Genomic DNA, 144,179 nt, shown 5'->3' with positions numbered 1-144,179 from the left:
ATCCATTGTAATGAATTAAACATTTTGCTACGATTTTAATAAGAAACAAGATTAAACACTCATTATCATCTGCTAATTTATTGACAGTTAACAATGTAGTAATTTTTAATGTTATGTATAGCATGATGTAACGATAACCGGAAATATTCCTGCAGTACCTTATATTTAAACAAAGAATTACCAGATTTTGACAATTTTATTTTGAAATTATTATTAAATTTAAACTTAAGACTGGTAAATTATATACAAGTTTACGATTTACATAAAAAGTTAATAATTTAATCTCATGTCCGTAGAAATAAGGAAGCACTTGTCTAAACTTGAATTTAATACCTGACTAGCTAAAGTACGCAATTAATAATTTTCAATCCTTTAGTCAATAACAAATAAGCCGGTAATTAAAACAAATGCGAGTAGGTAATGCTATGTTTTCACTGTTATACAAAACCCACTTTCCTCTAATTACTTTGAGATCAAATAATCAAAATTTTTGAATTTGAATTTATAGGATATAAAAGATTTTTTTAAAGATATTTGCATATAACACTGTTATCTATTAAAATCCTAAATATTTAGCCCTAAGTAGATTAAACTAATATTGAACTTACGTCCAATATATATATATATATATATATATATATATATATATATATATATATATATAAATAAAATATATAAAAGATATATATATATATATATATATATATATATAAGTATCAACCTGAAGACTACATACGTTATCATTAATGTGACTCCTTAAAATGTCTTGTAAATACTAACAAATACCAAATAGTCCGATTATACCTTTTCATGTTGGGGACTTTTTCCTTATATTGGTCAATCTATGTATAGCGTCGACAATGGGTTGGCTATTGTCTATCAATCTATTGAGTTGAAGGCAGTTGTAAGGTTGTAAGAATGCAAGGGAGAGATTGGCTCTAAAAGTGGCGCCCAGACTGCTCTCGCTATCTATATACGCAGTATTCACTAAACTCTCGGCTATGACGTAATATCGCTTAATGTTGCCCGATAAAAATTCCCGCAAAGTGTTTTTCTCACTGCGGCAGCGACAGTTAAAGGCAAATTTCCTCGCAAAGCCGTTTTATTTCATCTCCTACTGACAACAGCTGAATGGTTTTCCAACGACATAATAATGTGGCTGCGCCTCCTTCAAGCGAGGTCAAGGATTCAAGATATTGGTAGGAAATCTCTACATTGTATTTTATTATCATGTTTCTATTTTAAATTAGCTATGGATATATTAAGAACAAAGTGTCAAGTATAGCCTATGTCACCATCAGAGATAATAATAATTACAAAAATAGTTTTGAAATACAACGATATGGTCAGCAATTATAAACCTTGCGTAATAAACCGACAGAAAAATACCTGTCTGTCTGTCTATGTGTGTGTGTCTCTCTCTCCCCCTCCCCCATATCTCTCCCTTACTCCCTCCCCCCTTTCACACACACTCTCTCTCTTATTCTCCCTCTCTCTGTCCACCTCCCTCCCCCTCCCACCCTCCCTCGCTCTCCCCCTCGCTCTCTCTCTCTCTCTCTCTCACACACACACACACACACACACACAAACACACAAACACACACACACACACACACACACACACACACTCTCCATCTCTTATATTTCACCCCGCGCTAGCGAAGAGGTTCTCTTTATATAGTGTTCTGGAAAGTGAATCCAGGAGTGGCATATTTCTATCTTTATATCTCTAATGTAGTTCACAACCCTTCAAAAGGAAAGGTGTGGGGAACACTTGAGAATCCAATAAAAAATCCGTTAGATTTTGTGGAGGTCCTTGTGCCCTGGACATATTCGGATTCCCTTATAACCTCCTGTTCCCCATTGCTAGAGACTATTGTTGTGAACTGTGTACTCTCTGTGACTTCACCTTTAATCCCGTCTACCTATGGACACTGAGTCACCTCGTGGAAGGTGGAGTCAATGCCGTCAGGATGATGCAATGTCTGACTGTGCAGTGCAACGCGTGTCACTTGTGAAGACTATTGCTAGAGACTATTGTTGTGAACTGTGTACTCTCTGTGACTTCACCTTTACTCCCGTCTACCTATGGACACTGAGTCACCTCGTGGAAGGTGGAGTCAATGCCGTCAGGATGATGCAATATCTGACTGTGCAGTGCAACGCGTGTCACTTGTGAAGACTATTGCTAGAGACTATTGTTGTGAACTGTGTACTCTCTGTGACTTCACCTTTAATCCCGTCTACCTATGGACACTGAGTCACCTCGTGGAAGGTGGAGTCAATGCCGTCAGGATGATGCAATATCTGACTGTGCAGTGCAACGCGTGTCACTTGTGAAGACTATTGCTAGAGACTATTGTTGTGAACTGTGTACTCTCTGTGACTTCACCTTTAATCCCGTCTACCTATGGACACTGAGTTACCTCGTGGAAGGTGGAGTCAATGCCGTCAGGATGATGCAATATCTGACTGTGCAGTGCAACGCGTGTCACTTGTGAAGACTATTGCTAGAGACTATTGTTGTGAACTGTGTACTCTCTGTGACTTCACCTTTAATCCCGTCTACCAATGGACACTGAGTTACCTCGTGGAAGGTGGAGTGCAATGCCGTCAAGGATGATGCAACATCTGACTGTGCAGTGCAACGCGTGTCACTTGTGAAGACTATTGCTAGAGACTATTGTTGTGAACTGTGTACTCTCTGTGACTTCACCTTTAATCCCGTCTACCAATGGACACTGTGTTACCTCGTGGAAGGTGGAGTCAATGCCGTCAGGATGATGCAACATCTGACTGTGCAGTGCAACGCGTGTCACTTGTGAAGACTATTGCTAGAGACTATTGTTGTGAACTGTGTACTCTCTGTGACTTCACCTTTAATCCCGTCTACCAATGGACACTGAGTCACCTCGTGGAAGGTGGAGTCAATGCCGTCAGGATGATGCAACATCTGACTGTGCAGTGCAACGCGTGTCACTTGTGAAGACTATTGCTAGAGACTATTGTTGTGAACTGTGTACTCTCTGTGACTTCACCTTTAATCCCGTCTACCAATGGACACTGAGTTACCTCGTGGAAGGTGGAGTCAATGCCGTCAGGATGATGCAATATCTGACTGTGCAGTGCAACGCGTGTCACTTGTGAAGACTATTGCTAGAGACTATTGTTGTGAACTGTGTACTCTCTGTGACTTCACCTTTAATCCCGTCTACCTAATGGACACTGAGTCACCTCGTGGAAGGTGGAGTCAATGCCGTCAGGATGATGCAATGTCTGACTGTGCAGTGCAACGCGTGTCACTTGTGAAGACTATTGCTAGAGACTATTGTTGTGAACTGTGTACTCTCTGTGACTTCACCTTTAAACCCGTCTACCTATGGACACTGAGTCACCTCGTGGAAGGTGGAGTCAATGCCGTCAGGATGATGCAATGTCTGACTGTGCAGTGCAACGCGTGTCACTTGTGAAGACGACTTTGGTGAGTGACATAAAATGTTTTGTACGAATGAATACCAAGTAGTGAATAGTAGGACGAAGCATTGCCAAACCGATTTCCCACATGTACCCACAACTGGCAGCACAGTCAGTTGGGCGGAGATCTCCCTAGTGACCCGTTATGTTTTGTTGACCGGGGTTTACGTTTATTTCTCGCAGGTAATAGTTTTATTCCCCCTAAAAGTATATTTTTTTACTACTAAACACCAAATGTTGAATTAAATTAAACCTATCAATAACACAATTTTCTCTTTATTAATGATATAATTTTAGTATATATTACATAAGCTATAAAAAAAAACATTTTTCCTTTCAATACTACACAGAGATTTATCCTGTTAGGAATAACTTAGTCTGGAACATTGCCAACTTTACTTTTGTGAGTGGATGCTTCTAGTTCAATTTCTGGACACGGAGAACGCTTGACACTGACCATGACAGACGTTCAGCAGCAGAGCTTCGGTGTTTTTTATCCGCCTCTCGCCACCGTCTCCAGACATTACTTTTTTCTCCTACCATTTATACGTATAAAAGAAAACAAGCGTTTATTCACTGATACTGCTTAATGCTTCGTCGCCTTTCAGTCAAATTATCAGAAGAATGTATAAATAAAATGTAAGCAAATAGAAGAATAAAGGTTGTAAATATATTACAAACAACAATAACATAAATAAGTAAATAAAACATGTAAGTTTTCCTAAACACAAAGAAAGATGAAAAATGTTTCAATAACTTAAATTAAATATGCCTAATAATTAATCCAAATAAATAGTAATTGTGATTGAAGAGTCAATATATCGGATAGTTCAAATCTTCGTAACAATAATTTTATTTATTCTTTATTTTCATAATTTTGAAACTTCTTAAAGCCAATTAGAGAAAAGGTTTTATTGTGATGCACAGCATGTGCAGACGGGGGTCTAATTTAAAGTTTGATGCAAACATTGGCACAATGATTGTTAATAATCAGCCTAAGTAATGTTGATGAAAATATGTGTATATTCTATGACGCGTTTGAAGTGCTGTTTAAAATATCAATAATTATATGATTTCAAATAGAAGAACAAGTTTGATAACATAAATAATATATAAATAAGGGGTGATTTGAAAAACACAACCTCCAAAAATTATGTTAGGATAATATACACTCTTACATTTTATTTATATATTTAACAAACGATGAATGTGATTAATTCCCAAAACCGATAATAAACCTGAGGTTCAAACCAAATATAGTAATTTATAAATTAATACACTATTGTTTTGTATTGACGTATTTATTGATGGGTATAAAAACTCCTTGTTTAATATGTTTTATTAATGGCTATTTAATTTTTTTAATGGTACAATGTTACATTTGTAGTGAATGTATTTTTAATGCAATTGTATTTGTTATTAATTCTTTAAAGTAATAAATAAATATATCGAAAACTTGAGAATTAGATTTATTTCAGGCCTTTATCTTTGTTTCTTGCTGTAAGATAAACATTGACTGTATCAAAATTGTATTAGAAAAATAATTAATGGTACCTGTAATAATAATAAATAGTAATTTTATTCACTTTTTGTTAGCATATAGATATTTAATTTTACAAACAGAATGATGCGAACAGAACGATAATTAATTACTCATATTTATTAATGGACTGGCTCCATCTGATGTTTGCAATAACTGGTGTATTCGTAAAATATGTGTTTTGATAATTTATTAACAACTAACGACCATTTTAGAGTTGTTTTACCATTCCATTATGTAGTTGTTGTAGTTATGGTTGCTTTCATCCGGCCTAACATCCACCGGAGCCGCCTTAATTCGCAAAACTTTGTACCCAACCACTGTTGGCTAAAAGCAGAACGTTGTCTGCCAGATCTCATCAGCAATCAAGCTTGCCCAGAGCTGATTGTGACTGTGTAGCGGGTTGTCTCCTCCAGTGTCGGGCGGATTATAGAAGACAAACTCCACGGGCGAATAACTTGTTAGTTTTTATAGTAGATTACTGCTACAATGTTTGTTTTTCAACATAACTTTGTAATAGTTAATAGAACCTAAAGATTAGTTAAGAAAACTATAAATATGTATATAATCAAAGATTACTATTGAATTCAAAAAAAAAAAATTTATAATATTGTAACTATTGTAAGTGTTGAACATTATTTAATCAGAAAAACTTACTTTTATGTATTATATTTTCTCAAAACGTGTTGATTTATTTATAAACTTTCCGTAGACTCACTTTGAGGACGTCTATTGCAATATGGATGATGAGTTCCCATCATGAAACGTTTAGTGTAATCAACTAAACATTGAACTAAAAGGGATTACATAATGTAACTGGCATGAAAGCTTTCATAAAAATGGTTGTTTGTATTCAAAGAATTAAAACTTTTAGGACCGTAAAATGTTTCATAATGTTAATAGTTTAGTAACTAATATTTTGCGCTCTACAATGTATCAAACCTTTATAGAATGAATATCAAGTGACTATTGGACGCAGCATTTCCAACCTGATTTCCCATGTACACGCATCTGGCAGCACTGTCACTTGGACAAAGATCTCCCTAGTGATCAGCTGTGTGTTACTGACCAGATTATACGTTTATTTCTCGTAGTTAATACTTATATTCCTTCTAAACATATTTTGTAAGCTATCGAATACAGTTTGGTGAATAGAATGAAATTTATAAATAAAGCAATTACTTGGTTTATGAAATATGTATTTTTACTATTTATGCAATAAGTTTCTTAAAGAAATATGTATCCCTTTCATTACCGTGCAGAGATTTATTCTCCTAGGTAAGTAATAAGGTTTAGATTTTCTTAGGAGTGCAGGAACATTACTAACTGTACATGAATTGGATTTTTAGTTCAATTTTTGACGGTTCAGACTTAAGGTAGTTTTGAAGGTAACAGGTTTTTTACAATATCTGTTTTAATTTCTAGAAAACGTAGACTAATACGTTAACTCATTCACCATCACCAAACAGAGTCCATGGGAGTTATCATAAACTTTTATGTTGTTATAGATTTGTTGTTATAACTTATATTTCCAGTCTACGTCAAAAATATTTTATAAATATCCTCAATACTTTAGTTTAATACAAATTTCGTATTATTTCTGACCAAAATAGATGATTAAATTAAATAATCATCAGAAATACTACTACAATTATGTCTGTTTTAATCACAGAATCAGTATTATTCAAATCTGTTTTCACAGATTAATACACACCCCTTTAAAAGTGTTGAAAAAGTAATAATATTTATCATTATTAAGCAGTTTCATTGTGCGTGCTTTTTGTTTCTAAGTGCAATTTGTGATTATTGTCAAATAGACATTGCTTTAAATCTATAAACATTTTCATATATAAATAAATCTTGGCTTCTACTAAAAGTATTCGAAATTTGATCTATTGATTCGTAACAATTAAAAAATATAACCTCTTCAATGTGATGTAATTTAAGGCAATCACAGACAAAACATCACAAATAAAATATAATATTCTCGCCGTGGTAGGCAACTCTACCAGATTATAGTACTTAAACGTTACTCTTAAAAACGCGAGACGCAACCCAGTTACAGAATTAACATAAATTAGTAGTCGTTTCTATGTAATAGTCTAACTTTATTGCTCCAATCTCAGCATTAACGGTTTTACTGCCCTCTTATTTTAATAGTGCACACCGGTTTGCTTAGAATGAGTTTTTATAAAAATGTACCTTTACGTAATTCTTTGAATTATTTAAATGACACTAAATCAACCGTTTAAATATCTTTATGTCAAGAATTAGCAAATACCAATTAATAAATGTATTAAACATAAATATTAATGTTGTCATCCAAAGCTGGCATACAGCTGTATTCCTATATTCACGGAAGTGTACATATATCAATAAATTTTAGTTTACAAGTAAATAACAACACAATTTATAAACAAAAGCACGGAATTTAGCGTTGACAATAAAATATACCATTTATAAATAATCCGTGCTTAACAATATATTGTAACCAGGGAAAACATAGTAAGAAAATGGTACTATAGAAGCACTAAAATATAAATGGCAGCAAAATAAATAAAACATGGTGTTAAAAACAGAAAGTGGATGAAGCTGCTGAGCATAAATGAAATACAAATTATTCATATGCATAATTTATATATATATATTGTATTGTACACACACATACACATATGTATATACATAAAGCACACACATATACGTAGTTGAAATAATCTTCAAGACTATAATTTTAGGTAAGTAAACTAAAATATATAAATTTAATAATAATTTGTTGTATACAAATTTATATTTACTCGTATATTAATTTATCTTTAACGTTTCTGTAAAATATTGAAAATTCTTTTGCTTTTGCACAAATCTATAAAAAGTACAGTTTCTGTACTGAATCTTGTTCTTTAATTTAGTAAATAGTTACATTAAATATGTGCTTCAGTGTATATTTTCACAACCTAAGTCTGGGAGTTGGATTTGTACCATATTTATATATTCTACCTTTACTACAACTTGTTTTTCTATTTGATATCTTAATATGTTAAATAGTGAAGTTCTTTGATCGGTAAGCGTGATAACTGTAAATGTATTCATTACTTAAAAAGCTATGACACCAATGAATTAGTATTTCCACATAATTCAGTTTCTAGGTCTCAGAAATATTTTAGTTATAATTGAAAGTAGTTAATCACAGTTAAAATTATTTTGAGGCGCTTTTAATTGTTTGTATTTCTGTTATTTCTTTATATTAAACTATAGTATTGTGGTTGAGGAGAATTTAATTAAAATTAGTACAAGATTAAATTAAATTGTCTTTTGAAAACAGCTTGTGAGTACATTAAAAACAAAGGAGGTGGAGCACCCTACCCCGGGTCAAAATCATGTGCTAATAATTTTGAATAACAATGGATTTTGAACAAATTTACCATACAATAGATATCCTATAGAAAACGATAAGGGTACACCACACCACGTGTCTCAGCGTAATATGTTTCATTGACGTTGCGTGCGAATACCGCATTCTATTCTCAAGATGTCCAAGGTACAGATTGACAATCAGAGAGAAAAGAATATTACAGCTCTCAGGCAGATAGAAGGAAAAATTATGCAAACCTTCTGAGTGATAGACTTTAATGTAAACTTAATCTTAGGTTTGAACTTTACCTAAGATAATTACAGTGTGAAAATATGAATTAACGCGTCTCATCTAAAGTAACCAACTTTAAAGAGTTTAATAACAAAGTGTTTGGTTTTAGACTCTTAACAAACTTTTAAATGTCATAATGACTTCCTTCGTCAAACAGTCACAACTCCTCTTGACTGCAATGTCCACAGCATTCCGTTTGCGGAGTCTAAATTTGGGTTTGACTTCCGCAGTTCTTAATTAAAACCAAGACTGTCAGACCTCTTCGACCCGAGTCATGTTTATTTCTGTCCAGCCCGTACAATTTTATCCAAGTAATGATTTAAAACAATTCACTTGAGCGAATACTTATGTAATTGACAATATTATAAAATCGGGCATTTTACCTAAATCACCTGAAAATGCAATTTTCTTCATTTGAATTGAAAATAAAATTTGAAAATTTAAATTTATAATTGTGTTGCGTTTTTATCTTCTTTTTTGTGGTTTTAGCCTCGGGGTTTACACTTCGGTGATATTTACAGACAATATCAAAGTAACATCTCATATTAAAACTGCCGACGAGAAAAAGGTAACCATGAAATAATGGATATCAAATCTAAGCTATTGTTTTATGTTAATGTATGAAATTGAAATTATAGTCCAGATGACAAGAGCCAATCTGCACTCCATTAGCATAAAATCTGGTTTCCTCCGAAGTTTCAGAACAATGCAATCGATAATCAGCTGTGCCAATTTTTGTCGAGGTGGAATAGGGGGGTATCTAAAGGGTTAGACATATGCAATTATAATTTTTCCTAGATCATATTTTTCTTAAATTGGCACATTTAAAGGCAACCGTTATCCACGTTAATAAATGTTTAATATGCTTCCGCTAACTACGTACAGAAACTTATTGTGGCAACTTCCAGTCTCTTTATCTAAATGTCAGACGAACAAAATAAATATCATTTTTGTGGGTAACATATAATTACTAGAGTTTAAGCAGCAAAAACACAATCAGATGAAATATATTATAATCCTCTCAATTCCCTCCCATTTTGGCTGCCACCATAGCTAGCGTGGACGATTATTCATTTCTTTATAAAAAAAATTCCTTTTCTGATTTAAAAAAAGCAAGTGTGCCTTTACAGAGCAAATTGGCTCCCTACTTATTAAATATTTATATCTAAAAAAATGAATGTTTATCTGTATGTACTTTACAGAATCGTGAACTATATGATAATTTGTATGTAGATGTATTGTTTCACGGAGAAGGTTTATATGCTATGCCCATTGATGTAACTTTACCAGGCGGCACTGCAAAAGATAAAATGTTTCAAAGCCCCTGCACATTATAAACTGCAATTACGAGACAGTTACATATATTTCATAGCCAAACACTATTATTGAAGTTGCTAAGTTATAATGTATATTTTTCTTTAAAATAAACACAAGTTATGGCTTTGAGTGTTAGACCACTTTATAATAAAGTATTTGTAGAAAATGGCTATAAAAATACACGTTTGACCGCTTTTCTTGATCGTGGAAACAAGGCAAACTCTACATCGGCGTTAGAAATATAGTTCACTTCAACCAGAAGTGCTTATACACGGGAAAAGTTTGTGAAAAGTATGCAAAGCCACGGGGAACAACTAGTTATTAATTAAAGCACAGTTCTAAGCGAGATTGGACTGTGTGATACTCAATACTCAGGGTTACTTCAATTATATAAAATAACTGTTGTAACGGGAATAAATAAGTTTATTGCTACTGTAACATTGCTGCCTATCGGATGCTTCAGGATTTTTCATACAGATGACGATAAATTAGCGATAATGGCTGTTTTTAAAAGAGCGGGAAACAAGTCATGTTGAACCACTGCACATAGGGAACGTTCCAGTAAATAAACGATTCAATAAAAAGTAAATTTGTAGAGCGTGTAATTAAATGTTTCACTCCAGTGAGTTCCTCCCCCTTCCCTCTCAAACCCTCGCTACCTATATATGCTGCAAGGCTTCTAAACCCCTCGTACCTGCGTTTTACTTATGTGTATTCCACGACTAAATTAACAGTTTTACTTACTTGTTTCCGTATCTCTTTGCTTGTCGTTCTGGCCTTGCCCAGACATGTTTTTGCAGTAAGCATTTAATTTATACTTCAAGTGAGGTAATATGTAATATGTTTGAGTAAGTTTGTAATATTCACTTCGAGTGTGAGTTGTTTATCAGCTTCTGGACTATGATCATGCTATAGCGAGCACCCTGTGAGGTATAAGGTGTACCAATGAGCCAACCGTATTATCCAATATAGGTGTATAATATATAGACAACATTATTTAAAATAATTTTTAAATTCAAACTTTCGAATTCAAGTGTATTTTACTGCCCTTCAAACACAGAACTGTCCCATATTTATCATCAAAACAATAATGTATATTTTCACCAACTGTGCAAGTATATACTTCCACTAGGCAAGTCGTCTAGATATGCTGCTATAATTATTAGAGCGTTGTGAAAATGCTTGAGATATTGATGTTATAAGAATAATTGGTGTAAAGTAAAAGTAAAGTAAAGGTTGTCGATTATACGTAGGCGAAGGTAAGACTAAGAAGCCCTCTCTAACACTTAACCTCCGAACCACCACCAACGTCCGGGCAGGCGGGCTGTTTGCAAGGATAGGATCACTCAGCGGTCACCCATCCAAGCAGCAGCCACGCTCGACGTTCCTTGATCCGGTTATTTTGCGATAACCGTTGTACTCGCCACACTAAGCCAGAGACATAATTTACATTGCTAATTGCCAATTGGCATTGGTAATTGGTGTAACTTACAATAAAAAAAAAAATCAGAATATAGTCTTAGGTGCAGTGTCATACGGTTAGATCCACGGGGAAGTCCATGTCACAAACATTAAACCTATAATCTAAAAACTAATTAAAAAGGATAAAACTAGTTTCCTCCTATCTTCTTTCACTAAGTAAATATTTTATCAACGTTGCTGTCTAAGTGTATAGTTTATTTATTTATTACCATTGTAGGTAGGAGTAATGTGTGTTTAACTGAAGAGGTATTTCTTGTCTCACGGAATTTCCTCGATGGCTTTGTCTCAATTCAATCTCGTCTGAGTCACCGTTCTCTCTTGACGCTTGCACATATTTATGTACTAAATATATTACACTTTTTTATGTGAGTTTTGCTAGACATGTGATACTATGTTATCATTGCCCCTTTTCCCTACCTTCCTACGTATAAGACAATATTAGTTGTGATCAATTACGTTGCCATGTTTTGATATTTTATATTTTTTCCATGTCTGCTACGTACTATTCCAATTTAAATACGAATATACTCAGTTGCGTAAAACAGTATCCTTTGCGTTAACTGTAAATGTGTAGCTACAGAGCAAGGATGTTGTAAATAAAACAGTTACACAATATAGGCTCTATAAAACAGCAATAACACTTGGCCGGGATTCAATTAAGGCTTGGAAATGACAAAACGAGCGTTTGTCGCAACCAAAACATCAATTCACGTGAAATTGCTGCTTTATTGGATATTGTGCGCGTGGTTTATATTGCACGTTAAACGGATCAAGTTGTTTAATAAACTATTTTTCTCTTACATATAATACAAAACAATGTATAAAAACTTAAATTTTCTAAGCTTAAAGTACTTTCATTAAAGATCTATTCCTCTTTCTGGAGCAATGCGTTAATAAGCTCTACGTGTTTCAGGGAAATCTTCTTTCCCATAACAATAAGTAAAAAACATTACACTTTCTGGAAATCTATATTACAACAAACAAGTAAATAAAATTTCTTCAGGAAGATACAAAATCTAACAAACTTAGTTACTAATTTGCAATCAAACTATGTTAAATCACGTTTGAATATAGAATTAGCGCTTGCTAGTGGACGGCAACATAGTTTACTTGTACTTTAGCGTAGAATGTGCATTGATGCAATTTATAGACATAGTATTTAAAAAATTAACTTGTATAAAGATTAATTTACTGTACATTTAAAAATTATTTCCAGTTAGTATTTATGATTGTATATTTAGAGGTCAGAAGAGCCATTTCACAGTAAAAAATATATCTAAAATGAGATAAAAATATAATGCCCAATCTCTCTCTCTCTCTCTCTCTCTCTCTCTCTCTCTCTCTCTCTCTCTCTCTCTCTCTCTCTCTCTCTCTCTCTCTGTGTGTGTGTGTGCGCGCGCTAGTTGTTCCATCATATAAACACTACTAGGTACTACATAGATAGATATTCATATTTAGAACATCTCTCCGGGATACGCCTAAATGGTCTGAAAAGTTACGAAAATCTCATCTTGTTCTCTAAAGATACATTAAACCAAACAAATATTATTCATTGAAAGACCCTGTTGGATGTAATCAACTGTTAAGTTTCACATTGTTGTATGACACTTATATTATGTACTCACAGCTTAAAGAAATCGATTATATTCTTATACGTGACGAAGACTCTTCTATTCGTGCACGGAAGATGTTGTTATGTTTTCCTCTAGATTTTAAAATATTTTAACCTTGACGACCCACCTAGGCAACTGTTAAGTAATTAATTTTTTGTTATGTTTTTGTGCAAAAGAAGAAAGTACCAGTTTTGCACTTGTAGGTCTAGACTGTGTATTTATTTATTTAATGTGCGTGTGACAATGCCGTAACCGTGCGGAACGGTCACCCATAAGAATATAATGGACTACATCAACCTGTGAGTACATAATAAGATTCATATTTGCTTTCCCAGAAATAGATCGAGATATAAATATTGTTTTAAGACATTAAAGGAATAATGTTTAATTAATTTAGGTATTTTTAAAAATAGTAAATTTATAGTCTTGAAAACATAGAGAAAGGTTGACAGTAACAACACTTCGTATTTTAAATCATTGCTGCAACCACTGTTGGGCACAGAGAAATAAAAAGCTATATGTATAAGGAAAATTAAAATTTTCACTTTTCAGTACTGTAATGCACATCAAATACAAAGATACTATCTAACTTTTGTTATACATGTAAATACTGAAAGAAAGAAAGAAAGAAATTAATTTTTAAAGAAAGTAATATATATACATCTGATATTTTTTTGTTAGACAGTCAAACCAAAATTTCGTGGGCAACAAGTTAAACTCAACATTATCGTCGGAAATATAATTCGCTCGAGCCAAAAGTGCTCATACACGTGCAAAGCCTACGGAATTGTGCGCGAAATCAGTAACCGTAATTGTGTTATAAAATGGCTTCTACAAATATATGTGAGGATCTCATTATGTCTACAAGCCTAGTTGTTATCTCTAGAAACAGTAGAGAAGACAATAACGATGGACTACTAATTTTTATCCATTACAATGGATATTCATTCCACTGATCTGAATTACATAGGTTGCCAATAGTTGACATAGAGTCGGTAACTGTTTATTTATTCTATGGGATTTATAGCAATAACTGTTACATAAGTGCAATAATTCAAACTTTTATTTTGTAGTTATTACCTAGATGATGATAATTTTGTAATAACTACGTACACTGGTTGTAGTTGGTAATTTTACCATATAATTTATGTAATATGTTATCTAACTATGGCGCTCCGGTTTTGTAAATACATGTATGTAAATATATCTACGGTATTATTGAGACGTGAATTTGAATACTAGATGTGACATAAGGATGCTAGGCAATTAAATGTTTGTAATTTGTTATATTTCTACGTGATATGTCTAAACTAGCCGGAGTTTTACTATTGTATACTCAACGTCGAGTTTTTCAATGATCATTTGTAATTCCTTTTTTTCTTCTTTAAATAAAGTTAAAATATGAGACCCATTCTTGCTCACAATTAATAGACTGTTTTAATCACTCCCAGAATACAAAGTCAGCCGTTATTTTACTCGCCTGTGTACTGTAACGATATCCAATAAATAAACTATTGATTGAAAAGCAAATTCAGTGAGGGAAAATTCGTGTGTTTCGGTAATCTTGCCTATTAACCCTTCAATCATACCAGCACGCCCTTTACACCAACCCGTTTCACAAATTTTAAAAATCAACTTAGTTTGACATTACATATTGATCTTAACCTGCTATATTTCAAGTATTTTATTTAAAGTTATTTTATTTGTTAAAAAAATTGAGAAAGTTTATTCTCTACTACTATAGAAAAAGGGCATGCAAATTCACAGGTAAGATACATGACGTTGTTATAATTGTTTTGTTACATAAGCGAAATTTATCTAGATAATATAACAGATCTGCAAAAAGTCCCAGGACAATTAAATAATTTTGAACCAATTTCAGATAGAGCTAAAATCCTTGGTACATAGTTACTGGACAAAAACATCTAATTTAACATATATCTAGTGACCTGCTACTTCCCCAGACCTACACAGAGTAAAAAGAAAATATTAAATACAATTATAGGTTGGTATTCACATAAAATTAAAGGTCTTTATTATTAAATTACAATGCTGCAAACCCGAGCTGAAACACAAAACCAAGTCGAAACTTGCAGCCGTTCACAGATGGGTTGCATTTCTAATTATTAGGTAAATTTAATCTAAGTTTAATCTAGTTTGACTAATTTATTCACTTAAAAAACTATAGAAACTGACAATTGCTGAATCCCATTACAATGGCATAATTTAGGGCTGAAATAGTAATGATTCAAGCATTAGTAGTGAATTATTTACAATGATTAATTGCAAATTCAAGCCATCTGTAAACTGCTGCGATTTCAGGCTCAGTTGCCCGTACTCCACTAATACCTACCTCTAGTTTGATGTGCATATCATCAACCTATTCTTAATTTTAAATTTATATTTTGACTCTAAGTGGACCGTACCACTGAGGAAGTAGCGGATCACTGGATATGTGTTAAATTAGATTTGTATGTCTACTAACTCTATGATAGGTTTTGTAGCTCTAAATTAAATAGTTAAAAAATATTTGACTATCCCACGGCTTTCTGGAGGTCTTGCATACTGTTTAAAAGAAGAATAAATACTGTTAATGTGTTAAAAATGACTCAAGCATGCTGATTTATATTGAGAACTTGACCAACGCTACACGTGTAGTAAGTATTATGATTGTTGCAAACGAAAAACAATTCCCGGTAAATCAGTTATACATTTGATTGAAAATTTACATAAAGAAGAAATATATTTGATATAGTTAAGATGTTAATTGCCACAACCATAAAACAAAGTGATAAAAAGATTGCACTTTAAATTATAAGCAACAACTAAATATTGCACTGTTTAATGACATTATTCAAAGTTTAATGTTTATCATCATTGACGTGGTATTTGTAAAAAAAGGTAACGTGGTTTTATGGTATGTATAAAAGATTTTAATTTCAAATCTAGTGTGCCAGCTTAATTTAAAAATATGAGTTGACATGAGTTACATAACAAAATAGTAATTTAATAGATCTGTTTCATGTTTTTTACAACCGCGGGTTCTTGAATAATAAATGTAAACAATCAATTCTATATACAGGTATAAGGCATAAATTTAAAAGATTTGAAAATTTAATTTCGAAAATTCAACTTACCTTATAACCCGTTTAAGAGAATAAAGGTTAAAGTTGTCCGAATAAGAAGTAGGATATACATATATATTCTTCGTTCCAACTGTAGTTCCATATTTTAAACCTCAGAGAACCCAGTTAAAATATTTTCAGCTCCTTTATATACTCCAAAATAAAAGTTTTTGGAATTGCAGTCGGTTTTGAAAAAAGTTTAAATGAAAACATAGACCCGACAAGTAATGTTGCATTTTAAAGATCTATCAACAATGATTATTGTAGTACATTGAAAAAATAATTTTATTTATGATACGGCGTATTTTTTGTATATAGTGTAAAGAACTGCTTCTACACTTCATTTCTTTGAAACTTCTTCGAATATTTCAGGAAAAAGTTTTATAGAACTCCTAATGAAATTTTTAGATATTGTGAAGTAAATGCACTTTTCTTCCTTTTTAACAATTTTGAGCTTTTTCAATGTTATAAAAATTGGTTAGTTCAATAAGTTAGATATCAACATATGTGCTGTTGGATATAACATTAAAAATCAATAATAACATACCTTTTTACATATTTGTATATCTTTTGCTATTTAACGGTTTCCTAAATTTCCATCAGTCTCAAGATGGCGAATTGAAAACTTACATTTTAGAAATTATTATCTGTATCCACTTTAAATTAAAAAAAACCATAACAACAAAACTGAAAATGCGTTGGATTTAACAGTCATCAGGCGGAAAGGCAATAAAACGGCTTTATTTATTTATTTATTTATTTCCAACGGACATACTCCATTTTTACATTCAAGATCCATAATTCAAGATCAACAATTATAACTTATCCTAAACCAAAAAATTACCTCAACAAAAACATGTGAATGACTGAAAGGAAATATTACATAATACTCTAATGCAAGGCATGATATCTAGAATAAAAACGTATTTAAATGTTTTAAAAACTATAAACAATACCATAATGAAAGAACGCAACAATAAATAAACTATAACAATAGATATAACATAATAACAGAAATAACTTAATAACAGTAACAACAGAAAAAACATAATAAACTATAAAATAATATAACAGGGATATTCGTAACAGTGTTTAAAAACAGCAGACAGTAAAAATAACAATTGGTAAATAGACAAAACTATGACATACAATAAACCGAGAAAATGAACAAACATAGACATTAAGTGGAGGCATTTACGTTGGCAGCACTGCACCTTTCACTTTCCACTTCAATGATTCTCACGCCATCATGGAACAGGTCGACAGTTATAGCAGGTTGTTGCCGGCCCTCTGCAGGCGAGCCACCGTGCTGTTTGCTGCATAGTTTGTGCCATAGTGTTTGCCTGATGAAGAGGTCATTGGAACGAGTGCTGGATGGGTGTCTTGAAATTGAGGAGTTGAAGGACGTCCGGGCAAACCATCTCACCGTTCACCAACTTATGGAGAACCACTAAGTCGGCTACAGTCCCTGCGAGTATCAAGATGTTCCAGTTTAAGTCTGGCGTACATATCATCAATTGGTACTTGTTGGTATTGGTATCCATTTCTGACACCCACCAAACGGATGAAACGACGCTGAACTCGTTCAAGATCATCACAAAGGTACTTTTGGTGTGGATTCCAAACAGTCGATCCATATTCCAGAATCTGGCGTACCAGGGCACAGTATATTGTCCTCAGGGGCTACCATATTTGTTATATGTTTAGAAAAACGGGAGATAAAACCAAGCATTCTGTTTGCCTTCGAGCAAATATTATGAACGTGAGCCTCAGGGCTAAAATTCTGTGTCAGAGTAATTCCCAAATCTCTCACTTCATTTACTCTAGCGATGGTTTCTCCTTGCAACAAGTAATTGTATATTATAGGCGAAGTGCAACGGTTAAAATGATATGGCTTGACATTTCTTGGCGTTTAGTGACATTTTGTTTATTAAGCACCATTCATATACGCCATGAAGACTATCTTGAAGTGATTCACAATCCGCCAACATGAGTAATCTGTGAGTATAACTTGGACATCGTCCGCAAACAATAGGCAGTCACTGTTGATATTCAGAGGAAGATCGTTTATAAAGAGTGCGAAGAGATAAGGTCCAATGATAGAGCCCTGGGGAACACCGGAAAGTGAGATAAACTCAGAGGATATTGAGCCAGCAAACTTCACTGCAAGCCTGCGCTCAGAAAGGTAACTCGACAGCCAACGAACTGAAATGTCTTCGAAACCAAGCGCAGAGATTTTTCTTGAGTAATAAGGCATGGTCAACAGTGTCAAAGGCCTTGGAAAAGTCTAAATATATTGTATCCAGCTGTTTGCCATTAGCAAAAGCATTCTGCAACCTGAGTCTGGAGTAACATTAAGTTTGATAGAGTCGACCTTCCTGGTGAGAAACCGTGTTGCTGAGGACAGGTTAACTGAGCAATCCCTAAATCTTATTCGATCAAGAAATAGATTCTCAAAAACTTTGGATATCGCTGAGAGAATGGAAATGGGCCTGTAATTTGAGGTGATGTCAGTAGGTCCTGATTTATGAATGGGGACCACGTAGGCTGCTTTGAACGCCTCAGGAAAAATTCCCATCGCAAGTGAAGTATTAAATATGTGGCAAAACTGGAATGGCCAAGATGCTTCTGCTGTACCTTGAGTACCCCTGGTGGAATCCCCATCAGGGCCCCAGCCCTTTTTGTCATCAAGGTATTCTAAGCTTCTCCAATACTTCTTCAGGGTGAACTCATAAGCAACTCCGTCACCGAGATGGTAATATCCGCTTTGCGAGAAAATTGGACAATTGTGCTTTTAACCGACTCTGCCGCAATAATAAATACACTTTGTGGCAACTGTTATTTAGTAACATTAAGGGATATCCCATCATAGCCGAGGATTTAGTGGATGTTGTATGTAAAGACCATTCATATGATAAATCTCTTTCAGGACGCCCAAGATGACAGCCAAAAGCTCCGTACCAATGTCGAATTTGTGAATCGCCCAGTCAATAATAAAAAATTAGAACGCCAATTTTATATAAATTGTTATTTTTATTATTAAAAAATTAAGTATTAAAAAACTTTACACTCATACAATCTAGTAAAAACATTTAATCTTAATATGATCACAAGTTTCCGAGATATGAATTTTTAAAAGTTGCAGTAGATCTTACTGAGCTATAAACTTATTGTTTATAGATTATGTGCTTTATATATGTAAACGCAGGGACACACATTCTACATGTTAATGCAACTCCCATTTTTAAGTACTACGAGTTAGTTTGTTGTAACGATCAAACTCGGGTATCCATACTTTGTAAACCGATAGTAGAAATTTGGATTTAATTAAACGTTTTATGAAAATAAAAATGAATTAATGAACAATTTTATTCCCTTTCCATACAAGTTTACAGTACAAATATATAACTTTTAATAGAATTGCATACTAAAAAACTAATTGTTGTAGGAAAATGTAATTTTTGGAAGTAAAAGAAATGTTCCCAAATATTTTCCATTGTTAAGTGATACAAGTCTAAAAACTCCAGTTACCATCAAAAATATTACTCTGAATAAAATGAGTTACTGCAATAGTGGCTTTGCTAACTAAAGGTTTAAAAACATATAATATGTATAATATTGTATTCATATATGTATATATAGGGACTGTCACACTCGGCAGGACGCCATGCTGGAGGTGCCTAGGGTCAGGCTGGAGATGGGAGCAGGAATGGATTTGGATTTAGATACTTTTGGCCCCCAGATATATAACAGTGTCCCTCACAGCCTAAAGGATTATGGATATTCCTCGTTTAAAAACAATCTCAGACTGGCTTTGGAGGAAGCAGTGTTTCACCCTAAATAGCTGTTTAATGTAAATGAATTATCGGTTTGATTAGTTTAATTTTGTATTTCTCGGTTGATGATAGATAGATTTGTATGTGCCTTGATTGAAAATGTATGACTTGAGTTATTTTTGAAAAACGACCAATGTAATGTTGAAAATCGCTTCAAATAAAGGCGTTATTATTATTATTTAATACAGTTTTCTGATCTATTTTTATGTAAATGAATGTCTAATGAGCCTCCTTATGTAGAGAGTTTATAAGGTATAATAATTATAGTAAGTGTGGTGGTAGTCTCGATATTGTGTAATAGTCTCTATTCAAAAAATGAGTTGAGTTTAAAGCAAATAATTCTTGACAATGTCGATGATAGAGTTGAGTATGTTTGTGGATCGGTTTTGTTGAGAAGTTTCAAGCTTTGTGTATGTGTTGTATATAAACCACCAACTGTTCCTTATTCTTGTTTTGAGGTCGATCTTTCCACTCATTGTTTGTAGATGAAATGCCAAGCATTTGACGGTGTGGTTCTATTAGGAGATCTGACTATTAATCTTCTTGGAGTCTGATAAATCTGATAGTAAGTTTTTATTGAATACTCTTAGTTCTCTGAATCCTTCGGCAGCTCGTAGAAAGTCCTACACGGATAACAACAAACTTCTTCAGCCTTAATAGATCACATAATTTTAAATAATGAGATGGATGTCTCAAAATATTGGCATTGTTGATACCTCGTCTATAGTAGATCATAGGGGAAAACCTATGACCGATCACAAACTAACTTATTGCGATATCCACACAAAACGAAGCCAAAAAAAAGAAAGATATATTTCTTATAGAAAAAATTTGATACGTCAAGGTTTCTGAAATTGGCGGCTGAAGCCGATTGGGACAGCATTCTCTTGAAGGATGATATTAATGACATTGTCGGCTGCCTGTCCGAAAATGTTATAAGAGTATTTGATATATGCGCACCAATGGTCAAAAAGAAAGTAACAAAAAAGAGAGCTCCATGAAGATGTGATGCGATTAGGGAACTGACTAGGCAAAAAAATAAATATAAAGCTATGTGTATCATAGATAATAGGTGGAAGCAAGAAGACGATACTGCGAGGCAAGAAATAAACTGAATGCATCTATAAGGAAGGCCAAAAAGAAATATTACAATGATAATATGAACTTAAAAAAACTCGAAAGCTTTTTGGGCTACTCTTCGATCATCGGGTGCATGGGAAACCTAAACAGGCAGGTGATGTTTATGGTTTTTCACCTGATGATTTGAATGACTATTTTTCTCGAATGGGTTGTGAAAAAAGAATCAGTGAGGAACAGCTGGAGTGTTATGAGAACAGTCAGTGTGATAGAATTAAAACAGTTTTTTTATTAAGACATTACCGAACATGACATAAAAAGAGTGATGAACAGCATCTCCTCCACGGGCCTGTGGAGCGGACGGTATAAATATTGTGATGGTGAAGAGTCTCAGTCCTTTCTGTGTTGGTGTTATCACTCACCTAGTAAATAGATGCCTGGTGACTGGCAGCTTTCCTGATTCTTGGAAGCGAAGTATTGTCTTGCCTCTGCCAAAGTCTAACAATCCTTCATTAACCTCTCACTTCAGACCTATCTCGATTTCTTCCAGTGGTCTCCAAAATATTGCAAAAGATAGTAGTTGAACAAGTATATAAACAAGTGTCCTTTATAGAACAAGAACATGTCTTGCCTGAACATCAATCTGGTTTCAGAAAGGATTTCAGCACTTCACTCTGCTCTTGTGGATATTCTTGATGACATGTATTCTGCAGTTGATAGGAATCTCTGCTGTACCTTGACGTCTTTAGATTATTCACAGGCGTTTGACTCTGTCAATCACCGAATGCTCATCGCAAAAACTACAATTTTATGGGTTGGATGATGCCTCTGTAAGATTCTTTGCATCTTATTTAAGTAGAAGATCTCAAATCACCAAAATTGGTAATGATTCCTCTAACATACTGCACAGGTCTGGTGGAGTTCCACAGGGGTAGTTGCCTCGGTCCTATTTTGTTTTCCATCTATACGTCTAATCTTGCCGACACGATTAAGGTTTTGTTCCCCCTGCACTCATATGCTGACGATTGCCAGCTATTGCTTCCTTACCCATCCTCAGAAGCAAAAACGGCACTAACAATAATTAACAATGATTTGTCAAAAGTGCTAATGTGGTCGGAAAGAAATGTGTTGGAGTTAAACCCAGATAAATGTACAATTTTAAATCTGAGATTTAATAATGCCGGCCAATCTCTTCCCGGTGACGTCATGTTGAACAACTCGCCCCTGTCTCTCAGTGAAACTGTTAAGATCCTGGGTGTTAGAATAGACTCACAACTAGAGTTTTACAAGTCATGTAAAATATATATATCAGAAGGTCATTTGTAGATTGAGGATTGTTTGCAGGCTGAGGTCGTTCTGCCGGTGTCAGCTAAGCTCCAGATTGTCAAGTCATTGATATTACCTTTAATATATTATGCTCTCCCTGCATTTGGAAATAGTTTGACCAAAGAAAAAATTATTAATTTTAGCAAAGTTAGAAAACAGAGCCATAAAGATTTGTGTATGGTTTGAAGGAAATATGACCATATCAGTTCTTATCGTAAATTGGCTCAAATTCCATCAATACAGGACACTTGCAAAATTCAAACTGTGTCTCTTGTCTACAAGGGCATGACAACCGGTAGGCCAAAATATCTAAAAAAATAAATTAGTTGCCCGGTCAATAATCAGGGAGCGTAAGACGAGACAAGGCCCTGCTGGCGGTTGCCGCGCGTGCGCCTTGAAAGAGGGAAAAAGGGCTTTTTCTCACTTCGGTCTGCCGCCTGCCGCCCTGAAATGAAATATTTAAGTATAAGGGCGTTTAAAGACAAATTTAAAAAAAAAATGTTAGCTTAAGGAATATTGTGAAGTTATTTTTATTGTTTGGTTGTATATTGTATGTTTAGTTTTATACATGAACAGAGTTATTTTGTAAAACAACATCAATGTTGAAAATCGCTCACGAATAAAGGCCTTTTTATTTATTTATTTTATTTTATTAATTTTTTTTAGTGTTCAGCTGAGAATCAGACAAGACCGGAGGTTACCATCTGAATACAAAAGGGGTAGACTTTAATAACCGGCCTCGTTATTCGGTTGTTTTTATTGAATGGTTCGATGTTTTTATTAGAAGGAATAATTCGATATTACGATTGATATAACTTAGCATATGATTTCAACTTATCAATTATAGTAATTTTAATGTCAAAAATAAACAGCAAGAAGTAACTAATATTTTTAAACTTTCTAAATGTCGATGAATATGAGGAAAATATGTTATTTCTCACAAGTGGCGAGATATGTGGGTTTGACTCCTGATAACCCATGGGGAGAACTCTTTCCTCTATTTCACAAAAGCGGTTACTCATTTATCAGCTGGGCAAGTTATACATATTGTAAGGCTTCTTTGATATCTAAGTCTAGGCCATAGTTGGTTTGGTTGTTTTGTATTGTTAAATGTGTGTTCTAAAAATTGTAATGTACGAGATTCTTCTTGTTACGGTAATTTATTATAACTCTTGTTGTGTACGAATTTTACATATTGTAGTTGGATAATATATATAATTGTTCACAACCGAATAACGAATGTAGGCCGCTTATTAAATTTTCCCCTGTAAATTTTATAGTAAGGTATAAAAGAGGAATTTTCAGTTTCAGAACATGTACTGTGGCGGCGGTAAGGTTCACTGGGCAACAGCATTTAAAAATAACGGGAATTTTTACGTGAACCCGCCTTAGTAGACAAAAGAATATAGAAAGTAAATGTTGAATGTATTATAATATATTAAGTTTCTTGACAAAAAGAAAAATTACAAATAAAAAGGGTTTAATGCTTAATTGTAAATAAGAAAAAGGACAGAATAAAGTATTCAGCACTGAGCAAATTGTTGTTAGAGAGATTAGAACTTCATTTGAATAAGCACACAACCCGAGCAACAAAACACAATGGGATCACTAGGGAGATGCCTGCAGAATTGACAGGACTGCCAGTTATGGGTACATATGGGAAATCAGTCTCAATAAATAGGTTGGCAATACTTGTACCAGGCAAACGTTAGAAGTCTTGCTTGCATCGTGTAACGACTTCACTACTTTAAATATACTCGCCCAAATGTGCATCTATTTATATTTCCAAAAATAGTGGTAATTTGAGATATGCTATTAAAGCTATACATTATATAGGTACGTACAATGATCGAAGAAATTACTTTTAGACCAATATAACACAAATTTGCTATTACGATTGTTTTTACAACTATTGCTTAATTGCTGTATGTCCCACACCAGTTGTGGTATCAAATTGTGAGTCAAAAATTGCATGAACATAAAACAGTTCAGTTTACAAAAAGGATATATTATGACAATGTCCCCATTATGTAATGTTGGTTTTTGTTCTATTAGATATATTTTTTTAGGTAATTTCAAAATACTTCTTCCTGCGCAGTTAGAAGAAAATTAAACTTCCTGTACTACTAAACAAAGATATTATTATAAATTTTAGCTTATTCACTACGCTTACCATGTTAATAAATAGGTAATACTTTAAAAAATTTAGAAACTTTGTCATTTTTTGTCAGTTTTTGCCTGTGACTGATCACACACAGAAATTAAACATTTTACGTTATTACTTATTTTAAATGGCTTTATAATGGGTGTGTTTAAAATACGAGTAAAAAGCAACAAATAAATAGACAACATGAATGAATCCTTCGTTTCATGCATATTTAGGGATATATACGAGGGCCACAACTAGCGTTAGTTTGGGAACGTTTTATCAAGGTTAGTGAGGTGGGCGGTGGGAAGGTAGGGGAGACTAACTTAGCGAGGTGAAACAACCAGAGATTGCTTTTACTGTAAATTTGCTTTTCATTCAATCGTTTATTTACTACTTACTTTAAAAACACAGCAGAGCAATATTAACAACCAACCTTTTGCTTATTTTAACTTTTAGGCAACGTTCCTGTTCTCATCCTTGAAGTCCAGTAGACTGAGTGTTATAGAGTGGATGAATAAGTGAAAGAAAATAAGGTGGAAAAGACTTTTTAAGGAATAATGAATGGAATGTAAATCAAAAGTGCCTTAACTGTACAATACAAAAACAGGAAAACCAGCAAGAGCTATATATTTTGTTATATACTGTACATCATTTTAGCTCATTATGAGAAGCCCAACAGATTTTACGTCGTCATTTGTTAAACGAACTTTTTGGTTAGTTGGCTTTGATATTAACATTTTGAATCAATAAAAAATATATCTGAATCAAAAGTTTTTGTGTACTGCTTTTCTAAAACATTTGAACATAAATAGGTCTATACCAGGAATAAATATAACGTTAAATCAAAATTCTCAATTAAAAAATTTTACCCAAAACTGTTTACACACATGAATTTATCGTCGACTACTTTCTTAGTGAGAGGGATTTGGTGTGCATATAGATAAATTGGGTGAGAGATTTCTTAATACCAGTATATAAAGCAATGGATTTGAGGATTCCATTTTTAATAGGGCAATTTAATTTGGATTCCTTTTTATGATAATAATGATTTGAAACTAGATTGAAAGTCTAGATGATTTTAAAGATGTTTCTAAGTTGCAAAATAATGTTGTGCAGGTAAAATGTTAATTTTGAATCAATACAAAATATATTTGTTTCAAAAGCTTTTGTATACTGCCGTTCTAAAACATTTTAACATAAAAAGGTCTGTAATATACCCAAAAGCATAAAACCATAACTTTTACAGGAAAAAGGAATAACAATTTTCCTATACAAACAATTTATTCGTTTTAATAGTTCATAGAAGTAAAATCAATACTTATAGCCTAGAAAGTAGAAGTAACAAAACTGTTCAGCAATCGTACGAAGCGCTAAATACATTATCTAAGACACCATGGTGATAAGAGCTACTTGTTCATTAAGAATTTTAGAATTTGCTAGATAAATGAGCCGTAATTGGAGTTTGATTAAAAGTCATTAAAACTGGAACAGAAGCTTTATGGAATTCAATGATTTTATGAGAAGAACATTTATCAGAAGCTTTCCAGTTTGAAAATCCAGTAACAGTAAATTTTTGTCTACTTTGCATTTGAACATAACCTTAAGGTTAAGCTTTTTAATTTTAGGCAAACATAGCATTTAACTATTTCACATTCAGCATACCAGGAAAAACACAATCACTTTTGTACCATTATGGTCTAAATGATCAATTTACTCTACTCATAACCTCTATCGGGTACTTAAAGTATAAAAGTTGAAATTGACCATTGCCTTGAATTTTTTCAATCTTTGACGTTGATGCTAGAACGGGATCATATAATCATTACGGTTTTGCACAATATCATTTCAAATTTCACCGCACACACACCTTCTCATACTGACGTGTCACTCTTAGTTTTCTTACTAAAATCATTTGTTTCCTCATAACTTGTGAAAAGTTTTAACACATAACTTATCGAAATGAAAAAAAAAATCAGAAGAAAACACAATAGCGATTAGCGAAGAGTAACTGTATAAGTTAGGTTAGTAGATTTATGTCACTGCGTTGCGCATGTCTCTGCCGTTCATCACAATGTAGTGAATTCGACTAAAAACACTAAGTCAAAGAATATGGTAGACGAGAACTAGGTGGTAACAACAGTTTCTTACTGTTTAATGTGGCAAAATATGTTTTGATATCTTGACGATCAATAGCTATTGAACTTTTATTCATAACAGTTGACTATGGAGCAAATTAGGTAAATTTATTCCCCGCATTATTGAATTTTTGAGCCCCTCTGATCCTTTCTTGCAAATGCAGAATGGTCACCACACTCCTGACATCTTTTGTATCGCCGATCTTGCTATATTGTATATAGGTACATAACATTACTTGAATTGTTCTTACCTTGCTTTAATGCGATTAATTGAATGCTTATTATTAATAGGAGTTAAATACATGCTATTTACATCAACGATTCTAATGGTCAACACTGCTGTATGTATATTCAACGTATCTGACTGTTTCTGAAGGTAACGACATGTCTCGCAAACATAACAAGGTTGTAACACGTGTATCGTCAGCTGTCAAACGTTAGTGTTTCGATGTATTTTTATAGCAGATTGTTTCTGAAACTGTGTCATGCCTTTTTCCATCTCTAGACACATAACAGTGAAGTTTTCACCTCTGGTTGCCAGTATTGATATTTATTGATATGTTTGTTATCTACATCAACATTCCCTATATTGTTGCACTTATAAAAAGTAATATTTAAAATTGGAACTATTTATGAAAATGTTTTACCTTTCGCACACATTAATAAGTAGGCTATACCCAAAACAATGTAAATTAGAATTAATTACTTGGTACGCACATTGTATTTAAAATTCATGTATTATCATCCAAATAGACCGGTACAATTGATCATGAAAAGGCATTAACATTCTGTACATCTTTCTGAATTAGTGCTAATGATAATAAATGCTTCACATTGTTCCTCTTTTCGTTTTTATAAATTAATCTTATTATTAATAACTTAGCTGCTCTTTGGCCTTAAAATAAATAGAATTATTCATTGGAATAAGAGGAAATTATGTACCAAGATTGATTTTTTAGGAATTTCCTGCAAAGACGAATAGAGTGACCTTTAACCTCCTTTCCCCCCCAAAATCGGTATAGTGTTCCTTGAACCAAAGATCAACTTTCTATAGCTATCACACACACGAGCAGACAGGTTTTGACTGCTCTACTGACTCCAAAATTAATATGTTTTTACTTGAAGCAAGAAGAACCTATGATCCAAATTTACAGCCTTTAAGATTGATTTGAAAAACTGTATAAAAATGTACATCACTTTTCAGAATGATGTATAAAAAAAGAAAGCTTCAACACATTGAACTTTGTTCATTACCTGATGTAATAAAAATTACGTTTTGAGGCTCAGCACTGTGGAACACCATACTATTGAATAAAATCAATGAAAATGCCATAAATTACGTAAACTGAAAAACAATTATCAATATAGCAACTGTGCATAAATATTTGAAAAATTATTGAAATTAATGAACTTAAATTTTAATTTTCTCACTTTACACTTATCCTGGACTCATCATTATAAACGAAACTCAACAAATATGTACCATTTGTTATTTGACATTTTGATTATCATATATCTGATGTCAAAATAGTTCATTATAACAAAGTATTTAGGCAGTTTTACAATTAACCGTTGCAACTCAAATTATTGAGTTGGGTAAATTTTGCCAGATGTGGGTTTAGAATACTTATCAGTGACCCTAAAGAGAGGAAGCCGTATTCCACTATTAACCAAACAACCCACCACAAACTTCCTCTACACAGGGTCACAAAACAGTATTGTTAAAGTTAGTTAAGCCTTTAACCTTTTCTCTATAAAAATACGACAGTTGACCAAGAAAGGTTTCCTTATACTTCTTAATATTAGTGGGATCTAGCAATGCTGAAGAGGAGTCTACTGTATAGTTACCAACCTGTTGAGATGAAAGCAATAAAGTGGGTACGCAATAGAGAGAGAGAGAGATTGGGTCTTAAGAGTGGCGCCCAGACCGCTCTCGCTTATCTATATACGCAATATTCTCTAAAGCCTCGGATATGACGTGGTATCACTTAATGTTACTCAATACCAATTCTCGCAAAGCCTTTTTACTTCCTCTTCAACTGACGAAAGCTGAATGGCTTTTTTCCAACCACACAATAGTGTAGTTGCGCCTGGTTAGCGAGGTTTGTCGTTTCAAAGTTCAATCAGAACACAGAAAAAAAGGTAACAATTTGGAAAATCTATGTACTATTTTGTGTCACTAAAATTCCTGTCTTTTCAATAATCTATATCCAAAAAGCTATATCTAGAGCATTTAAGACCCCATTTAAAATGTCTAGCGGTCATTTTCCAACCGCAGAGATTTGTTTAAACTGATTGAATACTAAATAAACGCAAAAGCATTTGTGTATAACTACATGTCATTTTGTAAATAATTTTAAGGATATTTGTATCCTACACATTTTCTGTAAGGAAATATTTAATGATCCCTATTCGTTTCAAAATGGTAATTTAAAGTGTAATGAAAATAGAGGTTCATTTCTTTTTTTATTGCTATTCATGCGATACGAAAATACACACGAAAATAAATTTTTTGTCACTTCATGTAGTACCTATGTATTATAAATTGTATAGTTAACGTAGCAGCCAATAATGCCAATCCCATCAAAACCGTAATTGAAGATTTTGCACTTAGTTGAATATTGAATGTTCATAGTAAAATACAAACTGTTGGCTACACGTGTGGATATTGTAAATATTTTGTTAAGTACTTGTGAGAGATGTCTCGATGTTGTGGAACAGTGTCCAGTTGATAAATCAGACAAGACCGGGGGTCGAGTACCATCTGTATGTAAATGTTACTGTAAGGTATAATAGAGGCAGCTTCAAGTGTCAGGACATATATTGTGGCGGCGGTAAAGTTACATGAGGCGGGTCCAGTTGATATATTGTGTACCAACAAATTACTACCATCTCCTGTTTAGATAAATTAAACCATACAAAAATTTCCAATAAATTGATACAACTATGTTTAAAAGAACACTACGTAAATTATACCAACCAGTCCAAAATCTAACTAATTGTACGTGTTATTAAATCACATGATAAAATTTCATATAATTGTACAGTTTGATTTCAAATTTGTACTTCCGCAATTGTCTCGACACTATCATGGTTACCCTTAAGTATAATTTAAATTTAAGAATCAACTAATTTCATACCAACCTTAATAAGAGAATATCAAAATGAAATGGGTTTACTGGTTAATTGTAATTTGTCAAAATAGCAATACTTTGTATTTTTATAAAATATTATTGTTGGTAATAGAACTATTGACTGATTGAATAAGCATAAACCTAGGTCAACAAAATACACCAGAGTCACAAGGGAGTTCTCTGTAGAACTGTCAGGACTGTCAGTTGTGAGTACACGGGGGAAATCAGTGTCGATAAATAGGTTGGCAATACTTGTATCCTGCCAACGTTACTTATATGGTTCGTGTAGTGTAATATAACTATTTGAAATTTACCCGTTAAAGTTTTAATTCTTTATGTTAGAAATAATATTTATTCATAAAAATATGCTTAAGTTACTGGGTGTTACAAATGTGTAAGTGTTGTAGAAATTAGTATGAGACTATGATCTTAAAAGTTTAAATATTTGGAAAACAACAGTTATCTTCAGCTATTTACGTTTATTGATACAATATTTGTATAGTTTTCAACAAAGGGGTTGAAAAGAAAATATCCTACGATAGAAATAATATGATAGAATATTTATTTTGTATTATTTGAAATTTGAATCAAAACATAAAAATCATGGATAAAATTTGAATTTTTAATATGATTAAATTCTCAGGATCTTTCTGTAATTAAATTTAAGTATGTATGCCTACGATGTCCAATATACGATAGTGATGTTCTTATAATAGTGTTCGAATGTTTTACAGCAAAAATACAAAATTATGATGATTTAAATTGAAATAAAAAGTGTTTACGGTCAGCCAACACAAGTTAACATAGGCATTTGAAACATATCTTTCAACTTTGACCTTTAACCTTTGTGAACATGTGTAATGCTCACAGCGGACCTATCATATTATTTACACGAATATTTTTGATCTAGTTTACGTTAGATACTCCAAACTTTGTAATTGATCTAAACAAATAACACTGAAATAAGATTATTAAAGTTTCCGTGATTTTAAATGCTGATTTTAGAAGTGCAGTTATATTTTACCTTTTTATACACAATATAATTTCTGGAATCCCAGGATTGAGCAAGAAAACCTAAACCGTACACTGCATTACACCTCTTCATTAAGAGAAGAAGCACGTCATCACCGACATCATTACAAGGGGGATATAATTATAAATTCATTGTCATTACGAAGGTGCTCATTACAAACAACGCATTGTCAGCGCAGCTCTTGTCTCGGATTCGTATTTTGTCACAACTGAAATGGTCTAGAGGCACGAAAATGTTCCTTGTAATGCGGATGAGATTTTTATTTATAAATTAAAATATATTTAGTACATTTGGCTATAATTCAGTATTGTTATAACAACGTAATAGTACGCCACATCGCGTGACACGCTTCGATGAGGTTTCAAGAAAGTTTTCAAATAAATCAAACTTTTCATTAGGCTACATATTGTGTTACCATGTAGTCAGTTTGTTTCTATATTTATTTATCCTGTGATTTTCTAGCTGCCATCAAGGTTACACATAAGATCAATGTACACATTTTCGCTAACGAGCAGCAAAATCCCCTGGAATAACATGCACCGCCATGTAAGTAGATGCTGCTTATAAACAAACGAAACTAGATGCTAAATTCCAGATATGCGTTACTTCTTACGTTCTATATCGTAGTAAAAATAAACTTCAAACAAATGAGAGGACAGGAGGTACTGAAGTTGGTGTAACGAGTTTGTCTTGAGAAGTTAGGATTTCTCACCTATCCTCGAGAATGTTTAAAGACATATCGCTGTCCCAAATTAGGGACTCGCTGTACCTGTTTGAGGTTTGAGGTTTGAGGAATTGGCGTTCTAGCTGAACTATGCTGCGGAATTGGGTTTGTCAGGAATACTCATCTCTGCCCTCAAAGATGCTTTGCAACACCAAGAAGTCGATTATACAATGCCCTTGCTGGCGCTGTGAGCTTCAGTCCTGCTGGAACAAGGCAGAATGGGATGAGAGATGGGGTGTTTCTAATAATCAGGATTCAAGTTTGTTTGAATTGAAGTTATTACATTGTTTTGTAACATGTTCAGACATTTTTGCACACCTAGAAATGTTAGTCCCTAGAGTGTTAAAGTATTGTTCAGCATTTTATAATATGTTGAATAATAAGAGAACTTGTGTAATTCGCGTTAAAAATGACCCAAATCTTGTCGTCATTTATGGATAATTACAGAAACCAAAGTGCTTAACCTTACGAGAAGAATGAGCAAAAATCTGTATTGCGAATAAATAACTTATTAAATACTGAACAAACCAAACAACCAAACAAATTTAGTGACGCAATGGGTAATAATGTAATTAAACATTAAGCGGCATGAATAAATATTTTAGTAAACAGTTTAAATGCATGTTAACAACACAAACGAGAACCTCATAAGCTAATGGTTATGTCAACAATACATGCATAACAGATGATAAGTACAAAACAAACTTTCAGATTTATTTAACCGCAAATAAAATTAAAATTATATATAATTGCTGAAAATAACACACTTATTCGGGGTAAAAACATTACACGATTGGTTTTATAAGTATTCATTATGCAACACATTTAAATTGGTGTTAAAATATAAAATATAAAGTAAAATGACTTTTATTATTGAGGATAAATCTTACACCTCTCTATTTAATCGAACTTAAAAATTATTCTGGGTATATTTTGTACAAAAAATATTTATTAAATGGTATGGTACTTAATTATGATTAACTAACATTTAAAGTTTACATTTATTTAACTAGCCACCAAATGACATGAACTATTTTTATTCATTATTAATTACAAATTAATTATTTTTTATTAACGAAAATAACGAACTAGGGGTCCCTTTTTACATTACACACCACAAACATATACGTATATGAGACAGTGTGTGACACATTACCCATTCATATATGCTTCAGTAAAGCTTGTACGAATTTATTGTTGGCGCGTCGTTATCAATTAGATGTGGAACAATTCACACAAGACACAATAGACCTTGGCCGTGCAAATGCAGGACGGTGTTGTATGAATGGATGGCATTCCAAAGTGAATACACTCCTCTGGCAGCATTCCGCTGTGAATGAGAAACATTCCAACCCGCTGTTTTCAATGTCCTGCATTCCACATTCCCTCCCATTACTTGTGATGTTCATATTCACTGTTCCATACAGTAATAATAATATAGATCTGAATATTCATTGTCCTGAACATAAAAACTAGGGGGAATTCATTTTAATTTAACAATATAAGTGGACGTTTATTGTTAAGTGCTAAATTCCTAGATTGTAATCCGGTCCAATTAGAGCTTGAAAAGATAATTGGGAATTTAGTACCACATTGCTTGACTAGGCATGCATTTTATTAGTAGAAAAACCATTAGAACTATTTATCAGACATAATGGTGCGGCCTGGTTTTCATTCTGGGGATGACCAAAACTCCAATGATGATGGGTTTTCAGTCTGTCTCTATTCTCTCCATAAGACTGCTGAGCTTTAGCGAAGCCTATTATTCGTCAGTCTAGAAGGGTTATTACTTCTGTCTGCCTGCCTGTCTGTCTGCCCGCAAGATATCTCGAAAACGAACTGACCTATAGACTAAAAATTGTGTACGAATCTTCTCTATATGACGAACACCGAGATCAATTATGGTGCATATCACGCAATGGGATGGTTTTAAGGGGAACCATATGGCAACGAGAAAATAGCATAATAAATAAATTTTTAAACAAACAATGCATTAGGGATTAAAATATGTCACATATTAACGTGACACATTAGCCTAACAATTCCATACAAACATATCATTTTATGTATCTTGGTGGGTAAATTTAAATTATTTAAACAATAATATGAAACTCAATTAAATCAATGAAATTCTGAATGAGTCGTGTGGCAAGATAAATCAATGAAGATGTCAGGTGTAGACTTTAAAATTGCAATGAAACCTAATTTGTACAGGATTACTTCTTTGATGAATCATTTTTGTGTCAAACTCTTTGTTATACGATTGTCTTCCCGGCTATCTGTTTGCAGGGCATCTAGAGAATGGAATTATATATTGGTTTAAAATTGTGCATGCCACCTCAGCGAAGCCTGTTACGACACTTGGTGAGGCGTACTTCTAACTTTTTTTTAAGAGAGAAGAGCTTCAAAAGAAGCTTTTCGTAAAACCTGGAAAGTCACTGCTCTGGCTCAGCATTCTTTTTCAGCCTACAATTTCTACCATTCGGGAAGCCAAAATAAAGAAACTACATATCTATTTCGGAAATCAGAAGGGATAATTATTACCCAGAGGACTCTTCAAGACCTAGATCGATCACTCAATTCTCCTTACCCGAATCAAACAGTTTTCAAGTGATTAGATAACTTATTTATTATTTAATAATATACTTACTATTACAAATGAGCATTGTCGTTCTCTAGTAGACAACCACACGTCGTAAAACCTTTCAGCGAGAGAATAGCCTCTAACTGTATTGCGATTCTTTAACTCAGTAAATAGTCAACTCTAAGACGTATCGTTCAAAGGTATTTTAAATTGAGGTAATTTCTATTACATTCTATTACTCTCCATCCCTCTTTCACTCAAGTTACATATGAGTTACATATCCTAACGCGATGATTTCACTTCATCTTCTCACTGATTGGTAGCTATAAACCCACATGAAACTGCAGTAAATATTCCAGACAGTTGCAAGCTCCACGTTTTGCAAAAGTAAACCTGATTAGTGTGCTCTATAAAATATTGTGTGGGAGACAGTTGGTTATTAATGAACAGATTCAAATGTGCAAGAGCATCTGTTACATGACTGGCGTCAGCTCAGTTATAAGTCTCCAGTGTTTTGAAAATCCATTGGATTCTTTTTTTAATCTTAGGACAAGATGCACTTAGTCCTAAAAGGACCTTTGTCCTTCTTCCGGCGTGACAGGATATTCGGGATGTGTAGCATTGGAGATAAGGACCACCGTCCCCATTCGTGAGGAGGGATTTTGGATATTAATCTCAGTAATGCCCATTTGGAAGAATGGGAAGCCAGCTCTGTACCAGCATATCTAGTCAAAATGGGCAGGGATAGCACACCCTTATGTTTAGGCTAGTAACTGCCTTCAACATTTACGAGCCCCAGAATAGACCTACAAATCTACCCTTGCACCCCCATATCTTGAACTTTGCGGTAAGTGATGTACCGCTCCTGGAGATCCATATGGTTGTCCAGATTTAAGTGACGCATCGGTTTTTTATGTACCTAGTGCAGGTTAAACTGGAAGGTATAAACCAGCAAGAAGGTACCCTGCTAGGAACAAGTGCTATACTCAGACATGACTGACTCTTATAGGCTATTGGATAGGAATTGACTTTTCCTCAGTCTCAAAAATATTTGAGTATTAAGATTTTGAGCCTTAACTTAAAACCATGTACCAAACGCATTATGTACTATACTAAAGAATTCAGACATACGAGTGAATAATTAAAAAGCCTAACTTAGTAAGCATCGTAAATAATCTGAAAGATTTTTTGAAAAAATCCGAATGGATTTTGGGTGGGCTGTTATCAAGGAGATTATTGATCAATAGTTACCCATATACAAGCAAATAAGATGGCAGGGTTTAGTGCTGTGATAGTCTGTAATTTGTCGTAATGACGATTTTAAAAGAGACATGATGCGAATTCAAGTAACATAGGTATACGAACATCACAGGTTGAAGGCAATTACGATTAGGCTGTACGGCTTGACTTGAATGTATAGCGTTTTGTTGAAAACCCACTAAATTAGTTAAATTCAATTTTAAATATTACATCTAATAGGAACGGTACTGACCATCTCTGGCCAAATACCTGGTGGTTATGAGTAAAGAGTGTTATACGCATAACAGTGAGCATGGTTATATTAGATTTAATATTGCAAGTTGATGCCACAATATCGCGCACGACTGATTACGAATCCCACTGGCCAATCGCGGAAATAACTGATGTTCTGCCACAAAGAGCTTACGTTAAGCCTAACTGTAAATTACATCACTTTGCAAACGCTCTCATAACGGGAAATTCCACTTCCACAAATTGTAAATAATACCAGTAGTATCATAAAATTCTCTCGAATACCATTAAGAAAAATGTTAATTACAATTTGACATCACTTTCCAATTTTCCAGATGTATTTTTTGTGATTGGCTTGCGATTTCTAAATATAAGTTAACACAATATTCATTTCCATTACTGTAATACAATACGATTTTATATGTTTTTAAACATACCAAATACATATGTCAAAAAGTTATGTATTACGCTTTAAAATTGTAATTTAGTTTTTTATTTGTCTTTGTCCTTTGCTTTTTATTGCTTACTTTTGGACAAGATGATGAGAAAACAGGTTAAAGTTATGGCGGGGGGGGGGGGTTGTGCTGGCAGGGGCCGCTTCATGTAGTTATCCCACGAGGAGGAATGACGGACTCTATCTCAGTCGTGTCACCTTGTAGGAAGGGGAGGCTAGCTTTGTCCAGCTTCTTCCATTCAAAGCAGGCAAGGGAGACCGGAAGAGGCAATATTCCCTCCTCTAAAGGAAAAAAATTTCCTTTAGACTTAAGCGAGCCCCACCTGCACCATCAGTCATCATTACTGGATGTCTTAAACTGTAAATATGACACAAAGATTGGAATTGTCTTTGGTTTGAAAATATTTGTAAATGTGGTAGAAAATATTACTGTTGTTTTTAATATAACCATTTAGTAGCTGGAAGTTTAAAGTAGATAAGATGCTTTAATTGTACAAAGCTCCATTTTCTATTAGTTTTCGTTGACCATAGCGGTCAACGTGGCGATAGGTGCAAGTCTATAGATCATTACGGTCTGAAAATTAGGCTTCGCAAGGGCTCAGCCAAATAACATAGAGGGGCATGCTCCGTTATAAACCTCGACGTTTTCTATAAAATAATGAAGCTTTATGCAATATTTATATACGTAAATTAGTTTTGAGAAATCGTGCGGATAGACAGTCAAAAAGAAGAGAAATGTTTTCAGTTCCTTCCAGTAATAAGAGGACTCGCTAAGGCTTGGCCAATACCTAGATAAAAAATTTAGAAATGTTACTATTAGAATACCCTACCTGAGAATAAGACTCAAACCTTATTGTTCCCTAAAAGAGTGAACAAAGTATTAAAATGAAAGTGGTAGCACAGGTATTTTAAAATTTGGCAATGAGTCCAACAAGAATTACAATGTTCGTTTGAGGATTATTTTAAAGGTTACGTTATAGTTATTTAAGACACTTTTAGTTTATATAAAAGCAGTAAAATACAAAATGCCATAATGTTTAACGTAAGTAAATAAGTCGATGATATCATTCGTAAAACAACATGGTGTAATAAAAGAAAAACAATTAAGTTTGAGACGTCACTCAGGGACTTTTCAAAGGGTTAAGTTACAGTTATTTAAAATCAATAAACACAAAAGATGCTATAATATTTCACGAACGTAAATAAGTCGGTTATACCTTTATTCACAAAATAACATAGTGTAATTTGCACGGTTAATGTTTAAACTACGGAAGCGGAGTTATACGACCTAGATCGTTAACGACTAGGGGCACTTAGTGAGTAGCCGGGGGAATTACACGGCGGACCAGGTCATAAATAGATGTTATCAGGACCGAGTCCGGGACCGGGATGTGGTTAAACCGCTTAGCGACCTGGCACACGTATGTGGTTACACTTCCGTTACTAACACACACATTGGACGGTTTATCTTCGAAAGAGATTGTATCGTGATTAGTTGACTTTTCTTTTTTGTTTCCAGTTTGTGATAATGTTTTTAACATTTTTTTGCACCATTATAAACAGTTTTTTATGCAATATTAAACAACATGTTGCACGAGTTTCTATAATTAATTAAGCAATTGAGAAGAATGCTGAAATTCTCATCTTGGATTCAATTAAGAGTAGGTCTATTATAGATTTAGTCATACTAATTTGTACTATTTGTATTTGTATTATACGTCCTGTCGCCTTGTTACTTATTTCTCCTTAACGATACTTTTTTCTCGTTTATTTCTCTTAAGACGATAGATTTCTTAAAACTCTTGCGTAGACTGTTTCGTGTTGGATAAGCGGATATTGGTTCGTCGAGAAGGTTATATATTCCCAAACACCATCAGGTTTCTTAATATGATGGGCTCATAAATAAAAAAAAATGATTCATTCATTAGATATTGAGGCGATGAATCATTGGTAACGGTCAGTAATTAAAGTGTCCCACATACTTCGATTAGTAAAAAACATTAAATATACACGTATTAGTTAATCCATAAAAATGGCGATGAAACAAATATCCCAAGATCGGATGGAAAGATTTCTCTTTCTCATACGATTCTTTTATTATCAATTGGCAAAGAGTATAATAAAAAAGTAAACGAGTCCGTGATGGATTTATACCTTGTCTATGAGAGTAGCGCTGATGTAGTCAGGATCATCCAGGTATGCGTGCTTGAGGGTCTCGACAATAAGTTGGGATCGCTGGATATTGGAAGATGCGAACTGAAGAAACCCGTCCAGGACTCTCATCGTAAAGTCGACCAGGATACCGGAGCCGAGGAGTGCGGCAGAGAGCAGAGTCAGATCGCCCAAGAGCGAGGTATTGTAGGGTTCTTTCCATTGTACTCTGAGAAAAATAGTAATGCAATGAAATTTATATTTTTTAAATCACTTGAAGGACAGAAAAAAAGAATAAAAAGTATATTATTTTAGTGGAAGGTGTTTCACTTTGCAATTTTTTAACATATAACAATGGCAAATGTCCAAAATATATGTTGTCCTATTATCCTTTTTATGTAAACGATATCCTATTATCCTTTCAAAACTTTCATCGTCAATAACTTTAAACAAAGAATACAATAATCCGTATATGTGTATCTAAAAACTAGTCAACTACGGTATAATTATTTTTTATTGTTAAGGAAATTGGGGAAGTTTAGTTTACAACTCTTATCTAATAATTATTTTTTAAGACCATCCTTTTTTTTATTACTTGGTTTTTTTAGTACATACTTATACCGAATTCAGTGCGTTATTGGCAATATATGTTATCCCTCTAAAACGTAACGCATTAATAATATTTATTTTTATGTTATCATTACTATTATTATGTTAATTATTTTAACTTTAAGTGGCAGCCCATTGCCGCATTATTTATTTTTTTAAGTCTTAGATTTTTAATTTTATACACCTGAAAAAGAGGGTAGATCTCAATCCTCGAAAAAAAAAAGAATTATAATTTTTGTAACTGATCCTTTGAAACTTTGCATAGTTAATAAAATCTTTAAACAAAGTATTCATTTAATTCAAATTAATATTCAATATGCAACGTTAATACTGCACTCCCAACGCACTTCTCACAAGACGCGTTCGCTAGCTAAATAAGTATTGGTAAATCGACAAAAGTTTGAAATACACGTTATTAGATTATTCCCGAAGGATAAATTAACTACAAAGGTTACTATCACAGTAACACCCTAGTCCGGGAAGGGTTGCAATTATTGTTTTTAAATAATTTTAATAACACTTATTTAAATCCAATAGGATCCAATTAAATTGGGATCTATACGGCAAATTGCAAAGGCTTGTAGTCATTCAATCAACAAGTACAATCGTTAAGTAAAAAAGTGGTATTTCATATCTCCTAATGCTACAGATCCAACAATCTGATTTTGTTTCATAACACTGATAATCCACCCATTCACTAGCACATCGTCTAATACCATAACTTCTAATTCATGTGGTGAAACAATTGCCTGTAAGTAGTATATCATGTATTACCTACAAATATCTAATATACTTTCAGTATTTAGATTATATAGGTATAGATCCTGTTTCCTAAATATTCCCTTTGAAAGAAAGTCACTAGTGTTGACGCTGTTTACAACAAAATCACTCATTAATATTATTCGTTGTATTTCCACATAGGAAACTAAGATCATAATATGTATTTGTGTCTTTATGTCCTGCTCAGTGATGATGCCGCTCTCCGCCTGGATAGGCGCTTCACGAACTGTTTGGTCAGACTGCCGCTGTACAACTCATCTGCAATCTTGGGACTGTTTGCTATCACACTGAGAGTCTGTGCTAGGAGTGGCAGCTTGATCTTGTCTCCCTCCTTGGGCAGCCGGCCTCCCGTACAGTTCCACACAACATCCCTGAACAGATATTATGTTGCACTGTTTTTTAGGAAAACAACCATGCAAACAATTGTAAAATAGAAAAATTAATAATATTAATTGTATCAATAAAGCCAATAATGAAAGAAGATACTTTTGTTAATTATTATATTATAATACCTATGTTTGTAATAAATATGCCATTAACGATCATGACCCATTATCATTACTATTTACTACCATTCTGGAACTTCATTAGGTTCAACTAATACAATTTTCAAAATTGCTAAAACTATTTATTGGTGGTGAATGAACTAGAAGATATTAGAACTTTTCGTTAATTATTTGTCATAGCTTGTGGAAAATACACGGAAACACGGCTTTATATATGTATAGATTTTTCCTTTAGTGTTTAAAATCTAAAACATCAAAGAGAAAGAAATAATTTAAAGCACACGAGTTATTCATTCTGTGTGCAGATTAATATGTTCCAGGTTTTCTACCTGATTATAAGGCAAGGTATTAACCTTGATCAATGTGAGAATGTTTTGTAAATACTATTAAATACATTATTCTTAATTATTGGATTATATTTTCAGTATTCATAGATTTAATATTAAAGGTTTTTATGAGGTAGAACATCTTATACATATAGTTGTTGAAATTATGAAATAGTTAGAGCCATGAAATTAGATATGGTAGCCGTTACCCTCCAATCCTAAAACATATCTTCACAAATATTGGCTACTATTGATCGATTGTGAACGTAATAATCGTAAAGAAATAGGAGTAACAAACTGTTTCAGAAGGTTGAAATGTATAATAATTAATGTTAGTAACCTTGGGTATGTAATACTGGTTGAAAGTTTATATTTTATTGGTTATTGGAGCTAGAAAAAAACTTAATGGCTTTATATTATATTCCAATTTTGTTTAAGGCAACTAGAAAAAGATTTACCCAGAGGAATAGCAATGACAAAATAACTGTAATTATTCTAAATACTGTTCCCTAAATCAGATTGACACTAATAAAAATTACAGCTTTGTGGTGTAGACAACGTAGTTTTGTAGAGCATTTTCTTTTTTCTTTTTTTGAGATGCAAGGCAGTTTATCAAAGATTTAATTTTTACCAGATATGAAATTATAAATTTGGTATCCTCTGGTTTCAAAGTATCCAGTTTAATATTAAATAAAGAATATTGTTAACTATAGTAACGTTTCACTACTGCAAAACACCCTACCAGTTTTCGTAGTCCAGTTAATTGTTATTAATGAGGTAAGGGAGACAGGTCTGTGAATAACATTGCCTTGGTCAGTAGCTGCCACCCCTTGCTTGCGTTTCACTTTTCTTCACTAATCTTATAAGAATGTAATGATTACACGTTTTAGATATTCTCATATAACTTTACTTTTAAATTTGCTGAATCTGAAATAATAGGGGTAGTTAAATTGTAAAGTATCCACAAATAAAACTATTTTTCAGTAAATGTACGAGAGAATATACGAGCCATAATTAGCAAGTCATAATTCTTATAATGCTTGATACATTTCTTTAAAGGCAAAATATGATTTCAATGAAAATTATTGTACCCTAAAGCTGGTAAAATTAGATAGTTGTATATCATAAAGTCATATGTAATCTTCCTGAACCACTGATAGTGAAATTTTCAAACGTTCCGACTAAGGGCAATGTGGTGGCGAACAAGAGACACAGTAGACAATAAATTACCCAGTAGTACTTTTATACTTCATACTTTTATACAAGCGTTAAAACTGGTACTAATGATCAAACTGCATTGCTAGTTTCATTGAATTTGTAAATAATACAATCAAAGATTACAATCAAAGATTGCAATTAAATAAATAAATCAAAATGAGGCCACGAAGAGTTAAGATTATAACAATAAATTCATCTCTTTAGCGCTGTCAAAGCATTGCCACACAGGACTATCTGAGACACTTATATTAATTTTAAAAAAATTCTCGATGCAAGAGGTCTATGCCCTTTTAAAGTCCTTTCTCGTCTTTGTTGGTTTCAGAGGATTTTTACCCTTTTCCGACAGGACGATTAATTGTACACGTAGCTTTTTTTCAGTGTATATTAAAATGTCAGTTGGAGTACCAAAGAGTCTTGTAGAGAATTTGTTCTTCTGGCAACGCTTTTTTTTAACACTTTCTCATCATCCGGTCTTTCTATGAACCAAAAAATAATGCCTGAAGGCGCTTTAAAATTTGCGAATGTCTAGTAGGTATGAGAAAATCGATCATTGACTACAACTTTTATCTCAAGAAGTTCTCCACCATTATTTACTGCATCAATAACATTATCTTTAACTCCATGCATTTCAATACAATAACATGAAAATACCCTCCAGTCCCCCTTCCGCTGTAACCATTAATGAAAGCAAGTTGAATATGCTCCCGAATATTGTATATTTAGAGGCATAACTCACCAAAGTATTGACAATAGTAATACAAAGTTTTGTTCAACTGCGATATAAAGCTACAATACAAAATACAATTGGTCTTATATTGTAATAACCATAATTTAATTTATTGAATGTTTCTCGTGACCATTATCTGTATTAGCAGTTATTATTACCTTTAAAATTTATACTTTAAAATATATACCATTGTGAAAGCCCTTTGCGTTAACCCTTTGATAAAGTTAAAATTAAAGTAATTTAGGGTTTTCTCTCTAAACAATTAAAATTATTAAATTTTATAGCTCTCTTATATTAGAGATTTAGGTTAATATTTAGAATTCTGGCTAAATGCAGACCTAAAAACTCCAAAATCACTTTAAAATGTCAATTTACCGTGTAGTAGTATATCACAATTTTTGCCGGATTTTCTGAAACTTCTTAAGCAACTGTAACACTAAGCGCTGTGTAAGTAGGGGAAAGTACCTACTTAGACATACAGACTTCCAGATTTATCCATTGCTCAGAAATTATGCTGAATACGTAAATGTTGAAACTTAAGTCTATATTTTTTAATTTATGTATGCATAACTTTTATTTACGAGATATTTCTTCGGTTATTATTTACGTTTTTCTTCACTTCCTAAAGTTGGGCTATGTGATCTAAAGTACCACTCCCATTACCAGATCAGGTAGGTTTAAGTATGTCGTGTATTGAATAACATAAATTGTGTAGAGTTCAGGTACATCAAAGACCAGCGATAGCTCCAGGTTTCCTCCAGTCGCAGTTGGCGGTGAGATTCGCGCCTAGTCGAGCTACGCCGTTCACTATAGCCAGAAAATTGCTCTTCGACACCCGGTTAGTGGTATGGCCTATCTTGTGCCAGCCGTCTACAACTTTCTGGGGACAGTCAGAACAAAATAAATATAGAACTGTGTAGTAAGTTTTATATATTGAACAGTTTTGTATAAGTAGGGTTCAGAGAGCGATTCTTAATGGAGAACTCGTTCTTCGTACATTGGCAAACTATGGCACTCATTATTCACTGTCATAATGGTCCAATAAGAAAAGAGATATACTATATGTAAGACCCAACATATATAACAATAATATTATATAATATAGATAAAACATAGTAATGCCAAAGTAAGACCCTACTCTTTTTCTGAGAAGACTATTTGTATAGACTTTTTTTTCTACATTCAACAATTAATTGCATCCAATTAATCAAAGAATAATAAGGATCGAATACAGTTAATTCTTATGCTAGGCCTATGATAAATTGGTAACTAATTAATATTCATAACAAATTATGATAAATTTCATATTACCGATAACATGACATGTATATATATACAGGGTGATTCAAAACTAAACGGCAATCTCTCGAGAGCTTATTCTATAGCTAAAAACAAGTAAAAAAAGTTCATATAACCATATGCCCGAAAACGCTTCGTTAGCGAGTTACGCCTAGCGAAAGATTTCGCCCGGATTTCAGAACCCTTGGTGAAGTCAGGCCGTATAAAAATGGTAAAGGTAGTTACAAAGATACAAATACGATTGTTTTTTTTATGTTTTTATATCTGAAAAATTTATTAAAATTCGTCCCAGAGCTGTAAATGCAATACTTTCAGAGATATATTACGTAAAACACAAGAATTGGTGCAAAGAAATAACACATTTTTGTGTTTAAACGTAAGATTACTTCCATAAATGTTAAATAAAGGTCATTTTTTTTCTTAAACAGATTTGTAGAACATTTAATTCTGAAAAGATTCATGTGAATTACTTAGGAAAAAAATTAATAATAGGTATTGAAATTTAGCTTTATTTAAAAATAAAACAGACGCACAAAAATGCATATTCTTATCTGCATAAAATATTAACTAATGTTTAGGTTGTGAGTAACAGCTGATCATTTATTCTAGACTGAACATTAACATAAAATGTATTTACCTTTATAAAACTGTAATAATCACCTATAATAGTTTGCTCAAAGTGTCCTCCGTTGTTAGCAATGCACGTTTTCGCACGACGAATCCACTCTTTTCTAGCGCGTTTCATAACGTTTTGGAGCATTCTTGATAGTTTCTGCCGCCCTCTGTAATGCGATTACGTAACTCCTCTATGGTGTTAATTCGTTTTTGAATAAAACAATTGACTTCATCCAACCCCATAAGAAAAAGTCTGCTGGCGTGGAGGTCAGGAGAACGTGGTGGCCATTTTACTGGTCCATTTCGACCAATCCATTGTCTACCGTATGTATCATTTAAATAGTTTTTCACATCATTAGAAAAATGTGGAGGTGCTCCGTCGTGCATAAACCATGCATTTATTCTGTTTTGAACAGGAATATCTTCCAAGAGGGTAGGCAGGTTTGTTCTTAAAAAATTTAAGTACGCTACTCCATTAAGTCGATTAGGGAGGAAAAATGGACCAATCAAATTATCACCCAGAACACCAAGCCATACATTGACTGAAAATGTATGTTGAAAATGCCTCGTCGCAGTTTCATGTGGGTTGTTGTACGCCCAAGTATGGGTATTACGAAAATTTACAATTCCATTTCTACTAAAACAGGATTCATCAGTAACGAGAATACGCCGAAGAAAATACTGATGTCGTAAACAATTTCTTCTTAACCAGCGGCAGAACATCTTCCGTTTATTAAGATCTTGCGGTAATAAGTCTTGAGCACGTGTTATATGGAATGGGTACAACTGTGCTTCATGAAGTGTCCGCCATACGCTTGACTGGCAAATATTTAACTGACGTGATAATCGTCTGGTGCTTGTGGTTGGTGATAATTCTACAGCATTTATTATTGCTTGTTCATTATTATAGTTCCTTGCGCTACGTTGACGACCAGTATCTATTCGCTTCGGTTTAAAGCTACCAGTTTCTCTAAGTCGTCTCTCCACAGCTTCAAATGTTTTGCGATCAGGTGTTCTTCGATGTGGAAAAGTATCACGATATTCCTGAACTGCAGCTAAACCATTCTTGTTAACTTTGCCCGTAAATCAGTATCATGTCCGTATACTCTTCTTCAAACGAATACATACCATTTACATTATCTGCCATTATTTACTAAGATAATTACATACACTTTTATAAAAAAATATTTAATAAAATATTTTAAAAATAAATATTTAATAAAATATTTTATATACTTGTATAAAAAATATTTCCAAATAATCACAGGATCTCACAAAATACAATCTTCACACGCCACAATACAAAAACCTCCATAAAGGTTATTCAAATATTACTTCATGAACTTAATTGTTGATCAGCTGATATTGCCAACCTTTGCAAAGAAAATATGACGATAAAAAGTGTTGAATAAATGATCAAGCTGTTTAGTTTTGAATCACCCTGTATATATATATATATTTGTCTATTTTGATCTGAAGTTTATTAACTTTACTTTTTTAACTAAAATTCCTTTGTGAATTTTACTATAAAACAATGATGTAATATATGTAATTAATTGTGTCAAAGAAAGAGCTCTATGTTTTGATAAAACTATTTGTTTAGACTTTGTGTCAAGCTAAACATTTAACAATGAATTGCATTTAATAAAACTAATATATGATATTTTTTATATAGTTATGTGTTATTTGAATTCGTTAAGTGCATACAAGTATCTATATTTTGGTCTTTACTATATAGTTTATTAAATACATTTTAAGTGCTTTATAGAAAATGTCCTTGAAAATGCACTTTGTGAATTTTAATTTGCCCTGAATTTTACTCTGCCCTGGTGGCCAGTGGCATGTGTCCGGGTTTTATTAAACAGAATATTGATGACAGGTGCTACTCTCAGAAGCAGGATTGGAACTGCAATATCTCCAACTTAGATTCAAATTTGGAAGCGTTACATCCCTCAAAAATAATAAAACCTCGACGCTTAACGAATAATAATTTTTAACATACTTAAAATAAATCAATTAACGTACTTAATGACATTTATTTAACCATGAGGTTTTATAAATATTGCGAAAATAAATAAAATGTAAAGTACGTCGTTCTTATATGCTAAACTAAAACAATACATTTATCATACCGTTCAGGATTAGACGTCATACAGGGGAATATAGAGAAACACATACAGTAAATTTTTGTATCAAAGGATCTTAAAACCATCTTGAAACTTTGAATTGAACGTATGGATTAACACTTAAAAAAGATAAAAATTAAAATGTTGTATCAGTAATGTAAAACCTCTATGAGATTAAGGAGTATACGTTACTTATACTTCCCCTCTCATTATTTTTCATTAGTAATGTTTCTACTGAATCACCAGGGAAGTGATATTGCTTTACAAATACTAAAAACTTACACATACATACCACACATATTTCTTAATTTTCCCGTGAACTAACCTTTAAGATTCCATACTCATACGTAACATTCATGGGGAGAAGCTGATGATGGAACCGCGGCTCATCTATTGCCTCCTTTATGTTCTTCCCTAGCCACAGGTTCCTTATCGTTACCTGTGGGCAGTACACAAACCAATCTCTCACTTATTGCCCATTGCAATATACAAAAAAGGGCATTATTTTCTTTGAAATATTACTGAAGAGCGAAAATACTGTAGATTAATATCTTGGATTGCACTGCTCCTCAGACCATGGCAAATAAATAAGATGAAATAATCAAATAACATCATACGCAGTTTCCAGAAATCTCAAACCGCTTGAGATTGAGACAAAATGAAAGAGTCACATCTATACTACAAGAATATTCCATCTCCAACATGATTTCATTCTCTTACAACCATCGTCATGTGAGTTGATTGTTCTGTTGTGTGCAATTTTGTAAAACGATGAAAGTGGTTGTTGAGATCTGGACTCTTACGTATGTAAAATTCCCCGTAAATACATTATTATGTTAAATCCAATATGTAATTAATTATTAAAGTGATTTAGTTTGCGTGTCAGTTACAATGTTGTAATAGGTATGATTATATTTTACTTTGTTTGTTTTGTTTGGAGGTTAAGTGGTAGAGAGGACTTTTAAGTCCTAACTTCGCCTCTGTAAATAACGATATTTTTCATTTCTATTTCATTTCATTTTAAATTTAAACACATCTTTGCTACAGAATATGATTCGATCGGACCAAATCCACTTGTACTAATTGTAATACATGTGAAAAACTGTATTGCTCCACCGTATTTAATGATCGTGTCTAAAACATTGTAGTGCACTCAATTATGCATCAGAGGAGACATTTAAATAGATTACACTATATATTTTAGCATAGGTGTCTCTGATGTCAGAACGATATAAAGAATTCATTTCGAGTTTCATCATCGCCGAAATTTTTGGATCTCCTTTAGACGAACGTGACTCCAGATTCCAAGAGACTCCAGACGTTGCGCTAAGAGGAAGGTAAACTGGAGCTGAACTCAATATATAATTGAATCAAACCTTTCCATCATAGCTACGTAATGTGTAATAATAATTATTTATTGAAGTTTTATTGCTGAATGGAAAGTATTGATTATTTTCATAATAACGATAGTAAAGATCTATAACAATCATACTACCTATTCAGAAATCACTAATAGTAAATGCAAACAAAGAATCTTGGAAATGAAAACTGACCTTTTTTTACTAGAGCTAATACAATTAAAACCGAACGTTTCACTACACTTACGAGGGTGACTTGAGTGGTGATTTTAGAGCCACCAGCCCCTCCCACGGCAAGTTTTACATGTCCCTTACTGTCGACCACGATGGTTGGACTCATAGAGGATAAGGGTCGCTTGCCCGGGGCGATAAAGTTACTCTCTGAGGGGGCGATTTTGTAGGAATTCACCAATCCAGGGGTAGAGAAGTCATCCATCTGGTCGTTGAGGATAATCCCAGTGCTTGTGGAGACGAACTTGCTGCCAAACCTGACGACAAACTGGAGTAAGGAAGCTATCAATAAAACAGTGACGACTGATACTGCCTGTGGGTACTGTGTTATCTTATACATACAGAAGATTGAGTGTGCTGGTAACACTGATAGCGTTGCCCTGTTGGTCCACGACCACCACGTTGTTGGTTCCGTGGTCATCCTTCAGGTAGTGGCCGCCGTAGTAAGACACGTCATTGGATGTCCTGTTACTCTTGATCTTCTCTCTCGCAGCGCGTATCGCCGCTGCGCCCAACAAATTCTTTTCTACCTGGATAAAAATGTAATGACGGATGTATTCAAAATGATAGATAAAAATAAAAACGTTCTTGGTATAATATACGTTATACTCGCTGTATGACAGGTATTATAATTTTTAATGATTACAGAAACATTCATTAACAACTGAGAGGCAAACCTGACTATGCAGAAATACTAGGGGGTTTTCTATTATTAACGATGAAATAAGTGCTTCCTTACCTTTGCCAAATATGTGGAGTCCATTTTGTGGTAGTCCCCAAGTCTGAGCGGCGACCATACGCATGCTTGAAGGCTTCAATTATGAGCTGGGACCGCTGCAAGTCAGAGTTGGTGGACTGCAGGACACCGTCCAGGACTCGCAGCATAAACGTTAATAGGATACCAGAGCTGGGGAGGGCTGCAGAGTACACTGTGGAGCCATCGGATAGGCTGGCATTGTAGGGTTTCTCCCACTGTACCCTGAACACACAGATGAAAATCTTCTAAAATTTCCTAAGTAACTGGTAGTTAGTTATGCATGTATTATCTGTGGCAACTACTATCGAACTCCTTTTAAGACTTTACAGATTTACGAGGCGTGTTCGGAAAGTAAGTACTGTTTCATTCTACTGCCGCCGTAACGGTGCAATAGGTGTTCCGCTCATGCGCACTAGTTGTCCTTGTTGTCTTTTAGTTGTTCTACGTTGTTTTTTCAGTTTTCTCTGAACGTTTAAAATGTTTAAAACAATTAGTGATTCCGACGATTGTAAGGTTCATTCTGTATTAAGATTATTGAACGCAGGGAATGTGAAACTAACTGAAATTTATCGTCAACTTCGATATGTTTACAAGGAAGACATGATGAGTGAAGGAATGGTGAGACAGTGGTTTAAATAGCGGTCGAACAAATGTGCATGAATCGGAGCGGTCGGACTTCTCTCGTCACCTATTAACTGTTAAGGGCAGTTGACGAAAAATCCAAGAGAACAGGCATTTCACTATGACAACGCTATCTGACGATTTCCAATAAAGTTCACGCACTCTTTTGTACGAAATTGTTACAGACCGCTTAGGTTATCGCAAGCTGTGTTCTCAATGGATTCCACAAATGCTCACTGACGTGCACATTGTGGTGAGGAGTTTTTAAACAAAATTGTGACAGGTGATGAAACTTGGATCCGTCATGTCTCACCAGAATCCAAACAGTAGTAAATGGAGTGGCGACACACGCAATCCCCGAAGAAACAAAAATTCAAGACGAAAATGTCAGCACAAAAGACATGTGCACTGTCTTTTGGGATCGGAAAGCTATTTTGCTGATCGATTTTATCACCAGAGGTGAAAACATTAGTACGGCAAGGTATTACAAAACCTTAAGAAAACTAAGGCGGGCAATTCAAAACAAACGGAGAGGAATGTTCAGTAACGGAATTGTGTTGCTCCATGACAATGCCCGGCCCCATACCGCTGGTGAAACTCAAGCATTGGTTGGACAATTTCGTTGGGAGCAATTCGATCACCCGCCCTACAGCTTGAACTTGGCACCGTCCGACTACCACGTGTTCCTGCACATGAAGCGCGAGCTAGACGGCCAACGCTTTGAAACCGACGATGAAGTGAAACTGCCGTGGAGTCGTGGCTACATTCGGCGGGAACCTTGTACGAAGACGGTGTAGAAAAAGTGATCACCAAGTGGTACAAGTTTAACATCGGTAGAAACTGTCGAAAAATAGTTTAAGGTTTGGGTTTCATGTAAAAATAAAATTGTGTTGAAAAATAATTCTTTGATTTAACGATACTTACTTATTAGTTATAATCAACCAACGTCAAAAAAGATATAATCCAAACTTGGGACATGTTAAGTTCAATTTATAAGTTTCGTCATTCTATTCTGCATATATAGATAACTTTTTGGTGGATTAGGACTCCGCCTCCTTTTTAATTTTATATGCGATTGAACGTCGCACGAGATTCACGTTGCGAGTCGTGAATTTTTATCTAATTTGTAGATTCGTTTTTAGTAGATGCTTTTTTAACTTTAAGGACATTGGGAAATGTTATATTGTAACTGTCTTATCTATACTTATTTTGGAAGAATATCCCGTTTTTTATTACAGTCCATTGCGGCATTTTTAATGTTTTAGGGCATTTTAAGAAGAGGGTAGCCTTAATAAGGAAACCGTACTTATACTTTGTATTCTTTCAAACGCATCGTAAATAACAAATTTTATACAATTAGTATTAGTATGTATCAAATTAGAAATTATCGTAGTGCAAGGGTTACAAATTTGATTACAATTGATGGAATTCATTTTAATATCTTTAATATCAAAGTAAAAGTTAAATATCTAATTATGCGTATCAAAATAAAAAAAAAATTGACAATCATGTATTTTTATCAACTAGTGTTTAAAAGTTTATATTTTAGGCTACATGTTGCAATACACATTTTAATTCTTTCAGGGTGCAAATTTGGTTTACATACAAATCAACATAATTAAGCGAAGGTAAATGAAATTAAACATTCTATTTCATATTTTATATTATGTCGTATTCCATTATGTTTAATATCCTGTCTTATTTACGAGATATTTTGACACTTCCACGGTATATTTTTGCATATTTATTACACAATGGAAGTAAATTAAACATTCTGTATGTTATAAATTTCTTGCCCTAGGACTTGCAACATGGTGTATTTATGGTTGTAATATCTTGATTAATGTTTTCATTAGAGTAATACAATTTCTTGTTTTATAAGAACAGTGTTTGTTCTTTCTTCAAATATAACAGTAAAACTGTTATTAATGGCTAAAATGTTGTGTTTATACTTTAAAGATCAAAATTAGGGGACTAAAAGGGTAAATTTTATAATGTTAAGGAAAGTAAGTAACTAAAAATATAACTCTCATTATAACTGCATTGAAAATACAGTTTTACAGTTATGGCAGACATTTTAGTTTTCAATTCGTCTAGACAATGATTTTTGAAATTTGAAGAATATTTTAGTCTGAAATATGGAATTCTAAAATCAATATTCAGAATATATAATAATGAAAATAATATACTTATTTTACATATTCCTATGTTTCTTTGATATGTTCATGTAATAATTTAACGAATAATAGTGGAATAATAAGTAATTAAGAAATATTAATTAATTAGTTAATTTAGCAAAAGAGTAAATACAGTTGCATAAGAATTAACCAAGTAATAATTAATAATGAAGATTGTGTTTTTATAATTTTATTAAATGTGACACTTTTAGTGTATTTATTATTGTTATTTAATTGCCAATCACGCAATGTATCAGTTACGGTGGTTTTTTTTGTTCTCTTAGAACAAAAAGCCTATAAAATGCGCTTATTCCTGTAATAACCTTAGCGCTGCTTTCGGAGTGACAAGATATTCAGAATGGGTAAGGTCAGGAGGTAGGGGCTGCCTCCTATTGAGAGCCATGAGGAAGAAACAGGACACTAACCTCAAAGTCATGTCCTCCCGAAAGAAAGGGAGGCAGCTCTGAACCTGCCTCTTCAGTCACACCCTTGTTGAGGCTAGCAAGAACCTTTAATACTTAGGGAACATACCCCACCAACTCCAACATTCATCTCCCGTAGTAGACTAGAACTATCGAACTACCCTTGCACCCCAGAATCTCAACATTTGCGGTTAGTAATTTGCCGCTCCTGGACATCCATCAGGTTGCTCAGATTTAAATGACACATCGGCTTTTGCTGTGCCCAGTGGTAGGTTCCACTGTAAGGTATAAATCAGCCAGAAATGATCCCTGCTGGGTAGAGGTACGATGGTTATAACGAGATAACCGTATCAAGCAACATCAAGCAAGGCTGCTGCTTGCAATCTGTTGAGCGATCCTGTCCTTCGAGCAGCCCTCCTACTCGACCATTGGTGGTGATTCTGAAGTCACCTTAAACCTTTACCCCCGGATTACGTCTTAGAGAGAGCCTCTTAGCCCTAATTTTGCCTGGTAAAATAGGCCATTCATTACTTGAGACATTTTCAAACCGGTATTTTATCACTTACGCGTAGTTTTTCATGTCCTGCTCGGTGATGATGCCGCCCGCAGCTTGGATATCCTTCACGAACTGTTTGGTCAGACTGCCGCTGTACAATTCATCTGCCTTCTTATGACTGTTTGCTATCACACTGAGAGTCTTCGCTAGGATTGGCAGCTTGATCTTGTCTCCCTCCTTGGGCAGCCGGCCTCTCGTAGAGTTCAGAATCACCTTTCTGCATGAATTAAATTATATGGAATAAATAAGTTTAACATAAAAATTGTTTTAATATACCAATTGAAGAGTGAGTCAGGGAAAGTAGTGCTAAACAAGTTTAGAATTTGGCCAAATCCATAATGATAATTCAGTTTGAAAGTATTTAGATCATACATTAGTTTAACAAAAAAGATAGCATTTTAAAATGTAATGCCATTTTTATGTCTATAATTATATAACACAAAATTTTGGCTGACATTTTGTTTTTCTAAATGAAGACGCTTTAATTTTCTGACGTCTACAGGGAAAAAAGTGGCAACCAACAACATAGGCTGGTTTGAGAGCATGTACTCAGCAAATCACATCGCTCTTCATTATTATCTTTTTCCATGGTTCATACTACTTTGTGTACGCTTAATTTCACTTTGAATTTTTACATATTAGGATTTTTAGTTAATTGCTCTGTTTTATACGAGTGTTATATATATGATTATAGTTGTTGAAAGTACAATAAAAGTTTTTTAGTTTCAATATAATATGGGTTCCTACTTTGTAATTTTGCAATCCAATGTATTATGTCTTGTCTTTTTGCCATTTTTTAAGTTATAAAAATAATGAGAAAATAGTTATAATGTAAAGCACCAAAGCATTCTTACTTTTTAATTAAGGAAAGTGTAAGCAAGATCATTGAACATGGTTTAAGTGTCAAACTCTTCATTGTTTTTAATTTAATTTTATGTTAACACGACTAGGAAAAGTTATAACCATGAAGAACTAACCTTATAGTTTAAGTTAAACTAATGCCAATCAAATCTCAGATAAAACTGTAGAAACCCAACAAAAGCTCTTTTCTTGGAAAATCTAGATCACTATCGGACTTATATTGCTTACAGAAAAATTAATGGAATCGAAAATAATAGTCCAGAAGTTTTATACACTCCTTGTTCCTTCTACGATGTAATGGTGATTGGAAATTTTAGAAAAAAGATTCCATCAAAACGCTTAGAGAAATACAAAGCAACTAATGCAAAATTTTAGTGGACTGTTATACACATTTGAGTACTGGTTGGAGTCCATCGTTTTCTCATACATGCAGTTTTGGTATTTTAGCTTACACTTATGGTGGTTGGCACTATTTCCCCCCAGCCCTTCAATATTTATAGTAGTTATTAGGTTTGTAAAATAATATCTTACACAAATGTTTCGCTCTTTTTAATGATAGCAGCTTCTTGTTCAAAATGTTCCGCGAGCCTCTTACTCACAGGGATCCCTTCTTTGCATAGTTTGATTGTCGGCTGAAAGAGAGTCTTCCATTCGAGCTTTCCGAATCTACTATGTAGCTCCTGATAGCCTTTTAGTTCTCCAGGAACTCCAGCAGCTTTAGGTCCTGTACAAAAATAGAATATATATATTGTAGCCTGAAAGAGAGCTCTTCTTTGAAGCCTTATAATAGCCTAGTAGCCTTATAATTCTCCTAGAACCCCAAAAGGTCTAGGCTCTGTACAAAATAGAATAGATATATTGCAGGCTGAAACAGAGACCTTCATATAAGTGTGAGTGAGTCCCGTGTGGGGGTAGTCTTTTAGTTGTCCTCTAACTCCAGCAGCTTCAGATCCTGTACAGAGATCTCTGTAAAGTTGGTGGTCTTTTCCAATAGCCTTAGATCATACACAAATTTAAAAAAAATCATAAAGCGGTTCATCCTAAGGTAATTTATAAATACAAATTTAGTGACACTACAAAGCGTACCTTTAGTTGCCCAATCTGGGTGATTGACGTACATATCCCGCGTAGCCCGACCTGGCGCGGTCTCTCGGGCAATCAAGGAGTAGGCTTTTCCTTCTGAATTGTTGTAAATCGTCATCACAAATCCTCCACCAACTCCGTTGGATTGCATGACGCAGACCCCGTCACACAGGAGGGTAGTTATAACTGCGTCCACTGCGTTACCTCCTTGTGCCAGAATATCTCTGCAATGTCAAGAGAGTCATAGTCATCATAGTTGTTGTTGGTATGTTGCTGTGAGGTGACGTTCATGTGTTCATGGGTGATAAACGAACGTTTACGTCACCTGCCAAAGCCAGCGCATGGCCCTCCCACACTGACTACGGCGGCACGGCTGAATACACCCAGGACGGTGTCGGAAGGGGGAGGCGGTGAGAGGACGTCAGCACTAGCGGGGGCGGGCTGCACCACCACGAAGTCTGCTACCACCACCATCACCATGAACTTTATTGTCTTTTTGGTTGTGCTGAAAAGAGTAAACCAATTATAATTTTAGGTTTTTAAGTTAAAATAGAAGGTTAAGTAATAACATTAATTATGTGTCCAATAACATGTTCCTTTAGTAAAATAACTTGTGATAAATACCAGATGTATTTATTTGACGGTTGTTAAAGTATCCGTGGTATTTTATTTACTTTTGCAATATAAATCTTTCTGAACTCAAAAGTGTTTAATGAGTTTATAAAGTAAATAATGCATAAAGTTTTTAAAAGTTAATTATGCATAAAGTTTAATTCATCCTTTGAAGACAGTCAGTGCCAAAATGGTATTATATCAACATCAATAAACGTTCACACTACCCATCTACCTGGGATAAAGAAAAATGCATAAAATTGGTTGCTTGAGTGGAGTAAAATTATAATTAAATTAAAACTTTGTATATTAGATGATGTATGTAAGTTCGTACAAAATTGATTTGAAGCAATCACAATAAATAATGCAGCATATATGTAATCAAGCATGCCAGTTTTCGCAAAAGTAGCGGTGAAGTTAATTTATACTATACAGGATAAGATATATACATTTTCTTGTCTACAAAGAGACTTAGTTCTAAAAAGTGCTATAAAAAGAGTAAGTACTGAGCTTTAAAAATGTAAAGATCCTACTTACATTTATAAAACTTGAGTAAAAGGATTTGACTTTGTAAAAAATGTAAGTATAAATATATTTGTATCGGTCAGTGGAATTTTTAGAAATAAAATAGTTTATATTATAAATTTCATTCTTACCTATTTCCACTAGCCATCAGAACCAACAACTGAATCTGTCTGTAGTCACATTACGTCGTTAAAGTCCGTCGAAGTATTTGCAGTAACACAAATCCAAGTATTTTTGGAATTATTTCCACACTTTCTCATCATATAAGCCTTCCTCTGACTTCAAAGAATATTGTAACAGAAGAAATAGCCGAATTGTTCTAGCCGTTTTTGAGAACTATACTAGCTTCGGAACGAATCAATAAATGAAGTTGCTTTTAAATAGTATTATTCAGATACCATGCTGCGTGTAAGTATTATAAAGGAATGTGTAGATTTTATCAAACCTTTACTTACGCATGGGAATGTTCGGGGCAGTCCACAGTAAGGATCCTTTCGTTCAGTTCAAGGAACACAATATGGGTTAAATTGGCATCATTGATCCCCGTGGATTCGTACAGACAAATTGCAGCTATTTGATTAACGTTTTCGATCAAAGTTCTTTTGGAATCATCAAATCTGCTGAGATCAACATAATAACTTGCGATGAAATATTTTTAGTGTTAGCTCAAATGAAATGCCCAATGATGTATTTCACCCTCAAGGGTGATGTGTTGTCCACGTCTACTTGGATTTAAAGATGATGCCAAACCTTTTATCCCGTAACAAATGTTAAATTATTTTCAATAAATAATATTGCGGAGTGGTTACAGGCTAAGTTGAGGACGACAGGTCATGTATTGTTGAACACCTTAACTGATTTGCAAGCAAAAATCTAAATATATTCAGTGGGTTGTATCGATACTATATTAAATTTATACTACAAGGTACCTTCTGTCACATTAAAATTACCCTCCAACCACGATAATTTTGGGGTTTATTTTGGGATAAGACATTTAATTTAATTTGTACACCAATATGAATTACTTTATTTTAAACCTGTAACCTATCCCTGGAACCCTATAATTACTTCTTGTTACTGGAAAGATGTATTTAAGCTCAATCAGCTTCTATCTTATTTTTTGATGTAATTGACGAAGTTCTCATACATTTTAACACCCGTTTTTGATTTTTTATACATTAAAATATGAAAGTGAATTACGACTGTCAGTGTGAACGAGTCACATTCCATTGTGTTCATTACTTCTCTGCGTGACCTTATGTATGTAGAATATTCCAAAAACTGCAATACAACTAGCAATAAATACTACCAACAATTTTCATACTGCAGGTTCACCTCAGATTTAAACCTATCTTGAAACGTGTCCACTTTTTATTTAAATATCATTTAAGTTTAGCAATAGGTCGACGATTATAAGTCTTACAAAAAATAACAACAAAATTAGTTTTCAAAGTTTTTAAAGAATTTAACTCAGTTGAATTGGGTATAGAATTTATTACCGGTTACGTTTATTTTATTTTAGGAATACTAATTCGAAAATATTTTGATAGTGGATAATTTATAGCCAATATGAGGAACATATTACGCCATTTTCTTATACAAATTTGAAGTCTTTGTATAATATTTCCAAATGTAAGTACCTGCCTAATATAAAAAATATTCTTTTTACATTTATGAGTGCTTGAATCGAATTTAAAGGTATTTTTACTGTGAAGTCGGAATCTTTAAAAAAATAAAAAGAATTGTGCTTAGCAGAGTTTTCCAAAATATATGGAATATTTTGAAACATCGAAGTGGTTCAAAATCGAGTGGAGTATTAATTTAGGCAATTTTCTTCATAAAACTTAAAACAACATTAGTTATTTTTAATAAATGGATAGGAAAGCCTTAAACGGAAAAGTTAAAGTACTTCAGTTTAATAAAACAAAATATTTAATTTACTGTTCTGTATGAGATAAAAAACATATGTGCAGAATGGATTTGAAGTACGAAAATAAAACAAACTGAGATGCAACAATACAATAATATTATATTTTATGACACATATATAGGATTAAACCAAATTAAAGGATAACGTTCTTACATGCATTTAAAAATACCACACTGGGAATACTAACGTTATCTCAGTTATTAGTGCTTTCTTACCTTGCAACCATATCTCAGGAATAGGTCCCAATCTTTGGTGGAGAAGAAAATCTGAAAAAGTTCATAGATTCCTCTAATAAATGGAAATGTGATAATTTGTGTTATTTATTATTTCAATAGCTATGGATAGGTCCTCTATGGATAGGTACATTGAATAAATTTCAATGGATATGCATATCATCATAGGAATTGGGAAAGTCTACGCAGTTATTAAGTGTTGCTGTCTCTTAAGAATGGCTTAAAGAAAAGCAGTTATACTAATCTCTGTTTAGGTTACCTTAACTGCTATCTAAAACTCTTAATCTTAGTAATCGAGTTTTAAAAGTGGTTTAGTTAACAAACAAGTATTTATTAAGTTCAGTAAAACACTTTAACGTAAGCAAAATGATTACGTGAATAAAGTTTTACTTGAGCCAGTCATTATATTATCTATTTGTTTACACCTGTTTTTTCCATGACGAAATATAATGTATTATCCTCGAATAGAAGGGAAAAAACCTGAGACATTTTATCCCACTCCATTTATCCATTTAACTTCGATTTTATGATGATGGTAGTGTTTTTCTTAGAAGTAATATATAGCATTTGAGGAATTGATTGTGTTGACCAAATTGATAACCAAAAAGGTGTTATTTTTTGAAGATGAAGCATGAGTTTTTACTGGACTGAGTATAAAAAAGGAAGAACTAGATTGAATGGGCCTGTAAGAAACTAAAAGAAGAACTTCGCCAGAACCTAGTAGACTAAGGATTTAAGAGTTCTTTAGAAGTGTTTAAAGCAAAGTAGTATTGATGATAAGAAGAACAGCAATAGCCTGTCAAAAGCATTAAATTGATAAAATGGTTGTAAACTTTATACAGATTGGATCGTGTTATGAAGTGGAAAAAGAACTATAAATTGAACGGTAAAGAAATTTTCAACCAGAATAAATATCCTCAAATTTAAATAAATATCGTAGTATGAAGTAAAATCAACTGTAAACGTAGTTACTCTCAGAACTATTGGGGTGTCCAAATTAGGCATCGCAATAACAAAACCCGTCGGTACATATGCCACAGAAGCTACAACTAAGTTAACGAAAGTGTCATTGAAAAATGCGGAAAAAATATTGTTCATTTATGTCTAAAAAAGGCCTTCTCAATATCCAAAATTGCAGTCGGAATTTATGAAAAACCAAAACACTTGGACTACTGAATTTGCTTGTAAACGTATTTGGGACACATGTAGGTCGCTGACAGGTGTAGCTCTCTAATTATGGTTGATTATTCACAGGCCTTCCATTCATAAGTCATTTTACTCCTTGCTAAATTGAACAATTTAAGTGTCCATGTGAGTACAAAGTTCTTGTTTAGGTATTTTTTGAAAAAAAAAAAAAAAAAAAAAAAAAACTAAAGTTGACGATTGTGGAGACCGATATCTCACTTGAGAAAATTAAAAATTAAAGGAAACAGGAATCTTCGGACATTTTTAATCGTTCAGTGATATAAATGAGTGAAATAAAAATAAAAATTTATGTTTCCAGATCTGCAAATTGATCTCTTCCTCAGATGGCTAACCTAACACATAAAACTACTCCTGTGGTTGTTGAACAGGAAGTTTATGGAAGGTATATGTGTCTGATCGATTAGTACACACCTCTTGTACTTTTATTCTCTAGTTCAGTTTTAATAATTTGGGTTTTATAGTATTAAATGCATGTTTTAGAAATAGTATGCCTAGAGTTGACAAACAACATTGTTAATGTGCTTCTTGACTTATGCATGTCACAAAGCTGTAATAAGATTAATTTATTTTAACCTAGCTTGTAGTAATATATTAGGATAATTATTACAGATCTCAAAAAGTAGTGTAACTGATTGTGTTATATCAATGATCGATGGAAATTTCCGAGAAAATCTTGTTTCTTTCGCAAAACCTTCCAACGCAATAAAATTCAGAAAAAGGAGTTAAAGGGGTGCTACAAGGGAGCTGCCTAGGGCTAATTTTGTTCACCATTGGCACTGCAGACATTTCTGGCTATATAAATCACTGCAAGGTGCATGCATATTAGTTTATTATGACTGTAGTTTATTAATTGGACTTATTGTACATTTAATTTCATCCACCAATTTTCTGCAGGGATAAATTCTTATCTTAAGAGTATACAAGCCTGGCCACGAAAACATTGTTTCAAGTTCAATAATAAACAAATTCTCCATATTGCCCAGTCTACTGTCTGGAGAAAACTCCTGCTTGCAGTTAAAATGAGTGATAAATTGTGAATGTGATTGTCAATAATTATAATACCTTACAATTATTGATTTGCTTTAAATAAATTAAAACTAATATTTGGATTATGAATAAAACTTAATATAAAAATTCAAATATAAATACAAAAACTAAAAAATGGAATTAAAAAACAACGACCACCGCTATAATTGGCATGCCTATTATAAATTAACCAACAACTTAATAATCCAATTACAGTAATATAGCCTATGATGGACAACAATAATAAAGCTCTATAAAATATAACAAAAAGTGTTTCTTTAAGTCCTTTTATATTAAACGATATACTTTTTCATGTTGAGTTATTTTATTATCAGAAAGAATGAAATTCTGCATGAAAAACATAATAAATATATATATATATATATATATATATATATATATATATATATAATACACCTCACAAATAAAGAAACTTATATATTATACAACAGAGTAATATGGAAAATGTGTATAATACTCATTATCTATATTCCGAGTACCAATGTCCAAAATGAGAACACTAGAACTCTTAAAATAAAAAAATATGTTTTAAATAAAGGTTTACTCGCATTGTAAAAAAGTAGGACTTAAAGTTGAATTATTTATGTGCATCACACGTTCTATTTTATAGAAAGAAGGAAAACAGCATCTCGTTTTTAATGTCGACTAAAATTAGATATTGCACTAAACACTCGTATTTTATATAATGTATCACTCCAACGCTACTTAAATACTAATACGAAACCTTAGAGAGTGATATTGTGGTAGGATTATTTAATATTATTACTTAACTAATAAAATAAAAATGTGTACTATGAAGCTAAAATAATTAGGCTCATAAGATGTATTTTCTTCAATTGTTTTACTGTAAAAAGTTTTATATTCTCTCACTTAGAAGATGAAACGTAAAGAAAAGAGAACCGACCAGATGAGTCCCTTGTCAATTTTCTTTTCCTGCTTCACGCATGGGATGGTTGGCTTTTTTGGAGAGAAGTAATGTTGGAAATTAAACCAGCAAAAGAAGACTTTTCGTGACTCGAGCCTTCATAAGGTGAAGTTTTCCTTGTAACTTTGCTATTAGGGCACTCTCTTCACTCAACAGATTTCGTACAGTAGATATCCGTAAAAATCTCTCTATTTATATAATAAGAGTTATATTTACATTGCTATAAAAGTAACAAGATTTGTTTTTTTCCTAAAACTAAACGAAAAACTGTAATTAAGTTTCTGAATTATTTCTTAATAGCTAAAAATAGTCTTAAGAGTCAATACGATTGAGTTTGAGAATAATGAATGATTATGACTGATAAAACTACGCATTACTGTATTACAGATTTATGCAAACGCAATAGGTATATTTTAATCAGAGTATATTTTTATATTGTTGCAAGGTAAGTATTTCGATGTTCTTTTATGGTGTTAAGATAGCAGCAAATAAAATCAATAAAGCAATCACAAAGTTTTCTTCCGATGAAAACTTTTAAATTATTTTTGTATAAAATGGTGGTCATTAGACCATGAAATTTCTTTCTCTTAGTCTCTTCTGGAAGAAATATTTTGGTGAATCAAATATTTGTTACCCCTACTAAAAAATATTTATAATTTATAATGCACAAATTTTGCCTTGAGGCAACACGCACTCTGAGTGTTTTTTCGGTGGAATCTGTCTGCCAAGTGATGCTGGAGGGTCAGGACAACTGTGTGTGTCTCATTTTGTCCAGGGTATTCTCCGCGCTAAAAAGATCTAGACCTAAATGCGGTTTAGACCTTTGACTTTCTGATGGCTGGATAGGCGTGAGCCCTGAGGGCTTAGGTAAAATTCAGACCTAGCCTGAAGTAATGTGACAAACAGTTTCCGGGTTGGGATCTGTTTATAGGAGTATAGAGGAGGTTTTTAGTGGGTAGTTTACCACCTTGTGAGAGTCCCACACAACAGGCTGGCCACCTGTGTGCATAAATGCATTTTCCTTTCCCTCCCTAAAAAAAAAAACTATTGTAAATTTGTAGCAATTTATAAATTTTGTTTTCCAACTGATATTCAAGGATGCTTGTAAACTTAATGTTGACTACTTTCATAAAGAAATTATAATTCTCTTGGCTACCATTATATTTTTACATATAAATTACTAAAATATTTTTGTTATAAGTAAATTAAATTTGCCACATACCTTGCTACCATAATATTGCCCTAAAGTTAAGAGTAATTATTGAAGAGTGTCATTCCATATGTTAAAGCAAAAGTCGGTTTTTGCAAACCAAACAAATTTAAGGAAAAATTAGAATAATTATTTATTAATGTTAGTATACTCGTTAATTTTAAGGAAATCAATGTAAAAAGATAAAGTTATGTTCTACAAAATCTTTCTCATAGAAAAACCCAATAATTTTGTCAACAGTTAATACAAGAGTTAAATAAGTACAAGAAACTAAGAATAAGTCAAGTGTAAAATACAGACTCTGGCCAAACACTTATTAAATAATAATAATGATGATGATGATAATAATAAAAAATTCTTTATTTACATATTCTGCTTTCATAAAATTCTATTTCCACAACCTTGGAAGTCTTTCATTACATGATACTCTTATGTGTTTATTGTTCTTCATAAAAATCTCATTCAAGCATTTAGTTACTGAGACAACTATGCTATTAGAGAATTATGTATATTAATTTATAAAGAAACATAGTTGCTGGTTGTCATCATAAAAAAGTTAGTATAAACAATCTGTAAAAGCTCTTTTTATCCTGCACTTTTAAGTAGGTTAATTGAAACATTGTTAGTTCATTTCATAACCCAATTCTGGGTAATAAATTTACGCCAAGACTTAATTTGAACTTTATCCCTAAGGGTAAACGGAAAAACTTCCTTAATTACCTAATTACCATTTTACCGACATTTGCGCTCATTATTTAATATTACGTCGAGTACAAAGAGTATTTTCTTTACATTTTGTTCCTTTAACTTCAAATGGTTTGAATCGGAAGCCGATGTGTTTAAGGAAATTATTATTTACATTATTATTAATCAAATGACGTAGTCGAATTATCCTGGATGGCTTGCAATAGGAAAAATATAGATACATAGCATAACTCGGTCTGTGAAACCTAATTTAATTAAATATCAGCCCTTGTAATCTTCTTCCTTTCTAAGTTGTTCCCACTGCACAATTCAAGAAAGTATGTACATACTTTAGCCCAAGGAATCTACTTAGTCAAACAGAGTCTATATATCCAGCAATCGTAATATAATTCTAGTCTAAAGTATTTCCGGTGCCGTAATCCGGTGCCATTTTAATCTACATCCTACCTAAGATGTTTCAGGTGCCGATTCAGGTGTCTATTGAGAGACACATGCATGTTAAGTTTCATCTTTCTAAGACAGCGGGAAGTTGATAAAACAATATAGTGCTTTTATGATTTACAATTCCATCTTAACCCCTATGAGTGGTTGGTCTTGAAGAAAATACAATATATTTTTGTTATGAGAGCATAAGGCACGTGTATATGAAATGTCATCTTTCTAGGAGATTTGGAAGTTGAGAAAGAAAAATATAGTTGTATGGGTTGCCACCCTATCACTAATACTATTGATGGTTAATATTCTTGAATAATCTTTACTTTGGTTGTTGAGAGCATAAGACACGTGTACTTCAAAACTCTATGCCATCAGGAAGGTTATAAACAAAACTATGGTTCTGTCAGGATATCAACCTTATCTCAACCTCTATGCGTGGTTGATCTTAATGAAAATACTGTTATTTCCCTGTTGAGAGCATAATACACGAGTGATTGCCAAGAAATGCGACAAAAAATACCAGGAAACATTCTATCGTGTGACGATGTGTAGGATTTAACTTTTGTTTGAAATTTCATTTTTAAGTAGTCAAGAATGAAATATTTACTGTCCAACTATGAAATTTGGAAAAAGAAATCTTTTACTCAGTAGATTGGGCCTATTTATATTTTGTCTACAGTACGGGTGTAAAAATTCTCATTGTATATCTGACCGCAGGACATCTCGAGAATGTAGTGACCTACAGGTTTTAAATTTTACACTGAAGCCTGTTACACTAATCCTACCTTGTATTGATTAAACGTGTAATTCTCACACACTCTCATACCCTAAAACCCGCTGAAAGTTTACTGATTTTAATATCAATAGGTATGAGACTGAGAAAAATATTACACTATAAAGTGCTTTACTTTGAATGTTATATCTTACCGGTCATTTTGCATTGAGTACATTACTTACAACATTACTTGTAATATGATTCAGGGGTTTGCCTTACTCATTTGGTTTAAGTTCTACATTAATTCCAACAAATTAAATAGCATTATACATTGTTTCCTCCTCATTGTGAACCATCAGAAGCTCTCCTGTTGATACCAAAATGTCCTTAAAAACCAAAATGGAAATCGTCTATATAAACATATGTTATTTCATGTCAAAAACTAAACACAAACGATTCTATAAAAATAAGGTTTACATAACATAGACTTAGGAATTACATGAAGATTTCTTACACAGTTTCCTCTGGTAATCAATGTAACTTTAGAATAAAGGATTTTTAAAACTATTCATCTGTTGCAGTTTAATTATGATTCTGAATATGTGTTCTTTGTGGACAAATATTGTGTCCCTTCAAATAATTCAGCTATGAATGTGAATATTGAGTTTAGTTTCACTTCACCAGTGTCATATCTGAGGCGCTGCACTAAGCAGATGGTGAAATGGAGATACACTCAACAGTCGCATTGAAACACCCCTTCCCACCATAGGTGTGTTTTGTGTAGAAAATTCCTCCACCGTGCTTTATGATCGTGTTTAAAACCTTGCAGTACACTCAATTTTTGCACCTATAGCGAACACATCTTCACCTGGATTGCTCTGATTTACTGTTTGTATACCAGACGGACGTCTTTTGCAGCCTAGGTGTCCTCTGATGTCGAAACGATGCAACACGGAAACAACAAAAAAACTCATCACCGCGAGTACGTAATGGCTAGTAATGTTTTAAATAGTACTGCCAATGCACTGTACTGTGCCTTACTGGATCTTGGACTCCAGAATCCAGGAATGAAATTGGTGGCAGTGTCAGATCTCAGACGGTGCACCAAGTGAAAAGTGAAATGTAGGTAAACTCAAAATTTGCACTGTGTCTATGGCATTAGCAAATATTTTTGAAGGAAGCAGGATTTTCCGGACATTTATCATCGTTCAGTGCAACAATAAATCAGTATAAAAATAAACTTAAGACAGAGAACAAATTTTTTTATGTGATTTTGGTGAAAATACTGTAAATACCATAGGACCACCACTTTTGAAATTGTTGCAATAGTTATATTTGTCTCTCTTATTTTTACCTTTATTATTTTAATAAGACAACAGCCTAACGCAATTGGAAGGTTGATTTAAAACCCTTTATAAGTAATGAGTAAAGCGAAAAAACAGATAGATACTAACAAGTTAGATAGCACTTAATTACCTTCACAAGGCAAGCTAGATTATTTCGACGCATGGAACACACTCAACAATTTTCAATACAAATCAAGTATATTTATACTAGTATAATATACATAAGGGAATATGAAAAATCATTTGAGAGTGTGAGTACGATAACTACCATATTTTCTAACCGGTTTGCTCACACCTGGTATAGAGATAGTATTTAGACATAACTTGAAATAAGTTTGTTAGCCGAAACCATTTATTTAATAATTTCGAGGTGGAGTCACTCACATGCGACGATAATCCAGTGGTTTTGCACACTTTGGAAAAAAAGAATAAAACATTGAAAAAAATCATAACTAATACAACAAATTGCTTTATTAGATGTTTTACGTATCTTATGTTTGATTGTAGAAACCGTTGAAAGTTTCAAAAGGGTGTAAATATATCTTAACAATTAAATATTGGCAGATTAAAGTAGGTCCGGCGTAATTTTGCATAACCAATAAATTCTGTTTTAATTTTAATAGTACAATTTTGTTTTAATTCGCATTTTATTACAAAGTGAAAAAAGAATTAAGCACTATGTCCTATAAGTTATAAAGATTAAGTAAAGAAAGTTATAATTGTAATATGGTAAAAAATACGAGAGAGTAAATACGTTGAAAATTCGTGTCGAAACGATGTAGAAGTGCAAAATACATCATTTAGTAGTTATAATACCTTTCTCAGTTCATTTCAAAAACAGATTCGATCAGATATTACTCGTATATACATTAATAGTTTTGAATGGTTCTATGAAAGTTGCAAAATATTTAGAAAGACACGAACGGAACAGTCAGATATAAAGATAGTTCCCAATTATAAAGGAACATATATGTAAGTAATACTATCTCGTATATTGTTGTGTGTATTGTTGGATTATTTGTTTCTGAGTAAGGTGAGTAAGGTCCTTTCGGAATGTTTTAAAAGAAGTACCGACGAAAGAGTAATCATGGTATTTGTGTAGGTGTAATCATGCCATACATCACAGCTAATGCATTAATAGTTCATAATCTCTTTACTCTGTTTAAGGATAATTTATACAGAGGATTTTATTATTACAGAGTGTTAATAACGGTTACATGAGTTATTTTTAAAAATACATAAATAATTAAAGGTTACTAATAATGTGGTTCGGATTACATACTGTTGCGTGTACTTATGAGATCGTCTGGTATCTTAACTATCATTTTTCCTAAGATTGGAAAACTTTAAATGGGATACTTCATAAACAATCTGTTACAGTCCCTATTCTTCACAATTTACCTTATTTTTATCTTAACAGAAGTGTAAGAAATTTATAATTATATATATTTTAAAGACTTTGGCCCTTATAATGAAGTCGGTAAATATAAAGACTAATGGAGCTAGTAGGCTTTTACTTTTAAGAAAGACAGAACGTTCACGGACGAAGATGGATGTAAAGTTTCTTTTCGAAAGCCAAGCTTTGCAAATAGAAGATGAATTGAGGTTCGTCAGTATTTCTTGCCGAGAGTTACATTACACTAAACAATATCTTTTTGCAAAGTTTTCATTAAATATCGTGGTTAGAAAATAATTTAATTTTACAACATTTCCGTGGAATGAAGAAGAATCTCAAATATTACAAAAGAGGTATTTATTTGATGGCCACCTGCGGCTTTGTGTGGTTTTAAACGAAGTAACATGTATATATTTGATTTAATTTAGAGAAGAATATTACAAACACAAATCCTCTGCCTGACAGAGCCGAACTCTTTGATAATAATTTCCATTGTTTGTAAATAAATATTGCAGTGACCGGTATCACATATTGACTGTGTTTGTCACATATTTGCCTGACAAGCGGGAAAATGTGGTTTTATTGAATACCTTTGTATCGGTTTCGGATCAAACGGAATAATTGGAATTAGTGATGTGAAACTCAGCTTTGCATTGGCTCTGTTGGCGCGGTCGTTTGTATACGTTTTGTACTAGCAAATTTACAAAAGCACTTGACAATTCAAACGTTGTAGTTGAAGTTGAGTGAGTCGAAGTGGATGTACTAGAAATGCACATATACGCTCGTTTTGTTTTTAAATTTCAACTAAATGAATTTTCATGCCCAAAAACATTCTTAATTTAATTGTAAAGCATTTTAGTTGAAATGATAAGAAAATAATAACTCATCAGTAGGTAACTATTATTGTAGTAAACAAGCCCCTCAATTTTAAAGGTACAGACATATTTGAACAAATATTTCGTTATTAAAATACATTTTTTAATGCATATTAAATATTTTTTAACCTTATCCACGTCTTTTGTGTTTGTGAGCTCAAAAGTATCCTTAAATTGGAAACTCTGCGACGGATGCTTGAATTTTACCAGATGTATGAGCATAAAACTACAAATCTTAAAGGTTTTGTGAGTCCATTGCGATGAGAAGTAGTAGGGTAAAGTTAATATATAATTTAATAATAGGGTGTAATGTTATATTTCCTAGTAGTTTCTTGAAATAATAGCTTTAACAGCTGTTAGAAATGATCCAATCTAAGTTTTTTCAGTATTGCACTCACATACAGTGTTCTGAAGCACTGTGGTTGAGTAGACTGCCTACTTCGACGCAATTCATCCTAGAGACCAAACAGAATACCTACGTGGACTCCGTCAGCGTTCCCGCTGATGCAGTGCTACAAACTAGTCCACGACCATAACTAGCAGAGACCACTCCTAGAGACAACACCTTGTAGGGCATAATTGAAAAAAAAACTAGCAATCTTGATGACGGCAAAGATGAGTAAGAACGCTAACACATTGAGCTGAAGTCCAGGGAGACCTACCTGAGTACCATACTCGCTGCTTCAACTCGTGGTCGAATCTCCTCATGTGGGGTCGAGTTCACGATCCAACAGCCGAGATTAAAATGTGGTGTGTGCCGGTATCACAGGAGATTCGGAGACCAGCTCTGCAAATGCTCCTATCCCTATTTGTACTCTGACAAAGCCTCGGAAAAGACCCGGGGATGACTAATAGCGGTAAGCGATCCCGTATTAACCTCATCCCGCCGTCTTTTTTATCACGGACCGAGTGACGAAACAGTGATTTCTTGTTGGCTCCATGACCGTCTGTAAGATAGTATATCGTAATATTTTTATACTTTAGCTGAATCACTGACTGTGGGGTTCAATTTTGACTTGTATTCGAATTAACAGTATCATTTTATTTTAATGTGTCTTTAAAACTAATTTAAAAACATATGGTCTATGTTAATATTAAGATTTTTGTCCCTAAATAAAGAGTCAGTTTACCATCGTACTGTGTACAAACATTTACTGCAAAATACTATTTTAACTTTTCACTACGACCTCTCGACACTAATTAGAGTCATATGCCATTTTAACATGCGGCTGTAGTAACAACCGTAGCATAACTAACCAATTATCTGAATGAAATGCGATATAAATTTTAAATGTTTAGTGTAACCTCAGCGTAGCCTATTACACCACTCAAGTTCCTCGTTCCCGGGTATTAAACTAATGGCAACCCAACCACAAGGTTATGCATAACATTTTCCGATACCTTTAATTGGTATATAGATAGTAAGTAATGTATTACGTAATACTGTTTTTTTCTAGTTCTAATATATTCGTGGTTAAATAGTTTTCCATGATAGTAGAAGTATCAAAACAGCACTAATAACCTAATGTTCCCGTTACACTCTGAGTGAGCAAATTACAAACAACTAAGCCTTAATGAACTTACAGAAATACTATTCTTACTTTGAATTATATAAATAATTAACATCTTATAACTCCATTTAATAATAAAATATGTACTCTAATAGCCCAGAGTCATAAAAAACAATTATTTGTGTGCATACTTTAAATACTTTATCCTTCTCTGTTGGCACTCTACTTGCATCTTCATTATGCGTAATGACTCTTACACGGTCAGTGAATGTATCTCGAGGAGTATATCTAAGCTCACAACTCAATAGGCTCAATATATTTTCTACCCAGAAATGCTTAGTTAGCATACAATTTATTTCATATCGTCATTGTAGGTCAGTTCTTTCCCAGGAACCAGAATCTTTCAGTGGCCAAGACCTCTCAGCGAAATACTGGAAGTTTCAAGGAAGCTGTAAGAAACTATGATCTTCAACAGTAGCTATCGGAGATATTAGCCAGGGTGTCGGCATTGATCTGAAGCTAGAAGACGAATGCTATCAGGCCGGGGAAATCTGAGATAAGCACGTTTAGCGCTGGATGATTCTAAAACCAGCTTGAGTATCCGTCGCGTCGCGGCCTTCTAGAAGTTACGTTGGCCTAGATATGGGATGTTATACCTCAAAAGGCATGTGGCTTTTAGAGGACGGAGGTTTAATAGTTTCAAAACACCAGGTCACTCATGAACTACGAGATGGAATCTAATTTAATATTGTAGCTGATGACATGAAAGGTCGTGTTTGTAGTTTGGTATATATGAATAAGCTGATAAATATACATAACTGTATATACTTGAAAAGGTTTTTGGGATGTTTACGAATTCTCCGGTAATACTTTGGGGTTTTGCTTTTCGGGTCGAGGCAAAAAGCTATGTAATATAAACGTGGGTGAGAAATGTTTATTTTACCGTTTGTTGTTATACGTGCTTTTGATATTTTACTCTTTATTTCCGAAACTAGTAAACAATGGAGACTTTTTAAAGCTCATACATACATCAGCTAAGGATTTCGAAAATTTCTTATAGCTAACAAAAGTTGATAATTCAATTACAAATACTAGTATAATGTTATGTGAGTTTGTGCATAGCATTTATAGTCTAGAATAATTATAATTTGACTATAAAATATTTCTTGTATACTTAATTATGATCGATACAATTTATTGTAAATGAAAACAACAAACAAATGTCAAGAGCTGGCTTCTTTAAAGGCATAAAATTATAGATGATTACATTTTTTATGCATAAATAACAGAGGGAGCTCACAACTACACCTAATTTACTGGTGGGAGTGTAACCATATAGTACCACATTATACTTTTAGAAATCATACTAGGTTACCACAATTTTATCCAAGGAGAATCCGTTATCAGAGATAATGGGCGTATGCATTATGTGTATATCATTATTATCAAGTGGAACAATGCATCACAAATATTTTTATTCTTCTCGTATCAAGATCTCTCAATTTAATTACTAGAACGTATTAGCGTGAAATGAAATGAAAAATAACTTTATTAAAGGCGAAGTCAGGACTATAAATTCCTCTATAACATTTAAACTCATAAAAACCTCACCAATAACTGAACATAATTACTTCTACTCAAAATTATAATAACGGAATATATTAACATCCTTAGAGTGTTGAGTACATTGAAAAGTACTAACTTGAATTCAACTGTACCTAATTTAATTAATCTACAGTTGTTGCACATAGCAGTGTTTCCATTTAAAGCGGCTTTGTTACACAGATAACAATATAAGTACAATGGAAGTTGGGGACAGTCCCGCCAAACTGTCATCTTCTCTGACGGACAAGTAAAGCCTGCGATAATTTCCCCGGAGGAAGCGAGCCGGTCTGCTGCCCAACTTCAATAGAACTGCGTCCCTGCAGGCGTCTGACATTTCCTTCCCGGCTTTGGCGGTAATTGGCATTAGACTGGAGGCCAGAACAATGGCGCTGATGTGAAGACAGTGTTCAGCTGGAATGGAGGGATCGCGGGAGTAATAAATTGTAATATGGTTTAATATTTTCTGTAACAAATTTTGTACGTTGAATGAGTTGTTTTATCCAGGGAGGGGGGAGTTATAGTTCAATGTACATCCAGTTATATTAACAACAAAAATGTATTCTGCAGACTAAGGTAAACAGTAAAAAATTTAAAGTTTTGATATATTTTTTAACTAAACAAATTGTATCATTCATTTATCATTACCTTATAAACTGTACTGAGTAAAAATAACGGATTTTTCTATTAATTGGTGTACCATAACACCTTTTGAAAAGCATGGTATTTTGACATTAAAAAAACAATTAACAACAATATTCTCTCTCTCTCTCTCTCCCTCATTCTATTTCTTCAATATATTTATCCTATATTAATGATTTTTGTGTTCACGTGAGTTTACCACAAGATCTTGAGATATGTTATAAAAAAATTCAAACACTCTTCTTAAGGTGTCTATAGCGCTGAGTGTCTAGGCACTAGTATTAGGTATCTAAGTGTGGCCCTAGAGAAATTTGAATGTTTTACCAATTATTAATGTCGTGCAAATAATTATCAAAGGGAGTATTGCAGTTGGCTGCTGATTTCCGCTATAAAGGTGTAACATTAAATAGAATTTACAAAATCAAAAGTTCACATTCCATGCAAATCCATTCCGAAGAAGACAGGATTTTCCTGAACTTTGCCATCATTAAGTGATACAGAAATCAGTAACACAACGTTTCGAAATCTGAAATCTGATCTTTTCCTCAGGTGAATAAGTAACCTAACATAATTACAATCTAGTTTAAATAGACAATCATACAATAGACAATCATACACGCATAATCCATGTTGTGTGCCAACTCCAATAACTTTAAAACACTCAATTAATAAATAAAAGTCATAACACCGATTATTAAAAATGAATTACAGAACATAGGTCTGCCCAATCAAAACCCTAAGACTGATCAGAGGCCAATATCCCGAGACTTCACAGACTTGGAAACCTCGTCTCCTCCCAGCATGACTTTTTTCAGTGATAGTGTTATGCACCTGAAAAAACATTTTCTTTTGTTGTAGACATTGACACCTGGCTCATAGTAATATGTGTATGTATTTATTTCTTTCTATTTTTTCCTCTACTCTTTTCTACATGCATACATTTGATTCTTTTTTTCCCCTTTTATTGTAATAAATTATTCCTATGTAGTATATGTGTAAGTGCAGATGGATGTATTTTTGATCGTATAATTACTGTTACTATTTATTATTGTTGCTATGCTATTATTGTTATTTTCTATATAGTCTATTTTATATGTTATGGTTATGTTGTAGCAATTTATTTTGGCATTGTTAATAATTTATAATGTGGATCATTTTCAATAGCTTATTGTTGGATATAAGAATATCTTATTGTTTTTTCCATGTACTAATGGTGTTACCGTAAATAAATAAATAAATAGTAAATGGCAATTGTCATGGCAAAAACAAGATGTCATAAAATGAGAAATAACCGGATTGGGCTTTTTTATTATTGGTTTTTATTATTTTATTAATTCTAAATGAACTGCAAAGAAACATATTTTGACTCCACATTGGTTTATTACAAATCTCTAATCCGATACATTATGTTTCCTTGTTAGTTAATATTTCGCATTTAGAGACTGATCGCTGACTGATCTGTTGGTCTACCATTTCAATATATGAAGTTTTCATTGATTACAATTAAAAAATAAGATTTCCGATGTATTATGTTGCCTTCATCCCAATTCATACGATGGTCTTCGTGCCAAAAATTATGTGATATTTTTAAATATTCTTTTTTCTTGGTTTCTTTTTACTCTTTTAGTCTTACGTTTTATGGTCTTTATGTCTCGTCTATGCATTCCTTATTGCAACTACGACACCTTTTTTCGAATCCTATCCACTTTTTTTTGGTTTTGTTTTTACGGGGGTTTTCTAAAAGGATTGTGTGTTTTCAACGCTGTTGTAGTGTTGTACTTTCTACATACTCTTATAATATTCTCCGATAATCCCGCTCTTAAGGGATTGACATAAACGCATTCTGTAATTTCGGAGATTTCGTGATGTGTCACTTGGTGGAATTTTGCTTTCATGTACTGTATAGAGATTTAATGAAAAAACGTAAATTTCATAATGATTTGATGATTTAGCCAAAATATATAACATTACAATATAATTTGTAACAACAATAGTAAAAATATAGGACGAAATTTGGCAATATTTTTAGTTAATCAAATTGAAATTGTATCGTTCTGTTTGATTGCATTATAGTAAATACTTTGCTAATAATTTTAAGGTAAATATTAATTCAGTCAAATCTGTTCTTATTTATAAAATTTCGTTTTATTCCATAACGAAACTCAGACAACCCAGTTAAGTTTTTCAGAAGATTTGAATTTCGTAAGTGGGAATTCATTCCGCAAATGGAAGCACTCTTCCCTTTTAAAGCGGCCCTTCAAGTGCTTCGCCTTTAGTTCCGTTTGGATGAAATTAATTGACAGCCCTTTCAGGAAAATAATTTAATTACTAACTTCCAATAACCCAATGGAGGGTTTTATTTATATTTGTTTGCTTCAATTTCACCGAACGACATGGAACAGCGAACGTTGCAGGACCAATTTTAACAGTGATAAAGGTGCCATGTAGTCCTGAGGCTGATAGATTGTACTCTTTACTGACATGGTGGAAGAATGTGGCAACGTGGAATACTAGACTGCGAACACAATGTCGCAGGACCATTAATAACAGTAATGGAGTTGCCATGTAGTGCTGAGGCTGATAGATTATGCTCTTTACTGACATGGTGGAAGAATGTGGCAACGTGGAATACTAGACTGCGGACACAGTGTCGCAGGACCATTAATAACAGTAATGGAGGTGCCATGTAGTGCTGAGGCTGATAGATTATACTCTTTACTGACATGGTGGAAGAATGTGGCAACGTGGAACACTAGACTGCGAACACAATGTCGCAGGACCATTAATAACAGTAATGGAGTTGCCATGTAGTGCTGAGGCTGATAGATTATGCTCTTTACTGACATGGTGGAAGAATGTGGCAACGTGGAATACTAGACTGCGGACACAGTGTCGCAGGACCATTAATAACAGTAATGGAGGTGCCATGTAGTGCTGAGGCTGATAGATTATACTCTTTACTGACATGGTGGAAGAATGTGGCAACGTGGAATACTAGACTGCGGACACAGTGTCGCAGGACTTTAATAACAGTAATGGAGGTGCCATGTAGTCCTGAGGCTGATAGATTATGCTCTTTACTGACATGGTGGAAGAATATGGCAACGTGGAATACTAGACTGCGGACACAATGTCGCAAGACCATTAATAACAGTAATGGAGTTGCCATGTAGTGCTGAGGCTGATAGATTATACTCTTTACTGACATGGTGGAAGAATGTGGCAACGTGGAATACTAGACTGCGGACACAATGTCGCAAGACCATTAATAACAGTAATGGAGGTGCCATGTAGTGCTGAGGCTGATAGATTATACTCTTTACTGACATGGTGGAAGAATGTGGCAACGTGGAACACTAGACTGCGGACACAATGTCGCAGGACCATTAATAACAGTAATGGAGTTGCCATGTAGTGCTGAGGCTGATAGATTATGCTCTTTACTGACATGGTGGAAGAATGTGGCAACGTGGAATACTAGACTGCGGACACAGTGTCGCAGGACCATTAATAACAGTAATGGAGGTGCCATGTAGTGCTGAGGCTGATAGATTATGCTCTTTACTGACATGGTGGAAGAATATGGCAACGTGGAATACTAGACTGCGGACACAATGTCGCAAGACCATTAATAACAGTAATGGAGGTGCCATGTAGTGCTGAGGCTGATAGATTATACTCTTTACTGACATGGTGGAAGAATGTGGCAACGTGGAATACTAGACTGCGGACACAATGTCGCAAGACCATTAATAACAGTAATGGAGGTGCCATGTAGTGCTGAGGCTGATAGATTATACTCTTTACTGACATGGTGGAAGAATGTGGCAACGTGGAACACTAGACTGCGGACACAATGTCGCAGGACCATTAATAACAGTAATGGAGTTGCCATGTAGTGCTGAGGCTGATAGATTATACTCTTTACTGACATGGTGGAAGAATGTGGCAACGTGGAATACTAGACTGCGGACACAATGTCGCAAGACCATTAATAACAGTAATGGAGGTGCCATGTAGTGCTGAGGCTGATAGATTATACTCTTTACTGACATGGTGGAAGAATGTGGCAACGTGGAACACTAGACTGCGGACACAATGTCGCAGGACCATTAATAACAGTAATGGAGGTGCCATGTAGTGCTGAGGCTGATAGATTATACTCTTTACTGACATGGTGGAAGAATGTGGCAACGTGGAATACTAGACTGCGGACACAATGTCGCAGGACCATTAATAACAGTAATGGAGGTGCCATGTAGTGCTGAGGCTGATAGATTATACTCTTTACTGACATGGTGGAAGAATGTGGCAACGTGGAACACTAGACTGCGGACACAATGTCGCAGGACCATTAATAACAGTAATGGAGGTGCCATGTAGTGCTGAGGCTGATAGATTGTGCTCTCCACTGACACGGGGAAGAATGTGGCGCCGGAAACAAAAGTACATCGTTAGCGATCGGTGACAAACGTGGCAGAGTGACACTAGAGAGTGGTCACTTTGTCGATAAAAGTGGGTCGACTATTGTCTCACAACCACGTGCAACCCACTTACAAATTATATTGTAAATAATATTGTTACAAATTATTTACATGCCATCACAAAATGAACTTATTCGTTTAAAATGAGGTTCTGTTTTTCAAAAGAATGAATTGTATGGTTTTTAAACAAAGCTTAAAATTGTGATTAAAACGCGGGAAATCTTAGAATTCTAATTCCTCATACATTTAAAAGAAATATACGGTTAACGCTCTATATCATATCGTTTAAATATGTATTGCTCTATTAACTAGAACACCTCATAACAGTATTTAGTGTTAACGCATGTAATCGTATACAATAGTATAGCAAACGAATTAATAAAGAAATAAATAATTCTATACCATTTAAAGAAGTGTATTGTTAATCTTGAACCTTTTGTTCATTTACAAAATTATTGCAATATTAGTAATGTAACCAGTTTTGAAAGGAATTTTACTCTTAAGTTCCTTATGAAACCTTTATAAACGTTTTAAAAATTTATACAGTATTAATAATACTATTATATTCTAACCAGATTTTTCAAAGGAGTTTCACTTTCATGTTCCTTATGGAATTTGTGTTCCTGAAACATGTTTCTATTTTTGAACAGCCACCAACCAAATCAGTATACTTCAGCCAATGTGAGTGAATGTTGCGCTAAAGAAGGAAACATATTTAAAAGGTGTACTTTAAGTTTTTAATTCATAACAGCAATTGAAACAAAATAGCGATGCGTAGTATAAACGGCAAGTTACGAATACACGATTTAGTTTAACCTGGAATGAGCATATTTTGAAATAAACCTGACATTATATTACATACTGTTCTTCGAAGTCTTAAGTTTACCCTATCTTGTGTTCTTATATAACCCCGTACAACATAGCAACATGGAGAACATACAATAGCTGTGCAGAATACAAAATCATATTTTTGGCATTAAAGAAAGGCTGCCAAAATCGTCACAAAGTTTAATACCATAGAGTTGTGCTAAGCAGTTGTTTATAGAGCTTAGATTTCAACTTTGTATTGGATCCAAGTTTATAAATGTTATAAAGTTAATGAAATTTAAGTACGTAATCTGAGCCAGGATAAAGACGTACGGGTGTTTCTAGGAACTGAGTGCAGGAAAAGATGTCATACTCAGTAACTTAAAACTTCGCCATCAAAAGAAACTTCTAACACAAGTTGGAATAAATCAGTAATAGCAGACTCACTCAACGCATTAAATATCAAACTAAAATGAGCACAAAGTTTCTTGAAAATACCTGTTGGTGTCATATTTCAAATTTGTGGATAAAACTGGTCATGGAAAGCCGCTGGGAAAATTAATAATTTGCTAAATAATTCAAGCATTTCGTAATGTATAAGTAAAAATGTGTATAAATTTGAATAATTGTGTGCATATGAATGGGTATGGACAGTGATTAAATTATTATTGAATTTTAGATTCTTTTAAAAAGATTCCGTGTAATAAAATCGTTTCTATGCTTTACTAAGTATCAATACCATGTTTTTCTGACAGTGAATAAAGTTGTAAAAATGTTAAAAAATGTAAAAATTATTAAGTACAATACTTCTCAGCCTGTTAAAATTGTGTGTTTTTTAACAGGCACTAATACTTATTGTGGTCATTTTATATAAGTTCATGGCGCTTGCAGTGAGTTAGACTTAATTGCGAGTCAAATAGCTGTATTATGATACAATGCCAGGTGGTTCACAAAGATACATGACGTAGGCACACCTGTGTCACAATACACATACCCGTAAACCTGACTATATCCGAGGCCGTAAAATCAGCTGTAGTGATAGTGAGTCTGCCGATAGATAAGGCAAGTCTTCCACGACATTATTTTTGTAACGTGACACCGAGTAGTTTACTTTACGTTTCATGTAAGTAGTAGGTAGTTTATACTTCGCAGTTTGCTAAATTTTGTACCAATACGTTGTATATCGTAGAAATTTATTACTTAACAAAATTAGAATATTTCTGATTATTTTCCGTTATTATTATTATTGTGCTTCTCAGATATGTCCTCATATATTCATTGTTAACTTAAAAAATAGGTTCTCAAGTGAACGTCAAAATGTTTTTAAGAATAATTTAAATACGTTCATTTAAACCATTCAATATAAGAAAATTAGTTAGTCATTTAAAAGTTTAAAGTATGTGAAGATTTTTTTTATAAATTGATGTGTTATTATGAGCCCAGGAGAAATATAAATATAAATATGTAAATCATGATTTATGAGATGTTGGTTGAACTTCCAATGCCACCATAAAAGTACACGCTTTTTGTTGCGTTTCGTTTTCATGCAACATGCGGTCCAGTTGTTAAATATAAAATATTACATTATGCATCTTCAGTAAATATGTTTACTTTCGCCTTGTGCAATGCTTTATGATTTATGTTTATTAGTCCCTAAAGTCGAAGACTATTTTAGAGTGATGTATTATTTCATGTAATTTGTTCCAGACACATTGAATGACTACTTTTATTAAAGGGCTTAGTGTATTAAGTAAAATACTGTTGGTTTTAGCATTAAATGTTAAAATTTTTGTTAACGCTTTCACAAGGTGAGTTTTTGTGAAACTTAAATAAGGGTTTAAAGAAGTAGCACTTTTAGGGTTAATCCAGAAAATAAGTTTTTCCTGGATATTTTTCTTTAGAACTATACCATACGCTCAACATTTTACTCTTAACTGTAACGGTTACACAGTATAACAGTATAATGTAAAACAGACATATATACAGGAAAACATTACTTTGTGATATGCTAAGGAACTTTTATATGTTTTAAGGTGACCAACTATTTCCAGCAGTCTGACACTTTTTGTACGACTCTGTATAAAAGGTTTTATAAATAAAGAAAACATATTTTAACGATTATCTGTTTCCTCTTTTATGTATACACTGGTTCAAAATATAAATAATTTTGTAGTTTTGTAAAGCATGTCCTTTTAAAAGTAGTATGCTTATAAAAATATTATTGTTTGTTTTCTTGTTGCTGGAATAGAACATTCACTCATTCATTCATAACTGCTGATCGTTCATAACCAGACATGCGGCGTTGCACGGAGGTAACGTAAAAACACTAATTTAAAGCTACACACATTATTTACAAATAATTCATTAATTTGGTTATCTACCTGCAGTATTTTACGAGTGTATCATTAATCATTACGTGGATTAAATGTTAACGAATTATTGTGTTTCTTAGTAAGTTATCATCTAAGGATTAAATTACGATATTGTTAAACTTCAGTGCTAGTATCTCACTGTGATCACAGTGATATATTTGCTCCTAGGCATCGGAATTGTCGCCCTCAGATTACTCCCTTTATCGAACTATAACCTCGATAAATGGGTCAAAATAGTACCTAAGTTTGGAGGGAATTAATTGTATCCACTATCGCAATTTATTGGGAAACAGCATACCCCTCCAGCTATTGCTAAAGTATAGGTACTGATATTGGTGTTAACCTATTAATGCATTATCTCGAGCTTTTCTTATTATATAATATTGTTCCATTATTTTCCAAGCATTGAGTTTTCTTTCAAAATAAAACTTATAAATATCTTATAAATATTTCATTAAATGTATCTATATTGTACAGTACTTAATTTAGCTAAAATTATAAAACATGACTAGGTAATAACTGATCTAATAATAGTCAACTGCAGTGATGTGAGAATTATCATTCGGTTGTTGACTAAACTGCACGTATTAGATTTACGCATTTTAGGTCATTCATTCGGCTATAAAATGCTCTAAATATCGACCTGGTATAGGGTGCTTAGTATCGACATAATCAAAACTTGTACATATTTAGACAGATAAACGCGGTTTAATAGAACTGATATGATATCGTGTAAAGTGTGAAGGAACAATGTTTGAAATTCGTATTAGTTATGCTGTACAATACAAGTAGCCCAGGATAAAAAGACTCAAATTGAATTGCACAAGAACACAACCTAAGTTTTTTTTGAAATCTAAAAACAATCTTGTCCTATAAAGAAATTGAAAGTCAGCCATGCTAGTTTTGATGGAGGTCAAAATGAGCGAGTATCGACAGGGTCAAATTATTTCTGGTAAGATTTGAGATTTCCTTGCTTGATACACTAAAAACCCGACCGAACGGCTCATACATAATATTTATGTCACTCAAATGGATAGATATAGAGACTAAAAGTACAAATTTAAGGATCTGGATTTAAGGTAGGAAATATGATCTCAGAAAAATTATCAAATGATATGTTTAACCCCTTTGATACAATCCCATTTCAATATTCACCAAAATTAGCATGGCTGAATTTCAATCTCTTTTTAGGTTCTCTCTTTAAGGAAAAAAGAATGCGAGTTAGCTCTTGTGATTACCTCCCGAAAGTAATGTTGACTACGTAACAAAACTAATATTTTAATTACTATACAAATTTGGCGAATCGTGGTCGTTTGCTAAAAACTAAATACGAGTATTATGAATGAAAAAAAAGAATGTTTTTGACTTCAAACCCAAGTATAACACGTGACATAAAATAACAACATTACATCTAGAATGGAATAAAGGCGTCTTAGTGGTTGGCTGGACTGAGATAGAAAAACTTCGAAAATCAAAGAATAACATAAATGAAATAGAAGTGGCAAATCCAGTTTAAGCACAAAACCTAAACATAGTAGATGAAATCTTTACTCAACCAAATCTAGCTTTAAATAATGTAGCTTTCAAATTTTAAACAAATCATATAGTCAAGGATAACTTTTGAAACAATCAATATAAAACCACTTATCAATTAGAAATATTTAAATCTTAATAAATAAACACAACTCTAGTATTACAATATTTACCTACAAAAATTAAAACCAAATAATAATATATTTGGATCACACCCTTCCATTGGATGATGTGCTTACACACCCAACGCACGCGTGAGAGCGCGCGCGTCACACGCACACATCCGTGCATACACACATATACCTCATAGTATAACACGTGATCTCAGTAAAATAAAAATCAAATTGTGTTAAAAATTGAAAACATGATTTTGACTGAAAGGGACATATATTTTTTCTACTTAGTGTTTTTAAATTTACTTGTACGCAGAGTTCATGAGATCCCCGCAAAATCCTAAAATTCCTACCATTAAAATAATGAATGCACTAATTTTTGATTAATGCTGATTTTCAATAAAAGTATTTTATTATTTTTCAAAAATGGACTTACTGATACGAAATGAAAGACATATTCAGCTTTATTTAAATTACACAACAGCAGCCAAAATTTGTAGTAACATCTTACCATATGACCATAAATCAATAAATAATACAAATTTCACAACTAAATATAAATAAATCATTTAAACCATCTAAAACTTAAACTGTGCAAAAATGTGCAACTTCAAATTAATTTTCCAAACATATGTAAACTCGTACTTATCAAATGATGCTTAAAACTACGAATAGATAAGTAGATAAGGGTTCTCAGGAGGTCATTAAACATCTTTGAACCGAACTAAGTGAAGCTTCTTCTCACTCTGTGAATTGAAGCTGACGGTTATGATGAGTGATGCGTTAGAAGACCCGGTCTTTACGCAACAATCTGTCTCTCATGTATTGCAGTCTCATAGCGCCAAGACATTAAGTGTCGTGGAGTTATTCAGCACCCTACAAACGTTCTCCTTGGGTATGATGTTCCCCAGTTCAACCCGATGGTAGGAAACACGGTTAAAACGCTTAAAAAACTCAAAGTGGATCGCTGCGTTCTGATATATTTGAATTATTTGCATTAGCTATTGCTCCAATCATTACAAATACTTCGACCGAATCCGTGCTTTACCGCTAATAAATACTTGCAGTAAGTAAACCACTCATCCACCTCCGCTCTTAGGCTACATGGGCACATTGTCACCCTCAGCTTCCAAAATATTTACTGGTGGATTTTGTTAAACATAGGCTGTGTTAAGGAGTTAAAGTTTTCTATGGAGCTACTCGACCCAAGTATACGTTATCCAAGTTTTAATCTATGTCCAGTAGAGTTATAATTTTAATTAGGATTTTCCCTGATTTGCACCAAGCACTTACATATTATATTTCGAGAAGTAAAACAAATAGTGTGCACAAAAGTAGTATTCTATTTGTGGTTTTCTCTAATTCACACATGGTCGAGTAAAAATATTAGTGACGTTATCTGGAAGTAATAAACGAAGCACCTTGAAAACTTCACAATCTTAAACATTGTTACGAGTGTATTTATTACTTTACAGTTGATAAAGAAAACAAATTAGCCTTGATTTTATCGGGTTTGAAGTGTATTCATGACTCGAGATCAGAGGGATTGTAGGTGATGGATTTATGGCCCCACGGTGCAAGGATGTGGAGAATTGGGTTGGGATGGTGGGAGGGGGTAACAGCTGTGCCACTCTGATAAGCGGACGTCGTGTTATCAGCATCTGTCAGCCGCCTGCAGGCATCTCCTCATTATCTCACTCTGAAGAGATCATACCCGGTAAGCCATCTCGGGAATATGGCTTAAAAGCTCTTAACAATAGCTCACTAATGAAGAAGCTATCGTGTTTACGTTGAAGAAAAGCAGCATCGAATGTCTCTGATTATCCATCGCCATCACCTTACCTATAAGTTTTCTTAGAATATAAAGTGATCTTATCTGATAAACGTATCTCTGGAAGGTGTCTCAAATCTATTAAACTACTTATCGAAGTAACCTAATTCACTCGGTTCCTTGACAATTGCCCAGTTAGTAAAACCGAGGTAAGTATGATTAGCATACACCTTTTATTATTGGAGTCATAGTATAATGCAATTTAGTCAATCAGCTATACTTACAAAGTCATCTGTAGACTAATTCAACTTATCAGAAAAACTAATTAAGTTATTCATAGAAAATTTGGTTGTATAATAAAATATTTTAAATTTTTTTTTCCGAATTATGTATTTAAAAACTTGGTATCCTGTAATGAAAACTAAACTTGAGTGCGTATTTATTTAGTAACAATATTACTGAAAATACTACCTTACACAGTAAAAATGTTGAATTTATTTTTACCAAACAAGCAGAAATTGGTCAAGGTGTAATTTATGACCTTCACTGTGGCCTAGAGGGCAGTCGTTGGTTGTCTATGTTTTAGATTAGTGTTTTATTCCCAGAAAAAACGACTAAAGTGTCCATGGAGGTTTAAAAGTATTTCCTTTTAAACCTTTGTTACAAAGAATTAAAATAACATCTTCGTTAAAAGAATATCTAAAAAAATGTATACCTTTAGTAAATGTGAGATTATTTAGAATTTTGTGGTAGTTATGTAGATACTGAAGTGTATATGTGTAGAATTTTCCTTATGACATGCGTCTGTGTCACGATACGTTTTTTAGATGGTTATGCCGTGTGACAGTTCGTCTGTGGGACAATTCGTTTTTTAGATGGTTATGCCGTGTGACAGTTCGTCTGTGTGACGATTCGTTTTTTAGATGGTTATGCCGTGTGACAGTTCGTCTGTGTGACGATACGTTTTTTAGATGGTTATGCCGTGTGATAGTTCGTCTGTGTGACGATTCGTTTTTTAGATGGTTATGCCGTGTGACAGTTCGTCTGTGTGACGATTCGTTTTTTAGATGGTTATGCCGTGTGACAGTTCGTCTGTGTGACGATACGTTTTTTAGATGGTTATGCCGTGTGACAGTTCGTCTGTGTGACGATTCGTTTTTTAGATGGTTATGCCGTGTGACAGTTCGTCTGTGTGACGATTCGTTTTTTAGATGGTTATGCCGTGTGACAGTTCGTCTGTGTGACGATTCGTTTTTTAGATGGTTATGCCGTGTGACAGTTCGTCTGTGTGACGATTCGTTTTTTAGATGGTTATGCCGTGTGACAGTTCGTCTGTGTGACGATTCGTTTTTTAGATGGTTATGCCGTGTGACAGTTCGTCTGTGTGACGATTCGTTTTTTAGATGGTTATGCCGTGTGACAGTTCGTCTGTGTGACGATTCGTTTTTTAGATGGTTATGCCGTGTGACAGTTCGTCTGTGTGACGATTCGTTTTTTAGATGGTTATGCCGTGTGTGTGACAGTTCGTCTGTGTGACGATTCGTTTTTTAGATGGTTATGCCGTGTGACAGTTCGTCTGTGTGACGATTCGTTTTTTAGATGGTTATGCCGTGTGACAGTTCGTCTGTGTGACGATTCGTTTTTTAGATGGTTATGCCGTGTGACAGTTCGTCTGTGTGACGATTCGTTTTTTAGATGGTTATGCCGTGTGACAGTTCGTCTGTGTGACGATTCGTTTTTTAGATGGTTATGCCGTGTGACAGTTCGTCTGTGTGACGATTCGTTTTTTAGATGGTTATGCCGTGTGACAGTTCGTCTGTGTGACGATTCGTTTTTTAGATGGATATGCCGTGTGACAGTTCGTCTGTGTGACGATTCGTTTTTTAGATGGTTATGCCGTGTGACAGTTCGACTGTGTCACGATACGTTTTTTAGATGGTTATGCCGTGTGACAGTTCGTCTGTGTGACGATTCGTTTTTTAGATGGATATGCCGTGTAACAGTTCGTCTGTGTAACGATTCGTTTTTTAAATGGTTATGCCGTGTGACAGTTCGTCTGTGTCACGTGTGACAGTTTTTTATACGTTTTTTAGATGGTTATGACGTGTGACAGTTCGTCTGTGTGACGATTCGTTTTTTAGATGGTTATGCCGTGTAACAGTTCGTCTGTGTGACGATTCGTTTTTTAAATGGTTATGCCGTGTGACAGTTCGTCTGTGTCACGATACGTTTTTTAGATGGTTATGCCGTGTGACAGTTCGTCTGTGTGACGATTCGTTTTTATTAGTATTATTGATACTGATACTGATCTGTATATCAGTATCAGTAGGCTACTAATTTTCTTCTCTATTATTATCTGATTGGCTGTCAGTGATATAACTATGTTTATGTGCCTGACGGTTGGGTTTTAAACGTATTAAGGTATAAAATATGAAACGAGCAAAAATATAGTTTTATAGATTTAACCCTTCCCATACCGTATCCTATCATTTTGTCTCCCACTAAATCGAGGCATCCTACCATTGATTTCTGCCTTAGAGGAAATTCCCCTATTGATCTTGCAAAAACATCAAGTTATGTGCATATACGATCAAAATAGGGTCTTAAATCTTAGATTGCATAGTTAAATATTTATGTTACACACTTTTATCTTGTTATTTATTGTTAAATTGGTTAGTTTAGTTAAAAATATAAACGTTTTAACATGCATTATCTATTTTTATAGCGTATTTCTCGAGCGCCATGTAGTTTTATTGTATACTGGAATTATATGCGGCTGACCACGCAACTTAATTTTGAGATGTAGGGGCACCATGGAAATATTTTTCCTAAATGGCATTACCAACAATCCTGAGATAAATTATAGTCACTGAAATCTCTCTTAATACATTTTATACTTAACTGCAGAGATGGAGAAGTGAGAGTATCTCGAATTTCTCTCTAACATATATTCAATGGTATTTTATTGAATAGCTTCAACGATTTTAGTAACTATGGAACTATTTTAGGCCAGTGTGGAGTGTTCTTAAATCTAAAAGGAGACGAAAGTCAAATCCTTAACTTTTTAATGAACACTCATATAATATAATAAATTATTGCTTTTATTGCAGTTGATTAAGATTCAAATAAAAAAAAACTCAGACAAAGAAATGCTTCTCTGAACCTGCCATTTTTTAAGGTTGACTGACTTTGACAACCGAACAGCAAACATTTAATATCATCTGTTTAAATTGTGTAAAAATACGCATTATTTTTGATTTTTCCATTTAATATCAACTGATTTAGCCAACTCCATAAATATAATAAAGTGTTAAGGGAGTTTTCAAGATCAGTGGGGCGTAGTCCGGAGGGAATTTCGAAACAGGTATTAACCAAGGATCCTAAGAATTCCCATGTAAAATTTAAATATAACAGTCTAATAGGTTTTACATGATTAAGTGATACACACAAAGACAGATAAAATTACAAAACAAAAAAAAAGTGTTGATATATACATTTTACAATACTAAATATCGGCTTCAGAAATTAAATGGCATAATCATATACCTCCCCAACATTAGTGTTCCAAGGTTTGACTGATATACGGGATAGTCAATCTATCACTATCAAGAATTCGAAAAGTATAAAACTCTTTTGACGTGACAACGTCTTAAATTAGGTTGCGGCTCGGAGTCACTCATGAAAAAGTGTAACGCCCGGTAACGTTACGATGCCCGTCCAGTGGGTCCGCCGCACGGGATAAAGCAGATAACTGTGGGTCCGCCGCACGGGATAAAGCAGATAACTGTGGGTCCGCCGCACGGGATAAAGCAGATAACTATGTTTATTCGTGAAAATGTGGAGTGCTTAGATTCGTCATTTACAACTACAACAATAAAGGTAAATAATTGTACACTGATATTTCATAATCGTAAACTATGATTGATTGATTAATTGTTAGATTGACACAAAAGTTGAGAAACTGAGTTTATAGGTTATGTCATACTATTGACAAATGTTGATAGTGTTAAGTAAATTATTAGTTTAAATCACTCTGCAATCAATCGTAATTCAGTCGATTGAGAAGAAACAGCGCGTATTGCTAGTCAAACATTTAAAATAACAAATTATAACCTCTAACCTGTCATAACAGTGCGACCAAACAAACGAACTAAACCGACCAATCACCACGCGCGAAGTTAGAATTTAACTGTGTTTAGCAAGAATTTCAAATTCCAATTTTAGTAAATGTTTTATTCAACTTTACCATTTACAATAACAAATTTTAATTAATTTCAAATTATGTACAATGTTTTAGTAAACAAAATATATTTCTATAGTTAAAATTTGTGCAATTCTTATTTTCATTCAATTCCTTGTTCCTATTGTGCAATTTAATAATATTCATATCAATAAATATTCTACCGAGAAAAAGACGTTGTCACGTAAAATCTTCGCCCGTAAAACCGACTTTACAGGCAACCATAATTTTTTTTGATACAACTTAACAGTGAGAAAATGAGTATAAGAACTCACCATGTTAATAACAGTTTTAAAATTGATCCTAAAACACAGAATATAGCAACATCACTAAAAGCACTGTTACACTTACAGGAGAACAGACTTACCTCTATCATGTACCACCTATGCTGAGTTAGTGATAAGCTAAAACATCTGTTTCTAATACGAAATATTGCAAAGCTATTTTCTTTTAAATTACATTCCAGAAAAAAAAAACCTTTGCCACTATGTAAATTACGCTAAAAAGATATTAAATTCCTAAATAATTTGAATGAATAAAATGTTATCCAAACCATTTACCATTTAAGGAAAAATGATCTTTTATGAAAAAAATGTGTATTTTGACAAAATTTATTTAAAGATAGTTTTGTTCCTTCATATATAAATTTTACAATAAATTAAATCCACATAAATTACGATGTTAATTACGATTCACAAGCTAAATTATGCCAACTTAATTTTTTTCTGTAACTCATTCTTTATCATATTTCGGCCATCGTTAGCGTAAATTCCAAAACAGTGTCCTGATAAGGAAATTATTTTATTGCCTTATAAGGAAAAATAAAACAGAAAATTTGAAAGAAAGTATAAGGGTATAAAATAAAAATATAAATTTTAGCGAATGTGTGAGTTTTAGCGAAGCCTATCGTACGTGGAGCTGGAAAAGTTTCATTTCTGTAGAAATTGTGCATGTCTTTTTTTCTATATGAGAACACTGGGTTTAACGATGAAGCTTGTCACTACATGGGATTTGGCTGAGCGTTAGCGACTATTTTTACATTGGTCTTATTCGTTGATGGGTAACCATGATGTTAACAAGATAAAGATGAATAAATATTTACTTAGTAAAAAACTCAATACACACATACGAGATTCAAACATGTGCCATATTAACGCATATAGCATAACTATGCCATTATATACAACACCAATATTTTATTTATTTTACTATGTAGAATTTTATTATTTAACCACTTTAATGAAAAAAATGTAATGAAAAAAATTTTGAATATATCTGTTGGCAAGATATGTCGAGAACAATTTAATATGGAGACTTGAAATTTACCATGAAACGTCGTTTCTTCTACAAGAAAGAGTTCTGTGATGCGTAAAATTGTGGGTAAACTTATTTTATGTATGATTTTTGTCTGTCTAACTGTCCGCAGGATATCTTGAGAGTGACTTGAGATAAAGATTTGAAATTTTAAATGCAGCCTCAATGAAGTCTGTTACGTGGTGTAGCGTGCTCCTGCCTTGTTGAGCTAGGTCGAACATATTATGAAGATAAAATGTGATTAGATTACTAAAGAAAAAATCGCTAATTGATAATGTCATTGCGATTCTACTGAAAGAAGCTTATATGGCACTCGAACGTCATATAAGATATACTCTTACGAGACCTCAGTTTTATCTTAGTCCTTTTGTTTTCCTGACAGCTCCACAAGACGTTTTTCTTCCAAATGTAAAATTAAGTGTTAAATGTTAACATTTTCAAACAAGAAACGGTAGTTGGTGACTACAGGCTTTAAACGGATTTGTATGGACAGGAAAATATGCCAAAGATGTTACTTTAAAAAAAATTAGATAAAGTTTTATCAAACTAAAAATATAGGTCTACGAAAGTAAGTCTCTTTATTTTATTTTCAGACTTGATATGAAGAAAATTGTTGATTCATGTTATGGAATACATATCATACTTCAAGAGGAATCATATAAAAGTACAGGTTACCATGACTTCTAATAAATCATTCCTTTAACTCCTTCTGTGCCTTTTCAGAATGTTCCTTCCTATACCCGAAAAGACGAAAGAACTAAGTTATTGCACATAGACTTAATGGATTTTTAATCAAAGCAATGAAGGGAGGATTTCCAACGATCACCGTTTATACTGTAATGAAATTTCGCACAATGGAAATAGTTTACCTTTCCTATTAAATATGTTATTAAACTTATATGTGGATGAACAACAATGTTGATTAATATGATGATAATATGATAATAAACACAAAGGTTTGTTTAAAACAGTTGATATAGCTCTAAACTTTGCTCTTAGTAAAGTTTAGTTGTATGTTGGACTAATCTAGTACAATCACTCGCTGCAATCTATTAGTGAACTTTATAAAGCAGATTGAGCACTACTAGTTTAGAACAATAACTTATTTAATATTTTAATTATATTGTTATAAATCATAATGTATGTTTCAATAGTTTTGATGGAACGTTTATATTATGTTTGAAGTAAATACATACATAATAAAAGTAAAATAACCTCCCATCTCAAATTTGTAAATGATAAACGTAAATTTATTTCCAACTACTTTAAGTATTATTAAAGTTGTATTTAAAAAATGTTTGAGTGAAACGTATGTACACTAAATTTGGTACGTGACAATCCTCATTGTCTGACCGTAATACGGTGCTGCTTACAAAAGTCACTATACTATACTAGGCATTAAAAAAATCGTAAGGCCACTACTTCATAATTTTTTAGATATGAGTAAAATGCAAAATATTCTAAAACCGAAAAAACAAAAACTTATTGAGCTTATTATTTAAATATTTAGATTTTATATTCATTATTACCCTTTACGTCTTCAGTCTAGACTTTGCGTAAACTTTACGTATTGACAACAACGGTTCTACGGAACAAAAGTTTAAAATCTAAAAAATATGGCTTATAAAGCTTAAACCTTACAGGTATGGTATAATATATCATATTCTAATTTAAGGCTTGTCTTAATAATTTTAGGACTAAAGTTTTATTATTTAAATAATTATCTTATTCATTCTTTGTTTCAGGATTTTGTCTACAACACAGAGATGACGTTTAACCTGCTGGCGGGGTAAATAAGACAAAACTTGTAACCAATAAACTTTCATACTTTTTATACATTTTTTAAAATAATTTAAAAATTGGACTGTTATTGTTTACTTTCATCCTAATAAACGACAAAGTTACTATTGGATTTCAAAATTTGACAAATACAAAACAGTAGTTTAAGCTCTCAGTGGTGAAACATGCTAATATAAAAATTAACTTAGAATTGATGTTTCTACCTCTAAAACAGGCACTAATGCATCAATTTAGAAAACAATTTCAAAAACTCACTGTGACAGTGGTGTTGCTGAGTACGATATGCTGAGTACGATATGCCTTGTAGCCAAAGGTCGCTGAGTGATCTTGTAATACTGGGCCTAGAGAAAAATTTTGAATTTCGGGAATCACTGAGAATAAAACATGGCCAAAGTTCTAAAGCGATATGAATGAACAAGCATCCATGAACTCCCGAAAGTCACGAAACCCCTTCCAATAATATTAGCTTATATTCAAAACATTTTAAACATAGATTTAATTTTTTATTAAATCAAACACTAGAACAAACTACTCATTGTACTTTATTAATGATATCTTTATGACATTTAAATTCGCTATTGTTAGTGGAGAGTTTTATGAACTAGTTGTTTAGTATTTTTCTCAATAAACACTCGCAATTGAAAACATTGAAATAATTAGGATATTAATTTAACGACTTCAATTGAAAAATATAAATTGTATATGACCAATAAATTTGAATGATCTAAATCCTTTTTATATATGTACAAAAGGTATATAAATATCATATTATTGTGTTATCACATTACTCTAACAAATCTAATAATGATTTTCAGTTACTATACACTGAACATCATGACACTTTACTATAATCAAACTGATAAAATAGATTGTACTGGTTGCGGGTGCATAAGTTATCAGTTAAGTTTTAAATATATATGAAAACTGGACGTTTAAATGTTACCATTTAGTCTTAATTATGCTCAAGTAACAGTTTCTCATATTTGACTAGTAGTACCGCGTAAAAAATAAAGAATGAAACTGGTGGCGGGTCACGTGAAAGTTCCAGAAATAATCACATACTTTGAGGAGAAATGCACGCAGCATAGTTCGTTCTTTTTACATATTTATAAATCTATGCTTTTTCGGTGGTTTATAGTCTGTTTCTGGAACTCAGTTGCTCTAAAATATCCTATTTTGTTTGAAACACTCGTACACATCATCATACGCACCATTCTCTCCATTAAATCCTAATGACAAAATATGTAAATCGCATTGTCATGTTATGCTGGACATACTCTCGTTTCCTAACGGACTCTTCTGGTAGCCACGTAGCTATAATATTGATCAATAAACCGTTAGGGGTCAACACTTAAAGAGTAACCCCCCGACTCTGGCCTACTCCTCCATGCACTAAATAAGTGTGAAAATTATGAAGAATGAAGTTTATTCCTGAAAGGATAACGGGATTAAAGACACTTACCTTCTGTATGTATTAAAACCTGAAACAGGATGTTTCGATTCTATTTGAATGTAAAACTTTATAAAACGAGCATACAACGGACGTTAAACATCGTTAAGTTGAGCATAATACCAGATAAGATGGTTTTTAAAACCATTTATATTAAAACAGTTCTATATAGCACTTTATTCAGAAGACCTTTTTAAGCTTAGAGTTACTGCAAATATTGGTAATCTTGTTTCTCTTTAATGTTTATTTAATTTGACTCTGAAGGAAGACTTTGAAGTATGTCGTGTTCGTGGTGGTCATCATACTTGCGGATATCGCCGGTCTTTGGATATACTTCAGGTTGATGTCACCGGATGTCAGCTCACAACTGGATCCGCCGGATGTGACGCAGCCACCTCTTCCCTCCAACAGCACCTTCGGCATCTATTCCAAGGCGGCAGTTGTCAGTTCAGGAGCACCTTGTGCTGCCTTTGGCAGGTCAGTCAGGAACTCTCTCATATTTTCTGTCGATAATTCAGAAAACTGAGTTAATATTTCAAAAAATCCAAAGCATTTTGATTAGAAATATAAAAAGAATCGTAATAATATTATTGTAAACTGAGAAAAAAATTTCAGTTACATTTATTGAATACAATTAAATATTTATAAAAACTTGTAAATTACTCTTGTTATCTTAGACTTTTGTTTAAAGCCATTCATGATTCAAATGAAGTAATTTTATTATTGTAAGTATTGAAAAAAGAATAAAACATTTGATACAGATGATGAGACCAAGAGACTACTGATGGATGATGAATCAATGATTACTCCATTGCGTAACAGTTTATGGAGTAGTAGAGTTTTGAGTGGATGAGGATTCATTGGAGGGTTAATCTGGCCATCTAAAACCTATGCGATCAACACATGAAACTGCCTCTGCAGCGTCCATTCTTAATTTTTCTTTGTATACAGAACAGAGGATGGTCTGTAGTAGGGAGAAGCTGAAGGTAGCAGAGTGGGTGCGGTCATATCAGTTCTGTGGTGTGATGGAGGCAATGGGAGTTGGAGGAGGGTTCATCATGACCTTCTATAACAGCACTAAGAAACAAGCCTATTCCTATGTGTTTCGTGAGACTGCCTCGGCAGCGACATTCGTAGCATGCACAGGACTGAGGATGGATTGTTGTAGGCAGATGCTGGAAGAAGGAGGCAGTGCTGTGGACGCGGCCATAGCTGTACTGTTGTGTGACGGTGTTTGTGTGATGGAGGCGATGGGAGTTGGAGGAGGGTTCATCATGACCTTCTATAACCGCACTAAAAAGCAGGCCTATTCCATCGTGGCCCGTGAGACTGCCCCAGCAAATGCCACTGTGGACATGTACGTAGCCGATCCTTCACTCTCCACATTTGGTAAGTCTGCTGGTGCCATAAGAATGTTTTTAAATCTGAAATTAAAATTCTGACTTGTCCGCCGTCAGTCATACATTTTTAACTAGATGAATAGTGACTAAAAATTAGTTTTATGGCAATATATTTAATTAACTCCTTCTCTTTCCCCGTCAACCTTTTTTTTCTTTGAATTAGTTTTATTAACATGTCAATAAAATTATAACCGATGGATTTAATAAAAAACTCCAAATTTCAACATTAAGTTAAAAATTACATTTAAAAATGTTTCTTTTTACTATTGCAGTTGCATTTAAAACCTTACTTTATTTTATGGATGTCCTAAGGACAGATAGACTGACGGGAAACCATAAAAACACAAACCATTAAAATGACGAACCATAAAACTCAAACTCCTGTAGAAATATTGTACAATTTAAAGTCTAGATATGATATGTTTCTTGACATATCTTACCAAATAATAAATTCACATTTTATTAATTTGGGTTTAGTACAAGTGATTAAATAATTTTAATCTATCCATCAAATGATAATAAAGGTATGGTTGTGTACGGATAGCTAGGCTACGAGTGTTTATAGGTCATACTCGTATATTTGAAAGTCTTCAGTGTGTATTGAGTTTTATATGATAATATTATCTCGTTACCATCACAGTTATTCATAGGAGCAATTAAAAATGTTCGCTAATGCTCAGCCAAACCCCAACGAGTAGCATGCGCCATTATCGAACTCAGTGATCCTCGTATATAAATGAAGCGTCAAGCACAATTCAAGTTTATAGGTCAATTCGTTTCCGAGATATCGTGCAAACAGATATACAGGACAGAAATGCCCCATGTTCGAAATTTCTCCAGCCTCACGTTCGTTAAAGCTTAGTGACTATTTTTAGAGGTTTCTGAATGAATTGAAGTGGGATGAAAATATGCCATTAAATTCATCTGTTCCGTTTGTTAGAGTTGCCATATTTTTTACGTTTGGTATGAAGTATTTTTTACGCAAGCTATTTTGATTGCATTTATTTATAATCATTCACACATATTAATTAATTGAAGAAGAGATACTTCTTCAAACTGGTTTGGTGATAGCTTTATTTAGTTACATTCTACAAAGATTGCGTTAATATTTTATTAACTGAACTTAAACGAAGACTATTCCTTGAAGAGCTGGAAAATTCTAATTTGTCAGTCTTAGTGTGTGTTCTTATGATTAAGTTGAATTTCTCTGTTGTATTGCCTGTCTGTCGCAAGACATCTCGAACATGGAATGAGCAATAAGACTTGGTAGAACTTTGCTTGGAACCTCAGCAAAGCCTTGAGTACGACACGCGGTGTGGCGTACTCCTACTTTTATTTATTTTATTTTTTTTAATAAAAGGAGAGACCGATCCCCTTTTAAGCCTTATTCTGTCCGTCCTCATGGGCCACTGGCCCGTGCGGGGATCTTATCAAACTGAATAAGGAGGAGAGTCGATACAGTACAAGGTTGATGGTACTGATAAAAAGTGCAACGGTCATAGACAGGATTTGAACGTGCGCTATCTCTAACTCAGACCCAAAGTCCAACGACTTAGACCGCTCAGCCATCGGCACTCCCAGCCGATGCTGCGATGGAGCGCTGTATTGCTTTTTGAGAATAAGCTTATATTTTTTCTGATCTAGCATATATCTTTTTGTTGTAGATGGAGCTTATATTGGTACTGATAACTTATTTACATTAAAAAATTAAACCAATATTTAACACTTTTATTATTTTGTGAGGCCTTTCGATATCAAAGATATCTTCTTCAGACACATCACTTTTTGTATTTACTTTTGTGATGTGTCTGAAGAAGATATCTTTGATATCGAAAGGCCTCACAAAATAATAAAAGTGTTAAATATTGGTTTAATGTTTTAATGTAAATAAGTCATATATCTTTTTACAAACTATGATCTTAAACGTGGATTGAGCTATTTAATGTTGTAATAAATGTTGTAAGATACCACCTTGGAATACAAGATTTAAAATAAAGCGAAGGATTAGAGTATCAATAACACTATCGCTCTTATATCTGATAGGTCTAAATGATTAATATCCGAATGGAAATTTTTCCTTGTTTTCACGTTAGCATGCAAACTTTTTTTTCTGGTTTGTACACTTTCACCTTTTTACCAGGACCCTTGGCAGCAGGGATCCCAGGGGAGTTAAAGGGGTACCAAGAAGCCCACGGAATGTTCGGTAAACTTGCCTGGAGTAGACTCTTTGAACCAACAATCCAACTGTGCCAGACAGGCGTCCCAGTCAGCAAAAGTTTGGCCTTCCAGTTCCAGCTTACAGAGGATAAGATACGAGCCAGCCCCTCCGCGTCGTAAGTTTTTTTAGAGTTTATTGCTGCTGTTATAAATATCTGTTATGGATTAGAATTGAGGAAACATATTTTGAGAAGTAATCACATCTCTTTATCAAAGGACAAATAATTAAATTCTTTTTGCCATCTCTTGGATAAATCACGGAAAGTTATTCAATAATTAGTTCCATATTAGTATTTCAATTTTGTTGTTTGCATAGTATTTCAAGCAGTGACGAAGACTGCCACTGATCCCAATCTCATACTGATGTATCACCCTGCCTCTGAAACTAAAGCGTAAATAGCCAGTTCCTCAATGCGTTAAATTGCAAAGACAATTAGCATAATCCCACATCTGACATTAAAAAAATGCAACTGTCCGCTCTTCCAAGCCTTTAAATTTGAGAGACATATTTATTTTGCGTATCAAAATGCACCATGACAAGTGGTCGGGACATTCATGTGTATGAAATAAGAGGCAGAGGAAGGAGTTCGTTCTTTCAACAAGTTGCCAGAATCAGTTAAAATGCCTCCACGCATTGTGCGCTTGAAACGTTTTTCACATCCCAAGAGTTTTATAGTGCTAACGAGTTTACGGCATCCAACTGGGTGACTGTCAATCAGTATACTAACAGCTGGTACTGGAAATGGAACAATTGGGAAGAAAGAATTTGGTATAAATGAGAGTACTGTATGGTTGACTAGGGTTTCGATGTAGTGTGGATTTCTAAATTTCAAATAGTACTTTGACGATTGCTTTACATTTTATGATCATCTGGAAAAATAAGATATTTAATTTGATTGCTTTGATATATTTTTTAAATATATGACGAAGAAAATAGTACACATACGCTGAAGAAATTAGCCATCTATTTTGTCTAATGAAAAATAAACCTTCAAGGGCGGTTTTGTTGAACTCTACGGGAGGCCGGCTACCCAAGGAGGGAGACAAGATCAAGCTGCCACTCCTAGCACAGACTCTCAGTGTGATAGCAAACAGTCCCAAGAAGGCAGATGAGTTGTACAACGGCAGTCTGACCAAACAGTTCGTGAAGGATATCCAGGCGGAGGGCGGCATCATCACCGAGCAGGACATGAATAACTACGCGTAAGTCATTGTATATACCTAAGATTCAGTGTCATACCATATACTTTGTTGTGTCCAAAATAGCAAAGATACATCAGTAAATTTGCTGTAAGTAAATGTCGTAGTGAGTAAACCAATAGTTTTTAATTTAGAAAACTTGTTTGGTGACAACATGTATAGCTAGAGTCAAATGTATTTTTAATTATATTTTACTTTCATATTATGGCTATTAAAAAGTCTTTAATTCAAAGCAAATCTTTGGTTAGGCCTAATAATAAAAAAATAAATATGTGCCATCCTATTCGTTACAAAACAAAATAATGTTGACTCTAGAATATTTTGCGCCACCCTCTTTTTTGATACATGTTATGTTCTCACTGGAAACACGTTTTAAAGGATTTAATGCAGAGTTAATACTCAAAAATAACAAATGGTTCAAGTAGTATTAATATGAATAAGCAAGTAAAGAAGACATATAATTACTTTGTTTTGAAAGTACGAGACAGCCCGTGTTTTGTTTTAATAAGCCGCTGTGATAGTGGTGCATACGTAGAGCATGAGAATTCGTAAAATGTGTGTGTATATATATGATTATCATTAATTTATATTAATATGTTGGCCTTTTTCTACACACACACACACACACACACACACACACACACACACACACACACACACACACACACACACACACACACACACACACACACACACACACACACACACACACACACACACACACACACACACACACACACACACACACACACACACACACACACACACACACACACACACACACACACACACACACACACACACACACACACACACACACACACACACACACACACACACACACACACACACACACACACACACACACACACACACACACACACACACACACACACACACACACACACACACACACACACACACACACACACACACACACACACACACACACACACACACATATATATCTTCTGTAATAACAATCGGCTTTAATACTCTTCAGAGAAGTTTAAAGCTTAAATAAAAACAGAAAATCCAGTGCTCATGTTTTAATTTTGGAGTTCTCAGAAGCCTTCATCAGAAACGTACTGAATTAATAAAACATAAACAGAACGCAAACAAGAATTAAAAACATAACCAATATAGAATTTTAACAAATAAATACCATAAACAACAAGATTCCAATCACCTGTATGTTGAATGGTTGTAAATGTTTATATATAACTAAAAATCTTTATAAGAAACAAAATAAATTAATCATCTTAGGTTCAACCCATCTGGTTGCTTTTATTTTAAAATTAATTGATGTGCGATTTCAAAATTTCTTTAATTTATTAGATTAGTATTTTTATTGGGATTTGGCTGTAAATGGTAAATTCCTTTTAGGCCGAAACAATTTTATAATTTATTTTGATTGTGTTGAATCGAGAAGAGGAATAAGCTATTTAGGTTTACCTCTCACTATTTAAGTTATAACTAAGTTATAATTTATAGGACAATTATGGTGTGCATTTCAAAACGATATATATATATATATATATGTATATGTATAATTATTTTTTATTTATATAGGTTGAGAAGAGCAATCCTTCCAGAGTGAACGAGAAAAAGTTTTGAAAACTGTAATAACATCTAGATGACTGCATTGTTCTTATCGTAGAGTGTCTGAGCCTCAACAAATGGCGTAACAAAAATGATATGTACAGGGTGCGAACAAAGGACCCTCCTATCAACGCCTCCCTCAGCGGGAACCTGACTCTCTACACTGCACCCCTCCCTGGCTCCGGAGTCCTGGTAGCCTTCATGTTACGCTTGCTGGACAACTTCGTCCAGCTCGGAGACTCGGACCTGGAGCGATCTCAGCTCATGATAGAGACATTCAAGCACGCCTATGGTCGCCGCACAGATCTCGGTGACCCGTACTTCGTGAATAAGACTCTTCTGGACAGCGTAAGTACCACAAAGACGAATTGTTTAATTACTTAGCTGATGTAGAAGTAGCTATAATACTTAAGCTGAAACATGTCAAAATATGTTGAAGAAATCAGTTTTAATGAATTTAAATGAGATGATCCAGTCATTTTGCTAGCCCCAGTGGACCCTAGGAGGAATGAATGAATGAAGGAATGAAAATAGTTTATTTTCCCAAAAATAGTACACTGAAACACATATAAATATATACCTAAACACGTATTGCAACAAACCTATCCACATACATACAATGTCTGAAGCCATGTACAAGAGCGTAACAATACGGATGAGCAATGTACGAACTATACCTTATGGATATACAAGACACACGACTTTAATTGAAATCGCGTAAAAGGTTTCGCTGAGGTTACATGCAAAATTAAACTCTAGCTCATTTATTTCCTGAAATGTTTAGTGGTCAGACGGACAGACAACCATTAAAAATGAAATTTTACCATCCCTTCGACAGACAAAAGAGTAACTGTGTCACCTTACTGTGTGGTAGGCTTGAATAACAGCGTAAAATTTCATGGTTGAATATCCAACTTCGTAGAACTAATTTTAATATTTTTCAATGCTAATTTATTCAGTTTTATGCAAAATGTCCAAGTAGTCCATACATTAGATCCATTCAGAGATGTATTGCAAAATGATGCATTCAAATTATTTGTAAATATTTTGTGTTTAATAGCAGAGTATAAATAATAAATTTCTACACACCAAGTCTTCGTTACAGTCTAATACAAATTTAGAAAAATATTCGTTGTTTTGCAAAAGCAATTTCTTGATTTAAATCGGTACAAAACTTACGGTAGAAATAATTTTTAAATACTGTGTCATGCAATCTTTGTGTAATAATCTTGTAAAGCTTCATTGTATACTATGTCCCAATTAACGACTTTCAATTTCTCTTCAAATAAATTATAATCAACTTGAAGATTATCATTATTCGACTTGTTAGTTCAAGTATTTACATTAAGTGATTGGTTGTAAACATGTCCGAAAATAAAATGGGATGTAATACCATGATCAAAAACTGCACTTTTAAAGGAATTGTTATTACTGCTTATAATAAAAATGTGATCCATACAAGTTTTAGAAGTATCAGTAATTCTAGTAGGGGTGTGTATTAATGACATGAAACCATGATTATTAAGTAGGTTTAGATAACCATTCACAACTGGTTTACTGTCAAGAATATTCAGATTTATGTCCTCGATATATACCACATTACTAAGCATATATTTTAAGTATTCCAGCTTAATCACTAATAAACAAATTTTCTGAAGTGTATTGGAAGCTATACAAATAAAATAGCGTTTGTTGATTGTTATGTTCGACAATAAGACACCGCCTGAAGTCATATATATTCTAATATATTACAATCTATACTATTGTCTACATAACAGATAACATCACCAGATCTGTTTGTATAATTGCACTGAACAAACAACTTATATCCTAGTATATTATATAAATTAATTTCGTTAGAACTTATCTAAATTTCGGTAATTATAACAACACGTATCTCCCCATTTATGTTATTTATTTCGCAATAAATCTATCAAAACTTTTTCCGCATGCTTCTTATATTGATATGAATGAAATGCATATTATCAGTGTTATTTTAGGGATCGAAAAAATTATAGATCTAATTATTATCTAAGTTTACAATATTTGACATAGCCTATTGGAAGTTAAGGAAATTCTAGTTTAAAAATTTAAAGTAAAATAAAGACAGATCTACTGAAGCTTGTTTAGTTTATCATAACTGTCAACTTTTTTACACTTCTCACCTTGGCACTACGCACAAAGAATTTGCCGTCCCTACACCAGGCATAGGTATATCCTATATTTTTACACTTAGCTTTTAAGTTTGACAGGAATACATTACTATCCGGAGACAGATGCTCGTTTACGTACATACTGTCTTTTGGAAAGGACGCGTTGACACATTGAGCTGTCATCTTTTTCTTCTCCATGAACTTGCAAATAATGTTGTCTCGAGTCAATCTGCTGACGAACTGGACAATAAGTGGAGGGTTTCGATCCTTCCTGAATGTTGCTACTCTGTGAGCAGCTGAGTAATAATAATAGGTAAGTAATAATATGTGTGAGTAATAATATGTAAAATATATGTTAAGTATGCCATAGTATCGTGATTTATTTCAAAACTGTGAACCCTGCTATACTGCAAAAAAAGTGTGCAAAATCGTGAACAGCAAAAGGGGGGATTTGTTATAATGAACCCTTCAATTACAAAGATCCTAAAATAATATTTGTGAAAGATAGTAGTTACAGTTTATTGAGTCCAAATTGAACTACGAAAATTTTCACACAATATTAGCCATTACTTCCGTTCCCATTTTAGATCCATGCAGGGGATGATCGCCGACAAAAGCATCTTTCTTCGCATCTTTGATTTGTATTTAAACATGAGGGGAATGTGCAAAATTAGTAAAAACCAAAGAGAAAATACTACCTCTAAATTGTTTAAAGGCAGAAACACATTTAACGCCTTCTCTGCATGTGGTGTACTATGCTTCACTTCATTCAGCCAATTACAACCCACTGATAACTAACCCACTGTGAAAATTTTCACCCCCTCCCTAATGTTATTTACGGCTGAGCGATACTGACTAATCAGTGAAGTTTTTAAATAAGTCTTTACATGTCGGTGTGTTGAGCATGTGCAAGATTTATCACCGCCATCGCCCCATACACCGAAACCATAATCGAATGCCTCGATAATTAATTAATTGAATTATGGCGTTACATGAAAAAATCAAACTCAATCACTGGTCCTTCACTTCATAACAGTTTGATCCAGTAGTCTTATGTCAGTAGTTATATGTCTTACTTCATGACACTTTGAGCCCATTAGTCATATGCTCACTCCATGACCGAATGATCCTATAGTCATATGTCTTACTCCATGAGCGATTGATTCAGTATTCATATATCTCACTCCATGACAGATTGTTCCAGTAGTAATATGTCTCACTCCATGAGAGATTTATTTAGTAGTCTATGTCTTACTTCATGACACTTTGAGCCCATTAGTCATATGCTCACTCCATGACCGAATGATCCTGTAGTCATATGTCTTACTCCATGACAGATTGTTCCAGTAGTAATAAGTCTCACTCCATGAGAGATTTATTCAGTAGTCTGTCTTACTTCATGACACTTTGAGCCCATTAGTCATATGCTCACTCCATGACCGAATGATCCTGTAGTCATATGTCTTACTCCATGAGCGATTGATTCAGTATTCATATATCTCACTCCATGACAGATTGTTCCAGTAGTAATATGTCTCACTCCATGAGAGATTTATTTAGTAGTCTATGTCTTACTTCATGACACTTTGAGCCCATTAGTCATATGCTCACTCCATGACCGAATGATCCTGTAGTCATATGTCTTACTCCATGACAGATTGTTCCAGTAGTAATAAGTCTCACTCCATGAGAGATTTATTCAGTAGTCTGTCTTACTTCATGACACTTTGAGCCCATTAGTCATATGCTCACTCCATGACCGAATGATCCTGTAGTCATATGTCTTACTCCATGAGCGATTGATTCAGTATTCATATATCTCACTCAATGACAGATTGTTCCAGTAGTAATATGTCTCACTCCATGAGAGATTTATTTAGTAGTCTATGTCTTACTTCATGACACTTTGAGCCCAGTATATATGCTCACTCCATGACCGATTGATTCTGTAGTCATATGTCTTACTCCATGAGAGATTGATTCAGTAGTCATATGTCTCACTCCATGACAGTTTGTTCCAGTAGTCATATGCTCACTCCATGACCGAATGATCCTGTAGTCATATGTCTTACTCCATGACAGATTGTTCCAGTAGTAATATGTCTCACTCCATGAGAGATTTATTCAGTAGTCTATGTCTTACTTCATGACATTTTGAGCCCAGTATATATGCTCACTCCATGACCGATTGATCCTGTAGTCATATGTCTTACTCCATGAGAGATTGATTCAGTAGTCATATGTCTCTATACTTGACCGATGATCCAGTAGTCATATGTCTCACTCCATGACTGGTCGATCCAGTAGTTACATGTCTCACTTCATGACATCACTCCATAAACGATTGAATTAGTAGTCATATGTTTCACTTCTTGACAGTTTCAGCCCAGTATTTATATGTCTCACTCCTTGACCGATTGTACAATAGTCATATGTCTATCAGTGATTTTAAACAGGTGATATTCAACCTAACCGATGAGGCGACGATATTGGGGCTGCGAGAGAAGATCCACCTGAACAGCACGTCTGAGGACGTAGCGTACTACGGGGCCGACTACGCTAAGGAGGATCACGGGACTAACAATATCGTAGTGGTAGATGCTGAAGGAAATGCTGTCTCAGTCACCAGCACTATCAACACCTTGTGAGTTTAGTAGTTAGAATAAATGTATAATTGTAAATATTACGTATGAATCTGAGACGAGTTTTTCACCAGCTTCAAAATGAGTTGCAACAACTCTTAAAAATAGGAAGAAGTTTCTATTATTTATATGCTTATGTTCAATAAAAGAACAACTATTAATATGTTGAAAACATTTAGCTGCTACTTACATAATGGTATAAAATTGAAATCGAGCATTTTAATCAATTGAATCTTTACTCAACTAAGTCCATTAGTTTTTATACCTGAAACGGAATTTTAGAAATATTTATGATTAATTATGAATGTGGTGATTCCGTATATTTAACAGAATGACCTTATACCTTTAGTTTTATTAACGTGAATAAGGAACCTTGCTGTACATAAACCTATAAACATAAATAGAATGAGAACGATACGGCTACTAAAGACATGTAACTGGTACTGTTTTAGGAAAACGCTTTAGGGCTCCTAAAGAGACATAGCCAAATTAAAAATACTCCAGTTCGTATTTGTGTTCAACAGTTTTATAAGAAATCTTATATTTAGATCGATTACTTCAAAGACTTTTAAAATATGTAAAACGTTTAAGTGGGAATTATATTTGTTTTGGTGGTTATGTCAAATGTTATGATAATAAATGTGATATATGATAATACCTGAATATTCAGGGTGAGGCAGTTCACCTATGCAGTTTAATTGTTTAACTTAAGTAAGATTTTTCTTTCTCTTTTTCCAATAACTCAACCTCAAAGAATCTTAACCTAGTTAACTAGTTTTAATTTGAGTTAATACACTTAATTTAAACTTAGTAAAATACCCAAAATGGGTTTTGGGGGGCTCGAGGTGCTTTTTGAGATATTTTAAAATATATACATTGGTTGTGTGGTACACCAATTTAAAGGACTTTTTACACTGGAAATTTTGGCACAAGTAAAAGTTGAAGATCTTTAACCGTATTTACAGGATATACCAAAATATTTTAAAATGGGCCTTATTATAATATTATATATTAATAGTTCATTATATAAATAGTGGTCTGAGACACCTCTATGTATATTAAATCCATTATAAAATTACAAGAATACAATTAAAATAATTGCAGAATACATTAAAAGCAGTAAGCATTAGAAAATACTGATTAGTTATAAAATCCTTTTATATTTTCTTATTTAAATAATATGTACTTTCGGTAGTAGAATTATCAAGATTTTAAAGAGAGTTGAAGAACCTGCTATATTATAAGGGTAAGTTAAAACTCTTATGTGCTAATCACTGTATGACAATCCTAATCCTTATTTATTAATACTATAAATGCGAAAGCGCTTTTGTTTGTTTGTTTTGTTTTCACGCATAAACTATAAAACCCATTGTACTGAAATGTTATGAGTACATGGACATTATTATGATCTTTGGGATGAATAGAGGCTTATTATTATTTTTAAAATCCATCAACGCTACACCCCACTGGTCTCTAAAAAGTTAAAAATCCCATCTCGCCTCTAAAGTTGCAAAATATTAATTAAAAGAGCCTGTTAAATGTAATCAACAGATCTGTATAAACGTTGTATTATGACAGAACGACCATATTTTTAATTAATTTAACCAATATTTTCAATTTGTTAATGTTTATAGAGTAAAAACATGCCAAAATTAACAGTACTATATTTTGCTGTATAAATTAAATTGTGAGTGTATACATGTAAGGTACTGAATTTGGCTTCCTTAGATATTGTGGGGCAGCATATACAGTAATTGAAGGAACAAAACACGGAGGGACTGGGCATTAGCATGATTTAACAAACCATTCGCTCCGTGAGTACAGTTCGAGGAAACAGGCGAAGTCAGTTAGTCTGTGATTATAGCTAGTAGAATCACAAAGCAGTACAAGAAACACTGAATGCAATTTTTATGACAGAAAATCGTTGGACATCGCATAAATTTCTCGCTGATGAGATATACGATACTGTTTAGGTATATAAATACTGATATCATTCCAAGACTGGACCTAGAAAATATATGATATAGCGTAAATGGATCTGGAAGTAAAAGTGTATTTTACTGTGTTGTGTATCATATTTAAATATATATGACAACTATAACCATATAGTATAATGTACAATAGGAAGTAGAATTACAAAACCTGAAATACAGTTACTCAGAATATTCCTCAACCTCCGGCCCTATTGATTATGTGCACTAAAAATGAGTAACTGATGCATGATATATAACTAATTCCTTTTTAAAAATACTATAAGTCCCCATCTATTACAAGTGCTTTGACTAAGGTAGCTATGAACTTCGACTTTGGAATTCCTCTAAATTGGTGTAAAATAGTTAAAACATTACTACACTTGTGGGAGCTATTCAGCCAAATAGACAGAATTTTGCATAGAAATTGCGGCTGAAGCCGCGGGTATGTGCTAATATCACTAAATGTGCTATAAATGTTAATATTTTGGAACCAAATAAACTTATACCACTGAAATATTCTTCTATTGGTAAAGTATCTGAGGTACATTAGTAACTTACATTAACAATATATTTCCTATTTTAAAATAATCATTATAAATTGCATTTCAAATTAGATTACTAGTATTAAAATTCCTGAAATTTAGAACATTGGTCATAACTACTACATAACAGTTGTATGATATAAAATTATATATATTGTACTATATATAATTCCAGAAGAAACCCCAACAGTGTCAATCCACTGTAGAATGATGAAATGTGATTATTATAAAGAATTTTACCATTCATTCAGGTTTCACTAGAATTACTTCTTGTAGTTAGAATTTCTCTAGGAAGAAACATCCTGACTCTGAGAACATTTGCAGGTTTGGAAGTGCGTTTGTGTCTACAAGTACCGGTATCTTGTTGAACGACCAGATGGATGACTTCTCCACTCCTGGAGTACCGAACTTCTGGGGAGTTGCCCCAAGTGCGGCTAACTTCATTGAGCCGAACAAGCGGCCCCAATCCTCTATGAGTCCCAGCATCATAGTTGACAGTAACGGAGACGTGAGGCTGGTAGTCGGTGCAGCCGGGGGTACAACCATTACCACTCAGACAGCATCAGTAAGTATGGGCTACCATATCAGTAGAAAAAGCGGCCCCAATCCTCCATGAGTCCCAGCATCATAGTTGACAGTAACGGAGACGTGAGGCTGGTAGTCGGTGCAGCCGGGGGTACAACCATTACCACTCAGACAGCATCGGTAAGTAGTGTTTAGAGCCGGCCAGGCCAACCGGGTAATCTCTAGAGAACTAGCATCAACATTGACTGTAATGGAGTCGAGAGGTGCAAGATAATGTCATTGTCTAAAGCACCATATGATCATAATTTGTTTACGAAAAACGGTTGAGTCTTTGAAACGCCACGAGTTATCGTTACAAATTCTGATACAATATTACTACAACAATATGTACCAATATCATCATTTTTTGAGAGGCTTGTGCCTAGGAAACATTACATGAAACAACTACTATTAATGGAACTTCAAACATTTCTAAGCTAAGCCCATTTTTCAGTGTGGTTGTAGTCAGTTATTTTACAAAATAGAACATCAAAACCATCCTATCTTACTCATTTCGGTTAAAATGTTGTTTCATATAAAGTGAGAGAAAGTTTAATTGGGTGAAATGGTGGGGGGTCGTGAAAGACATGCTGACAAAAATTAAGTTAAAAAATAATTGTTATTTAATTGAAGAAAGTTTACGATCTTACTGTTTCTTTCAAGAGAGTTCAATGTAATTCTCAACTTTAATCAATCCACAACTCACGATTAAAAAACCTTGGGCAGATTCTTCAAATCTGTAAAAAAACTCAGATTTTAAGAATTTATATACTTTTTTTTATTACTTAAAAACAGGAACAGAAAGGATTGATTTATCCATTGATTATCATCCTAGGTCACTCCATGGGGATTTTCCCGGAAACTAATCGTTTTTCGCGGCAGGGCCACTTCAAGCTCTACGTAGACCGGTCCAGTTTAAAAGCTTGTCACGTGTACCCAATGTGGAACACCAGCACACCAATACATGCTTGTGTTACACTGGTTCAACTTAAGAACGTCAGTACAAGAATTTTGTTTACATAACGGTTTTGGTTCTTTTTTACATTGTTATCCGCCACCTTCTGCATCCTGGACGACCGATCTGACGACGACAATCAACTTCACTTGCTGCAAGATTTCGTTATGTGGGTACATAGCGTTTGGCACTTTTTACGAAATCGGGCAGTGGTTTCGACCACGGATTTATCAAAGAGTCACTCCAGTAAACAAGATCTTTGTAATACATTTTGTCTGAATTTATTTCACAACTATTTTACAATAGCACTTTAGTGGTATGAAATAATAAACAATCTCAGTATGTGGAATTTTAAGTTTCCATGTTTTAAGGTGGCGGTGAGGAATCTGTGGCTGGGGAAGAATATCAAGGAGGCTATTGACGAACGTCGCTTCCACCACCAGCTTCTCCCCATGGAGATTTCCTATGAGTATGGGGTATTGGATGTGAGTTAGACTTTTGTATACGGGGTTAATGGTGGTGGCCAGAAATCTGTATTTAGTCAGAGTTATGCTTGTCTGCCTGTGTTGTTATCTGAAATTTGCGATCAATAATGTTCAAAAAACATAAAGTTAAAACTTATATAAATATTTCCTTACAAAAAATGTAAAACAGTAGGACAAATACATGTTCGATGGTTTCAAAATATATCTACAATTTACATGGTTGCTAATACATTGAAATAGTGTGTAACGTATATATTCAGAATCTAATAGTATGAAACTAACCGATAAACTAAAAGTGAATGTGGAAAAAACATTCATAATTCGTAGTAAATATTTAAATTAAAATAAAATTTTATCTCAGTAATTTTTTCCATCTCTATGTGGAATTTAAATGGCATGTAAAAGATTTACTTGAGAAATATACCACTTGATTGATAGACTCTTACTAACATGTCTGATATTGAACCTCCACTATAAATTTACTTACAAAATAAATTCTTTAATAAAACCTTGTAAACAAAATTCCTTTAACTAATGTATTTACTGTCATACTAGCCTAATTTTGTGGTTGGAAATCTACTTATTAATGGGATTTTTTTTAATTATTGCCGTCTTACATAATTATAACATGTTTCCATTTATTGCACCTAATGTTTCAACAAAACAATATCATACGATTTCTATATTTGCATTAGAACACACGAGAAATACAGATCCGTAATAAATCGGGCAAATAAATCTGTTCAATACATTTTAATAAATAAAGGACATTTTATTTACTACAATATTACCTTCATTACTGAATATATACTGAAGTAAAATTTTTTAAGGTAAAGGTAGTGAATTAGATTTAATTTGCTAGGCAGTCATAAACAATGCATTGATTCCATAGAATAGCAATAATTTGGTTCAGTGTATTTATTTGATGAAAACAATATAGTCGATTGGCCAAAAAATTTGTATTGTTGATTTTCTGTTGCTTGCTTTTTTAGATATTATTAACTGAACATGAAGAGCCAACATGTTAGTAACTTGACCTCAATGTGTGTTTTGTGTAGACAATGGTAGAGGCATGGCACAAGATTGGGCATAAAACTAGGAGGAGGCCACCGACGCAGTATCCCCTGGCGTTGGTCACAGGCATTGCGAGGTTGGGACTAAACATCACGGCCAACTGCGACTGGCGGCGGTTCGGAGGAGTGGAGGGGTTCTGAAATTGTCAAGACCTTCTCATTATTCGTAATATGGATGCTTCTTGAAGAATTAAGTGGAATTCGTTGATGTTACGGCTAGAAATCGGCTAGAAGACTCAAATTTTGTCTTTAAAATAAAACATTTTAAAATTAAACATAAGATAATCATCAGTTTTTGGCTTGCACGCTGAAGTCATGACTATCACATAGGTCTTCTGATTAAAATTTTTACCATAATTCAAAATTTCCGTATCATTTTTAGCGGTATTACTCATTCTGGCCAAATTTGTTGATATTTCAAGATTTGAATTGTGTTGGCATTTTTGTTTAATTATTTGACCTAAAAATTGTCTATGGTAGTCACATTATCATATAGAAGAAAGCACTATTGTAAATTTGCTAAATGTGGAGGTATCTACTATCTCTGTCCTTTGCTTCCTAATGTGTTGGTTTAGTACCCAACTGTAACTGTTATCAAAATAAACAATATTATCCAGTAAACAAAGCAAAAATTCCTAATAATTACAATTAAATATAAATCTCAATCTGTATACTTCATTACAACTTATCTTGATGTAGAGTTGTTACAAGAAGTCCAGTTTCCTTATTCTTAAAAATGTATTTTGAAGTTGTGAAATGTGAACAAAATTATTCAGAATTATATTAAATGGAATTTCCCAACTATAATCTATCATACTGAAGGTACAAAATGTTAGAATTACACTATTTTACGATTCACTGTTTGGCTTCATCTTTCAAAAGCGTGAGCATTTGTCTTCTTCGAAAATGCAAGGAAATTCAATACATCTATCAGTGCCAATTACAATACCCTATAATGGTCCCGATATTACGCGTGGCAAGTATGATATATACTATTTATGACCTTAAATCATGTACTGCGTTAGATATTAAGATATATATATATATATATATATATATATATATATATATATATAAAATTTCAATAAACATTTAATCACAAAAAGTACTTGCTCCGCCGGGAGTCGAACCCGGATCTCTCACTTGCCGGGTGAATGTGCTACCATTACACCACAGAGCGCTTACTTTTTCCGATTCAATTATTTTGTATTTGGCCGTATCTGTCACACATGCGTTTAAATATGGAATATTAAACTATAATTTGCATACATCTCTGAGGGTACAAATTACGGTGGATTCTGTTATTCTAATCTATAACTAAATGCCTTGAAGTATTTTTTCAGCTTTTGATCTATACAAGATTAATGTAGTTAATTCATTGAACAGAAATGGAAGATTTTATTTTATATCAATGTTTAATCCGTATGGTACACAGGGTTAAAAATCTTAAATTGACCTTTTTTGTAGTTCTCTAAATGGGACATCTTGCTGACGTATTTAATGAAAGAAATGCAATAAAATATACGTATGTCCTCAAACAGACAGACCCTCAGACTTATAAGATATTTAAATTGGTTTTGTATATGCACAAACAAGTTCTGAAAAAAGGTAAAGTTGGCTGTAATCGTTTGTAAAGAAAACGAGTCAAATAGAAAATTCTAAATCGGTTCAAAGGGAGACATTACCTTTGCTCGGTGAGTTATGAATTCTGGTAGAAGAAAAAACTCCTTTACAAACCCAGTTTGTTTAGCAAATTCAGAAAAAATGCTGTTTTCAGATTCATTCTGAATGTTTAAATATTTAATCACCTATACATTTAAACTATATATATGATAAAATCTACTTACTTTTGTGTATATAGGCAATAAAACGTTTTGTATGATAATTTGACTGTTATTAATTTCTTAGTGTACGATCTGTAAATGAAAAGGAGTAATAATTAATATTATATTTATCTATAAAGTATTAATACTGTATAGCTAGCTAAGTACTGTAGCTGAGTCTATAAAGTCTAAACGCTGAGTTATGAAATATTGGAAAATAGTATATTAAAATACTGCGTTCTTTTGAGTTTGATATAAATAACCAAAAGAGTTGTATAAAAATCGAATAAAATATATATATATATATATATATATATATATATATATATATATATATATATATTGTTGTCATAATGAGTAAACAACTCAATCTTCCCTAAGTGTTTACTTATTAATCAAGATGTTGAATCCCAAAATAATAAGTAAATTCTTTCGTAAGGATAAATGAAGATTTGAAGTAGAATAGAATGTAAGTACAAAAAAAAATTATTTTATGACCGAAAACGCAATGTATGTGCCAACGCCTGTAATCTGTAACGCATCAAAAGATTTAAGTAGAATTTCGTAATTTTGTGGTTCAAATGTTCTCTATTAGACAGCGCTGGTAGGTAAGAGCCATTGCTCAACAGCGTTATACGATGTAATATCACCCACACTCACATAGTCTGCCAACTGTATTTTGTTGCTTTTCAAGACGTATTGCTGCGACTTCAGACTCAAATTAGGCGTGTTTGTCGTTTGTTTCTTTCGTTCAAGAATAAATAGTTTTAGACTACTTTAACTATGAAACATGGAACGAGAAAGGCCAATGAAGGTTATCGGGAAAAATATTAAAGAACGAGAAACAATTAAAGTTATAAAAAAGTAATTAGTTTTGTTTATTGCTTCCCGTACATTACAAAATAGGATAACACCACACCACGTGTCGCTCAGCATGTTTAATGCAAAATAGTGCAGAAAATAAATGTTTACATCCTCTCGATAGACAACAGAAAATTAAATTGTGTAATTTAATGAGCCCACAGAGTGACAGAGTGAGCCTTCAATGGCGCTCAACCAAACTCCATGTTTGGATATGCAACATCAACTCAATGTGATCCATATAGAAATGAAGTTCAATGCCAAATTTAAAGTAAGAAAAAAACGATTTGTCTTGAGATATTTTGCCACATGATACGTTCACATTTTATTCACTGAGTTAGGTAATATAGTAATGCTTAAATAATGAAATGTACAATGAGTTACTGAGGGTACTACAACGCAAGAGCGCGTTGAAACAAAATCTTGTTCCCTACTTTTAAGATTGACATTCCAATCTGGTATTTTTCTTTTTTACCGTAAGATTATGTTACATGTTTTAATATGCCACATGTTAATAATTGTACTCAGTTTGTTTGCACACTTATTTATTCCTTGATTTTCTCGTTGCCATGATGGTTTGCCATAAGACCAATGTAAATATCTTTGCTCACATCTCTTGGATTGACATGCACTATGAACAAATTCGGTCTCTACAGGTTCTCGATATATAGTTCGATAGATATAAATGGCATTTGTTCAACTCCTCGAGTGATAGGCTTCGCTACAGCTCATCCAGTTACATCACCCTTATAAACCGTGAAATATTTTTGTGTTGTAATAGATTAATTGTAATTAGGACTAATACGACAGTTATAATAATGATATACGCACTTAAACAAATCGGTCATAATTATTCAAGTGCAACTCATTCATTTCATTATTCAGGAACAGAATACTTAAAGGTATAGGGGTTTTCATTGATTATCTGTGTTAGTTACCAAATCAGCCTGTTTATGGACATAGTATTTATACTTTCATTTGGAATTGACGCCAATATACATTGAGGATGAGCTCAGTCCCTATTATCTTGAACGTAAACATATTTTGTTAAATCTGTAACTTTACTTTTACTTATATTCGATTGTATTTCTAACTGAGGAATGAGTGTTGATGAAATAGAACGTTCTTGTTCAAATTATTCTGGATGTAAATAGTGCATTTTTAACATAAATGTTTTCTCAACGGTATTCTGACTGAGTTTTTGTAGGCATTTTTCTCGTATCATACCGTTTGCCTCCTTCAACACAGGCAAGGTTATAATTACTGTTACTTTTGTTTGATTGATTGAGTTTATTTCCAATTTAGATACAAAGTAACAAAATCTGCAATATTTATTCCAGAGATTTATCCCCACACGGCAATCATCCTGTGTGTGGAGAAAAAATTGTTAAATAATGATTGTCATACTACAAAACTTAGTGAGCTATTCATGGAGATCGGCAAAACTGAAGCAATTTATCAGGAAATGCCAATCCTTTAGATTGTACAATATTCTACTTCAATTACTGATTATAATAATCTTACTCTTAAGTAGGTTTGTTTATAAACAAAATAGATAGTCTGCAATGTTTTTTAATTCAATGGTTTGTAATTATTACCTATTGTCATTTTTATTGCAAGTATATAAAAGAGAATTTGAGTATTTTAAAGTATTTACGTATTTTCACAATTTGAGGTAATTTAATTTGTTTTACTGTTATTTATAACAAATAATTGAATGATAATAGTTAATTTAGCAAATAGTTTATAGTAAACTGTAAGAATTCATAATGGAATTTAATCACTCAGTGATGACCATATGGTTTATAAAAAGGTAAAATGGGTTTTAAATTAAAAAAATTATGGTTGCCTGTAAAGTCGGTTTTACGGGCGAAGATTTTACGTGACAACGTCTTTTTCTCGGTAGAATATTTATTGATATGAATATTATTAAATTGCACAATAGGAACAAGGAATTGAATGAAAATAAGAATTGCACAAATTTTAACTATAGAAATATATTTTGTTTACTAAAACATTGTACATAATTTGAAATTAATTAAAATTTGTTATTGTAAATGGTAAAGTTGAATAAAACATTTACTAAAATTGGAATTTGAAATTCTTGCTAAACACAGTTAAATTCTAACTTCGCGCGTGGTGATTGGTCGGTTTAGTTCGTTTGTTTGGTCGCACTGTTATGACAGGTTAGAGGTTATAATTTGTTATTTTAAATGTTTGACTAGCAATACGCGCTGTTTCTTCTCAATCGACTGAATTACGATTGATTGCAGAGTGATTTAAACTAATAATTTACTTAACACTATCAACATTTGTCAATAGTATGACATAACCTATAAACTCAGTTTCTCAACTTTTGTGTCAATCTAACAATTAATCAATCAATCATAGTTTACGATAATGAAATATCAGTGTAAAATTATTTACCTTTATTGTTGTAGTTGTTGTAAATGACGAATCTAAGCACTCCACATTTTCACGAATAAACATAGTTATCTGCTTTATCCCGTGCGGCGGACCCACAGTTATCTGCTTTATCCCGTGCGGATCCCGTGCGGCGGACCCACTGGACGGGCATCGTAACGTTACCGGGCGTTACACTTTTTCATGAGTGACTCCGAGCCGCAACCTAATTTAAGACGTTGTCACGTCAAAAGCTATTTAATATAAATTTTTTAATCTAAATTGAAGACAAAGTATATTTATCTATACTAATACACGGAGCACATGGAAACTAAATATATAGCAACTATAATTTAGAGTAATTGAGTTTAATTCGCTTTCGTAACTTCTAATTCGTAACTAAGACACAATAAAATAGTAAAGAAATTGAACGAAACTTCTTAACCATCCAACCAGTAAACTGTCAGAAGGCCATGACTGATGTTGCTTCATTGTTTACATATTCAATACGCTACTCTGCCTATCTAAACCTCGTCTTTTGGCAACAGGTTACATTCCCACAGTTGGTCATTGCTATTTTAGTCTATATTTCAACTACTCATATATATACAGTACAAGGTTATGTGTAATGGTTTAGAGGTCTAGATCCAATACGCACTGTAAAATGTTTTAACAACCTGGTTTTTCTTTCACTCGACAGAGGAATATTTCCTACGAAAGATATCAATTGAAAGCTACGTTAAGATGGAAGGATAAAAAATGTAAAACGATAATTTATTTCTCAGATTACATTCCTTGTACCTTGTAGGTCCAATTGTGAGACTTGTAAATTAAAGGAAACAAGATTTTTTTCCGGACATTTGCCATCGTTCAGTGAAAAAAAAAAAAAAAAAAAAAAAAAAAACAGTAACACTACGTTTATTTGAAGATCTGCATTCAAATCTCTTTTTCAGGTTAAAAAATAATCTAAGACATAATTACAAACTAGGTTAACATAAACCGTGCCAGAGCGTTGTGACACGCGTAAGTCAAGAATCACAACCACCATGTTGCACTAACTATAAAGTATGAACTTAATAACAAACTAAACACAACACTAATTATCAAAACTGAACTACAGAATACAGGTCACAATAGGTCTGCATTCGTCTACCAACCAACTACGACTGACCAGAGGCCAATAGCAAATGGCGATCGTCACGGCAGAAGAAACAAACTTCCGGAACCAAAAACAAACTTGAAATAATGAATTGTAAATCATGTGTCTGATGACTGGTTGTAAGACTTTTAGATCTATGTTTTCTACCATGTTACATTCAAACCTAACTGTAATACGCATAAATTATAGAATACCTTTGTCAGACATCTAGTACAAAGACTGAAACCCATCACCTTAAGAGGAGGTATGTGTATGGTTAATTGACGCTGTCAATATGGTTATATGATTTATTAGCCCTACTAGTTTTGGCAAAGATCATAATAGAAAATGTCAAAAGAGTTAAAAATATGAAAAAACTACATTTTTCTTATCTTGACACAACTAAACCAATCATGAGACACGTAAATAATCATTTTATTTACTAGAGGAAAATTTTCTATAAAAATATCATGCTTACACGATTCAATTACCTCACATATTGGACCGGCCATATCTCCTCTCCAGACATCGTATCTTGGCAAACGTTTAGATTGGCCGTACTGGTCGTTATTAACTCTGTCATAATTTCAACCAGTTTGAAGTTTATAGTAATAACTACGGCATGACTGAAATTGCTTAACTGTTTACACATTCAACATGCCACCCGTCTACCTCTCTGGACCTTTCCTCTTGGAAACGGTTTACGTTTACACAGCTGGTCAACAACTTGTTAGCATATTCAACATTAATTTAAGCAACTCGTCGCTTTGAGACAAATTTCATAGTTGATGTCCTTCCCTATTTACCATATTCAACTAACAACTTCGTCTATGTCGACTTCCTAGCCATGCAAAAATTCTTCGTTTAAATGTTTCAATATTTCGGTCTAGTGGACAGTCACTGTACAAATTGGAAATTCCAGATCATAATTTTGTTGCAATTATTTTATTTACTTAATCTTTATTAAAACAAGCAATCACTCAATAAAGCAGTAGGCGCTCTTTCATGTTCAATCTTGTCATATGCAAAGTGTACACGTGCTCTCAGTTCAGTACGGATAAAGTTTTAGAAGTTTAGCAGTTACAGTTTAGTTCTAATTTTACCGTATCGTGCACTGAATACATATGCGAGGGAAATCTTACTCTTATTAATTTGTCTTGTTCTAGTGCATGAAGTAAGTATCGATAGAATTATATAATTAGCTGTAATACTTATACTCTTCATATATACTGCCATTATTTAGGGGTTTCTCTATTTATATTACAAAAATCACTGATAATTACGAAAACATACGAACATCATAAAAAATTCTTTGTTTTTAAAAACTTTGGTGATCCACATTGCCAGACTAAATAGATCAGGAGCCCAGCTATAGCCAATTAGTATCGCATAAGTACACATTCTCGAAATAAACACAGAAATTTACCCTACGATAAGAATCAATTGTAATTCGTGGTAGATTTTGTGAAGGTCGAAATTGGAGGGCATGGAAAAATTTAAAATTAAGAATATAATTTTTCTCAGGTCTTTTTTTTTATTTCATTGATGTAGCATTTGCTACACAGGCAATTTAAAATTGATTACTAAATATTTATGGAAGAAAATATATGCGAATTTGTTTAGGATATAAATAGTGTTTTATACGTGAAATAAATAATGTAACTTCTGAAGAAAGGATCCGTGGATGTAGGGATGGTACAGTAGAGTAGCAGTCTTTCTGGTACTCGACTTTGATACCGAAATTAAAATAGGAAATGAATTGAAAATGGATATCTCAGGCCTAATATTTAATACCTAGTCATGTAGTATTTAATTTAAAGGCATAATGTTTAAAATAAACTGAATATATAAAGAATTTTTTTAAGGGTTGTCAAAATGCAAAAAAGTAAAACTATTTTATTCTGCAGCCTTTAGACTTTCAAGTTTATCAATTCTCATATAAAACTATTCCATTTTGAGTCACTCCTGGATACTTTATTCAACTGTAGTCAGCAAGTTCAAACAGACGCTTTAAAACAAACGCTTATCAATTTGCTTCTAACCGAGCTCGATTTAGAAGCAATTGAAGAGGTGGCCGTAACAACGTTGTAACTTCCATTTTTCAACAAATTGATTTAGTGGAGGAACAACGTTGTAAGTGTCTAAATGCAGGCTTCCACTACAAAAAAAAACCTCCCTACTTTATATTTTAAAGGCTATTTCAGCTGTTGAATGTTGGTCACCCTGCAGGAGTTTTGAAGACGCTCGGGGAACAACGTTTGTAACTTGCAAAGATGGCTGACTCCAATACAGTCCAATTTGTCATCTAATGCAATAAAACATCTAAACAGGGCAAAAAAAACTAGAGTTAATATTTCTAAATGGAAATCTAATGTGAGGAAGAGGAAAAGAAATAGTGGAGAGGCATATATTTTCATCCCGAAAAAAAACGAGTGAGTGCTTTACTTCCACCAACTGAGGTAAGTGTCAACAACGTTGTAACTTCCTAGGCTAAACGAATTTACTGCTTTGATTACAAAACTGTTTTGTCGTTATAACAGTAATAAACTATTGTATATTTTACTTTTATTATTATACTAACTGTCTCCCTTGGCTTCACTCTCTACTTAATATTGAAATTTCCAAGATAACTTTATACCATGACATGGAAACGGTATGTCTTTATTAATACTATAGGTTATGTAATGTAAACAAACGCTGTACTTTCCTTGGCTACTTTAATTTTCATACTGGATGTATCTTGTTTTAATGAAGTAGGCACAATTAAATATTTATATCTATTTAGGGCTGATCAAAAAACATGTTTATTCCTGAATATATTAAAATGTAATATAATTTTAAGTTGATGTTAGAAACAAGATGAAGTTAACTTAGGGTAGCTTGTAAAATACCTTGCATTTTAACAATGCCTTCAATGATTATTGTCCATTCATTATTAGCCTATTTTTAGTTTTGTTTTGTTTCAGGGTCCTATCTGCAAATGCCGTGGGAACTGTTATGCTCACAACTTATCCACAGAAAAAAAACTGGAACTATTCACCAGTTCCGTGAGAAAACCTATGATGAACAAACTTCATATTTGGCATCAAACTGTATAATACTAGATGAACCAAGAAAACGAGTTCAACATGAAGATATATCACGGAGGCAATGCACTGTAAGGTATTATATACCTTCAGAAAATCGGAGGAGAAAAGGTAAAAGTTTGTCAAAAAAATGTATGCAATATTGTTCGTGTTACTCCCACGAAGAATTCAAGTACTAGTCGAGAACATGAAAAACAATGATGATCTGACTGACCAACGAGGCACACATAGTAATAGGCCTAACGCCATTTCTGATGAAGTTATAATGAAAATTCAGAACATATCGCATCCTTTCCTCACCAAGAAAGCCATTATAGTAAAAAGAAAACCTCTAAAGAGTATTTATCGCCTGATTTAAATTTGAACAAGATGTATGACATGTTTACCGAGAAATATCCTGATGTAAAACTGTCCAAAAAAACATACACTGATGTTTTTTATCGTGATTTTAAGCTGAAGTTTGGGCTGCCCCGCAGTGACACGTGCAAAACATGGTGATTCATTTTTTCTGGAAATGAGTCACACAGCAGATAAAGAAAAACTGAAATCTTTAGAGTTTGACAGAAAAATGCATCATATGAAAGCTGAAGCTGGTTATGAAAATCTTAGATTAGATCAAGAAGCTGCCAAAAATAATGATAATCTTGTTGTATTATGCATGATCTTCAGCAAGTGTTATTTTGTCCAACTTTAACACATTCTTCAATGTTCTATCAGAGGCAGTATTCTACATACAACTATGCAATCCACGATTTAGGTACAGGCCAGGCCACAATGATGTGGCATGAATCTATTGGAGCAAGAGGGTCTACTGAAATAGCTTCTTGTTTTCTAAAATATGTCACTACAAAGTTCAGTAGTCTTGAATGCCATGAAAGTAGGAGGCTGATTGTTTGGTCTGATCGTTGTGTTGGGCAAAACAATAACTGGACAATGTTAATCATGTTCCAGCTTTTATTAACCTGTAGATATTTTACAGAAATTAATCAGAAATTTCTTGTAAGTGGCCATAGTTTTCTTCCCTGCGATAGGGATTTTAGTTTAATAGAAAGACAGAAGAAAACTGCTATTGTACACTGCCCTATGGAGTGGAAAGAAGTTCTTCTTGCTGCTAGGCCTAGTAATCCCTTTGACATAATTTGCATGGATCTGTCAGATTTCAAAGATTTCTCCCCTGCAGAAAAAATTATTAAGAAAACTGGAGGTTTGAAAGTAACCAAATTTCTATGGCTTAAGATAACTGCTGATGATCCAACCACTGGGATGGCTCGAAAATCTCACAATATTTTGCAGCCTTGGGAACATTATCCTCTTACGGAACCTCAACTAGATGACTGTGAAGAAGCTAGTTCTAGCCAGAAGAGTTTGAAAAAAACGTAAAAAGAACTTTGTAGGTCCATTAGTAAATAAATCTCCACATTTTAAAGATGTAAATATGTTAAAACCAGCCTATGACTCTCCCTTACCAATTAAAAAAGTAAAGAAAAATGATCTCCTTGACATGTGTAAAAAATATTTACCGCCTGATAAGAGAGTCCTTTATGAAAATCTAATCACTGAAAACTAATGTTTTCTTAATTTACACAACATGATTAATTTTTTTAAACAATATTAACAAAATATTAATTTAAAGTAAATTTTGTTTGTGATTTTTAAAACTGACCATTGTTACATTATTTTAGTAGTACTATAAGTATTTTGAAACTAAGATAACCAAGCTTTGTTGTGAAGAGCCAGAAGTAATCTGTGAACTAAGGACTATCATATTATTATTTTTACATTAATTTTTCTTCTACGTAGGATAAGATATTAAATGAGAAGTATAGTATTAATAAAACTAGATCTGTTGTAAAGGCTGTATGGAAGAAACTAAAAATGTTTCAATGCCTCTTGTATTATCTAAACTCAAACTCATTATTTTTGTTTCTAAGTCTGCATGTAACAGTGGAACAAGGTTGTAACTTTGATTGAACTGCAACAACGTTGTAACTTCCATGATGTTACAACGTTGTTGCCTGTAAAAAATTCCATTGTTACTTAAAAGTGTTGTTTAATGTTTTAAATGGCAATAAGCAAGTTTTTATGTACAAAGCAATTTATTTGAATTTTATAAAAACAAAAATAACATTGTTTTGCAACAAATAATAGGTTTTAGTCTTTGTTGCTCTCTCCTGAAAAAGTTATGAGTTAGGAAGTTTACAACATTGTTATGGCCACCTCTTCAATTATATATCGAGAAAGATTTAGGCGGTGTCTAATTTTTAATTATTATCACAGAAAATGAAATGAAATTATCAATAATGGTAGTAGGTCATCGATGTGGATGTGGCCATAAACTAGTTTTCTCCATCGGGAAGTAAATACTAAACGAGTTTACGCAGCAAGAAATACTCTTGGGAAATTACTCGCATTTGGTCGTCCAAAAGTTTTGCAGCTGAAGTATTTATCACCTTGCTGTGTCCTTCATGTCTGTTTGATCTCGTATTTCAATTTGTCTTAAGTATAGTATCTGGCCTCACTACTAAAGACAAATAAAACGTTTTAGTATTTGACAAACATTTGATGAATTACTTTGAAATCTAGCAAAAATTTCAGACCGAATTAACCTTTAATACGAGAAATGTAATTTTTTAATTTTTAAAGTCTTGAAACTGTCATTATCAGTTCTATAAATTCGTTTTTACAAAAAATAAAAAATCTAGTAATTCAAGAAAATGTTAATAAATATTTAAATATAATGTCCTCACATTTCAATTGGTCATTTCGTAGTCTGTTTACGCTAGCAACTGCCTAAGAGAGAGCTTCACCCATTTCTACAGTCACCCTCCTTAGTAGTCTAGACTATTGATCCACCCTTTTACCTCGGAACCTTGACGTATGCGATGTGATGTGCCACTCCTGTACATACATATGGTTACTCTTATGTAAGAGAGACATAGGTTTTCGCTTTCTCTAGTTTTGATTCAATTGGAAGATATAAGCCAGCCAGAAGTGGACCGCTCTTGTGAATGAACCTATATGCTTTATAAAATAATAACTAGTTTAGTTAAAAATAGTAGGAAAGCTTTCAAGTAGTAGGATCCACGTTTAAAACATACATTTTATACATCATTATGGCAGTTGAAATAACAACCAATGTATGTTATGGGTGGGTAAAATTGCGATAGTACAAACTGGCTATGAATAGTTTTATATCATATCTAAAGTTGGTGTTACCAATGAAACATTTGAAAAAAGATAAATTTAATAAGTGTCTTACACGTTTACTACCTTTTTATGGATCTGATTACCACATAATTGTAAGCGCATATACAGCGCCTTGTACAGTATTATGACTCTTAGTTAGTTTTTTCAGCTCTGGGAACGCACGTGTTAAAATGAAGGAAGCTTTTGGTTTATGCAAGTTTGTTGTTATAATGACTCTAACAGCTAGAGTAATATATTATTTTCAATTTTCTTGGTCTCGCAAGCCTGTTAAATACCACAAGTTTATGACTAAACAATAATTTATAAAAATACACATTCAAAATTTAAGATAATTTATCAGGTTTACTACTTTATGGGCTGACCTAGAAATGTTATTTCACATAATTATGTTAATTCATACAATAAAGACATATTAAATCAAATTGAGATGGTTTGCGAACTTGTTCCGTCACATTAAATTCAGTCGGGTCTGGATGGAATCTGTTAAGCTCTAGTTATAATTCTTTTCATATCGTTACTTCATTTTGGTATGACTATATTATTCAATATTCAATACTACCACCATATTTAAATATTGTGTATTAGTTTTTCTACATAAATTCTTTCTATATTTTGAAGAGTAAACAAATTGAAGCACAAATACATAAAAAGGAATCAAGACAAATTTAAAAAGGGTGTGTGATTTTAAAAGAAATGCTCTTTTTTCTTGAGATATAGCTTTTAGCTTCAGGAGTGTTACGTATCGGTGAATTATTACAGAAATGTTTCGTAATTTGATATCCAAGCGTTCCAAAATTACCTAGCAAGTCTTTGTAATTACTCTGTACTATTTGCGTGTATATTGTGGTGTAGCATACGTACAATTAAATTAATATTGATAAATTATATTTTTATATTTAAATTGCTACAATAGTAGCAACCTATTTAATCTGCCAAATGATTGATAAAAATATCCCCTCGGATAATATTTGCCAGCCAGTTTATTACAAGTACAGTTTATTAAATATAATGTACGATCAAAATGTATTACAAACCAAGATTGATGAATGGATTATTATATACTCTTGAGAATAAGAGGAACTGTTTAGAGAGTCTAGTGAAAGTGGTCTCGAGTAAACACAGAGCTAGCAGACAATGCAGGAGACAGACAGTCTCACCTGTTTGTCTAAAGAACTCATTATCGTTGTTTCTCTTACCTTTCGCTCTTTAGAGAGTCTAGTGAGAGTGGTCTCGAGTAAACACAGAGCTAGCAGACAATGCAGGAGACAGACAGTCTCACCTGTTTGTCTAAAGAACTCATTACCGTATCGTTGTTTCTTTTACCTTTCGCTCTTTAGAGAGTCTAGTGAGAGTGGTCTCGAGTAAACACAGAGCTAGCAGACAATGCAGGAGACAGACAGTCTCACCTGTTTGTCTAAAGAACTCATTATCGTTGTTTGTCTTACCTTTTGCTCTTTAGAGAATCTAGTGAGAGTACTCGAGTAAACACAGAGCTAGCAGACAATGCAGGAGACAGACAGTCTCACCTGTTTGTCTAAAGAACTCATTATCGTTGTTTCTCTTACCTTTCGCTCTTTAGAGAGTCTAGTGAGAGTGGTCTCGAGTAAACACAGAGCTAGCAGACAATGCAGGAGACAGACAGTCTCACCTGTTTGTCTAAAGAACTCATTATCGTTGTTTGTCTTACCTTTTGCTCTTTAGAGAATCTAGTGAGAGTGGTCTCGAGTAAACACAGAGCTAGCAGACAATGCAGGAGACAGACAGTCTCACCTGTTTGTCTAAAGAACTCATTATCGTTGTTTCTCTTACCTTTCGCTCTTTAGAGAATCTAGTGAGAGTGGTCTCGAGTAAACACAGAGCTAGCAGACAATGCAGGAGACAGACAGTCTCACCTGTTTGTCTAAAGAACTCATTATCGTTGTTTCTCTTACCTTTCGCTCTTTAGAGAGTCTAGTGAGAGTGGTCTCGAGTAAACACAGAGCTAGCAGACAATGCAGGAGACAGACAGTCTCACCTGTTTGTCTAAAGAACTCATTATCGTTGTTTGTCCTACCTTTTGCTCTTTAGAGAATCTAGTGAGAGTAATCGAGTAAATACAGAGCTAGCAGACAATGCAGGAGACAGACAGTCTCACCTGTTTGTCTAAAGAACTCATTATCGTTGTTTCTCTTACCTTTCGCTCTTTAGAGAGTCTAGTGAGAGTGGTCTCGAGTAAACACAGAGCTAGCAGACAATGCAGGAGACGGACAGTCTCACCTGTTTGTCTAAAGAACTCATTATCGTTGTTTGTCTTACCTTTTGCTCTTTAGAGAATCTAGTGAGAGTGGTCTCGAGTAAACACAGAGCTAGCAGACAATGCAGGAGACAGACAGTCTCACCTGTTTGTCTAAAGAACTCATTATCGTTGTTTCTCTTACCTTTCGCTCTTTAGAGAATCTAGTGAGAGTGGTCTCGAGTAAACACAGAGCTAGCAGACAATGCAGGAGACAGACAGTCTCACCTGTTTGTCTAAAGAACTCATTATCGTTGTTTCTCTTACCTTTCGCTCTTTAGAGAGTCTAGTGAGAGTGGTCTCGAGTAAACACAGAGCTAGCAGACAATGCAGGAGACAGACAGTCTCACCTGTTTGTCTAAAGAACTCATTATCGTTGTTTCTCTTACCTTTCGCTCTTTAGAGAATCTAGTGAGAGTGGTCTCGAGTAAACACAGAGCTAGCAGACAATGCAGGAGACAGACAGTCTCACCTGTTTGTCTAAAGAACTCATTATCGTTGTTTGTCTTACCTTTCGCTCTTTAGAGAGTCTAGTGAGAGTGGTCTCGAGTAAACACAGAGCTAGCAGAGAATGCAGGAGACAGACAGTCTCACCTGTTTGTCTAAAGAACTCATTATCGTTGTTTCTCTTACCTTTCGCTCTTTAGAGAGTCTAGTGAGAGTGGTCTCGAGTAAACACAGAGCTAGCAGACAATGCAGGAGACAGACAGTCTCACCTGTTTGTCTAAAGAACTCATTATCGTTGTTTCTCTTACCTTTCGCTCTTTAGAGAATCTAGTGAGAGTGGTCTCGAGTAAACACAGAGCTAGCAGACAATGCAGGAGACAGACAGTCTCACCTGTTTGTCTAAAGAACTCATTATCGTTGTTTCTCTTACCTTTCGCTCTTTAGAGAGTCTAGTGAGAGTGGTCTCGAGTAAACACAGAGCTAGCAGAGAATGCAGGAGACAGACAGTCTCACCTGTTTGTCTAAAGAACTCATTATCGTTGTTTTTTTTTACCTTTCGTTCTTTAGAGCGTCTATTGAGAGTGATCTCGAGTTCACACAGGTGCTGGCAGACTTTTTAGAATATATTTTAGTGCATAGAGAATTGTGTTAAAAATACTTTGTCAATAAACCCAAAAGTAGAGAAAAAAATGTTATACTGTTTATTATATTTTCGTTTGTCATGAGATTTTGTTTTATATTTAGTAGAAATATTGTATACCGTAAGGAATTTTGCTGAGCGTTAAGAGGATATTCTCTTCCTCCACTGCGGAGAGCACGCGAAGCAACCCACGTTGACTGCGAGTCTTACAACGTAATACACATTAAATGTATACTGCGATATGTAATAGTGACATAATAGCATTGAGTGTAAAAGAACATAGGTCAGTCAATACATATATCAAGGAAAATGAGAATGTTTTACGTATTCTTCGGCACAGTAATAAAAGTATATTATTTAATATTAAATTTTGTATAGAAGTCTTTTATCATAGTCTTTAGAGTCTAGTTAAAAAAATTATGATTAAATGATTATCGTTAAGTATTTAAATTATTCGATTAAACCAGAATATAAACCAATCCCGTACAATTTATAAAGCATACGTTAATGTTTTGAGTACGAATAGAGATCCATCATACTATATAACAATAATATAATGAATTTATTTGTTTGGAGGTTACTTTTGACGATGGAAGAATTGTGAAGGAAACAGGATTTTTCCGGACATTTCCCATCGATCAGTGATAAAAAAATCAGTAACACTACGTTTCGAGATCTACAGTCTGATCTCTTCTTCAGGTAAATAACTAACCTAACGTATAATTACAAACTAGGTTAATGTAAACAAATAATACCAGAGCGTTGTGATACGCGTAAGTCAGGGATCACAACAACCATGTTGTGTGTCAACTTCACTAACTTTAAAACATGCACTTAATGAAACATAACACAACACTAATTATTAAAACTAACAAACAGAATTGGTTATGACATTTTTGTTTGTAAATAAAAAGTAAATGTTATTTTTTCCTAAGGTTTTTTTGGTACACTCCAAATTTAGGTAATCGGGTTTCAGTAAATACAGTTTTATTGTACTACAATATTTCAATTGTAATATAAAAACATAAATAACGAACGATTTCACAGTTTCAAAGATCTCAGACGACAGTAAGATAAGTTTTAAGATTTTATTGCAATAAGATTCTTTTAATTACTTGCGAAATAATTCTCAATTCGTAATACCTTTATGGTTCTAAGTTTTAGAACAGTAGTCAAAAATGACATTTTGATTTCTCCAAAGTGACGCGGAAGATGTATTTTATCAATGAACTAATGGTATTATGCCCTTTTTGCATATTTTTACATGCATCTATGTTAAACACAACAACGTTACACATTAAAAAAGTACGTTACACGTTTAAAAATATTTGCAGATTTATTATTGAAAAAATATATACTAGAGCATAACTAGGGACAACTATTAATCTAAGAATAACCTATGTTTTGCAGTTTATACAAGGAATGTAGATGCAAAGACCTCCCCGAGGTACAAGATGCTGCAACTTGGATCTGAATGGACGCCACCCTACGGGGACATTTTCTGAGACAAACTGTTATGTTTTCTACGCAGTTTCCATCTTTCTACCCTTCCTAAGGTCAGGCTACTTTTTAAATACAAAAACATCTATAAATCAATACACGGCTTGCTTTTCCTTAAAAAATGTCTCTTTATGAGTTTTGAATTTATCTAATTTGACTGATTATACTTCTTATGGAAACATGGTCATTGTTTATTCCCATAAGAGAATGCTGTATTCCTTAAAGTAAGCTAGTAAAATTGTATACAACACTTTTATAAAATGTATATTTGTTCATACTACTCTCGTTGCTCATTTTTAAGTTTTAAAACCATTTAAAACTTCACTGTTGAACTGACCATACAAAGGTATGAGTAATGGTGTAACGTTTAGTGAATTAATCACCTGTTTAATGTAAATTTAATATCAAAATAAACTTATAATTTTTGTTTATCCCTAGATAAAAAAAAAAACTTTGAATCCTGGTTGGATGAGGTAAAGTCTTCAAGGAGTCCCAAAATCAGTAATATTTGTTGAGAGGAACCCTTTCTAATGGACCTCAGGAAATTATTTAAGATATTTTTGCCTTCTGAGGTAGGAGTTCGATTCATAAACAAATTGCCGAATTTCATCAAAAGTGTCCCCATGCTGAAGGCATTTAAAACACGCCTAAAACAACACTGATCAAAAGCGTTCTACAGTATTGAAGAGTTTATGGCACACAATTTTGAGACCTCGATTGGTTGACTGACATGGAAAGCGGTGGAAAAATGAGAATGAATGAAAAAGGGAGTGCAGAAATTTCGTGTTTGAAAAGGACTTTGATGCTAGAATGAAAGAGCAAATTTAGCTAAACAACTTTAACGATTCCCATAACATTGTTGTTTTATGTTTTAGACAAAAAATAAATTATTATTAATATGTGCTATAAGAACCTGGTGCAGAAGCGCTTTATTAGTCTTTGAAAATGGTCATTGGTATATAACGTAGCTATGGTAGGAAGTTTGATTCAATGGGAGTGTTGAGTTTAGCTCCAATTCACCTTTTTCTTAGTGCAGAGTCCTGGAATGGGATAATGTTACAGATGACTGTTGTAATCTGGAGTCATGTTTGTCTAAATGGGACAAAAACGTCGACGAAGTAGCTCAAACTCTAGTTTCAACATCAGAGACACCTAGACTACAAAATATAAAAATAAGTGTAATCCAGATGAAAAGTTAGTCTCATGTCTCATCAGGTGCACTCAATTTTTAAATTAGCTCAGATTTACAATATTTACCAATGTAACAGCAATTTAATCTTAGATATTTTTAATAAAATTCACACTAAAATCATCAAAATGAGAAGATTTATATTCTTGAGTAATGTTTACAGATTCACACACTTTTCTAACATTATGTGGGTGTAGAAAAGTGTATTTGTCTGTCCGCATCATATTTCGAAAAAATACCATGTAATTATAAATTGATTTATTTCGTTAGTTTCTCGTAGCCCTATTATTTACCCATATAACCAATGAAAAAATATTATAGAGCCAATTTTCCCTGTGTAAACACATAACCTAGTCATTCTTCAAATTGATGGAGGAATTTTCCAGAACAAATAGATTGATCATCAGCAACGATAATTTAGGTGGAGGGCGAAACGGGTGGCTTTCGAAAAGGTTCAAAATATGGACAAAACTCTTTATTAGACTATATTTTTTCTACCTTTATACACTTTTACCTGTTCGTCATATAGGAAATATCTTGAGATATAATACATTCAAATTGTTGTCAATTAAATTGGGTTTCATATCAGTGTTTATATAATAAAAGTCTACGCACTAAGTTGTTATAAAAGGATGTTATATAGTTGGAATGGTTACATAATTATGTTAGTAATATATCACAGGTCTGAATCTCTCATGGATCTACTGAGCGTGTTTGCACATTTTTTTACTCTGCTATTTTCTTGTTGCCATCGTCGTTACCCATATGACCATTGTAAAAATATTCACTAACGCTAAAAAAAACCCTTGAAATTCCACAAATTTATGCACCACCATTGAAGTCAATGCTAAAAAAATGATGTTTTATCTGTAATTTCAAGTCTATAGGTCAGTTCTTTTTGTTGTATGAATTTCAGAATAGATATACAATTACTTTTTGTTGTATCTGTCCGTCCACCGAACATCTCTGGAATGAAATGACCAATAGATTTTAAATTTTGCAAGCAATCAGCGAAGCCAGTCCGTGACACGTAGTGGGGGTGTACTGCTACCTTTTTTATAAAATTTAACCTCAAAGGTAGCTGAATATCTTAAAACAACAGTTCAGGTACCTTTGTTGTGGAAGTATGAGGACTCAAACCAAAGTTCCCAAATTATCCCTGTTACCTGTATGTTCTAAAAGTCTAATTCCGATGAGATTAATGGATTTTCAGGCGTCATTATGAGTTCTGTTATTCAAATTTCAAAACGTATTAACAAACTCGGACAGGAGGAAAGTAACTGTTATTCTAGGTCTCGTAATTGACAGTACTAAGCCTGCTTTTCAGAACGTGCTGGCACAGTTACTTCAAAGAGATGTTTTGAATTGATCTTTTCTGTTCGTGTTAACATGATTAAACATAAAACACGGTAACTTCGTCCATAAACCGAAAAATATGAACGATACAAAATTAGCTTTTTAAGTATTGCGTCACATTAAATGTATGTCACTAATATTTCGTATCTTGGAATATTGATTATATTTTTATTTATTTAAGGAAATAAAAAAAAATATATTATTATGTTTTATATTCTACAAACACCAAAGTATTTTTTCCTGGAGAAATAAATCCTATTATTTAATGACCCGCTTAATTTTACACGGTATATCAGTATTAAGTATTTAGATCAACAACATATTTGGTTCGACAGTTAAGCGTCGAATGTATATGTATATAATATCGGTCTGTACAAGACTATCTTTACTAACGTATTCAGAAACTAAATAAGAAAAGTTTATTTAACTTACACTTTTGATAGGAAAGAAATCAGAGACATAAATTTCAGTTCAAATAGAACATTCGCAAACATACCGCAGGCTTTGGTGTCGGGGTTAGGGGAGGTGTGGGGAAGGTCTGATATTGGTACTTTCCCTTTCATATATTTTATGCTGCCGTTTGCTTGTAAAAAACCTTATACAAATCCGTACCAAATGAAAATTCTTCCGAGTACAATGTAAGAAATGCAGAATTACCTACATGGATAATTTATATCGCTTTTATAACTAACATAACAATTTTTCATTTATCAATGAAAAATGTTCTTGATTCAAACTCTTACAAAAGTATATAGTTAAACAAATGAATTACAATATGTATACAAATGGGAGCAGTTTAAAAACAAATATAATTTAAATTTATTCACCCGAAAACGACATTGATTTCATTATTAGTACGTACAATACACAGCTCTGGCAGATCATTTTAAAACAAACAACTAATTAGAATTCCAGAGAGAAACCGCTTATTGGGAATTGGTTCACGCACTTAGATCAATATTAATTTGCAGTTTATATGATTGTTAGGACAAGTGCAACGGTGTTGGTGGTATTTTACTGAAAAGAAAAAAACAGATTTTCTTATAACAGTTTTTACCTAAATGCCCTTAGTTGTGGTTTTAACAGCTGAATTGATTATGACTAGATTTAATAAGCTCCAGTTAAGTTAATACAAGTCTATCTAAAAGAATGAAAATTGATATTTATCGGATCATTGAATATGATAGGAAAGGAATGACATGCGTATATAAATTAAAACTCAATAAAAAAAGATGCAGTATATCGTGTAAAACAAATGATCGTAATATAAGCAATCGTAATTTATTACTGTTTTGCCATTTTTGTTTGTAATTAAAACTTTACATCTAAACTTTCAATCAAGTACGATACATAATTATGTATTTGATATCTAACGGTAAAATTACCATAAATCTAAGATGAATTCCAAGAATTCGAAATGAACATTGTATGAAAATAAAAAAGTTTAAAAAGTGTTAAAAAGGTTTATTATTATATACATAGTAAAATAATTATTACTTTCCTATTGGACTATTGGTTAGTGAAAATATTATGTGCCGTAGCTTGAATAGGTTGTAGTATAGTGAGAGATTATATAAAATGAAATTTTTTTTTTGATTTTGCACATACAATTTTGGTGGTCATTGTTAACATTATTTAAAGTGTATTAAGGAAGGCGCAAAACAATTTTTTGAGTATATAATCTCAAATAAGCTCTGGATATTACAGGAGGGATGATCACCATATATGGTTATTTTCGGTATTAAACTGAAATTTTAATAATTAACGTCTCTTCAGGTTGCCATGGTAATAGTTTTTGGATAAATTAATACGCTTTATTAGATATAAAATAAATAATCATCTTAAAATTACGACCAAGTTAATCTCTTATCCACGTCTTGGAAATCTCTGGTTTATACCCTATAGCCGTAAATCTCTCTCAATATCCATGACAATTATAGCCTTACAGCAAACTACCTTGTTTATTATCCTGCCTTAATCCAGATGTGTTTCCTGAGTGTTTTGTTTTAACTAATAACAATAACTACACACCTTCGTTAAACATGTCAAACTGTAGTCATACAGTACTATAGTTTCGACTTTTAATATGTCATCTTCTGGTGTCGACGTCAACAAATATTAAAAGCGAAGCTTATCCATCTGGAGTCATAATTTAAAATTATTGGAAAACAGTACAAAGACAACGAACAAATAAATAGTAAGAGAAACGCAACATATGATAGGCCTGTCATACAAATATTAAACATGATATAACATCATGGCCGGCAGAAGACAGGACAACTGACACTAGGTGGTTCCAGTTCCCGGTACATCGACGTAATCAGCTGATCGGGCTGTTGGCGAGACGCTTTCGCGATGGAGTAATGTGTTTAACAAATAATGAAAACTCAATCTTAAAATCCCCCGCAGTCTACTCAAGTTTGCAGCTCATGAGACATTGAGAACACATACCTTTTCTCATTTAACATGAATTGACGTAATCAAATCATTTTAGAATGAAGAATCTTGGAGTATTGGAAATAAGTGTTACTATCACTGGTAAGTAAATAAAAATTTTCCAATATTTATATCTTTATTCCAAGGCCTTTAGGAATCAATGTTTCCATTATAAGGTATTGTTAGCCTTATCAGATTTGCACAGTATTGCAACATTTTCTTTGAGTTTATCTTTAATTTTCATCAACGTCAAATAATCTCGTTTCTGTAAGTAAAAAAGACTATGGTTATTATCAAAGGTTTTCTTAATGTTTTGTTGTAAACAATAGCCTAGTTGGGTTTCTGCTTTCATAATGGGAAATAACTTTGACTGCCATTTATGCATTATTAATTCAGTAAAGAGGCTTTTTTCACAATCCAAAGTAAAGGTTTACCTGACCTTTATCTAAAACCATCCCTATTAAATACAATGGAGGTTTTGTTTGCGGTCCTGAGATAAAATTTGAAATAATGTTATTACATTCTTTCTTATTGTAAAGTTGTTCAAAAAAGAATTTACATAAATAAACTTGAAATTATCTAAAAGTTTTGGTAATATCTTAATTTGCTATGACTTTGTTTTCTAGCCTATTTGCGTTTTCCGTTGAACTGCATTTTTATCCTACTGTTAATCATCATTAAAGCTGATGTAAATAAATTTAAATTTATTTTCTAAATAAAAGGATAATTACTATACTTGAAATTGTATTCCTATATGTCTCAAAAAAAAATCCCTAGCAAGTACTTTTTGCGATTCTATGTTTATTTAAATTAAATAAGGCAATTGCCATTTATACAATTTAATGTAAAGAAAAGTCGTTTGACAGGTATTTTGTCTTCCGATCATATGTTAGTTTGCTTATTTAAACGCATATGTGACAGATACGGCCAAATACAAATTAATTGAATCGGAAAAAGTAAGCGCTCTGTGGTGTAATGGTAGCACATTCACCCGGCAAGTGAGAGATCCGGGTTCGACTCCCGGCGGATCAAGTACTTTTTGCGATTCAATGTTTATTGAAATGAAATTGTATACCAATAGACTTAAAAAATAACTAATCCTATATTTAAATATTTTCAAGAAATGAAAGAGCTAGACACTGCTAGGTCAGTAACGTCACTTGTAATCACTATCATATAGTTCTTTTTTATATTTTATAAAACGGAAAAAACATATTAGTAAATAAATAAAAGTGAACATTTCTTCTTGCTATCGTAGATTACAACCTTTATTGTTCCTATTTCAACTTCTACACCTGTTAATTTCAATGCAAGGTAAGTGTAACAGTATTTTTATACTTCCTGCTATGTGGAATTTTTTTTTAAAGTAAAGAATGTTTTATAGAGTATAAAATAACAAAGATTTTGTAGCTCTACTGACAAAACATACTGGTTTAATCCAAAATGAACCACGAATCTTCAAAACAATTAATAATGTATACCTTAGTGGCTAGTACTTTTTCCATTATCTTTTAATAGGAACAGTAATACAACTGGTATACGAGGTAGGTTTCAATTTATAGACAGTTATATGTAAATATCCCTATAATCCTTAAATATGTTCTGCAGAGAATAAATGGGTTATTTTTTTTTAAAGATAAGTTATCAAGAAGTAGAAGTGTTGTAACGTTGACTCTGTCCATAGCGAGTCCAACAGCGCAATTTAATACATTAGACGCTATTGGAACTGAAGGAGGCGAGGGAACGATTTACTGCCTCAGATTAAAGTGTTTACTTACACCCGACATTATTACCTCTCTGCACTCGACCCAGATACTTTCTACAACTTCAGTTCAAATATATATCCTCCCAGACACTAGTTCTATAGTTAGAGCCATTGTTGTTTAAGTAATGCATTAGCCGGTATTGGAACTGAAGGAGGCGAGGGAACGGTTTACTGCCTCAGATTAAAGTGTTTACTTACACCCGACATTATTGCCTTTCTGCACTCGACCCAGATACTTTCTACAACTTCAGATCAAATATATATCCTCCCAGACACTAGTTCTACAGTTAGAGCCATTGCTGTTTAAGTAATGCATTAGCCGGTATTGGAACTGAAGGAGGCGAGGGAACGATTTACTGCCTCAGATTAAAGTGTTAACTTACACCCGACATTATTGCTTTTCTGCACTCGACCCAGATACTTTCTACAACTTCAGATCAAATATATATCCTCCCAGACACTAGTTCTACAGTTAGAGCCATTGCTGTTTAAGTAATGCATTAGCCGGTATTGGAACTGAAGGAGGCGAGGGAACGATTTACTGCCTCAGATTAAAGTGTTAACTTACACCCGACATTATTGCTTTTCTGCACTCGACCCAGATACTTTCTACAACTTCAGATCAAATATATATCCTCCCAGACACTAGTTCTACAGTTAGAGCCATTGTTGTTTAAGTAATGCATTAGCCGGTATTGGAACTGAAGGAGGCGAGGGAACGATTTACTGCCTCAGGTTAAAGTGTTTACTTACACCCGACATTATTGCCTTTCTGCACTCGACCCAGATACTTTCTACAACTTCAGATCAAATATATATCCTCCCAGACACTAGTTCTACAGTTAGAGCCATTGCTGTTTAAGTAATGCATTAGCCGGTATTGTAACTGAAGGAGGCGAGGGAACGATTTACTGCCTCAGATTAAAGTGTTAACTTACACCCGACATTATTGCTTTTCTGCACTCGACCCAGATACTTTCTACAACTTCAGATCAAATATATATCCTCCCAGACACTAGTTCTACAGTTAGAGCCATTGCTGTTTAAGTAATGCATTAGCCGGTATTGGAACTGAAGGAGGCGAGGGAACGATTTACTGCCTCAGAATAAAGTGTTTGCTTACACCCGGCCTTATTAGCTCTCTGCACTCGACCCAGATACTTCCTACAGTCCCAGATCGAATATATCCCCTCAGACAATAGCTCTACCTTTAGAGTCATTGTTTATTTATTAATTATCTACAATACATAGATAAATATTAGTATTGATCGTTTGAAAAGTAATTTAAAATAGATAAATTGAGGTAACACTGGAATTTCCTTATTTAAGTTAAAACATACCAGCAGTCACAAAGTTACTAGCAGATTCTACAAGGCAACCCATGCCCACAGTTCCAAGACGAAATTTAATATAATGACTATAGTAATTTTGTCCATAAACCGATTGAAAATCTGACTTTCACGTTAATTCGTTATATTAAACTAACAAAGGACTAAAAATTACTTCTATTAATATTGCCACCCAATACACCGATTCTGTAATATTATTTGCCAATGAAGGCAATACGGAAAATATACATTGTCCAAAACTTTATTCGACAATCCATTGACGTAACTAGGAGGGACTTAAGGGGGATAATTAGAACCTTAAAATCCCCCAAAATTCAACAATATACGTATAATAGCAATCCAAATTGTTTTAATTACAGCGGTTAAATGTTTTACTTTGTATTAGGCTAAATTAATCTCTATACTTTAAATTTATTCTATACCTCTCGGTGCGATGTTCTCTTCAACCCAGAACCCTTCCCCCCGTAAAGAAGTCCTATTTATGCCAATTAAAGCCAAACTTCACACTACTGGGAATTTAGTGACTTAGCCATTCATCTAATTTGGAATGTTTTTAAAGCGGTTATTAGGAAAAATGTTAATCTGTTTGTAACATCTATATCGCCATACAGTTGTGGTGTAGCAAATATACTAACTTTACTGAAAACCTTGTATTTCCAGCCACTTGTCCGGATTACACACCCAGAAACAGTGAATGCCAACCTCACTGAGATATTAGGGATTAAGCCAGCTACCGTGTATAACGGCGTTAGTAAAGGAATAGGAGATAAGCCAGCCACCGTGTATACCAGTCTCAGTGAGAAATTAGGGGATAAACAAGGAATCATGTATACCAGCCACTGTGGGGAGATTTGGATAATTCGAGTTAGGTAATTGTTCAGGTTACTCAGAAGCCAATGGTAGCCCAGATGAATAGGTATTTCTCATTATCTTTTCAGGTACAAAACTGAGTGCAATATGATGTTTTAGACACTACCTCAAAGCACGGTGAAGAAACCCGAATTTTCTACAACATAACACATATAGTTCCTTTGTTATCTAGATGTAATTGATGTCGAAACCCTGCAAGCAGTTTGTTTGAACGTCTTCGGACGCCGACTTTTTTTATTTACCAGCTTCCAGGAGTCAATCTGGATTAGTGTCGGATTACAGACGCAGCACTAAGTGGACCATGGAATGGAATATTTATTTTTATAACTTATATGCAATATACAGTATAGAGATTATTGTGTTTGAATTTAAAATGCAATGAGTTGGGGATATAGTATCCTCAAAATCTACATGTGACCAGGAATCACAAGTGTAAGAGAGTTTTAAAGAACTACAGTTACCAAGATCAGAAAGAAATGTATAGGACCGGGGGTATATTTCTTCTACGTTTCAGATAAAAACATAAACTTAAGTCTTTCTATTGCTGCTGTTAACTTATACTCAATGGTTTTTATGAATTATTACCGTAAATAATCTAAATAAATCTTTGAACATTATATTTGGTGCCATTTTTATGTGTAATGGTAAACAGTAATTAATCAAAATAATTACTTAATTACAGAGTTGCTGGAAATTATTTCAAAAGAGAGAATAACTCAAGGCAACGAGCCTGCTTATAAAACACTTTTAGTATGTATGTTTCGAAACAGTTCGTAATGTTTCCTTTCCTAACATTAAACGCACAAGTAGTAACAAGTTTTAATTATGGTAATATAGGATAGTGTAATTTATCCAAAATATTTATAAAAAACTAGGAAGAATAGCTTTTCAATGCCACGAAAATGTTAGATGACAAACAGACCTATAAAACTATCCGAGAAGAAGAATACTGAAAATTTATCGAAAAACGTATAAACAAGCAACATATTGTGCAAACTGATTAAAAAACAATCATCGTTATTATATCTGCGTATATACTTAATTCAGCACTATTGTAGTAATGTAGCAAACAGAACTGTTTGCGGGTGAGACAGTCTCTCTCAAACGTTAACGTTACAAGATAAAAGCATTGCTACAGACATATTAAAGTAAATGAAAGTGATGAGAAATTCCAATCAAATAATGAGAAAAGCTTATATAATACAATTGTTGGTGAAATATAGTGATGTGAAAGAAACAGGGGTTTTCCGGAAGTTTGCTTTCGTTCATCGATACAATAGAATCAGTAAAACTAAGTTTCGAGATCTGCAATCTGATTCTTTAGGTAAATGAATACAACTTAGGTTAAAGTAAACAAATATACCAGAGCGTTGTGACAAGCATAAGTGCGGAACTACAACAGGCATTGTGTGTCTATCCATGCACACTAACTCTAAAACATGCACTTAATAAAAACTAAACCCTAATTATTCATACTGAACTACAGAATACACAATAGGTCTGTACTCACCGGCCAACTAAATAGAATTGACCAGAGGCGATTGCCAATTCCAATTTCTCTCAATTTGTTGATTGAGTAAATGGCGATCGTCATGGCCTAAACCAGATGGCAGAAAAAGGAGGAATGAAAGTGGGCCTATTCATTACTGGTTTATGGTAGATGAAATTCATAAAACCATACTATGACTCCGCATTGATTTATTACAAATTTCTTATCTGTTTGATACTTTAGATTTTATTGCTAGTTAATGTTTTAGAATTTTATCAGTTAGAATTAGAAAGCAGTCTAATTTCAACTGACTAATTTCAATTTGGCTAATCGGTTAGTTTGCCAGTTTAATGTATAAAGCCTTAATTAATTTCCTTTGAAAAAATGAGGCTCCCGATATAGTATGTTTGTTTCATCCCAATTCATACGATGGTCTTCGGACCCACAATGATGTGAAAATTTATTATTTTCTGTCAGCCCTTTCTTATGTTTTCATTGTCTTTCTTATTCTTACATTAATGGTATTTTTTTCTCGCCTATGTTTTACCTATTGCAACAACATTTTATACTGTAAACACAGTTTTGGAATCCAGTGTGCTGCTTTTGGGTTTGTTTTTACAAGACTTTGTCGAATAGTATTGTATGTTTCAAATGAGGTTCTAATATTGTATTTTCTACCTACTCTTCTAATGTTTTCTGTTAATTCACTAAACAAAAAATAAGGGTTTGAAATAAACGCAAATTTATCGCTTTTCTGGTTGACTGATTTAGGAATGGTCTTATAGTTAGTTTGACATGGTTTATTATTGATTGAGGGTATCCATTGTGTCTAAGATCCGATTCAACTATCTTAAATTACTATATTAGTCCATCTTTATCTGACTATAAGCTCTTTGCTTAATCAAATAACGAGTATGCTACTCCTTCTTTTGCAGATTTTGATAGTTAGACACAATTTAAATACTTTCCTTTGTGTGTTTTCTTTCGAAAAACCTTAGTTTTCAGGTAGTTTTAATAGTGATGTACCGCACATGTTTGACTTAGTTTAAATACTTATAAAACGATATAAACTGTTACTAATTAACTACTCTTTTATTTCATGTGTAGGGTAATAAATTTACTGCGCATTAGTTCTGTTCAGTTTTTATTTACTGTTTTGGTAAAAAAAATCCAATCCGCACCGAAATATTATTTCGAGAGTAGAAAACTACATTGATATTATTGTTTACCTATTTCAACAAATTATTTGAATTTGCAGAATAAAATGTAATTTTCAGCTTAGTTACATATATTTTTTAAATTTCAGATTAAGACTTACACTCCTTACTAAAATAGTGTTTAAAAATAGAAACATCATTGTTTCATTGTACAAAAAAATGTTCAAAAACATAAAATAGTAAAACGTATTAATTTATAAAAATGATTAATTTTTCATTAAATTCTCATACCAATTACTAAAACTATGATCTAGAATAGGCTCACTACCTTTTTATCACAATAATCTAACAAGACCCCGGCTTCGGTAACGTTTGACACGCCAAAAAGTTGGGAGATTCAAAAAGGTGAGTTTACATATTATATAAAGACAAAAATAATGATTATTGCAATATCATAATGTCTCAATGCGCCAAATGTCACATTTTATTATTCGATAAAAATTTGCAAAGCAGTAATATCAAAATAAATATTATTATAGGATGTTTGAAATATGCATAAGCTGCAATTATGTCTTAGGAGTAAGAAGGTGATGAGTCCTTAAAAATTAACCAGATCTATATTAAAATAACAAATTAATGTATCTTAGCAGTAATGAGTTTGCTCTCTCTTTAATAATGAGGTATCTAGAATTATTTTGGATGAGCAACTTAAACTAATTAGTGCGGAGTTCTCTACACAACTTGTAGGGTAAAATTAACTACGGGGAACGTCACTATTAATTGGCAGTCAGGTACTTCCTGAACATAGCCCTAATTAGTTACTACAGTCTTCAGTTACATGAACATGCTGAACTTGTTTAGTTTCTTGTAGTTAACTTATTACATCCACAATATCTAATTTTGCTTTAAAGGACTCTATCTATTAACAATCAGATAAAAAGGATGAATGTCGATATTTCAATATTAAACTTGGTAGAAATAACCTATTTATCACTTTAGATTAATTTTTAAGTTTAAAGTTATATTTTCCCTGAACTACACAATCTCTGATTTTAAATAAATAAACACACATTTTTAATACGTTAATATACATCGATTTTGATACAAGTGAGTATTATGAGGTAAATGAATTGATTCTATGTTGGTAAGTCCTTTGGTAATATCCGAAATCTTTGAGCTTGCAATATATTTGGAGAAAGTAGTAGAGAGGAGCTTCAAAGTCAATGAACAAAACATGAGAGAAAGAATCATAAAACACCATATTGTCTTCAATATCCCACATGAATAATGTAGTCTTGTTTATTTGTTTCCTGCATGTTTTATGAGTTTAGATTTAATTACAAAAATATTACTATATTTTGTTCTTCATAAGTTGTAACCAGTTAGAATTGTGTTACCTGTGTAACCGTATTCAAAAGTTTATTAAGTATTGCTTTATTTTATAAATTTTAATAACCATGTAAGATTAAGGACAATTACTTTATTCATGTATTCGTTAATTTCGGTGCAAATTTCTTCAACATCGCTTCTTATATTGGTCAACCAGGCCATCAAAACTTTTTAATAGGCTACCGGCCAATGTCAAAGTCCTGGATGAGACAAAATTCGAGTCAGTGGTGAAAGACTGGTTAAAGCCGCGATCCTTGTACTCCATCAATTGTGTTCTTTGAGGAAGACTTAACAACCTTGACCGTGTCCACCGCCAATTAATAGTTTGTAAATTTGAATATATCTTGCGTTGTGAGTTTTAAATTTGAAATTGTGTTGCCGCAGTCATGCCAGCTATGCTGGTATTAGATCAAGAAGGTATTGAGGTATGCGTCTTAAGTGTTGAAAAGGAAATTAAACATTATAATTAATTATTTTAGCACTCAGTAAAAGCATATAATGTTTAAATTGTGAGATATTTCAACACAATTTATTATGGAATTTCGAATGTCATATATTAATACTTTATTTCTTATTTGGGTGCATTATGTATAAAAAGTGATACAAAATACTAAGTTGGCTAGTACTTTTTTTTAGATTAAGTAAATAATTGTTATCTTCTTTCAAGACCCTAGATTGTATCTACATATTAATTGACTTTGCTAATGGATGAATTTATGAAGCTGGGCGATGGCTATGGGTTATTAATGAACCTTGATAAACAGGTTTTACAAGTTTCAATCATTAAAATGTAACGAAATACGTTTTCACCTATACAAGCAGTAATCCAATAATTTTCCTGTATACCATATATAAACTGACAAAATAGATTATATAAAGAGTCTCAGCCAATTTAGAGTTTCAGCAATGATATATCACACAATTTTACAAAACATTTTATGACACTTCACGTCTATGTAAGAAACATTGAGTTCGATGATTATGCATGTGGATATCACTTCATGGGATTTGATTGAGCATTATTACACGATTTTACATTGGTTTTATGGGTAAGCAAGGTTGGAAAAATGAAAATTACGTAATAAATAGAATTGCGAACAAACTGAACTCAATCTATTTTAACACGTTTAACATAGTAACACAGTGTTGTTATAGACTTGAAACTTTGCATGTACGTTCAGCAAAACCACGAAGTGGCGTATAACAGTTCCGCGTGTATACTTGCAGTACGTCATGTGGGTCACGTCTGTGAAAGAATGTTCGTCCTCTGTCAATTTTCCCACGTAGGTGTACTCAGGACTGTTGTCAGTAAATCGCACTTGTAAAATATGCAAATATGTATGTGTGAATTTTTTACCATCAAAGAAACTTACTTTCTTACCTAACGTGATAAATATATCGTCAGTCTGCTATGAGTTATGTTGTTATTCTGTTCTTTTTTAGAGTAGCCTTTATTGTATACTTTAGTGTTACTATCTATAAACAACTTTTAATTGTGTGAGGGAGGTAAATGAAGAGAGAAGTTTAAAAAGCACATTTTATAAAACAGTAATTGAATAATAAATATCTTGTAAAATTTGTTACAGTCTAAAACTAAACTATTTTATACCAAACTAAATGATACATTTAATCTTTTGTTCTTTTACTGGTTATTCAACCTCGTGTTGTTAAAAGTAACGATTAAAAGCTCTTGAAGTATTTTATTTTACTTGTAATAAAATTTTAATATGGAAACTGACACTTTAATGAACATAAACAGTTGTAAATATTTTACTTTTTATTTACCTTTGCAGTGGTGGTATTTGTCTTGAGATTGAATGTATTTACATATATAGTAACTCTCTTTAGTGCAGTTCGCTTTAAAATTGCTTTGTTTTATTTGGAGAACCCTTTTATTTTTATTAAGTTAGAGTTATCTAAAAAAACCTCTTCTTTATTGCTTTTTGAGTCCTTACTAGAGTCCTTCTTGGCTCAAATATTATGTATATTAACTCTTTATAACGATGTAATTCTTTTTGAGATTGCAATAAAAATTAAGAAAATGATGGAGATTTAATAAACTTTCACAATTTTCATAAACATAAAATTTTTTCAATTAAATTTATTTTTTTATTTTAAGTAAGTGAAAGTTGATTAGGAAATAAGGATGGGTCCTAAGGATGAAGTAGAGATAGCAGCTTTTTAATAGGTGTCATACACTTTACATATGTTTTTACTTTAGATTTTTACATTAAATAGGTAAGAACTGATGAGGAATTAAGGATGATAGAATTTTTTTTAAGCACTGTGCAACAACACACTTTTACTGTCCCAATCTTTGTCTCTTGAGTATATAATATCATTGACGTGATTTCAATAGGAAAAATGACCGTTTTATTAACTTATTTATACTATATAACAATCTAAGAACATTAATTAGTTACTAGCACTATTTGTATTTAGTTATTCGTTTTATTAATTTTGAACTTAGTATTTTTCTGAGCATTAGAGAATATTTTTATATTGGTTTTATAGGGATCCTAATATGAATGATTAATAAATAAAATAAACCAATTTTTAAAGAAACACATACACGTACACTCATGATATCATATTGTAACACGTGATAATTGGTGAATTGGTTGGTAAGAATGTAGTTTAATTTTATCGGGTCCTTCAATATTTGAATAAAACAAATATCGGTATTAGTTTATTTGTCAAAGACAATATATAGTTAGATGGTGTAACTCGAGAATTATTTATAAACTGTTAATGTTTCACATATTGTTTGGCTGTCTAAAGTCTGAAAACTCCTATTCTTTCTTTAGGAGTGTTTTAGAGGCTGGCGTCTGTAACAGGCTCGATAACAATGACCATTACATACATCAGACTTTTAGACCCAGAGGCTGATGTTTGTCGCTGATTGTGAAGACTTCAAGAGGGTAAGGTGAAGGTATATTTATAGACGTTGGCTGGAGATTTTAAAAGAAGAAGACGGTCTGAAGTTTAAATATTTTAGAAACCAAATGGTCGCAACTGTTGTTCACTTCCTCTGATTTAACGAATCCAGAGTCGAAAGGTTGGATCTTTCTATATCTTTTAGTCCATTGGTATCTGGTCAGGGATACCACATACTTTGGAGTAAGAAGGCTTCCAGAGACTAGGTATTTCAAAGATTTTTAAGGTCCAAAAAGCTAAAATATAAATATATTTGTTTTCAAGAGGGTTTGCAGAACAAATAAGTAGGAGCCCAAGGGACTTAAGAAAAATACAAATGAATTGCCATCAGTTCATAGAAACTTTCACTATTATAAAATTCTACCTAAGTCTACCTTTATCGTCAAGCTAATGAACCAAAACAAGATTTTGATAACAGTCTATTAAACGTAAGCAGTATTAATGTTTAATCTTAAATTGCAATATTTAAATACTTCAATATATTAAAACTTCTACCTAAATCTATTTTTATCGTTGAGTTAATGAACCAAACGTGTTTTTGATAAAAGTATATAGTACGTAAGCAGTATTATTGTGTTATTCGTAAATTAGAAAAATATGTGGTTTTCCAAAGAACGTGATATACAATATACATTTAAGTCTACCACTCGTAACATTTTTTAGACACGTCACGACACGCCAACATTTTAATTTTATCCGTCTCTTTTATATAAGACGGAATGACCTCTGCCGAAATAATGCTCATTAGTGTATAACCAAAATAAAATAAATAAGCTAGGAGTAACCACACCAAATGTCGCGTAACTGAATTCGCTGTGATTACATAAAATTCCATGTAGTAGCTCTTAAATTATGCTATATGATTGTGTTACTATCTAACATGTTAAAATGTCATATGATTATTACTCAGTTTATTTTCTACTCCCCATCATGGCCACAAATAGGCCTATGTAAAAATTTTGCTAACACTCAGCCAAATTATATGACTTGAATTGATGCTGCTTATATATAAATGAAGTCGTGTAAAATTTCAAGTCCTAAAGTCAGATTGCTCTCGAGCAATCTCGAGCAGATTGCTATCTGCGGACAGACATACAAATAGATAAAGAGATATATAGACAAACAGATTGTCAGACAGAAAAGAAATATTTCCGGCCAACGAGCGAAAGACTTTGCTAAGGCTCAGCCATCAAATGAATCCAGTTATCACCTTATTTTTACAAAATCTATATCCAGCACGCAGGAATAATAATACCTGGCAATACTACTTACTGTAAACAGTAAATTCCTCTGGGGCTATCGGTGAGTTATGTTAAGCTGTAAAGAGCCAATAGTGTTTGGAGACCCGCCAAGAAAGGAATTTGTATCTACACCGGGCAAAACTGTTTAACATTAGATGTTTTTCGACATTCCGGTTACCTACAGTATACATTCCAGCTCTTGCTACTACTTCATTCCACATTGTGCCTCTGCCGTACTGCTGAATTTTAGTGTTTAATACCACTGCGATTACAGATACATTTATAACTTTATAATTTGTTCAAATTATATTTTAATTTGTATTATAGTCATGGTTATTACATTATACGAGTTAATTAATCTCGCTGTAATTATAATTTTTTTGAATAGTAATTTTCGCGTCCTACGATATAAAAAGTAGGAGATTTAGGGGAAATAGAACTAACTTTCAACCTACATACATTTATAATTTAGCTTCGCTGATACAAAGACATAAAAGTGTAGTTTTTTTTTTAAATTTGAACATTTATTTTTTTAGCAAAGTAACTAACGTGTTAAGCTATCGGTATTGCAAATCAGTTATTGATATGTTCCTAATAAAATTTTAAATAGTCAATACTGTTTTTAGCGAAACGAAGTAAGACTTAGCAAAAGATTCTGTGTTGCAAATCAGTTTAATACAAATTACAATATATAAGTCCTACGGTATTTAATTTAGGGTCATATTTAAGAGTATATATATTGAGTATATGCATGTTACGCGGCATCACCGAGGTAGTATACGTAGTTTCAAGTCTATAGCGTCTCTCATGAGACAAAATTTGTAACCATACCACGTATCAAAATAGAAAATATAACGAATCCCTTAATAGTTAGACATGCTTCTAAACTTTCAGAGTAACGGTGAAAAGAGACTCACACTAATGAGGCAAAGTTTGTAATAAGCTGAGTTTTACTCTCTAGGCAGTGTCTTGAGACAAATTAACCATTCTCGTCTCTGCATAAATAACGAAATTATTTGAAAAAACCTTCGATAATAGCCCGTACAAACTTTAAGACTTTATATTAACTGACGAGAAATCCTTAATGATTCATTGGTATCCCCTCGATTTTAATAAGCCAACCCCTTGTCTTGTTTATCTTTTATATTAGGATTTGTAAGAAAATAGTTGTTCGAAGACTTTGATGAGGTCAAAGCGATAAATTAATTTCTTTGAAATTAAAGTAAAGATTTTTAAAATATTCAAAAGAGATAAACTAGTTTAAGTAGTTAATAGTTACTTAGTATGCAATAAAGCTGTGATAATTGTTGTTAATATTTCCAATTTGTAACGGACTGGGAATTGGTAATCTCTAAAAGTGCGGGAACATTCTCAAGTTGTTTGCAAACGTATTCATTCTGCGATTTTCTGTTTGGGTCGGGGTTACCCATAAGGCCAATATACAATTGTTTGCTAACTCATA

At 33.2% G+C, this 144,179-nt stretch overlaps 2 protein-coding genes across 3 annotated transcripts; one reads left to right on the top strand and one right to left on the bottom strand.

The window, feature by feature from the left end:
- Nucleotides 1-46,780: 46,780 nt before the first annotated feature.
- LOC124363665 (scoloptoxin SSD14-like) lies at nucleotides 46,781-74,197 on the bottom strand. Its single transcript, XM_046818925.1, has 10 exons — nucleotides 73,954-74,197; nucleotides 71,010-71,244; nucleotides 54,883-55,062; nucleotides 54,561-54,781; nucleotides 54,006-54,198; nucleotides 52,624-52,830; nucleotides 48,820-49,059; nucleotides 48,423-48,692; nucleotides 48,097-48,337; nucleotides 46,781-46,930 (listed from the first exon to the last, which is right to left on the bottom strand). Exons 1-10 carry the CDS (start codon nucleotides 74,195-74,197, stop codon nucleotides 46,796-46,798), a joined length of 2,166 nt encoding a protein of 721 aa, XP_046674881.1. The 3' UTR covers nucleotides 46,781-46,795.
- Nucleotides 74,198-77,802: 3,605 nt separating this feature from the next.
- LOC124363018 (scoloptoxin SSD14-like) lies at nucleotides 77,803-108,437 on the top strand. 2 transcript variants are annotated; one of them, XM_046818076.1, is made up of 11 exons: nucleotides 77,803-77,886; nucleotides 89,852-89,895; nucleotides 91,621-91,833; nucleotides 92,525-92,745; nucleotides 94,897-95,089; nucleotides 95,970-96,176; nucleotides 97,880-98,123; nucleotides 102,385-102,572; nucleotides 105,410-105,650; nucleotides 106,976-107,089; nucleotides 108,148-108,437. In XM_046818076.1, exons 2-11 carry the CDS (start codon nucleotides 89,873-89,875, stop codon nucleotides 108,301-108,303), a joined length of 1,800 nt encoding a protein of 599 aa, XP_046674032.1. In that variant the 5' UTR covers nucleotides 77,803-77,886; nucleotides 89,852-89,872; the 3' UTR covers nucleotides 108,304-108,437. The 2 variants fall into 2 exon arrangements, with proteins under 2 accessions (XP_046674032.1, XP_046674033.1); XM_046818077.1 differs by lacking the exon at nucleotides 77,803-77,886 and adding an exon at nucleotides 82,504-82,761.
- The last annotated feature ends 35,742 nt before the right edge of the window (nucleotides 108,438-144,179 follow it).

Source organism: Homalodisca vitripennis, chromosome 5 (genome assembly GCF_021130785.1).
Source record: "Homalodisca vitripennis isolate AUS2020 chromosome 5, UT_GWSS_2.1, whole genome shotgun sequence".
Classification (NCBI taxonomy): domain Eukaryota; kingdom Metazoa; phylum Arthropoda; class Insecta; order Hemiptera; family Cicadellidae; genus Homalodisca; species Homalodisca vitripennis.
Note: the sequence above shows the minus strand (reverse complement) of the source record. Positions and strands in the feature narration are given on the sequence as shown.

Excerpts from the sequence above, each read along its gene's own strand:
- LOC124363665 (XM_046818925.1), bottom strand. The coding sequence starts at position 74,197 with ATGTCAGTAAAGAGTATAATCTATCAGCCTCAGCACTACATGGCACCT. Across the intron at positions 71,245-73,953 it reads TTGCCACATTCTTCCACCAT|CTGAACACTGTCTTCACATC; the intron begins GTCAGTAAAGAG and ends CCTCCATTCCAG. Across the intron at positions 48,693-48,819 it reads ACTCCACATATTTGGCAAAG|CGAGTATAACGTATATTATA; the intron begins GTAAGGAAGCAC and ends CCTGTCATACAG.
- LOC124363018 (XM_046818076.1), top strand. The coding sequence starts at position 89,873 with ATGACGTTTAACCTGCTGGCGGG. Across the intron at positions 96,177-97,879 it reads CAGGACATGAATAACTACGC|GGTGCGAACAAAGGACCCTC; the intron begins GTAAGTCATTGT and ends TGATATGTACAG. Across the intron at positions 105,651-106,975 it reads TTACCACTCAGACAGCATCA|GTGGCGGTGAGGAATCTGTG; the intron begins GTAAGTATGGGC and ends CCATGTTTTAAG.